At 37.9% G+C, this 144,179-nt stretch overlaps 3 protein-coding genes and 1 long non-coding RNA gene across 4 annotated transcripts; all 4 read right to left on the bottom strand.

The window, feature by feature from the left end:
* Positions 1-3,621: 3,621 nt before the first annotated feature.
* LOC125235516 (indole-3-acetaldehyde oxidase-like) lies at positions 3,622-39,360 on the bottom strand. Its single transcript, XM_048142093.1, has 17 exons — positions 39,154-39,360; positions 36,300-36,372; positions 19,398-19,567; positions 18,934-19,094; positions 17,313-17,749; positions 16,748-16,971; positions 12,634-12,736; positions 11,465-11,592; positions 10,846-11,136; positions 10,216-10,503; positions 9,572-10,071; positions 9,265-9,448; positions 8,791-8,986; positions 7,783-8,549; positions 7,427-7,619; positions 5,286-5,396; positions 3,622-3,722 (listed from the first exon to the last, which is right to left on the bottom strand). The coding sequence occupies exons 1-17, from the start codon at positions 39,223-39,225 to the stop codon at positions 3,652-3,654; spliced, it is 3,969 nt and encodes a 1,322-aa protein (XP_047998050.1). The 5' UTR covers positions 39,226-39,360; the 3' UTR covers positions 3,622-3,651.
* A 23,004-nt stretch (positions 39,361-62,364) lies between these two features.
* LOC125235513 (xanthine dehydrogenase-like) lies at positions 62,365-88,523 on the bottom strand. Its single transcript, XM_048142090.1, has 16 exons — positions 88,481-88,523; positions 86,609-86,778; positions 86,194-86,354; positions 85,436-85,848; positions 73,261-73,484; positions 72,613-72,715; positions 72,366-72,493; positions 71,994-72,284; positions 71,590-71,877; positions 70,934-71,433; positions 69,865-70,048; positions 69,151-69,346; positions 68,271-69,034; positions 67,114-67,306; positions 64,953-65,063; positions 62,365-62,496 (listed from the first exon to the last, which is right to left on the bottom strand). Exons 1-16 carry the CDS (start codon positions 88,521-88,523, stop codon positions 62,426-62,428), a joined length of 3,840 nt encoding a protein of 1,279 aa, XP_047998047.1. The 3' UTR covers positions 62,365-62,425.
* Positions 88,524-93,156: 4,633 nt separating this feature from the next.
* On the bottom strand, positions 93,157-127,382 carry LOC125235467 (xanthine dehydrogenase/oxidase-like). The gene is made up of 16 exons (XM_048142038.1): positions 127,340-127,382; positions 126,480-126,640; positions 120,985-121,145; positions 119,613-120,022; positions 119,176-119,399; positions 118,142-118,244; positions 117,058-117,185; positions 116,504-116,794; positions 115,994-116,281; positions 115,201-115,700; positions 114,386-114,569; positions 113,934-114,129; positions 112,358-113,121; positions 111,540-111,732; positions 110,963-111,073; positions 93,157-93,227 (listed from the first exon to the last, which is right to left on the bottom strand). Exons 1-16 carry the CDS (start codon positions 127,380-127,382, stop codon positions 93,157-93,159), a joined length of 3,828 nt encoding a protein of 1,275 aa, XP_047997995.1.
* LOC125235468 lies at positions 97,964-108,356 on the bottom strand. The gene is made up of 4 exons (XR_007178090.1): positions 108,105-108,356; positions 102,350-102,484; positions 102,108-102,198; positions 97,964-98,192 (listed from the first exon to the last, which is right to left on the bottom strand). It is a non-coding gene; the product is annotated as an uncharacterized LOC125235468 (long non-coding RNA).
* Positions 127,383-144,179: the final 16,797 nt, after the last annotated feature.

Here is a 144,179-nt window from a genome sequence, read left to right as displayed (position 1 = left end):
ATTATTGATGTTAAAATGTTGCAATAGCTGAAATAACACTAACTTTTCAAAAATTTTGCTGAATGTCGGTAACACTGATATCGGTCTAAAATTAGTGGGGTCGGATGTGCTACCAGATTTAAATAATGGAATGACTTTACTGTGTTTCATAAGATCAGGAAACTCACCACAATCAACACTGTTATTAAAGATAACTACCAAGTCAGGCGCTACAATTTCTATTAAAGATTTAACACCATGGACAGAGACTCCCCAGAGGTCACAAGTTTTTTAACATTAATTGATTGAAATGCCTTAATTATATCTGAGGTACTAACATGTTCAAATACAAGGTCTCTACTACATTCTGTGACATTATCTTCTAACAATGTAACGGCAGATGCGGGTGATGAATTTAAGTGCCTAGTTGTGGAAACTGGTATATCAGTGAAGAACTTTTCAAATTCTGTTGCTACTTCTAAATTGGAATCTACAATTTTGCCATCAATTTTTAATTTCAGTTCATTTGTTCTTTGCTTTGACCGACCAGTCTCCACGTTAATTACTTTCCACGTTGCTTTAATTATATCGGAACTACTTTTAATTTTCTTGCTTAAATAATTACGTTTAGCGGTATGACAATCTAATTTAAACTGTTTCGAAAATTGTTTGACATGTTCTTTAAATTCATCACTCGTATTAAACCGCCGTTCCTCATACAGGGCATACAATGCACGTCTTCGTTGATGTAACTCTGCAGTTGCCCACTCACTAAAAACTGATGCATCACTAACCGTGACCGTTTTTGTTGTAAATATCGTATTATAATTTTCCATATATGTGTGAAAGAATGAATTATACATATCATTAGGACTCATGTTTGGAGACAGAACGGGTAGCGCCTGAACTAAACTCTGTTTCATTCTTTCCACGCGGTCCGAGGTTACTGGTACAAAAGTTATCTGTTTTTTCAAGGTATTTTTCCTAGCAGCTTCAAATACCATTAATTGACCTAAATGGTCGGACTCTAAATTGCTGATTACATTTTTTGTAATAGGAAAAATATCTGTGAAAATATTATCTATACAGGTTGCACTAGTAGCAGTCACTCTAGTAGGCTCCATAAAAATGTGGTTCAGATTACATGATTTGAAAAAATTCAACAGCCTACAACTTAATGTCGAATTTTCTAAAATATTTACATTAAAGTCGCCGCAAATAAGTAATTTCTTGCTGGAAGGCGATATTTTCAGTAGCACAGATTCCATTATGCTTTCAAATAATTCAAAATTACTTAATGGCGGCCTATACACGCACACAACAATAAATTGCTCCAATTCTACTGCACTTAGTTCTATAGTCCGTTCAACAGACATGGACACAATATCCTTGCGTTCCTTAAATTTTAACTGATTATTTATTATAATTAACGACCCACCATGTATGGAACTATGCCTGGTGAACGAACTTCCTACCTGGTGATTAATAAATTGAGGCATTAATTCATTATTTTTTAACCAGTGTTCAGTAATACATAAAATATCTATATAAAAATCCTTCATAAAAAGTTCAATTTGTAAATCTTTACCTCTAATACATTGAATATTTTGATGCACCAGGTGGATATACTTCCCTTGCTTACAGTTTTTTTCCTTATATTTACTTAAGTCTAGATTGCCAGAGACAGAATCTTTTGTCTTAAAAGCTAGTTTAAATCATTGGTTATGACTGGAACCAATTCCAAGTTCATACTTTGCTGCTCAATAGGAGCAGAATTGTCTGCCAAATTTTTGGCAGAAATGTCAAGTAAATAGGATAGCGATAATGCTATTTGTCTTTTGTAATAATTTGAAAGGTAACAATTACCTTTAGTCAAAAATACCATAGGCATATGGTATTTACTAACAAATTTGTTAGTGTCAATTATGCTAACCTTACTACTATATGTACAAAGATTATATAAAGCTATATTTAACTTATGTCTAGTGTTATTTTCTGCCTCTGACATTTGGGAACAGTGGTATAATAGAAAGGATTTATCGTCCTGTTTTATGTGTGGTGTTATATATTTAAAAAAAAAAAATGTTTCTTTATTTTATTCTATTATGTGTAAAAATGCGGTAACTATAGGAGTTGATCGTGGGCGTCGTTGAGCAATAAATCAGCAAGATTGCATTTTCTGTAAAATCTCGATGCTTCGATTTCTCGGTAATATTGTTTTCAGAAAAAAGTCTTTGAGGTAGTTTTTGCTGAGCTCGGCTTTCAAAGAAAAAAAATGTTTTTTTATGAAATAGGAGGTAAATGAGCAGAAAGATCGTTTGATGGTAAGCGGTCGCTGCCATCCATATCACCTGTAAAGCTGAATTTACACCAGACCCTGTAGCACAACTTGCCTTGTCGCGCGCGAGTCCATGCATCGAGAGCGACTTCAAGTATGGACTCGCGCACGACAAGGCAAGTTGTGTAGAGCGATTGGTTGCAAGTATAAATTTTAAAAAGATACCTTATAAAAATGTCTATTAAATGTATACGGCGTGTGTATACAACTAACTTTTAGTGTCGAGTAGGATTCTTAATTAATTCATATATTTTATTAGTTAATTCTAGCCCTGTGCGTACTTAAACGTAAGTAGTGGTAAACAGAAGTATAGCATTTCTCGTATTATTCCATATAAATAATATCAGAACCAGCTAAACAACAAGTATTTTGTAAAACAACAGATTTTATGCGCCATACTTTTTTTTAAATAGCTCAGTCCCTGCAAGTGATCCAAAGTTGGTGTCATACAACAAAACAATGCTATTAATAAGCCCTTTCAAACGATCTATGTCCCATCAGTATACAGTCTTCTTCTGGGCGAGCTCACTCCATCGTAGGCCACGTCTTTGCCTTTGGCTAGTCTGTGGTCAAGAGTAAGCCCATTTATAATTATAAAAAAAAAGTCTTGGGACAAAATGCCCATTCTCCTTTATTGCTGCAAGATTTGAAACTCTTCCCCATAGTTGCGTCCCAACTCACTTGGGGGTGTAAATTCATATTAGTACCAGTAACGTGGGCCGATTTTTGAGTCTCACGCGTTCGAATTCAGAAAATCGTCACTGTAAATAATAAGCAAGTCGCCGTTTTCAACCGGTATTTTAGTGACAAAATCCCGTATGCGAGATTCAAAAATCGCCCCCTAGATGAGTATGAAGGGAGAAGGGAAGAAGTTGTACGATAATTAATACATACATACATACAATCACGCCTGTATCCCATAAAGGGGTAGGCAGAACACATGAAACTACTAAAGCTTCAGTGTCACTCTTGGCAAATAAGGGGTTGAAAGAAAACGAAACTGTGATATTGCAGTGACAGGTTGCCAGCCTCTCGCCTGCGCCACAATTTAACCCATATCCCATAGTCGCCTTCTACGACAACCACGGGAAGAAAGGGGGTGGTGAAATTCTTAACCCGTCACCACACAGGATAATAAATAAATACAATAAATATTATAAGGACTCACTCCCACGGTATTCACACGCACGCATACTCAGTCAAATGTATTGAGATTATTGAAATAAAAATAATATATTATATATATTTTACTTTATTACTCAAAATACACAAAACAGAGTAAACAACTTTGGAGTTAAATTGTTGCCAAAACCAGTTTGTTTTGAAAATGGACTCTATTTCAGTTTAAAGTCTTCGAGTTTGTGTCCCACTGCTGTAAAGATGTTCTCTACGGTACACGGCAGACCTGAAAAAATATAAGAATTATTGCATAATCTTTCGATAAAAAATATTCAAATATTTAATGAAACTAAACGTGAGTACAACAGTTTTATTAAATATTTGAATATAACCGCCTGTTTTTACCTCTGTTTCATAAAATTCTTTTTTAACCCCCGACGCAAAAACGACGGGGTGTTATAAGTTTGACGTGTCTGTCTGTCTGTCTGTGTCTGTGTCTGTCTGTGGCATCGTAGCTCCCGAACGGATGAACCGATTTAGATTTAGTTTTATTCGTTTGAAAGCCGAGTTAGGCTCCCCACAGACAGTCTTAAAAATTCATAATCTTAAAAAAAAATTGTATGCAATTGACACTGACAGATCTGTCAGTGTCTTGTCAGTGTCAGTTTGAACTGTCAGATTGCATACAAGTTTTTTTTAAGATTATGAATTTTTAAGACTGTCTGTGGGGAGCCTTAGTCGGGAGTGTTCTTAGCCATGTTTCATGAAAATCGATCCATTATGTCGGGGGTTTTTTCAAAATTTAAATTTTGTGGTTAGGTTAGTTGTTTCTTGTTCGTTACGTGTAAACTATATGAGATGAGCAATAAAGAGTATTGTATTGTATCGTATTGTATTGTATTGTATTGTATTGTATTGTATTGTATGTCTCACGAAAGTTTAACGTCTATAATATATTATGTTGCGGAAAATAGGGAACTTGAAACGAGTGGCGATATATTTATTTACTAAAATACGACCGAAGGTAGTCTTAGGGTCCATTTAGACGGTACGAGAACTCGCATGCGAGTTTTATTACATTGCGGTATTTGATGGCTGAGCAAACTTGTATGTAACCTCAACAGCCCGCAATGTAACTAAAATCTCATGCGAGTTCGCACGCCGTCTAAATCAGGCCTTACTTATATCGACACGAGTTACGAATTCTCTCTTCGCACGTGTATCGTAGGACGTTTTACAGTGCATCTGGCCATTTCAATTTTTGACATAAGTAGTTGTATCTAACTAGTGCGGTAATATAGTGCAATATAAATACAGTGTTGCAATTGGTTGCAAGCGTCCCTTGACAGCTATGTGGCAAAATATGTCGATCTCGCATAGGTCTCTTTAGTCATTAAAAGCGATGTTTCTCGGACATTGCACCATGAATCGTCTGAAATAGACGCTAAGGCCAGTAGTAGTAGTAAATGGGCCATTTGTTTTAAAAGTTGTCCACCCCACTTTTTTTTTGGATTTGGAAATTTTTATGTGGTTTCCACTCAAAGTCGCGAGCTCTTTCAATTCTAATAAGAGAAAAAAAGTGTCCCAAGGTTTCATACATTTACCAATTTTCATACATTTTGTATGGCGGTAACGGAATGGAAGGTTCGAACAAATGTATGGAAATCTTAGGACATTTTTTTTTCTTCCATCAGGATCGAAAGAGCTCGCGATTCTGAGTATTAATCGCGTAAAAATACCCGTGTTACAAAAAAGTGGGGTGGACAACTTTAAAAAAGATGGCCCAAATACAGTGTGTTTTTTTTCTTTTCCGTTCAATTTGACACATCGTTAGGTTCATCATGCGTACCCATTTCAATCCAGTCATCCTTGTGTCCAGCCTCGAGACGCGCGGAGCGCACGGCTTGTCGCAAAGCGTGAACCACTACTGAAGACAGACATAATGACGGTTCGCCAGTAGCTGCAACAAGTTATCAACATAAGTTTTACTTTAACATACATACATACATACATATAATCACGCCTGTATCCCATAAAGGTTAAGTCCCATAAGGGTAAATTTTACTTTAAAAATCGATAAAATCCCATATATGAAAAACGAAAAAAAATTTCAAAAAAATAATTTTTGGCAAAAGCTTTTTTTCACCGACTGTACTTTTCAACAGTCATCTACTGCTCCGAGACGTTTCTAAAAATCTCTTACTCGATGGGGATACATTTCATTACAGAGTTCCTATGGGCACCTTTCTGCTCCATCATCGGATCAGCTCCATGATACCATAATATTGCATTGTCACGTGATTTACATATGTGTGCAAAATTTCAGCTCAATCGGAAACCGGAAAGTGGGTCTTTACTTGGAAAATTTGATTACAGACAGACAACGGGACAGGTGAAAGTAAATAAAGCTGATCCATACTAATACTAATATTATAAATAGGAAAGTGTGTGTGTCTGTTTGTTTGTCCTTTCACGGCAAAACGGAGCGACGAATTGACGTGATTTTTTAAGTGGAATAGTTGAAAGGATGCATGCGCGGATCCAGGGGGCGGTCATGGGGGTCATGACCCCCACCCCCTGGAGCCTAAGTTGGCCATACAAATAGACCACGTGACCCCCCCCCTGGAGCCCCGGGCCTTTACCACGTGACTCCCCCCCCTGGGCACGAAGCTGGATCCGCGCTTGAAAGGATGGAGTTGAAGGGATGGGGAGTGACATAGGCTACTTTTTGCCTCTTTCTAACGCGAGCGAAGCTGCAGGAAAAAGCTAGTAATTTATAAAGGGTGTTATTGTGAATACTATACTTTGTATTGTATTGACTTTTGAGATCATAATGATCAACTTTTATTATGGGGCCAATGCTGAAACAGCGAAAAAAAGTTTGGCTGTGTCATACATTTCGACTGATGTAATGCCGCTTATTTCTATGGATTTTTATGAATAAGGAGGCAAACGAACAGAGAAATCGCCTGATAATAAGCGATCATCGCCGGCCATGGACATTCGAAACACCAGAAGGATTGGAGGTGCGTTCCCGGCCTTTAAAATCTCTCTAGTCTATATAGTAACATAATCTAAAACGGCCCAATGTATGTACTTATAGCAAAGTAAAACAAAAAAAAAAACTTTTTTAAATAAAAGTTATATTCTTTAATCTGTCTAGATCTATATTCCCAGGGGCAAAAGTTGAATAAAAATTGTTACAAATATTGGTTTAGTTTTTACACCACATTATTCTTGGGTAATCTTTGCCTAAACAAATATTCGAAGGAAAGGCATCGGACGCTAGGGAATAAAAGCACAGATAAAACAATAAATAATGTAAGCCGTTTGAGTGTCTATTTGTATTTGCTATCAGTTAGATAGGACCAAGCAAAGTGCTCACTCACGAATACAAATATTATTGTAAAATCCCGCCTTTTCCGCTGTGGGTGTCTTAGTTGACTGAAGGATATGGGGTAGCAACTTTAAAATAATAAAAGAAACGATGATATCGCGACTGATTTCGCCGAGTGATGAACTATAAATAGCTCGTTCTCTTTTATTTACACGGAAGCGGCTATCTTTTGTTCTTTTCTATCGCTAATAGCTTACCGATTACTCGGTTTTGGTGGGATCATTGCCTAATTGCTAAAAGTGGTATTAAAGCTAGAGCACTTTCATCTGTTCCATCAACTCCGTTAGGGAGTACAGACGTGAGTATATCTATAAGTATGTATGTAGTTATTAAGTCACCGTTGCAAAACGTCGCGATCGGTTGCTTCCTTTGTCAGCTAAGATGTGGAACAGTATGTCACTCTCGCGTCTCGCATCCTATAAGTGTCTGTGTAGCCACTCAAAGCGATGTTTCTCGGACATTGCAACATAAATCGTCTGATCCCCCATCCCTCCCCTTCGCCCCTAATCGTCGTCCCTAACGCCAGTATGTGTAGTTATTAAGTATCGTTTTAACTATTCCCTTTCCAAATGCAAGTACAAAGAATTTAATACCTTTAGACTGCAGAACCCCAAATTTATTAGTCCCGTTCCTCTTGAAGTAGACCCTGAAGTCGGCAGGTATATCCTTAATGCCAGGCGGCTTGTAGTTCCAGGTTCGATCAGTCAGGAGCTGTCCCGTCGCTGGGTTGTATATGGTCTTCTCGGATGTGAAGTAGCCGAGACCCATGATGAAAGCACCTTCGATCTGTGACAGGAATCTTTAGTTGATATATAATGTTACAATATTAACGTTATTATATTTTTTGGCCGTTATGACCCGTTGACTTCTCCGTATTATAAGGTTCGTGATAAGTACATTCACGCTGCTTTCTTGAGACTAATGGCTTTCTAATTATGTGTGTACTTACTTGACCAATATCAATTTCTGGACTCAAGCTTCTTCCGGTATCTTCAAGCAAATCTACTCTTCGTACATCATGATTACCAGTCAATATATCAACTTCAAGCTCTAAAGCTACAACTCCGTATATGAAATAAGGTTTTACACCATCATTGCTTGAATACATGTGAGAAGCTTGCAAATCTATGCCTGCTTTGAACGCTTTTTCGACCAGTTCCTCCCAGGAAGGTTTACCCATCTTCGCTTGTATAGGTTCCAATCTCTTCAGTAAAATCTCACACGCCTTCACAGTAGCAAAAGCTACACATTCACTGCCAATGCTAGCACCAGTTGTCATGGAATTAGGGGAAGTGAAACTCGTACTTGATTTAATACTGACTTTTTCTAAAGCTACTCCAAGCATGTAGGCGGCTACTTGGGCGACTTTTGTGTTAATGCCTTGTCCCATTTCGATGCCTCCATGAGTTATAACTACTGAACCATCGCTGTGTAAAACAGATACTATTGAATTAAAATTTCCAATATAAAATAGGTCGTATGCCATTGGGAGAAGGTTTAGTGCTCGTTTACGCCATCTATTATTCTTGTTGAACTCATCTACCTCTTTATATCGATTTTCGAAATCGGAATCTTTTTTTAATTGCTCAATTAAATCAGGAACGGGATTGTCTTTCTTATCCATATTGTTAAGTCTAACTTCTAATGGGTCTTTGTTGAGATTATGAGCTATTTGTTCCATTATGTTTTCTATCATGGCCACGCCTTCTGTTGAAGCTACAAGATTAGATTCCTTAATTATTAATATCATAATAACGAGTATGTTAGTATTTATATTAAAACAGTTGGTAATATGGTCAGAAACCCAGATTTAAAGATTAAGCATTTCACCTAATGGCAGGTACTTAAGTAATAATGTTTTTTTTTTAGGACTTTTGCTTTTGATTTAGATATAGGACACAGTTATTTTCATGGGATTCTCAAGTACAGACATAATTACTGTGATAATAAAACTTACAAGGAGCTCTACACCAAGTATTAGAAGGCGTGTCTGTCGCGACACTATTAGCTTCTATGTACCACCGCTTGGAATCGTAGCAATTGATGAAATGATTGACGGTTACGGGACTTATCGTTTCATTTTCAGAACAACCGTTGTCTTGATAAAATATGTTTTTTAAATACTGTATTACCCCATCCTTATTTACACCTACCTGAAAATAAATAATCATTTGTGATAATGTGAACGATTATGAGTATGGTATTACCTATTGCAGCAATTTACTGCGGATTAAGTTGAGAATCGTTAAGATCCAAATGATTGCAAAGAATCTCCAAAATATCACCAATATAATTTTAGGTAGGTAAGTAGTAATTTGTACCATAATCCAATCAGTTAGGCTTTCCTTTGTACGCATAACATACATCACAACTCTATGAAGAGTCTAAATAGTAAGGAACTTATTAAACAGCTAGATATATCGAAACATACATCAAAATTGGAATACGTCGGTATCCTCTTGCCAGCGATTTTGACGTTGGTCTGCAGAGGTACGACGAACCGGCAGGTTTTGTTCTGCAAGTGCGATACCAGCGCGGCTGCGCATGCGATTTGGACGGATCGCGATATCTTGCCACCATACGAGCCTCCCACTCGACGGACGATCACGTTCACACTGGAAATATTGTTTTAGGATTACACAGATTATATTCCTTTAAATGGCATGCATACATTTATGAATTTTCATACCTCTACAATAAATACTACTATTTAGTAGTATTTATTGTAGAGGTAGTACCTGTTCGCTGGCATTTTCAAGCACTGCGCTACAGCCACATTTGTCAAATCTAACCATTGAGTGGCCGAATATACTTCCATCCCATCTTCAGTAGGCCTCACTACACACGTCTGAGGTTCCATATAATAATGATATTGTGTTTCCAAATTCAGTTCTCCTTTCAACACTAAATGCACATCATGTCCAGTATTAACTGGTTCTACTGTTTTATTATTCTTTAATCGTTTAGATTTTTCAGGTGATTTTAGAACATCTTTAACAGTTAATATAGGTAGTCTTGCACTTATGCTAGCATATTTTACTTTGACAAGTTTCGCAGCTCTGTTGGCGGTCTTTTCTCTTTTAGCTACGATTATTGCTGCTGGTTGACCGTAGAACTTCACTTCTTTGGAACATAGGATTTCTTCTTCATCAACAACCAGTGGAACATTTAAAGTTGTAAATGTATTTACTCCTGGTATATCCTGAGCAGTGTAGAACGCTATAACTCCTGGGAGTTTCTTGAAACGAAAAATTTCATAGTTAGAATTCTATTTATGTACTATGAAGTATATAAAAATATTAAAATTATTGTGTTGTTATGGTAGTCACAATAAATAGATCGTTACATTATATTTACAAGAATTATACAAAGTTACACTCACCATAGCTTCTGTAGTATCAAAACCGCTTATAATACTGCCAGGTTTAGCATCAGCGCAAACAAATGCACCATGCACTTCATCAATAACCGACTGCAAATCATTCGCAAAGGTAGCTTCTCCACTACACTGCACGAGAGCTTCTATTTTTGGTATTGGCTGATTTAGAGGCCAGATACTTTTGTCCGTGTCAAATGTTTGTGTGCCGTTAGAGGTATTCCTTTTTATTGCTGCGCCTCCTGACCGATACCTTGGATCTAGCTTTCCGTCAGGGCATAAATATAATAACGCCTAGAATACATTAGTAAATAAATTAGTAAATTCATGCATATTTTCAAGGTTGCCTTATCTACTTTTGGTAAAATTTTCAGTAAATTGAAAAGATAAGTTATTAAAAATATTTTTTATATTTGAGAAATTGTAATCAAGAAAGAACTTACAACATCGATTTTGAGGCTTTTCAGAATAAAAGATCAAGTGCGATAAAGTCAATCTATAATAACATTCTAACAAGAACATTTATAAAACCCTAAAAACGTCCTTGCTAAGCATAAAGTATAATGGTCCATATTATACCATAGTGTTAGAAAATAACATACAGGTTAAAAATAAAAGGGACTAACATTCACAAACCTTATAGAAAAGAGTAACGGCCAACATCCTCCGATAATCCACCCCTGGTTCCGGTGGTGCCTCCTCAGGCTTAACCTCTTCAAATAAACTCTTCACAGCAATCTGAACTGTCTCATCACTAAACAGCTCTTTACCAACCAAGGCGCTCTCAGTTTTCTCAGCGTGGATGAAACTGGGTGATATGCTTCCGAATACCAGTGTACATTTTTCTATTATGGTGGAGTCGTGTTTGAATTTGAAGAGGAAGCCTGCGTTGACGACGGCGTGCGCGTTTTGTGAGCGAGGCATGATCTTAAAAGAAATGAGAAATAGTTTATATGAATGAAATAATTTCGGGGACAAAAATTGAATACAATATTAAAAAAATAATAATTAAAACAATGTAACAGGAGCCAATATTAATAAGAAGAGCCGCCTGATGGAAAGCAGTCATGGCCACCCTTGCACGTAAGAGAATCAGTGCAGGGGAGGACTTATGCGTTGCTGATCTTTGAGAACCCTAAATACCTGCTTTTTGAAGAACCCTATGGCATAGGGAAACACCTCAAAAGGTAGCTCATTCAACAATAGAACACTCTAGAATTTTTAGAACAATATTGTTTGCAAAAAATATTCTTACCTTATAAGTTTTAACCGAACACCATTTCGATAGAGGAGGCAACATAATATTGAGTATAATTTTTCTTTTCATGCTCAGTTTTAAGAATGCAGGCAACGAAACAGCCTTCGTTTTGTGAGCTCCTTCCGCTGTAAATCACAATTTATAAACTTAAAAGGATACGGGTCGATCAATTAATCATACAAACGTAGTCCTTGTTTTCTTCTCTGGGTACACGGTAGCCGAATGGTACAAACGCTCACGAAACGAAACGCTCGTAGATATGTATCTCTATCGCTCTTGCGTATTAGCGTGACAGAGCCAGACTACCTTTCGCGGCGTTTCGTTTTCCGTCGTAGAAATGCCATTCGGCTACGGCACCTGGATATTGTTAGGCCTGCGACACATATGTTTTCTATGTATATATGTATTTGTATATTATATATATCGTTGTCCGAGTACCCACAACACAAGCCTTCTTGAGCTTACCGTGGGCCTCAGTCAATCTGTGTAAGAATGTCCTATAATATTTATTTATTTATATGTATGTAGCTTTCACAACTGGAAGCCAGCCGCATGCAAAATTTATGGACTGGCATGCAAGTACTTTGTACGTGGTTGGCATGCCAGTCGTGCAAGCTACAATGTGTATCGCAGGCTGTATGGAAAATATTAGGTACAACACGATTTGGCGTGTTTTCACCATATTGCATATTTGATTTTCTTAAATCTTGATATATGTGGTGCCAGGCGCGTGCATGAACCTGAGTAGCGGCCTGTGTTTAAATGTGTCGAATTAATCATTTATAAGAACGAACTTTCATAATCAAATGAAGGCGCATAAACCAAAATCCATCAAGTTGTGTAAAATATTTCCAATAACACTCAGAGAGGAAAATCAGGACTATATTTGTATGATAAACTTGTTTCGGAGCGTTCCTCTCCTGTCTCAAGTTTCCTCGCTGAAATACGGTTCACTGGTAGCTGAGCGGCTATTTTACGTTGAAAATTCTTCGAATTTCAGTTTTTGCTTTCAATTTATTTCCGGTTATGGAAATCTATTAGCTATTGAGGATTTATTGAACAAGAGGAAAAATAAACTTTAAAATATGAAATTCAATAGATTTTTAGGGCCATTTCTCATGAATTTTATAGCCATTATTGGTTCAAAAGTTTGTAAGAGCACTTACCTATGGTTATGATAGCTCCAACTGTTTCAAAAAGCAGAAATAAGTCTGATTGAAAGTCGGTATTAACGTATTTCATGTAAAGGTTACCTCCAATGGTGCCAATCTGAAAAAATATAAAATATTGTATAAGTGACAATTCAAATATGTGTGTAAAATTGTATAAAACCTGTTGCGTAATAGGAAAGACCGAGGTTGTGACAGAGGAGATTTGTGACAACGAGAATTTTTGGGACTCATTAACTATTAGGTTTTTTAAATCAAGACTAGGGCTAATAATCGCGCGCGCGCTATTGCGAACTGGCTGATAGGTACCTAGTTAATAAATTCTCAAAAATCGAGTTTGTCACAACTCACCTCTATCACAACTCATCTCGGTCTCTTTTAATATTATTATGTAGGTACTCGTTCAACCTAGACCAATAGACTTATAAGGGAAATCTTATCTTTACAATTTTTTACCTGTCTTGAATTCCAGTAATTTATATTTTCATTCTATATGCCTTCCTCAAAATTTTTAAACATGATCAATTTGAAGTTTCTTTCAAGTCATTTTCAGGTTGATTTTTTAATGTTCGCTTGGAAGATTAATTTTCTAAAAGAAATCCCCGCGAGAAATATGCGATACTTTGTCCGACAACTTCAAACTTTCCACTTTTAAAACTAAACTTGTAAATTATTTTGTTACTAACTTTGTAATATAAATTATATTTATCGTAAAATTCTAATTTGTGGATATTACACATTTTTAGCCTTCACGAAAATATTAATAATTCATACTAATATTATAAGTGGGAAAGTGTGTGTGTCTGTTTATTTGTCCGTTTTTCACGGCAAAACGGAGGATTTGACGTGATTTTCTATCTGGAGATAGTTGAAGGGATGGAGACATAGGCTACTTTTCGTCTCTTTCAAACCCCTCCTTACCTAAAATGGGGGGAGGACGTTTGTATGAAGCATTCCGCAATTTTCGTGAATTTAACGCGAGCGAAGCCGCGGGCCAAAGCGGGTATCTATAATAAGGGAGACTCATTGAGACAGCAGTAAGGTAGCGTTCCCACTTAAGACGATACGGTAGGGGTCAATTCTCCATACAAACGCTCTCGACTGTTTCCTCCCTGGTTTTTGAAGATAGAGCAATGATTTTTTCAACACAGATTGTTATTATTTTTATCTGTGTCGGACCGTTTTGATTTTTTTGATATTCTGATTTTTAAAGACTCTAGAGCCAATCAAAAATTTCCAAAAACCGCCTTTTTCATTGTGGCGCAAAAAAAGGTGTGATACTCAAGATTGGTAACAATTAACCAAAAAAGCTAAACAGTCCGACATAGATTATTTCATTGTTATTCAGATTCTCAAATTTCGTTCCGATTGATTAAGTTTTGAAGGAGGAAAGAGCCGAGAGCGGAACCTCGATTTTAAAGATTTTTTTGAAATATCTTTTGACTGAGTTGTTATTAATGGACAATTTTTTTTCGATAAATCTAGTTAATAACACTTGTATATTTAACTAAAATTCCCAAGTTGAAAGGGGGGCTCCTTTCCATTTTAGCATTTTCGCTACCGTATCCTCTTAAGCGTCGCGTGTCTCGGGGCGCGCAACGGACGTTTCCGCCACGCCGCCTGAATGTAATTCGAAAAAGTCTCCTCAGTACATTTTGTATAGGAAGGACGTAAGACGCGCCCCAGGCGGCGCAGCGCGCGCCACGCCGCCGCCACGCCACCTGGGGCGCGTCTTACGTCCTTCCTATACAAAATGTACTGAGGAGACTTTTTCGAATTACATTCAGGCGGCGTGGCGCGGACGTCCGTTCCGCACCTCAGGACATGCGTCTCTTAAGTGTGGCCGGTCTCTTACAGTTGTTGTTGAGATAACTTTAACATACCAATAATACGCAATCTTATTACATATAACCCGCAAACGTCGGGTGGCAATAGGCTACTAGACTTATATCGAATATGGCACAAGAAATAATTGTTTTCTGTAGTATTTGACATAAGAAACCAATGTCTATAGATTTTGAGTATTAAAAGTGTAAGTATGATGACTACGTATTTTTGATTAAAAATGGGTGTAATATTTTTTTTTACTTTGGACACCGAAACGCTGTCAGCCATGTAGTGACATCATAGAAGCTAACTTAAATTTATGTCGAATCAATCACTGAAATAATGAACTTTATGCCTCATACATAAATGTCAGAAAATATTGTGTTAAATTTGATTGACGTCATGCACAGACAACTCGCTCTACGAATTGTATAGTTTTATAATATAGGTTAAGGTACTAGTGCGATGAAACGGCGTCCTGTAACACAGAGTTTCCTAGCTCAGGACACAGGGTCGCGATTTTCTGTAATTGTTAATTTATATAATAAACTTTTTTCATTTTTTTTTCATTTTTCAATCTATAGATTATTAACATGGCTAATGTTGTTTTATAACCCCCGACGCAAAGACGGAGTGTTATAAGTTTGACGTGTCTGTATGTTTGTCTGTTTGTCTGTCTGTCTGTGTGTGTCTCTGTCTGTGGCATCGTAGCTCCCGAACGGATGAACCGATTTAGATTCAGTTTTTTTTTGTCTGAAAGAAAGTTTCATGAAAATTCGTCTACTATGTCACGGTCGGGGGTTTTTTCAAAATTTTAATGTTGTGATTAGGTTATGTCTGATTAAGTGAAAGTATACTTTAAACATGTTTTCCCCTCACTAGCTCGGAAACACGTGTTTTGTCGTTTAATACCAGCGGGTAAAAACGCATTTTATCCACTAGTGGGTAAAGTAATTTGACCTTGAATAAAGTCAAATTGACTGCTTTAAAATTGATAAAAGTAGGTGAATCTAGTAATAAAGATGATTTACCACCTGTGGAACTACTGGAAGCAGTGATAAACGCATTTTTTGCGTTGTAGTTTCCTCGCTATAGTGAGGGGAAAAGTTTTGTGTTACACTCGGGTGCAACTGTATTTTACTTCTCGTGTGTTAAAAAACTCGCAAGTTCAGGATTCTATTGTCGAAGCACTCGCTTCGCTCGTGGTTCAACTATAGAATCCTTTCACTTGCTCGTTTTTCAATTCCACACTCGGCGTTAAAATACAACTTTGCCCCCTTGTATAACAAATAACTATTTTTGCGGTTTTCAAGTCCTAATAAAATATGGTAATATTTTTTTCGGTTAATTGGACAGTAATTAATAATATAAGATAGACCTTAAAGAAGGGTCAAGTAGCCTATATCACTATTTCACAATAGTTATAATTGCCACCCGACAGTTACACTTCGCCATTCTTTGGCTTCATTGCCCGTTCAACAAGATAAAATTCACGCCGAGTATACTATGTTACATATCAACCCAGAAATAGGCACAGAATTTTCATTGCCAATGTCAGTGATGAAATAGCCCAAAGATCTCGTGTAATTTGTAAATGGTCCTAAAAGTTACTGTCCATTATGTCCAACGTCCAGTATTTCACCAGGAATCGCAACCGTTACTGCTATTGGAAACACATCCACTTGTTTACTGTATTGTCATTCAATAAATTTCAAATCGACACTGTTTTCGCAATTTCTATCGTGTCTGTAAAGTGTGGTGGAACACAGCAACATTAAATAAATGGATTGCTATGTCTGTGATGACAAGTTACCTTACACCGGAACAAAATTTTATTTTCATCTCGAATACGACTAAAATCAAATAAGATCATGAGTGTTTTAGTAGATATACTTATGTAAGTTATGTATGTAAATGGGTGAATCAACTTTTTCTTGCCTGTTATTGCGATGGTTACGGTCCCCTGAGTCACGCCGGTTTTACGCAAAATTATGCTACTTAAGCTATGCAAACATGCATTTTACTGGTGTTAACAAGCCCTTTCCTTAATTTGCTACCTACGAACATGGATCACGTGCATGCTTGCATAATTTCGGTAGCATAATTTTGCGTAAAACCAGCGTAACTCAGGGGACCGTAACCATGCCAATAACAGGCAAGAAAAAGTTGATTCACCCAAATGCGACCTTTAAGATAAAGTATCGTTATTTTTGAAAAAAAAAAGAGTTATATAGCTAGAGTCGACGGTTTTTCTAAGTTGATAATTATCTTATCTAACACTAACATTTCTCACAGGTACATGGGCTACTAAATCCATGTGCTCATGAAACTGCTTGAGGTAAGCAAAATCTTCATTCTGCGCTGCCATCAGTACGAAGACTTCCATCATATCTGTTAAGGTCATGCCAGCTCCCAGTACTAGGTTCACATCCATGATGTACCCTTTGATTTCGGCCACGTTGAAAATGTCTATCACATTTGAGGGGTATTTTTCGACATGGTATACACCTGAAAATAAAATAGACATTTTAATAGGGACTATTTCCATAACGTTCAGAGTTTTTTAGTGAGAAAGAATTGAAATATGCTGAAATGTTTTCTATTTCACTTCAAGAGCGACTGCGACGCATGCAACTGCGTCGAAATATTGGGAGCTCGACAAAAATCAAAAAAGTAATCGAGGTCTAAGTTTGTTTAACCTTCGTTCCTTAAAACCATGAGGGAGCTTGAAGTTACGTGGTAACCCGCTCAATGTTTATGAACCACTTGCTACGCTTGTAGTTCAATTTCAGGATTTTGTATATTGGCATGAGCTGGTAAACCAAATAATTATTAGTAATTGTAATTACCTTGTCCTGTATTTCCAGCAATCAATTTGTACTCCTTACACATTGCCATAATCTCAAACACATGTTCAAGACTATACGCTTTGTACCATTTCTGTGCTCCATACTCTAAAGTTATTAATTCCTTGTTTGCTTTTTCTACTATACACCAATCATCATCAGGTTTCTCTTTCACCTCTTCAAAGTTTAGTTTACCAAGTAGAACGTCATTATCTTTATTCTTATGTGCACATTTTTTATTGCAAGAGACACCACAAGGTTTGAACATTCCTAAATCTTCAAGATCTGTTAGTTTATTGGTTAGATTTTTATCTGTGTCTGTAGCGAAGGTTTTGAATGCGTCTGCGATTGATCTGTATCCTGTGCATCTGCAGATGTTTCCAGCGAATGAATTTTCAATTTCTGTTGTAGTTAGTTTACCTTTCTTTGCTGTATGAAGGCTGTAATAAATGAGTTAAATCTGAGTTAATGATTCTGTATTCCCATTCGAAAATATGCAATCTATGTGAAGTATCAAACTAGGTAAATAACGTATGAACTTTCCGGTATAAGTATACCTACATACCACGTCAAGGAATCTTGGCCAAGATGGGACACGCTGACAACACTGATTGTCGCATGTGTGGCGAAGAGGAAGAGTCCGTCAGACATCTAATGTGTGAATGTTACGCCCTCGCCAGACAAAGAATGAAGAACTTTGGAGCAGGCTATCTGGTACCAAAGGACTTCAGAGAGCTACCCATGAGCCTCATCATCCGATACGTGGAAATGGTCGAGAAGCTCCTGAATAGCTGAAGGATCCTAGGATCGTAGGGGGTAATTGCACAAAAGATCCCGATGGGTCGAAGTGTATCCGGAAGGGCCCCCGCAGATTTAAGATAAGATAAGATAAGATACATACCACGTCAATACTTAACGGCGATATAAACAAGAGGCATTGAAACATTGAAAGTAATTTATGTAGGAAGACTTTTGCATATACATAGACACTGTGAATGTTTGTTTCATGAGAGTAAAATGAAATTTAACAGTTTGTTTCTAGCTTTTTGAAAGTGTTTGTTACAAAAGAGGGAAGGAAAGTGGAATGGAATAGAATAAGAGCTCTTATAAGTTCTATAAAGGATACATACATATAACATACATATTATTATAATCACGCCTGTATCCCATAAAGGGGTAGGCAGAGCACATGAACTACTCAAGTTTCAGTGCCACTCTTGGCAAAAAGGGGTTGAAAGAAATCAAAATTGTGACATTGCAGTGACAGGTTGCCAGCCTCTCGCCTACGAAACAATTTAACCCATATCCCATTGTCGACTTCTACGACACCCACAGGAAGAAAGGGGGTGGTGAAATTTTTAGGTTACGGTGACCGCTTTACATCAGGCGGGCCGTATACTTGTTTGCCACCGACGTAGTATAAAAAAAAAAAAAAATTTTAACCCGTCACCACACGGGCTTAAAGGATTCAGGAACTAATATTTTTCACAAACACGAATAATGTCCTTGGAACACGGTACCTTCTTTTTAACACGCTTTTATTACTTTATAAGCAGGGTCAATAACAACTGCAGTAGAAGGCTACATAAAATTTTGCTCTATGGTTATAACACTAGCTCCTCACCTATACATGTTCATGATCCATCCAGGGGTGCAGTACCCACACTGTGTCCCATTGAACTTGGCCAGCCTGGTCTGAATGTCGTGGTAACCCTTGTTCCTGTTGCCTATTCCTTCCACTGTCGTGATCTCCCAGCCGTGGCAGGAGAGGATGGACACGAGACACTGAAATTGTTATTTAAATAATATAACAAATTTCTATCTTCATCAGTTGCCACTAGATGTGGAACCTTCAATAACATAACGATGTCCGAAATATAAAAAAAAAGCATCGTATCCTGTAAAATAGAACATGAAGTTAGATTTTAGTTCAAAAAGATATTCAGAAGCCACTAGTTCGAATTTAATAAGACTAGTTGTCAAGGTGATATAACAGTAGTAAACGGACCCATGACTTTATAGAAGAAGTTAAACGCAAAATTACAATTATGTATGAAACATCGTTGAGGAACATTTTAATGTACTTACAGAGTTAACGGCAAAAGTCTTCATCTCATCAGTGGGCGGTGTAGCAGCACGCACGGATACTATACAGGCCCCACAACCACCTTCGTGGCACATCGCCTTCGTACCGCGGAGGTCTGCTATAGTCCGAATATACTCGTTCAAGGACACGTCTGGTCCGAATTTGCCATTGGCTGAAAATTAGAAAATTGTGTTCTTACACACATAACAATTTTTTTTTCTGAAAAACAACGGCGATAAGGCCCTAGTCACATAAATTAGAAATAGACATAGCCTAAATTAGAGTTCACGTATTCAGTATAATAGCAGTATGTTCGGGAACATTTTTGCCGAATTTGTACCATTTTAAACTGTTATTTAATTAAGCACTTCGTTGTAAACAAAAATAATATAAAATATAATAAAATTTTCAGAAGGCGAACATACCTATCCCTTTAAGGGGGTGCGTATCGATCGATATAACTTTTTTTCATATATTTTTAGTCGTTATAACGATCATTTGATATAATTATTGAATCATATAACAACAAATAATATACTGACAAATTGTATAATTCTTATTGAATATAATGATCATTTTTTCGAATAACATTTATTATAACATACTTTGTGATGATGATGATAACATACTTTGTGTATAATGCTTATTTCCGATAATAAATAAATTGTATAACACAAATTCTTTCTAGAGCACAGTTAGAATAAAAAAAAATTGTATCTACAAGAAATTAGATCCATCACATACCAGAAAAGTAGATTAGGTTAGAACTGTGACCCCTACACACAACGTGCTGCTACCAGAAAAATAGGTTAGGTGAGAACTGTGACCCTTAAACATATGCACTGCTATCAGAAAAGTAGGTTAGGTTAGGTTAGAACTGTGAAGGGGTGCAGGGCTGGTAGACCTCCTCGTGGTGCACCCTGGGAGGGGGAGAGTAGCCGCTCAGTTGCGCGTTCGCTATTCTCCCTCTGCGAACTACCAGTCACAGAATGGTTGTCGCAGTGAGTCTCTCCTGCGTAGGCTTCAGTGCCGTGTCGGATGACGTTTGCTGCTCCTGAGATGCCTCAGGTAATCTGAGGTGCTAGGGATGCAGTAGTCTTGGTGGGGTGCTTAGCACCGTTTGTTGTCGGGGCCCAATTCAGGGTCAGCGGCTGCTTTGGTGGCGTGGGATGGCTGGCCTTCAAGGCTTGCGGCGCGGCGAATCTGGCAGTCACGTTTATGTGGCTGCTGGATGGGGTTTTGGCCCCCGTCGGGCAACCCGGAACCCGCACTGAGCGGCCCGGGGGCGCTGCTCACTGAGAGCAGTGCCGCGTGGAGTAAACCACTATAAAAAATCCCCAATCCCAAGGTGAGCGGATCGTGCCGAGGGGATGAATGGCTGGAGGGAATCCAGTGCCTAGCGTGCGGGGGAGCTCACCCCCGAAAAAAGAGATCGAAAAAAGTCAAAATGAAGGCCGATTGCGAAAAAAAATCCCCAGGCGGGTCTCCAAGAGGAGGAAGCCCGCCCGCTCACTCTAACGAGTGGCGGCTGCCCTCCGTATGCTGGGGTGGGCAACAATCGCCTCGTAGGCCGGCAGAGTGCCGGTCTCCGTGAACATAACCTTGGCTTGTTGAAAATGGACACTGATACACATTCGAAACAGGATTTTGTTGAAAGGGAGGTGAAGGACTGTGGCCCGATGTCGCACTCCAACACAATTGAACCTGGAAATCCAGGACTCAGAGGTAACGGCTCGCCGTCACGAGACGGAAAGGGTGGTTCCGTTCTTGAATCGACCGTTGATGAACCTAAGAAGGCGGCAGCAGCGTTGACAACTATTGTATCTGCCTCGGAGGATAACATATCGGAATCCTCAACGAGTGCAGGAATACGGAGTCGACTGAGGAGCCGGAGATCGCTACCGGATATTCGCGTGTTTTTAACTCGCTGTGATTCTCCAGCTCCGAAGTGTAGCAATATGCTGTCTCAAACTGCGACAGAAAAAACGACTGAAACCATATTGGGTGAACAAGAGGCAAGGGTCGAAGGATCTGACGCCGGGAGCATAACTGTGCGGTCCCGGTCAGTTTTGGATGAATGGCATGGAGACGATCGGGCAGAGTCAGACTCGGCAATGAGCTGCCAGTCACTGAGTGACAGTGACCGTCGGTTTTGGCGGAAACGCAATCTAAGAGGTTCCGGGTCAGATTCAGACGGGACTTCCGAGAAGGAGAAGTCAAAGTCCACACCAAAGAGGGGCCGTAGTCATGCCACTGGCAAATACGCGGGCTTGGGCAAGACCCGAGAAAATTACAAAGCGGCGACGGAAAAATACCGTCGACAAGAAGCGGACAAAACAGAGGGTGAGGCAGAGGTTGAGAACATGATCATCCGCATGCGGCCAACTACGGATCGTACAGTACCGCTTGGTAGAGAGCCCGATAAGGTGTCAATGTCGGCTCTTAACAACCAAGTTCTAGATAGCGTGGCTGTAGTCAACAAAGTGGTCGCTACGTCCAAGAACTTGAAGGGTACCTACCAAAAGAAGTTAAAGGAAGCTGCCATGGCGATTACTGACTTTGCCCAAGTGATGCTAGAACGCACCACCACGGAAGAGACTAAGGTGCTGCAGTGCACTGTCTCCCGTCTGCAAGCACAAATACTGGATCTCCAAAAGGAGCAAGAGGAGTTACGGAAGGAGCTGCGTCTCGCTAGAGTAGCTCCATTCCCGCAATTACCGGCATCACAGCAGTCGCCTGTAGCACCATCCGTTGTGTCTCAGGAGGAGACTGAGCGCACCATGATGATAAAGGTGGGCACAATGGTGAACGCCCGGTTGGAAACCTTAGAGGACAGGCTTCTTCCAGCAAAGACTGTGCGGCCACCGTTGGCCGCAGACAAAACTAAAAAGATGGCCCAACCAGTCCCTAATGTGGACAATAGGCAGGCAGCAATAGCACACACATCCCCAGTGGTACAATCCGCTGCTGGACCAAGTGGGGTGAACAAACAGAAGGCACCTAAGGGCTCACAGCAGTCAGCAGGAGTTCCCGAGAATAAGGGAAAGGAAATGACAAAGAAAAAGGTCAAGAAAAAGAGAAAGGTGGCTCAATCAACGGAAGCACCGTGCGAGCCTCGTCCTTTACCACCTGCTCCGGCCAACGTCGTAGAAGAGGCCTGGACAAAGGTGGTTAAAAAGGGCAAAAAGAAGAAGGAAGTTAGTCCTCTGCTGCAACGAGTTACTCCCAAGAAGAAAGCCCGCAAACTGAAGCCTCCACGCTCAGCGGCAATTGTCCTCACGCTGAAGCCAGAAGCTGAGGGTGAAAAAATCACCTACGGAGACATACTTAAGGAGGCCAGGTCTAAAATCGACCTAAACGAGCTGCAAATTGAGGGAGTTCGGTTCAAGCGGGCAGTTACAGGGGCTACCATTATTGAGGTCCCGGGTGCAACCAGTGGCGAAAAAGCAGATGCTCTCGCCAACAAACTGAGGGAAAAACTGAACAATGATATTGTTAATGTCTCCAGGCCGACTAAAACCGCTGAAGTGCGCATCTCCGGGTTGGACGACTCTGTCACGCCTGAGGATGTGAAAGAAGCTCTGAGAAAAATGGGCGGGTGTCACTTAGACCAAATAAAGTGTGGCGAAATACGCCAGGACTTTTCAGGCCTGGGTTCTATTTGGGTCCGCTGCCCAATTACGGTGGCAAAAAAGCTGACTGATAGTGGACGGCTACTTGTTGGATGGGTGTCAGCAAGGATTCAATTGTTGGACCAAAAGCCTATGCGCTGCTTCCGCTGCCTTGAAGCGGGTCATGTGCGCGCGCAGTGTAAAGCTGAAGAGGATCGCAGTGACTTGTGTTACCGCTGCGGCCAGTCTGGTCACAAGGCGGCCACGTGCTCTGCCACACCACATTGCGCTGTCTGCGCGGCAGCCAATAAACCGGCAGAACATACAGTTGGGAGCAAAGTATGCACTGCCTCTAAAATTAGTAAGAAAGGGAACAGAAATCGTGGAGGCTCCCTAGCCCCCTCGCACTCTGTCCACCAACCCGCTACAAATAAGGCGGCTGAGGATGTGCAGGCAGTGCCTATGGAAACAACACAATAATGGCGCTAAAATTCGTACAAGTGAATCTCAACCACTGCCTCAATGCTCAGGATCTTCTGTTTCAGAGCATGGCGCAGTGGGTAGCACATGTGGCTATCCTCTCGGAACCCTACCACATCCCCCAAAGGGACAACTGGGCAGGGGATTACGATGGATCGGTGGCGGTAGTCACTCAAACAGCTGTTGGCTCACCGCCATTCGAAAAGGTAGAGAAAGGCAAAGGTTACGTAGCTGTGCTAATTGGTGGCATTACAGTAATCAGTGTGTACTTTTCACCAAACAGAAGTGTGGCTGAGTTTGAAGACTTCTTAGTAGAACTAGGATTGATCATTGGTCGGTGTAACCCGCGCCCCGTGCTTGTTGCCGGTGACTTTAACGCTAAATCCGTGGCGTGGGGCTCGCCATCAACGGACAGGCGTGGTCAAGAATTAGAGGAGTGGGCAGTTACGACAGGTCTGGCTGTCCTAAATCGGGGGTCAGCCGATACATGCGTGCGGCAACAGGGCGGCTCTATTGTAGACGTGGCGTTTGCAAATGCCGCCATTGCACGCCGTATTCAGGAATGGAAAGTACTCGAGAGTGTAGAAACATTGTCGGACCATCGCTATATACGATTCAGTGTTTCTGCACTTCCAGATACTGCAAACGGTCCAATTAGCAAATCTTTGCCGGGCGATGGACCAAGATGGGCATTAAAACGTCTTGACAGGGATGCACTTCTTCTTGCCGCCGAGGTGCAGGCATGGAACCCGGTCCGGGGGGACCCTATTGATGTAGAGGCTGAGGCTAAATGGCTGGGTGAAGCCATTACCAGCATTTGCGATGCTGCAATGCCTCGAACTAAGCCTCTCCCTCCTAGACGTCAAGTTTACTGGTGGTCTCCGGAGCTTGCTCAATTAAGAGAGTCATGTGTTGCAGCGAGGCGCCTTTACAGTCACCAACGAAGGCGCAGACTCCGAGACATTACTCGGGAGACAGAATTGTATGCAGCATACAGAGAGCACGCAAAAAAACTGCATACCGCTATAAGGCAGGCAAAAGAGAGCTCATATCGGGAAATGCTTGAGACGTTAAATAACGATCCCTGGGGGCGACCATATAAAATGGTCAGAAACAAACTTCGCGCATGGGCTCCTCCCTTAACGCGAAGTTTGGAGCCGGATCTTCTACGAAATGTAGTGGAAGAGCTTTTCCCGGCCTGTGACAATTTCACACCACCGGTCATGGCACCCCCCGCAGCAGTCGAAAACGATGAGGAGGAGACACCTGAGGTGTCTAGTGACGAACTAGGAGCAGCTGTGCTTAGACTCAGGGCCAAAAACAAAGCACCTGGGCCTGACGGTATACCAGGCCGCACCTTAGTCTTAGCCAGCAAAGCTCTGGAGTCACGACTGCTGCGTATGTTTTCAGCCTGCCTTCAACAAGGTAGATTTCCACGACAGTGGAAAACAGGCAAGCTGGTACTACTGAAGAAGGAAGGGCGGCCAGCGGACTCTCCATCTGCCTACCGCCCAATTGTTTTGCTTGACGAGATCGCAAAGCTGTTTGAGCGTATAATAGCTAGCCGTCTCATCAAGCATCTCATCCGAGTTGGCCCTGACGTTGCAGACTGCCAGTTTGGATTCCGCCACGGCCGGTCAACGGTCGGCGCTATTCAGCGGGTGAAGGTCCTGGCTGATGAGGCTGTGTCCCGGGGTGAAGTCATCCTAGCGGTATCCCTGGACATATCAAACGCCTTTAACTCCCTACCATGGGGCTGCGTTAAGGAGGCGCTGCGGTACCACCAGGTGCCAGATTATTTAAAGCGGACAGTTGACGCGTACCTTTCGGACAGGTCCGTCACTTACCCGGGTCGGGAAGAGTGGGCGAGATACCCAATGTCTTGCGGTGTTCCACAGGGGTCGATTCTAGGGCCACTCCTGTGGAATATTGGGTATGATTGGGTCTTGCGAGGAGAAAACATACAAGACGTAAACCTCATCTGTTACGCCGATGACACACTAGTGACTGCCCGCGGGAAAACCTTTAGGGAGGCCGCCATATTTGCAACTGCCGGAGTTGCTGACGTTGTCGGTCGCATCCGGCGACTGGGGTTAAAAGTGGCCCTACATAAATCGGAAGCTTTATGCTTTCATGGGCCTCGCAAGGCGCCACCTCCGGCGGCACATATTATAGTGGGTGGAACACAGATCAACGTCCAGTCCACTATGAAGTACCTAGGTCTCACGCTTGATAGCCGATGGAACTTTCGCGCGCACTTCAAGTGCCTAATGCCGAAGCTGCTGGGAGCAGCTGGCGCTCTTGGGCGTATACTCCCAAACACGGGAGGGCCCAGAGCATCGAGTCGACGGCTGTACATCGGGGTCGTCAGATCTATGGCCTTGTACGGAGCTCCAGTTTGGGCGGATATCTTAAAGAGGGAACAGGTAGCTCTACTTCGTGCACCGCAGAGAGCTATCACTACTAGAGCTATAAGAGGATACCGTACCATCTCTTTTGAAGCGGCATGTGTGCTGGCTGGGTCCCTACCATGGGATTTAGATGCAAAAGCCCTCGCAGTCGTTTACCGCTGGCGTGAGGAGGCGCATCTCAATGGAGACTCGCCAGCACCACGAGAAATCCTAGGATGGCGAGACGGAATTCGTGACGAAATGGTGGAAATTTGGGAACAGAGACTAGCGCAGCCCAGTGCAGGTCATCTCACTATTGAAGCGGTTCGTCCAGTCCTCAAGCAATGGCTTGACCGGACACATGGTGTGCTGACTTTCCGGCTCACACAGATCCTCTCGGGACATGGATGTTTCGGGAAGTATCTCAAGGACAGAGCCGGAAGGGAAGTAACTGCAGTGTGCCATCACTGCGACTGCCCGGAGGACACTGCACAGCACACTTTGGCAGTGTGCCCAGCATGGGAGGAAGAACGCAGCACTTTAAGCGCTGTGGTTGGTCATGACCTGTCTCTACCCTTCGTCATCCGAAGTATGGTGGACAGCGATAGGTCATGGAAAGCTGTGCTGGACTTCTGCGAAGGAGTCATGGCCCAGAAGGAGATGGCAGAGCGTGGCAGGGAAGACGATCCAGCTTCCCAACCAATACGCCGAAAACGTGTGGGGCGACGGCGACTGGCGTATGACCGCCGACTACCCCCTTAAAGGGTCCTGTGGGCGACAGACTCGGGGACGTCTGTCGCCTACATAAAGGTCCCTGGGGCGGCAAGCACGCTGCATCTGAGGCGCGCGATATGGTGATTGGGAGGGCAAAACACCCTCCACAGATGTTGTTAGTGGCTGACGAGGTTGCGGAGGAGTGCCGAAACGTGCCTGCGACCTCGTCCTGTAAGCCCTGAGGCGGCAATCGAGGGGTTTTAGTGGGTACACCATGGGTCTCATTAGCCTATATGGGAGTCCCACATAACCATCCCAGGCCGGTCCCTGCGCCTGGGATGGTATGCGTAATGCATTTCCCCTCGTTAAAAAAAAAAAAAAAAAAAAAAAAAAGGTTAGAACTGTGATCCCTTGAAAAAAGATTAATATTAATTCATGAAATGTTTTATACTGTTTGCTAGTTATATTATACTAGTCGTATATCAATAGATAGTTATACCATATAACGGTTATTATAAGTGTTATACGGAATAATGATTATACAAAATAAAAGTAGAAATTTTGTGGTTATACCAAATGTTAATTATGTCAAATGAGTGATTATATCCTTTAAATATATACCAGTCTGAGTGGCACCAGATTGCACAGGATAGGAGCGAATGGCGGAATCTAGTGTCGGAGGCCAAGATCCACTTCGGGTCGCTGAGCCATCGCAGTAAGTAAGTAAGTAAATATATACCAAATATTGTTATGTCAAATGTTACTATACCAAAAAAAGTTATACCAATTATTACACACCCCCTTTAAGGGATATCTTTTCAAGTAAACCTTTGAGCAACTTTGAGAACTGCGTGTATTGAGCTTCAATCAGTACCTTGATGGTCCAGAAAAATGGAAAACCTTAACGACATTGAGCTTACTACCCGCTTAAAAGAGGTAATTTCCATGTAGCTTTATAAATCAATTTGAAAGACATTTCACTTTAAAACGAAGTTTTATTTCAACTTCAAGCAATCAATTTACTGTGAACAAATTGAGAAGCCAATTGAATCGAAAACCAATACTTAGAACAGAAGGTTTCGCAACTTGAGAGGTGAATTTGAGTTAACTGACAACGTATTCTAGAGACAAATTGTATTTCGATTTAGAATTCAATTACTAGCTTGCTGCAAAGAGAATGGATACGGACAGCAATGTACGAGTAGCAAAGCATTCTCAAAATTTCGGTGAATTACTGGTTTCATGAGGATTAGTCATTCAAGTTGCCTTCAGAACATTCTTTCCAACATTGTGTATGAAGAAATGTTCTCCTCAACGGTTGAAAATCGCTTCATTTGATGTGAACTGGCGTTTTTGGGCCATTTTTTTTAAAGTTGTCCACCCCACTTTTTTGTAACATGGGTATTTTTTGCGCGATTCCTACTCAGAATCGGGAGGTCTTTCGATCCTGATAGGAGAAAAAAAAATTGTCCCAAGATTTCCATACATTTTTCAAACCTTCCATTCCGTTACCGCCATAAAAACTGTATGAAATAAATTAATAGTTTAAAAAACACTATAAAACACGCTTTTATAAATGCACGTAAAAGCCAAAAATAAATTATGGATCGTTCAAGTTGTCTCTATTTGTGAGCTGAAGTTTAAAAACTATGTGCTTTTAATTATAATATTTGATTGTAAAAGCGTGGGGCGCTGGAACAGGAAAGACTTTTTGTATAACCACAGAATATATAAGTATAACTTGCTGATAAATCAAATTATGCTATGTTACGGGAAGGAGGTTACACAGATTGACGCGCTAACTGGAGTTGCAGCATGACTAGTAGGTTCTACATTAAACAGTCAAATCAATTAAAAGTCAGTGTTCAAAGTAGGTACCAGTTTGTCGAACTCAGACAAAATATGCGCTAGTAGCGAGGAGAGTCGACAGTCACCGACACTTAGAACGCCGCTTTTTTCCGGTAATCAAAGTACAAAAGGGGAAAGTGTCTACAGCGACAGGATGCAGAGTTCTTGTTCGTGGACGAGATATCTTTGGTTCTCTTTGGTAACCCTTAGGCGGCATATGTAAACGTTATGTTCTTATGCAACTTCATTCGCCAGGAAGTTCGAATTAGTATTTGTTTACAAGAAAGTCTTTCCTGTTCCAGCGCCCCACGCTTTTACAATCAAATATTATAATTAAAAGCACATAGTTTTTAAACTTCAGCTCACAAATAGAGACAACTTGAACGATCCATAATTTATTTTTGGCTTTTACGTGCATTTATAAAAGCGTGTTTTATAGTGTTTTTAAACTATTAATTTATTTTATACTTTTTAGTCATTAATATTGAAATAAATACCTTTTAACATTTATACATAAAATTATTTCAAGTAGGCGGATTTTACATGCCATTTGTGGCTTAACGTGTACTTATTGCTAATTGCTACTTAATAATAACTAGCGGCTACCTTCTTATTACGGTATTATCATAAAAATGTTTATACCTAGTAAGTTATCCGTAAAAGATAGACAATATAGACATGTGCCATCGCGGACTTTTTGAAGACATTAGAGAGACATACTTTCGCCATACATTGTTTTGAAGCTCTCAGCTAGTGTGATTTTGTTTGACTCGATTAGAAAATATTGTCACATTTCAACTAATTCAAACAAAATTTAAGTATTTTTTTTTTGCCGAGCCCCCCTTTATTTGCACTTAAGGGTCACAGGAAAACCATTACCCAACTTATTTTAAATACAACGTTGATCTTTCTTTTATGCGGGGGGCTTTGCCCCCCGAGCCCCCCTTTGTTTGCTCTGAAAGGTCACAAGAAAACGCTAACCCAACTTATTTTAAATACTACGGTAATCTTTCTTTTATGTGGGGGGCTTCGCCCCCCGAGCCCCCCTTTTCGTTACTCTTAAGGGTAACCAGAAAACCCTAACCGAACTTATTTTAAATACGACGTTTATCTTTCTTTTATGCGGGGGCTTCGCCCCCAGAGCCCCCCTTTGTTTGCTCTTAAAGGTCACAAGAAAACACTAACCCAACTTATCTTAAATACTACGTTGATCTTTCTTTCATGCGGGGGCTTCGCCCCCCGAGCCCCCCTTTGTTTGCTCTTAAAGGTCACAAGAAAACCCTAACCCAACTTATTTTAAATACTACGTTGATCTTTCTTTTAAGCGGGGCGCTTCGCCCCCCGAGCCCCCCTTTTCGTTACTCTTAAGGGTCACAAGAAAACCCTAAACCAACTTATTTAAAATACAACGTTGATCTTTCTTTCATGCGCGGGGCTTTGCCCCCCGAGCCCCCCTTTGTTTGCTCTGAAAGGTCACAAGAAAACGCTAACCCAACTTATTTTAAATACTACGTTAATCTTTCTTTTATGTGGGGGGCTTCGCCCCCCGAGCCCCCCTTTTCGTTACTCTTAAGTAACCAGAAAACCCTAACCGAACTTATTTTAAATACGACGTTTATCTTTCTTTTATGCGGGGGCTTCGCCCCCGAGCCCCCCCTTTGTTTGCTCTTAAAGGTCACAAGAAAACACTAACCCAACTTATCTTAAATACTACGTTGATCTTTCTTTCATGCGGGGGCTTCGCCCCCGAGCCCCCCTTTGTTTGCTCTTAAAGGTCACAAGAAAACCCTAACCCAACTTATTTTAAATACTACGTTGATCTTTCTTTTAAGCGGGGCGCTTCGCCCTCCGAGCCCCCCTTTTCGTTACTCTTAAGGGTCACAAGAAAACCCTAAACCAACTTATTTAAAATACAACGTTGATCTTTCTTTCATGCGGGGGGCTTCGCCCCCCGAGCCCCCCTTTGTTTGCTCTTAAAGGTCACAAGAAAACGCTAACCCAACTTATTTTAAAAACAACGTTGATCTTTCTTTTATGCGGGGGGCTTCGCCCCCCGAGCCCCCCTTTATTTGCTCTTAAAGGTCACAAGAAAACGCTAACCCAACTTATTTTATATACTACGTTAATCTTTCTTTTATGCTGGGGCTTCGCCCCCGAGCCCCCCTTTTCGTTACTCTTAAGGATCACAAGAAAACCCTAACCCAACTTATTTTAAATACTACGTTGATCTTTCTTTCATGCGGGGGCTTCGCCCCCGAGCCCCCTTTGTTTGCTCTTAAAGGTCACAAGAAAACGCTAACCCAACTTATTTAAAATACAATGTTGATCTTTCTTTCATGCGGGGGCTTCGCCCCCGAGCCCCCTTTGTTTGCTCTTAAGGGTCACAAGAAAACGCTAACCCAACTTATTTTAAAAACAACGTTGATCTTTCTTTTATGCGGGGGCTTCGCCCCCGAGCCCCCTTTGTTTGCTCTTAAAGGTCACAAGAAAACGCTAACCCAACTTATCTTAAATACTACGTTGATCTTTCTTTCATGCGGGGGGCTTCGCCCCCCGAGCCCCCCTTTGTTTGCTCTTAAAGGTCACAAGAAAACGCTAACCCAACTTATCTTAAATACTACGTTGATCTTTCTTTCATGCGGGGGCTTCGCCCCCGAGCCCCCTTTGTTTGCTCTTAAAGGTCACAAGAAAACGCTAACCCAACTTATTCTAAATACTACGTTGATCTTTCTTTCATGCGGGGGCTTCGCCCCCGAGCCCCCTTTGTTTGCTCTTAAAGGTCACAACAAAACGCTAACCCAACTTATTCTAAATACAACGTTGATCTTTCTTTCATGCGGGGGCTTCGCCCCCCGAGCCCCCCTTTGTTTGCTCTTAAAGGTCACAAGAAAACGCTAACCCAACTTATTTTATATACTACGTTAATCTTTCTTTTATGCTGGGGGCTTCGCCCCCCGAGCCCCCCTTTTCGTTACTCTTAAGGATCACAAGAAAACCCTAACCCAACTTATTTTAAATACTACGTTGATCTTTCTTTCATGCGGGGGGCTTCGCGCCCCGAGCCCCCCTTTGTTTGCTCTTAAAGGTCACAAGAAAACGCTAACCCAACTTATTTAAAATACAACGTTGATCTTTCTTTCATGCGGGGGGCTTCGCCCCCCGAGCCCCCCTTTGTTTGCTCTTAAGGGTCACAAGAAAACGCTAACCCAACTTATTTTAAAAACAACGTTGATCTTTCTTTTATGCGGGGGGCTTCGCCCCCCGAGCCCCCCTTTGTTTGCTCTTAAAGGTCACAAGAAAACGCTAACCCAACTTATTTTAAATACTACGTTAATCTTTCTTTTATGCGGGGGGCTTCGCCCCCCGAGCCCCCCTTTGTTTACTCTTAAAGGTCACAAGAAAACGCTAACCCAACTTATCTTAAATACTACGTTGATCTTTCTTTCATGCGGGGGGCTTCGCCCCCCGAGCCCCCTTTTTCTTTACTCTTAAGGATCACAAGAAAACCCTAAACCAACTTATTTTAAATACAACGTTGATCTTTCTTTCATGCGGGGGGCTTCGCCTCCCGAGCCCCCCTTTGTTTGCTTTTAAATGTCACAAGAAAACGCTAACCCAACTTATCTTAAATACTACGTTGATCTTTCTTTCATGCGGGGGGCTTCGCCCCCGAGCCCCCATTTGTTTGCTCTTAAATGTCACAAGAAAACGCTAACCCAACTTATCTTAAATACTACGTTGATCTTTCTTTCATGCGGGGGCTTCGCCCCCGAGCCCCCTTTGTTTGCTCTTAAGGATCACAAGAAAACCCTAAACCAACTTATTTTAAATACAACGTTGATCTTTCTTTCATGCGGGGGCTTCGCCCCCGAGCCCCCTTTGTTTGCTCTTAAATGTCACAAGAAAACGCTAACCCAACTTATATTAAATACTACGTTGATCTTTCTTTCATGGGGGCTTCGCCCCCGAGCCCCCTTTGTTTGCTCTTAAAGGTCACAAGAAAACGCTAACCCAACTTATTCTAAATACAACGTTGATCTTTCTTTCATGCGGGGGCTTCGCCCCCGAGCCCCCTTTGTTTGCTCTTAAAGGTCACAAGAAAACGCTAACCCAACTTATCTTAACTACTATGTTGGTCTTTCTTTCATGCGGGGGCTTCGCCCCCGAGCCCCCCTTTGTTTGCTAAACGCTAACCCAACTTATTATAAATACTACGTTGATCTTTCTTTCATGCGGGGGGCTTCGCCCCCCGAGCCCCCCTTTGTTTGCTCTTAAAGGTCACAAGAAAACGCTAACCCAACTTATCTTAAATACTACGTTGATCTTTCTTTCATGCGGGGGGCTTCGCCCCCCGAGCCCCCCTTTTATTTACTCTTAAGGATCACAAGAAAACCCTAAACCAACTTATTTTAAATACAACGTTGATCTTTCTTTCATGCGGGGGGCTTCGCCCCCCGAGCCCCCCTTTGTTTGCTCTTAAATGTCACAAGAAAACGCTAACCCAACTTATCTTAAATACTACGTTGATCTTTCTTTCATGCGGGGGCTTCGCCCCCGAGCCCCCTTTGTTTGCTCTTAAAGGTCACAAGAAAACGCTAACCCAACTTATTCTAAATACTACGTTGATCTTTCTTTCATGCGGGGGCTTCGCCCCCTAGCCCCCTTTTCTTTACTCTTATGGATCACAAGAAAACCTTAACCAAACTTATTTTAAATACAACGTTGATCTTTCTTTTATGCGGGGGCTTCGCCCCCGAGCCCCCCTTTGTTTGCTCTGAAAGGTCACAAGAAAACGCTAACCCAACTTATTTTAAATACTACGTTGATCTTTCTTTCATGCTTCCCCCCTCGAGCCCCCCCCCTTTTTTTTCTGTTCTTATCTTCCGGCACCATCATCAGGCCTTGAAACCTAATCGTAGTCATAGTTCATTACAAGACTTTTCTAAGAAGCCCAAAAACAGCTATAATACGATGTTCCATCATGTAGTTCCAGTTCATATCTTCCGGCTCCATCATCAGACCTTGAATTCTAATCGTAGTCAAAGTTCATTACAAGACTTTTCTAAGAAGCCCAAAAACAGCTATGATACGATGTTCTATCATGTAGTTCCAGTTCATATCTTCCGGCTCCATCATCAGACCTTGAAACCTAATCGTAGTCAAAGTTCATTACAAGACTTTTCTAAGAAGCCCAAAAACAGCTATGATACGATTTTCCATCATGTAGTTCCAGCTCATATCTTCCGGCTCCATCATCAGACCTTGAAACCTAATTGTAGTCAAAGTTCATTACAAGACTTTCCTAAGAAGCCCAAAAACAGCTATGATACGATGTTCCATGATGTAGTTCCAGTTCATATCTTCCGGCTCCATCATCAGACCTTGAAACCTAATCGTAGTCAAAGTTCATTACAAGACTTTTCTAAGAAACCCAAAAACAGCTATGATACGATGTTCCATCATGTAGTTCCAGTTCATATCTTTCGGCTTCATCATCAGACCTTGAAACCTAATTGTAGTCAAAGTTCATTACAAGACTTTTCTAAGAAACCCAAAAACGGCTATGATACGAGGTTCCATCATGTAGTTCCAGTTCATATCTTCCGACTCCATCATCAGATCAGCTCAACAGTACCATATTATTGTATTGTCATCGGAACTACATATAGCTGCCAATTTTCATTACGCTACGACTCCTGGAAGATGGTTAAATTAGCCTCCGCAGATTCCATTACATACATAGTTACATACACGACGACCTAATAAAAGCGTGTTAAAAATGGTAACGGATTGGAAAAAACCTCCGGACACTTTTTTTATCCTAATGGATTGAAGGAGCTCGCGATTCTGAGTGGAAACTACATAAAAATTTCCAGATCTAAAAAAAAAGTGGGGTGGACAACTATGAAAAAAAAATGGCCCTTTTATCAACTTTCAAATGCCACAGAAATTGACATGAAGACCGAGGGGCCGATTTTTGAGTCTCACTGTCACTAAAATACCGGTTGAAAACGGTGGATTGCCTATTATTTTCAGTGACAATTTTCTGAATTCAAACGCCGTGAGACTCAAAAATCGGCCCCCGACACTTCAAATTGTCAAATGCTGCAACTTTGCCTACCTCTCTAAACTGGTAGTTCTAATAAAAATAAGGGTCTAAATCGAAATCTTGAGTGATAGGACAGTGACCGCCATTATAAATATGTAGCGTTATAAACGGCTTTTCGGCAATAAATGACGACTGGACTGCAAAAACTACAGGGGCATTAGCTTACTCAGCATCGTCGGAAAACTGTATGCGAAAGTGTTGATTGAGAGAGTAGTGAGAGTAACCGACGAGAAAGTGTGGGATGCACAGGCGGGATTTAGAAAGGGTATGGGATGTTCGGATCAAGTCTTTTCCTTACGATGCATAGCCGAAAAGTTTTTGGCCAAAGGTCAAAAGGTCTATTGCGCTTTCGTGGACTTGGAAAAGGCGTATGATAGAGTGATGAGGAATGATTTGTGGTCGGTAGTGTCCATGTATGGAGTAGGCAGTCAACTCGTTCAAGCACTGAAATCTCTTTATGAGGATTCCAGTGCTTGCGTGAGAATAAACGGGTCATACGCTGAGTGGTTTAGCATCGAAAAGGGTGTTAGACAGGGATGTGTAGCGTCGCCGTGGCTGTTTAATTTATTCATGGATAGTTGTTTGCAAGATCTGAAAGATTATGATTGTGGGTTGAGAATGGAAGGGTTACTGGTCAAATGTCTCCTATATGCCGATGACCTAGTATTACTTGCGTCATCGGCCGAGGAGTTACAACTGATGGTAACAAGAGTGCATGCATCCTTCGAGAGGAAAGGAATGAGAATGAATGTCAGTAAGACGAAAGTAATGGTATTTGAAAGAGATGAGATTATGACAGATTGCGAAATTGAGATCGATAATGAAAGTTTGGAACAAGTGAAAGAGTTTGTGTATTTGGGAACGTTGTTTACAAGAGACGGTAAACATGGAAAAGATATTGAAAGGAGAGTGAATGCTGGGAATAGAGTGAATGGAGCACTAAACGCTTTTATGGGCAGCCAGAAAGTGTCGCAAAAAGCACGTCTGGCGGTGCATAGAGGAGTTTTGGTGCCTACACTTATGTATGGTAGTGAAAGTTGGGTGTGGGAGAAAAGACTTCAAAGTCAAGTGAATGCCGTAGAAATGAGAGCGTTAAGAAGCATGGCTGGTGTAAAGTTGAGTGATAGGATCAGAAATAGCGTGATAAGAGAGAAGTGTGGAGTGGATGTAGATGTGGTGACAAAGATTGAGATGGGTATGTTAAGGTGGTTTGGGCATGTAGAGAGGATGGATGAGAGGAGATTAACGAAGAAAGTATATGAAAAAGGAGTGGAAGGGTCAGTTGGTAGTGGAAGACCTAGGCGAACTTTTCTTGATCAAATCGGGGAAATATTGCAAAGAGGCCAGGTCAGAAGTACTCGAAACCGACGAGCGTGTATGAGAAATGTTATGAAAGTGTGTGAAGCGAAAGTGGTTTGTCAGGATCGTAGTAAATGGAAATCCGTGATCTCTGCCTACCCCTCTGGGAAACAGGCGTGATTGTATGTATGTATGTATGTATGTATGTATGACTATTTTTCTGCGACGCGAAATGAAAACGCTTGCCAATCGTACTGGCAAAGGCGCTTGGAAAACTATCAAAATGGCAAAGGCGCTTGGAAAACTTTACTGAATTTCGATGATGGATGATCAAGTTTTATTCTAACTTTCACGATTTTTACACACTTCTTGTAACGTTTACTTATTACTTATATTATACCCTTTTAGTACGTTTTAATTACAGAAAACTAATGAACAAAATCAACCAAATACCTTCATACTGTTTCCCATTAATCTTGAATACAATTTTCGACGTCATTTTATTTTCATTTGACTGAAGAAAAAGCTGAAATAAATAAAATATTTTTTTAAACAAATATAGGTACCGGGACTAGTGCTTAAGTGAGTTTTCACATTATCCGATCCGATATCCTATATATTCACGCCGCCGTCTTTGATTTTTCCTAAATCCGATATCGGATCGGATAATATGAAAACACACTAAGAGTGTCATACGAAATTTTTACCACATGCCACAGAAAAATGTTGCCGTCAAATTTATAACATCCCTTTTTCACTTCGAGGTTTAATGACCTCAAACAGACACAGCGCTCTAGAGAGAGAACGCTCCCGATTTCATTCGGGTTTGGACTACAACCCGTACCACGAGTTTCTGACGCTTGAATAGAATAAATATAAGTAAAGGTAGATCATACGATCCCATACATCCCAATGCGACCGCCTAAGAACGCGCAAAAACTAGATGCCTTTTTTTTACGCCTATAATTATATTATTATAAAAAAGTAAACTATATAATTTATTAAAAAAAACAGTTTGTTCTTTATCATGCAGAAACGTCTGCGAGCGTACATATTTTTAAATTAAAAGAAAAATGGAAAAAAATCACACCTCCGGCAGGACTCGAACCTGCGACCTTTGGCCTATGGCCCCGGCAAGGCCAAAGGTCGCAGATTCGAGTCCTGCCGGAGGTGTGAATTTTTCCATTTTTCCTTTAATTTAAAAATATAAAAAAACAGTTTTTAAGATCATCACGACATGGAAAAGATTCTACAAGTTTTGTTTTCCATTCCGTCCGGCTACACTTAAGTAAAGGACAGTGCTGAGACCCTCGTACCAAGATTTTGCAAGGCCTTTAAGCTTCGGAAGCGAAAAATGTATAATTTCTTTCTCAGTCCATCCATAAATCACAGCACACCTTACTTTTGTGTTAGAATGGTTTGATATTTTGACATTGGATCGAATTCAGGAAGAACGTTAAGTAATGACAATTTTGATACTGACGACCTTTGATTTCTTTAATAATATGCAGGAATTTATTAAGAACATCTTCGCTGCATTCTGGTAATGTAAAATACCCTATAATGGACGGTGATGCCGTTATAGACAAAAAAGCACAAATCCGTAAAAATAAGTATCTAAAATTAGTTTCTGAAAACTGACGGCATTGTACCATAAACAAGAGTCATTGAGCTGCTTAATTTTAAAGTTTAATTTAATTCGGTTATTTCTGAAGGATTTGGCGGCAAGATAAAAGCCATCAGTTTACTGAAAAAAAAACCAAGACGAATACCAAGACGAATTCTGAGTAATCTTGCTATGAGAGTTGAGTTCATGTATAAAATAATAAAAAACTAATACTCAGTGTAAACTTGGATGAGTTTTACTTACTGCATTAACCATGAGATAAACTATAAAACATACTAGTTTGTTACTCCAAAGATATAAAGAAATAGTGTTATTTTGCAAGTGTCCATAACTGGAAAACTGCCTACCTCCTATGATGGACAAGGAACAATTTACGAAACCAAAATTTACAAGAAACAATCCTATGTTAATATAACCCAAACTAATTTTATTTGGGGTACATAAAATTGATAAATTAAGTATCAATTGGCTTTAAAAGTAAAATTTTAACTTTTTTTCACTGTCCATAATGGGGAACTCATTACTGGAGAACGGCCGTCCATGATTGGAGAAAAAACACCTCGTTTTAATTTGTTAACGAAGAAGACATCAATAGCAATATATATTCTGCAATATGCTTGAAATGTAAAAGAAGGTTAGGACATTCAAGTTTTAGCAATAGAAGTTTTACCTACATGTATCAGTGTAATATCAAAAATAGGCAAAATTTTATCTCAAACTGTCCATGACTGGGTCCGTTTTTAGTCTACTTTCAGGCCAATATTTGCGACTATGTCGAGCTCGGTTTAAGCTTGGAGAGCGAGAGTGCAACCTTTTACGCTCGGAAGTTACGCGGTAGTCATAGTCGTCACCTGAACTCACAGAGAACCTCCTATAGAGTAGCAATCATGTATATTTTGTTCGCGATACGAGTCACCAGTGCCAGGGGTGCGAGGAGCGGGCGGGGAATGTGTTAAGCGCGCTGTGATTGGCCGTTTCAAGGACGGCGGGCAGTCGCGCCAGATGAAAGGGACTGTCCCTCTACTGACGCGTAAGTGCCAATGTAAGTTGACCTATGCCGGCTCTGAATAAATTATAAATATGACTTTTATTTGGAATGTAATGACGTCTGTTTTTAAATTTGAGCTTCTTGTTACCTTTCCACACCATTTCACACTACAGGTGGACATCTTTAAGATATCAAAATACCCTTTTTCAATTTTTTTACTGCGAAAAACACGCGCTGCTTTCGGGTCTGTTACTTGGTCGCTACTGATCGGGCACGGCGAGCGCCCGCGCTTATATCAGTGCAAATACTAGGAAGGCTGGCGACCGCGAGTCGTCTTGTAATATAGGGGTTGGTCTGTGCCTGAACTGCTACAAGTGTATAATGCCTCTTTCTCTCCATGCGTCCATACCGTCTTGGACTTACAGAAGAACTCGGGGAATTTCGCAGTTGTAAAAAAAAAATAATTAAACTGTTTATTTCTATAGATAATTACAAATAACATGTTTTTTCTTAACTACTAATCTTAACTAATAAAGATTTTTTGAGTTAAGGAGTCCTATCTTTTATGGCTAAGTAATTATACTAATGATTGCATGCATTTTTACATATTTATTTGAGGGTTAATTATTCAATTAATTGGCGTCGTTAGACTGCCTTATCTTAAACAAATATTTCTTTACAATATTTCTTACCTGCTTATCTGTCTGCTTGTCTGTGTGTCTCCGTGCATCTACACAAGGCGACCGGCTTCTACTGCGCGGCATGCGTTCTTGTCCCAGCGCCGCGGTAATCTCTAACCAGGGGGCCTATTTTTGAGTCTCACTGTCACTAAAATACCAGTTGAAAACGGTGAATTATTATCAGTGAAAATTTTCTGAATTCGAACGCGTGAGACTCAAAAATCGGCCCCCTGATTCCCCGCGCGAGCGTCGCAGACGAATAGCTCTTACATAATGAGCAACTAAAATTCGTCGAACGTGACTCTCTCTCACGCTCCTCGATCACGTTCGTTACCATATAGCATATGTTTATAGCCTTTGTCTCTCAGGCTTCCATCTACTCCCTCGCTTGTCATGACAGGTAATTTCTTCGTCATTTCATTTCATTTCATTTATTTGTTGTAGTCATGGTAATTCGCCTCCTCCACATGATGGTGTAAGTTAAATTACGTGTAAATAGTAAACTTATACCTCAATGCCTAACAATTATGAAAGTCGACATGTATGAAACAGCTAAATTTTTTTTTGCGATTTCAGCATTGGTCCCATAATAAAAAAAAAAGATATTGGGGGACACCTTACACAGATCAACTTAGCCCCAAACTAAGCAAAGCTTGTACTATGGGGTGCTAAGTGACGATATGCATACTTAAATAGATAAATACATACTTATATACATAGAAATATTTCCCCGATTTGAACAAGAAAAGTTCGCCTATACTGGGGACGCTATTGCTATGTCTTGTATGGGAACCCTGCATTTTATGATTAAGCACTGAGACTTGGCACAGTTGTTCATTGGGTGGCCCTGAGTAGATAAAGATCGGGAGGCATCGAGAGCCCCCCTTAATTTAGGAGGGAGGAGGGGGGGAAGGCTGGCGCCTCCGCGCTTCCTTTGAAACCATATTTCTCTAAAACTATACAAAATAGGGCATGCGATATATCATTTTCGGATAAATGAAGGACGAGGAATTCATTTTTGGAACAAAAAAATGTATTTTAGAACAAAAATACAAAATAAAATGGGAAAATCTGAAAACGAGATTTTTTTTATACATATTATTGCACATTTTATGAAAACTGTAATGGTTTTTTCTAAATAAAAAATATTATTTAATAGCTCCATTTATCTAGTTTTAGAAAATGTATAATTTGTTATAGAAATATATTATAGGACGAGTGATAAAAAATAATTTACATCGCCCGATAGGGTGATTTGAATGCTCATTTCAATAAGTTTTGTCAATGATTTCAGGTATAATCACTATTTTTAACACACGAAAGCCGTAATCATTGTATTTTATGTCTATTTTAGTGATTAATGTACTTAAAATAAAAAAAATACAAAAATTAAAAAAAAATGTGATAACTTTTTTATAACATTATCCTATTTTGTTCTTTCTATACAATATATATCTAAAAGCAATAAATATGAATAAAAAGCCACATTTATGTAGTTTATAAAAATATATAGTTTGTTATATAAATATATTACGAAACGCGAGATAAAAAATAATGAAAGTGACGTGGCAGGGCGATCTTGATGTACGGTACGGCCGGTACGGGTCAGCTTGTATGATTCGATGAGGTGAGGTAAAGGTACTCAAAGCTCTCAAAAAGTGTAGTTATTTAGAGTAATTCAAATTAAACAACATAAGTACTCCTATATAGTCTGAATTTAACTATTTATATTACTTGTTTCTAATGGGGTGGCAACGCGCATGTGACACTATTTGAGTTGCATGCGTCCATAGGTTACGGTGACCGCTTTACATCAGGCGGGCCGTATGCTTGTTTGCCACCGACGTAGTATAAAAAAAAAAAACATGAAATGATCGATTGATATGATAGGTCAGATATATACATACATCTGATCCTAATACATCTTGTGAAATAGTAGTTATCTATATGATTTGCATAATTTATGGATAATTCTTACTTGACATATTTATTATTCCAGATCTGCGTCCTGTACTTTGGTTAACGAGTGCCGAAAATAGTTATTAACCAAAAAAGACCGCCAAATTAACAGCATTTCACCGACAAAAGCTGCCTTGCACCATTTTTGTAAGGGTTATAGGTATATCAAGGTGTCCATTTATGGGGTCAACTAAACCCAATTCAAAATTTGCCATTATTTGCTACTTGTGGCTGGACGAAAGTCTGTAACAATTGGGATTTGGGAGCCTACTTGCCCGCAACGTTGCCTGTTGCTGCAGAAACATGCCTCGAAATTGTCGAATGCAGGTGTAATAAAAAACAGTGCCGCGAAAGGTGCAACCGTAAAAAAACACTTTTTAAATTAAATGTTCGGAGCTGATGTGCTTATGCAGTGGATGTTGTGATATATACATAATTAAATTCAGACTATTCATGTTGTTTTATTTGAATAACTCAAAATAGCTACATTTTTTGAGAGCCTTGAGTACTAGTACTAGCCCCGATACATATGTTTTCGTTTAGTCAGACCATTTTTTGAGGTTCTCCTTTGTACAAAAGCAATGTGTTAGTTCAAAAATCATTAATGTTTAATGCTAATACGAATCTAGTTTATTTTTTATGGCACTATTGCGCAATAACTAACTATCATTGATACTGAAAGGAAGAATATGACGATTTTTATTTTATCTTTTATGGATGGGTAAAACCGATTTAAGGGGGCCCAAAGGAAGTAACTAATTTCTGCTAGTAAACTAAAAAATCTTCAAGCCTATGCATGCAGAACTGCATTAGGAGAGGAGAACGTGATTAAGACATTTTTTTTGCAATATAAGTCACATGCAATTTTATTTTACAATCAAAATAAACTATATTATAGGACTTTTACAATTTTCTGTACTGGGTCGTGATATACCTACATGTGTAAACGTTATTAGAATAAGTATATTTATGTATTACTAGACGAACTCCACTGCATAGCGGGTAGTACCTTTACCTCACCTCATCGAATAATGCAAGCTGACCCGTACATTAAAATTTTCATTTTTATTATTTTTTATCTCGCGTTTCGTAATATATTTATATAACAAACTATATATTTTTATAAACTGTATAAATGTGGCTATTTTTATTGATATTTATTGCTTTTAGATATATATTGTGTAGAAAGAACAAAATAGGATAATGTTAAAAAAAATTATCACATTTTTAATATTTTTTTAAATTTTTGTATTTTTTTTATTTTAAGTACATTAATCACTAAAATAGCCATAAACTACAATGATTACGGCTTTCGTGTGTTAAAAATAGTGATTATACCTGAAATCATTGACAAAACTTATTGAAATGAGCATTCAAATCACCCTATCGGGCGATGTAAATTATTTTTTATCACTCGTCCTATAATATATTTCTATAACAAATTATACATTTTCTAAAACTAGATAAATGGAGCTATTAAATAATATTTTTTATTTAGAAAAAACCATTACAGTTTTCATAAAATGTGCAATAATATGTATAAAAAAAAATCTCGTTTTCAGATTTTCCCATTTTATTTTGTATTTTTGTTCTAAAATACATTTTTTTTGTTCCAAACATGAATTCCTGGTCCTTCATTTATCCGAAAATGATATATCGCATGCCCTATTTTGTATAGTTTTAGAGAAATATGGTTTCAAAGGAAGCGCGGCGGCGCCAGCCTTCCCCCCCTCTTCCCTCCTAAATTAAGGGGGGCTCTCGATGCCTCCCGATCTTTATCTACTCAGGGCCACCCAAGGAACAACCTGTGCTAAGTCTCAGTGCTTAATCATAAAATGCAGGGTGTTGTGCAATAGCGTCCCCAGTACTAGGTCTTCCACAGCCTAGGTTATTGCAAAAAGGCCAGGGTGGCTAGCCGAATGGCACAATCGCTCACGAAACGCTCACGAAACGAAGCGCTAGTAGATATCTATCTCTATCGCGCTTGCGTATTGGCGCGACAGAGCCAGCGGCGTATCGCTTTCGTTTGGCGTCGGAGAAATGCCATTCGGCTACGGGGCCAGGTCAGAACAGAAGTACTCGAAACCGACTAGCGTGTATGAGAAACGTTATGAAAGTGTGTGAAGCGAAAGTGATTTGTCAGGATCGTAGTAAATGGAAATCCGTGATCTCTGCCTACCCCTCTGGGAAACAGGCGTGATTGTATGTATGTATGTATGTATATACATAGAAAACATCCATGACTCAGGAACAAATATCTGTTCCTGAAAAGGAGTTGATTATTATCTCAATAGTCACTACGCAAAGTTTGAACGGGCGCTACGGTCCTTTTTATTTTCCACTAAAGGCCTATTTATTTACACGCCATCAGAACTGGCATCGCACTCAATTTTTTTTTTTAGTATGGATAGGTAGACGTTTCACCACGATCACACCTGATGTAAGTGATGATGCGGTCTACGGTGGAGCACGCTTACCTATGAGATACCTAATTACCTATTCACTTTTGCTTTAAAGAGACCGTACTCGTGTAGAAACACAGACTCAGGCAGGGCATTCCACTCGTCCACTTCAGTGCATATAATAGGTACTAGAGAACGGACAAGCCGCCGGCGGTCGTGTCGCAGTTGTAAGCTCATTGAGCATACAGTTGTCGTAGTGTGCGTGCGTGCTGACACGACTCGCTGGTCGTAATAAGCATGTTCAATTGTACATAGACATAGAAGGGCAATTTCGCGAGAAAAATCACCAAAAAAGATGGTGGGTAAATTTTATGTTTTTTTCTACTCGGAATCACGAGCCTTTTCGATCTAGGCATCTAGGACAAAAAACAAGAAACAAAAAAAAAATGTCCAATTTTTTTATTTTTTTGCATATTTTCCACTTTGTAACCGCTGTACAAAGTGTTTGAAAAATGGTAACGAATTGGAAAATATAAATTTGGGACGCTTTTTTCCGCCTACTGGGATGAAAAAGGCTCGTAGGAAAAACATTAAATTTACCTATTTCAGAAAAGAAAAAATTGAATTTTTTTTCGCGAAAATACCCGGAAGTGATGCACGTGTATTGCGCAATAGCCCAATAAAAGCCATCTACAAGTATGTATGGGTTTAGGAGCTTGCGACAGGCGTATTCATTACAAATCGCCCGCATGTGCGATCTCTTTCCTTCCTATATCTTTGCGCTTAACAGTCTGCCATGTAACTAAAATTGCATACGAGTTCGCTCTTCTAAATCGGCCCGCACTATCGAGTTCTAACGGCTCAGCCACGACATTGGTCTAAGCGCGACAGCGGTAAGCGGCGGCCATACATTGAAGCGAGACACAGCGATGGGACTTTTCATTCGCACGTACGACTGACCTTACGCCGTGTCTTGCGTGGGCGACGGCCGCGCGACCGTCGCGCGACCGTCGCCGTCGCGTCTCATACTTCCATATCGATAAGGTTTGATTTCGTATGCGTCGCATCGCCGTCGCGCGACCATCGCGCGACCGTCGCCCACGCAAGCCACGGCGTTAGGGCTGGGCTGACCTGAGCTGGGCCGTAAGGCGACAAAACCATGGTAGAGATTCTGGACTCATTAAAATTGCAATTACTTTTGTAAAATTAAACCACACTGTAATTTGTCTTTGTTAAAGTAATGAAGGTAGCGTAATCCAGACTGCTCATAGCATTTCGGCATTTTGTAACTACTAATTTGAGATTTAATGACAAAAATAATGATCGTAGCGTAAATAATGATAGATGTGTTTACTAGAAGGTTTTTGGAGATGTTTAGTGAACTTGTTATTAAGGGAACTAATCGCCGTGTGCCTGCTATACGGCCACAATTCAAAAAACCATTTTTTCGAGAAATCGCGTCTCAAAGTTTTGAGAGTATAGTTGAGGCTGTTAAATAGGATCTTACTTCTTGAGTTTTAGGTCTATGAATTTGAAATTTAGCTATTTTTACTCGGAATGATATAACCCTCCATAAGATCACGACACTTTTCGCAAAAAAAATCTTTTTTTTAAGATACAATGCCTGAAAGACAGGTATTTAGAGTTATGGCTGTATTGCAGAAACATTTTTTTATGATTTTGAGATGCGTCCAAAATTAAACGATATTATTTGATAAAGGTATCTTACAAATATATATGAAAAAACACCAAATAGTTAAAACTATTTTATTTACGAACTTTGACAGTAACGATAACAATAATTATGTGTAGCTTATAATCATCAACATTATATTACGTCATTACCAAATAATATTAATTATTTAAAATTGAAACAAATAAAACTTTGTAGCTTACGTATCTTGGTGTCACCCTGGATAGAAGCCTGAATTTCAAGGAACATCTGACCAGCCTCTCTGCGAAGCTCAAGACCCGGAACAGCATCATTCACAAGCTTACTGGAACTTCCTGGAGTGCCAGCGCAGCAACAGTTCGGACAACCGTACTATCCCTAGTCTACTCCTCTGCCGAGTACTGCTCAGCGGTGTGGCTAAACAGCACCCATACTACCGCGGTAACGCCCAGCTGAACCACACTATGCGACTCATCAGAGGCTGCCTAAAACCAACTCCCACACACTGGTTGCCGGTGCTGACTCATATTTTACCTCTAAACTTCCGCCGAGAAAAGTGCCTATTTCGTGAAATCGCCAAGATTCGAGCAGACACAAGTTTACCCATCCACCGAGACCTCGACGCGCTAAAGGCTCTCAGATTGAGGTCTCGACTACCCCCCCAAATTGAATTCCACTAAAGTGGGTTACAAGTAAGCCCCTTAGAGGCATGGATAATGGACTGGATAGCCAGAGATCTTCCTACAGAGCTGTACGAGTTCGATACTGGGGCCCGACCGGTGTGATTTAAGGAGCCTCGACAGGTTTGGTGTCGGCTGAACCGTATCAGGACAGGCATCGGAAACTGCTCATCTTTGTGGTGCAGATGGAGATGGTGCGAGTCTGTGGAGTGACAGTGTGGCCACCCAGATCCGACGGTGCACCATATAGCCTTCGAGTGCCCCATAACCAAGTTTAGCGGAAAAAGGGCAGATTTTAAGACACTTTCGACAAATCATCATCCTCCTTGCGCTATCCCGGCATTTGCCATGGCTTATGGGAGCCTGGGGTCCGCTGTGACAGCTAAGACACTTTCGACAAATGCCGTTGAATATCTTAAGTCTAGTTTTTTAATAATTTAAGTAGAGAACAACGTGTACTGACTGGTAAAAATAATTATGACTTTAGTAATGAGACATATTGAACTGCACTTGTAAGAAAACAAAGTTGAGATTTGTTTAATCATTTTGTGTAGTAGTTTCGGCGTCGGGCTGGTAATTTTGTAATAATATGTTTGATACTGACTGTTTGACACAATATTTAAAGGGATTTATTGCAATTATCACTCAAGTTTTTAGGACGCAACTCAAAACTTACATTTAAAATGTGTGCTATACAGCCACAACTCAAAACGGCCGTCGGTTTACATGCGAACAAACTGGCAAGTGGCCGTATTGCAGGGAATCTTCTGACAATTTATGGTCAATTCCATACAGCCACTTGTGAGAAAAAGGCTCTTAAGGACCTATTTTGCTATGGCTCTCGAAGTAAGGTCGTAAATTGAACGATTTTGAATACGAATCTGCAATAATCCAGAAAATTAAAAATTTTGAGTTGTGGCCGTATAGCAGGCACACGGCGAAATAGTTATGTACGTATTTACTGAAAATTGTTGACAGAATACTTAGACTTATATTCACCGGGATATAGACCGTGATCACTTTGACCGTGATTGAGTTTTGTCTAGCTCGAGACTAATAATAATATAAGTCTAATGATAATAATATAATTATTGACCGGGATATAGACCGTGATTACCTTTGAATTCTTGTCGAACTCTCGATTATTTCGACGCAGTTACATGCATCATGATCACTTGATCATGGTATCGGAATCTCGACAAAGACTAAAAAGGTAATCTAATGAAAATAACCGTGAATCATTCAAAACTCTTAGGCCCGCTTAACTCAGGGTTCAGGGTTAGTGGGCTGTCATCTGTCAAATTCCATATAAAATGGTGGGCTAGCCCTCGGGTGGCGACTTCCTCGCACAACGTATCAGCATTGCGATACAGCGAGGAAATGTCGCAGGTATCCTTTGTACGATGCCTCAAGGGCCTATTTTAGACATTAGCTATAGCTTTTAAGTTAATTCTTAGTTTCTTATATAACTAGGGCCTATTTTAGATTTAAGTTATCTATAAGTTTTATTCTTACTTAGTCATATTTCTGTTATAAAGATATTTCATCTAAATAAGTGGATTTTCCTTAAACTAAAAATTACGATAATAATCTTGAATATTCTTCGCTTTGAAAAGTCGTCAACCTCAAGACTTAGAATTTACTTTAATGCAATCTAATCTTGATAAAATATTACGAGCACAATAAATTCAAATTGTATAGATTAAAGTAAAGTTTTATCTCCTTTTGAAATGAACCACGTTAACCATATTTTCTGAATTTTCTGCGAAATAAATTAAATTAGAAAAGTCGGTCGTAGGGTCGGTTGTATAATAATAACGTTTTTTTATCGCTATTTAATTATGTTAGTGAAATAACGCTACAAAATGATTTTTTTCCAATATTACCTTTTTTAGGGTTCCGTAGTCAACTAGGAACCCTTATAGTTTCGCCATGTCTGTCTGTCCGTCCGTCCGTCCGTCCGTCCGTCCGTCCGTCCGTCCGTCCGTCCGTCCGTCCGTCCGTCCGTCCGTCCGTCCGTCCGTCCGTCCGCGGATAATCTCAGTAACCGTAGGCACTAGAAAGCTGAAATTTGGTACCAATATGTATATCAATCACGCCAACAAAGTGCAAAAATAAAAAATGGAAAAAAATGATTTATTAGGGTACCCCCCCTACATGTAAAGTGGGGGCTGATATTTTTTTTCATTCTAACCCCAACGTGTGATATATTGTTGGATAGGTATTTAAAAATGAGAAAGAGTATACTAAGATGGTTTTTTGATAATATTAATAGTTTTGGAAATAATCGCTTCTAAAGGAAAAAAAAGTGCGTCCCCCCCGCTCTACCTTTTGAACCCTATGTTCAAAAAATATAAAAAAAATCACAATAGTAGAACTTTATAAAAACTTTCTAGGAAAATTGTTTTGAACTTGATAGGTTCAGTAGTTTTTGAGAAAAATACGGAAAACTACGGAACCCTACACTGAGCGTGCCCCACACGCTCTTGGCCGGTTTTTTATATTTGTATTTTTATATTTAGTGTAGTTCTTGGTTGTAATTCGACATTTAGAGACCTTTTACATGTCTAATTAATTCTAGTAGAGTTATACTTTAGTTAGAACTTAGAATTAGTATAGTATCAATTGTAATTTCAATTCAATTTTAAATATTTTCTAAATATGTACATGTGACGTGTAAAATTGCCCCTGTGGCCTATTTGCTGAATAAATTATTTTGTTTTTGATTTTGATTTTTGATTTTGATTACTAGAGCTAAAAACATATTAGAGCTTAGAGCAAGTGGTTTGATACAACTTTTTTTTAAGCAAGTCCGTCTTCCATTTGGCTAATTTTTTGCTGTAGCTGTTTTTGTAGTGTTTACTACAACAGTGGCAACGCAATTAGGTAAATACCATCAGACTTAAAAACAAGATTAGGTTATATAGAAAATAATTAATAAATAAATAAATATTGGGGACACCTTACACACGTCAACTTAGCCCCAAACTAAGCAAAGATTGTACTTTGGGTGCTAAGCGACGATATGCATACTAAAATAGATAAATACATACATACTTATATACATAGAAAACATCCATGACTCAGGAACAAATATCTGTGCTCATCACACAATTAATAAATGCCCTTACCGGGATTCGAACCCAGGACCGCGGCTTAGCAGGCAGGGTCACTACCGACTGAGCCAGACCGGTCGTCAAGTATTAGTATTCTGTAATTCATTATTAATAGTTCATTGTTTTTAATCTACGTTTATTTTGAGATATAGATTTATATTACAGATTATAAATACTTAATTTTCAATAAAATTATATCAGGCGTACTTACAGAATGATCGTGCTATACTTCTCACTATTTATTAATTGAATATTTATTGAAACACGTGTGGTCCCCATACAAATCAATTACGGACTACAAGGGTGATACATCGTTTGGAATTTTGTATGGCTTATAACCGCATACGGGGGCTATTCACAAAGTCTAAATGTTTTGATTCATGTACAAAGTTTATTAGACGTCTGCTGGGTGAGCATTTCTATTTTTTTGCCAATAATTTTTTTTTATTGTTTTAGGGAATTTTAGGTCAATTGTACTCAGAATCACGAGTACTTTCAATCTCACTGGGAGACAAGAAATGTCCCAGAATATCCATACATTTTTGTTAGTTTCCTCTTTTGTTACCCCATACAACATGTACAAAAAATGGTAACAAAATAAGAAAAAATCGTATGGGACAATTTTTTTAACTACTCGGATTGAACAAGCTAGTAATTCTGAGTAGAAATAGCATTTTTTTTTTTCAAAAATATCACACTTCATAAAAGTGGCAAAAAAAAAAGAAATGGTCGGATGTCATTTGATTGGATATTTACGAAGGGACTGCCATCTGACCTTCCAAACCGAAGGATAATTAGGCCATATTGGGATGAGTCCGGTTTCCTTACGATGTTTTTAGGGTTCCGTACCTCAAAAGGAAAAAACGGAACCCTTATAGGATCACTTTGTTGTCCGTCTGTCCGTCCGTCCGTCTGTCAAGACCCTTTTTCTCAGGAACGCGTGGAGGTATGAAGCTGAAATTTATATCAATTACTCAGGTCTACTGTCCCTTGAAGCTGTGAAAAAATCAAACTTCTAAGCCAACGCAATCAAAAGATACAGCCGTTTATGCCGCAAATTTTCGACACTTGCAAGGGAATCAAAACCTACAGGGTGCTTCCCGTGAACTCAGAATCTTGAAATTTGGTACGAAGCAACGTCTTATAGCATAGATAAAGGAAAAATTACGAAAACCATAAATTTTTAGTTACATCACATAATATATATTTTTTTAAATAATTTTAACCTTACTACCCATTTCCTCATAAGGTTTGTACGGAACCCTCGGTGCGCGAGTCCGACTCGCACTTGGCCGGTTTTTTTTTTCTTCACTGAAAAGCGACTGGAAAATATCAAACGACACTTCGTACGTGTAAGTTCAGAAAAACTCATTGTTACGAGCCGGGATTCAAACCCGTCATCTCCGGATTGAAAGTGGCACGCTCTTACCGCCATATATCACGTCACAGTGTAAGAGGGGGGGGGGGGTCATACTAAATGTGACAATCCATGTTAAAGGGATACAAAAAAGCGTGACATAGGAGGGGGGAGGGGTCCAAAAACTTGAAATTTGGTGTGACGTAATATGTGGATGATCCCCTAGGCCTACAACACATTTTTTTTAATGGGATAGTAGGCAAACGAGCAGACAGGTCGCCTGATGGTAATCGATCTCTGCTGCCCATGGACACCCGGAACACCAGAGGTGTTGGAGGTGCGTTACCGGCCTTTAAGATGGCTCTTTTCTTTTCTTTTCTACGCTTGTTTTTATTTAGTATATTTGAGGCGCTTAATATTTTAGCTTAGAAAGTAACGTTGTACCGTATTATATGTAGTTGTAGGTATATTGAGATGAAGGTCTGTTATTAATCAAGCAGATATTGGTCAGAAGCAAAATCCAAGCGACATTTTATCGACAGTGTTGAAGATAAGCCCCCTAGAACCACGTCCACTCATCATAGATCGCGCCCTATTATTTACCACTACAGCGAGCACAAATCATATCTATACAATAACCGAATTTGTCGCCTAACAGCCAATTACTGAATGTGGAACGAACAACAAAAGGGTTATACTAGAAAATACAATTAGATTCCAAAATAGTACATCACGACCATAGAGGAATAAGTAAGGAAGAGTTAAATGCCATTTAGCGACAATCACGCGTTAAATAGCGTAAATTATCAGTACTGCTACTTGTCAATAGATGTCGCGACGATCGAAAAGTCTAAATTGCTCACAAATTTTTAGCTAATATTACAATAGTATTAATCAGTATTCTGTTTTCAATTCCTTCTGCTTGTAATACAAGTTGTAAACTGTTCTAATATTACTTTTTTGTCAGTTGAGACATTGTGACACCTAGTATCGAGTAGTGGTACTGATAATTCACGCTATTTGACGCGTGATTGACGCGTGATTGTCGCTAGATATCACTTAACTATGCCTATACAAATAACTCGCATTTACTGATCTATGGAGTTACATACAACTCTTCCCTTACTTATTATTCTATGATTGAGCGCAATAGGAGCGTCAACCTACAAGTGGACTACCGGACTAATCCCAATAAGGCCTAGTTACCCTTCGGGTTGGAAGGTCAGATGGCAGTCGCTTTAGTAAAACTAGTGCCTACGCCAAATCTTGGGATCAGTTGTCAAAGCGGACCCCAGGCTCCCATGAGCCATGGCAAATGCCGGGATAACGCAAGAGGATGATGATGTTGGCATTATTGTGTACCAAACTCTGCACATTGTGTACCAAATCTATATCTGTAGAACATTGTGTACCCAATACACTATGTGTATACTACCAATATCCCCCAGATAGTGACCAGAAACGCCTATAACTGAACTAGGCTCGTTACAAACTGTGTACACACAATTACACATGTATCTGCCTCGAGTCATTATTTGCTGATGTTTTAATTTTTGCAATATTTTATTTATTATTTTTGCGGTCGTAGCGCGCCGCCCCTTAGATGGAGAGATGACAATACATCATTCTGCCAACTAGCTGGCGATAACTGGATGCGGATGGCAATGGACCGACAAGCGTGGAGGAATGGAGAGGAGGCCTATGTCCGAAGACGGGCGCTTAAAGGCTCCTAGAGATAGATAGATGTATACCTATACCTGTATACCTGTTTGCCACCGATGCGGTATAAAAAATAGAATATATGTCTACAATCTTACATGCATACAGCATACATAAAGTCACCGTCAATAGAAATTGTCAACAATATAAACAAACCATTATATAAAATATCAATATTCTAGCACAATTTTATTATATTAAAGGTTGGGGATCATAATGTGATATAAAACGATTAAATACACATGGATTTAGCTAGTATCTGATGAGTTATAATGGAAATTAAAGACATTTTGACTACAAGGTTTGTTTACATTGTTCACAATTTCTATTGACGGCGACTTTACATACAATCACGCCTGTATCCCATAAAGGGGTAGGCAGAGCACATGAAACTACTAAAGCTTCAGTGCCACTCTTGGCAAATAAGGGGTTGAAAGAAAAACGAAACTGTGACATTGCAGTGATACGTTGCCAGCCTCTCGCTTACCAGAGGTGTGCGCCGATGGCTAAATCGTCGGCGGCGGCGTCTGGGTCAAAAATGGCCGGCGGCGTCGGCGTAATCGGCGTGATCGGCGTCATAATTAAAAACAAGTAAAATAAAATAAAAAACGGTTCCTTTATAATCTGCGTTACAAAGTACATAAATCAACTTTTTATCATGGGTCCTGTGAGGCAATTTCATGTTCCAATGATGTTTTTGACTCGAAATTTGTCACTAATTTCATATGAACTCGCATAGTGATGCTTTACAGAAGTTAGTTTGTTGGGTTAATGACGTTTGTGTTAATTTTATTTACCCTTTCGGGCTACAGAGCGCTGTTTGGTATATGGCTTGTTTGAAAGACATGTGCGACGCGCCGGCGCGCCGCTGCCGCCAGGCATTTTTGCCAAGCCGCCGCCTCCCGTCATTAAACGGCGTGACCTTGGTGGTTACTAAACTGCTCAAACTTAGTATTTGGATACATTTTTGGACTTTTTATGCAATATTTTTTACAACTCCCCAATAAAGTTAACTATGAATAAAATATTTGTTATTGAGCAGTAAGAAAGATGAGGGACTTTGGTATGAAGTTTTTAATGGCATGCAAAAAACAGCATGAGGGGAGATCGGTGTACGTCTTTGCTCTGGCATACGGCTTGACACATTTGGTTACAGCGCTTACGAGAATACCAGAGCCAAGGTCTTTTCCTGTTGGATCTTCTATCTATCTGGATGACTACCATGTAATCCATTCAAGATTTCAGGGCTCCTCGAAAAATACCCGCTATGTGTAGAACTATTAGGCAAGGCTTCGAGGTGTCCTTTTATCTCGTCATTCAGTTGCTACTTTAGCCTGCCGATCCGGGTATTATATAATACATGGGAAATTAATCAGTGCTGCACGACACAAAAAACAAAACCGATTTTCTGTATAACTTATCTGCATCAAACTCAAATTTATATGAAGAGAGCTCCGGACCTCCGTTTCCAGTGCCATAGTTCTCTTTTTTTCTCGACACTCATAAATTGACCGAGCACGATAGAATCCCTATGGTTGTGCTGAAGGTGTGTGCTCTTTCGATACCAAGGTCTCTTTATCAGCTTCCTAAGGCCTTCATAAAGAAAGAGTACCTTGCAGATTCAAGGACATTTAGAAATAAATCCTTCAATGGAAGCCAACATTAATAAAAAATATTTTTTGCCATCAACGGATAATTATTAGAGTAATCAGTGTTGTTTACTATCACGTGTTCATTTACATGTGTCATTTAACTTAACTTACAGTTTATAAATAAAAGTATACGTAGTACACCTATATTGATAGAATGAAATATTTTTATGTAAGAAACATGAAATTCAAGGTCACGACAAATTTACGCCGAAAACACGCTGCCGCCGCCGATTTTTGGAAAACGCCGCTGCCGATCATTTTGTAAGCGGCGCACACGTCCTCATTTTAAATAACACAGAAAAACAAAACAAAAATTGGGAATTAAATTCCGCTCAATTCTCACGCCGGTGAAATGATCGGCGGCGTCGGCGTGGCAAAAATGACCGGCGGCGTACGCCACGCCAGTCGGCGCACACCTCTATCGCTTACGCCACAATTTAACCCATATCCCATAGTAGCCTTCTACGACACCCACGGGAAGAAAGGGGGTGGTGAAATTCTTAACCCGTTACCACACAGGCTACACACAAACACATTCAAATTACAACTATTTAATTATACAGAGTGGGGCCTGTAACAAAGGCGAAGAATTGAACTCTAGGCTATTCTCCTTATACTGATCAACATTTGTTCGGCGACTTTTAAAAATAACTTGTATTTTGATTTTCATCACCCTTGAAAGTTTTTTCTAAGAGGTAATGTATTGCGAATTCTGTTAAGTCTAAAGTGTGACAGACAACGTCAATGACAACAATAATGGCGTATATTGAAGCTAATATTTATTTTGTATGAAAAATTAAAAATTTAAAGACTTCATAATTTTTAAAAGTCACTGAACAAATGTTGATCAGTATAAGGAGAATAGCCTACAGTTCAATTCTTCGCCTTTGTTATAGGCCCCACTCTGTATAGACATACAAACGTGAATATATCGCGATCGTATTCCTAAGTAGTATCCATTACAATATATTTGAATCAACAAGTCGATTTTATAAAAGCAACATGACACATAATATTCTTAAACTTATGTTTGGCTGATCTAATCGAATATCTTTTAACAAGTTTGGCCTTGTTGACCTAACAAATTTGACTTGTATCATCATTATTGTGATTTATTCCGTTTACTAAAATATTTTTGTCTCAATCGGACAAACCCGCAACAAGTCGAACTTGTTAAATTCACAACACAAATTTCTCTCATTGTAGGGCGCTATAGGATCTAACATAACTTTAGTGGCCGCGAACTTGAGGTTTAGTTTAACCTTGGTTGGTTGAACCAATGTTTAGTTAACCTTGGTTGAACCCCTTGGCAGTTCCCATGTTTGCAAATATTCGTCAGTTATGTATGGGAATTTCAGAAGTTTACCAAAGACCAAAATATTAATGACGAAGACTGCACTGTTGAAATTACCTTAGTCATGTATTATGAATTCTTGAGTTTTATAACGTTTTCTACAAATACTAGGAAGGAAAAGAACTTAATATTGAGTAAGACGTATTTAGGGGTCACAAAGGTCGGCAACGCGTAATTTGCTCTACTGATGTAATGTAACTAATGTCATAGATTAAATATAATCCATTCCATATAGATCCATATACACGAAACTGATGTAGTAACGTTTCTAGGTATAGTTGTAGATAAAAATTGCTCATGGAAACCCCAAATTGAAAAGAAATGCAAAAGCTTAAATAGTTTTGTTTATCCGCTCCGGCGACTTGCAACTTGTGTAAACAAGGAAACTGCTCTTCTTGCATATCATGGCTATGTTGCGTCCTTGCTAAGATATGGAGTCGTACTCTGGGGAAACTGTTGTGAAATAGAACAACTCTTTATCTGTCAAAAAAAGTGCATTAAGGCGATTTGTAGGAAACCCTCAAGAACATCTTGCAGGAATCTCTTCGCTGAACTAAAACTGTTAACCTTACCATCCTTATACATTCTGGAAGTCACCAAATTTGACAAGTCAAATCAATCCTTGTTTACGAAATTAGAAGACATATGTAGCTTTAATACGAGATTATCCATTAAGACTAGTAAAACCTAAGGCGACAACGAAACTGTGTGACAAGAACAGTTACTGCATGGCAATAAAAATTTACAATCAGGTCCCTGAATACATAAAATCCCTGCCTTATAAAGCATGTATATCAAAACTGCGTAATTGGTTGTTAGAAAAAAGATTTTATTCAATTAATGAATTTTTGACATCATAAAATAGATAGGCTTATTACTTTAAATTAATTGAATTATTTCTTGTAATTTTATTATAATCATGACATTTTAATTAAGTATAAATTGTGTGGGTACATTATTAAATTTGAAATGTTTGTATTTTTCTTACTATTCTAATTTAAATATTATAATTAGTAACGTAGTTAAATGTATGATATGCATGTTAATTGTAAAGCTATATAGATTAATTGATACTATATGTATGTTCCTAGATTAGTTAAATCATATTTGCACGCCTTTTATAGGCAAAATAGTTGAACGAAATTGTACCTTTTGACCATCTTACTGTACACTATTTTATGCAAATAAATTACTTACTTACTTACATTAAATAAATAAAAAAATGCCTTGTCGCCATCGATTATTTATAGATTGGCGTTAAGTGTCACTTTAGAGCTATAAATCTATGTCAAAAGTGACACTTAACGCCATCTACAAGTATGTATAACCGCCATCTATATGTGGTGTAGTCGTAAACTAGAACTTTCCTTTGCTAATCCGCGAATAGATAACGTGCAAGTCAATCAGTGCTAACCTGTTATAATTACTTGCGTATTTTTTACATGCAATTAATTTTCCCACCCTCCCACCGCAAAAATAAAAATAAATACGCAAATAAATATAAGGTGGATGTACCACTGCTCGACAGGTTAAGGGAAAATATTTATGTGTTTCGTGATATTACGATAATTTACCCATCTATACAAAACATATCCATCTTTTTTGGGAGATGTGACCTTTAACTTTGTTAAATGCAATTAGTTTCATACAGTGATAATATAAAAAAATCTCAAAATTAAATAAAACGTAAGTCAATACGCTTGTCCGAATAACTGACTGGTGCTTTTGCTGGCAGTCCTAATAGATGACATCTTAGTATGATTCAGGAAAAACAGTAAAAAACAAGTGTTTTGGGTTAAAATTTACTACAAAATTAAATAATTTAATAAAAAAAAACGTATTCTGTTGATAACATTTACTTTTTACGTGTTACATTTATGTAATAAAATAGAATAAGTCGGCTCCGCATTTTGAGCAAAATAAATTATGTAATGAACTAAAAGGATTCCCCCAAAATAAAAATTGTATTCCACAGGTTCTGCAATACTTTGCCGGCTCCACTTCTTCGTCGTTTAAATCCACCTCTGTATCTGGAAGCATCACGAAGAACAGATCCAGGAAAATGTGACGCGGTAAATCCAGGACAGCAATAATTTCCTTAACTTTTTGTGCATGAAAAACGAAAGTAAGTTAAAAACAATAATGTGCGAGTAACTAACACAGAAAAAAACACGGCTCGACAAACATTGGGACTTGGAAAATAACGTAACAGTCCCAATAAATGCCAGCCGTGTCGAGTTTTAGACTTGTGACGGTTTTCAGTCCTAATAAATGACACGCTTGTTTATCATAGTAACAATGAACGAAATCGACATTTAATTACTTAAATATCTTCCCGCACATTCTAGCACCAACACAATTATAGAATATGTTCACAACTTACCGTGAAAGTATTTTAAATAAATCAGCAAATACGAGCAAAGCTTAACCAAATCGCTAACAAAATTGAGAGATTGATTGCTCATGACAATGTCATCACATATATTAATCATTAATTGAAAAAAGTTTCTATATTTTATAATATGGCGTATGAAATGTGAAGGCTACAAACATTTCTCATCTAATAAATCTAATTGCGATGAATGTAACGGTAATCTTATCTTATTAATCGCTTTTTAAACCATGGGTGACGAGTACTAGTACCGCGTCGAGCACTAGTACATCCACCTTAACAACCCACCACCAAAAATACAAAACTCGACACGTGTTTCGCCTCTCTACGAGGCATCCTCAGGAGCTGATGTTGACGTTCCGAAGTCCCGCAACTGACTGACTTGCACGTTATCTATTCGCGGATTAGCAAAGGAAAGTTCTAGTTTACGATTAACATGGATTTCCGCAAAGTAACGCCTGATTCCATCGATTATGTGGTGTAGTGTATGCGCGTTCTTAGGCGGTCGCATTTTAATTTATGGGATGGTATGATCTTCTTATATCTATGCTTATGTCCATGGGCGGCGATGACTGCTTCCCATCAGGTGACTCGTCTGTTGGTTTGGTTTGCTGCCTATATGATTTAATTAAAAAATGGACCACTATCATCTAACTGTCTCTCCATAGAGTACGTACCTACTGACGTAACCTAACCCCGGTCATGATAGCATGCGCGGATCCAGGGGGGGGTCATGGGGGTCATGACCCCCCCCTGGAGCCTAAGTTGGCTATACAAATAGACCACGTGACCCCCCCCCCCTGGGGCCCCGGGCCTTTACCACGTGACCCCCCCCCTGGGCACGAAGCTGGATCCGCGCTTGCATGATAGCCTATATAAATGCAAAATTTCGCCTCTTCCCGTTTTCACGGATCACTATGTCGATATTTACAAACTTCACATGCAAGTTATCAGTCCTCAATACAGTTAGTTATAGTGTTTACTGAAAATTAGAAATGCGAACGTACCTAAATGTGACGGAAATATTGTTTTTTCTTTCTCTCACTAGCTTGGAAACACGTGTTTTATCCTTTAATTAATTCTAAGATGTAATGTTTTGAAAAGAAGTTGCCCGCCGAGTTTCTTGCCGGTCCCATAGTGGATACCCCCCTCCCAACTGAGGGGGGACTGAAATCTTCTCGAGGCTGAGGCGTAGGGTTAGAGCCGGCGTAGCTTTATTTGACGTTCATATGCGCATTGTAATATACCTACTTGAAAAATAAATATTTCATTTTCATGCCAGTGGGTAAAAACGCATTTTATCCACTGGTGGATAAAGTAATTTGACGTTGAATATAGTCAAATTCTCTGCTTTAAAATTGATAAAAGCGAATGACGAAGATCATTTACCACCTGTGGAACTACTGGAAGCAGTGATAAACGCGTTTTTTGCGTTGTACTTTCCTCGCTATTGTGAGGGAAAAAGTTTTGTGTTACACACGAGTCCAAATGTGTTTTATATCTCGTGTGTTGAAAAACTCTCCAAGTTCAGGACTAGCTTCGCTCGTGGTTCAACTATAGAATCCTTTAACTTGTTAGCTTTTCAATTCCATACTCGGCGTTAAATAACAACTTTGCATCCTTGTATAACAAATAACTACGAGTACCTATAAAATATTTTAAGTGGGTTACTCAATAGGTTAAATTAACGCTCGACATGTTTCGATCCATTTTGGAGGATATTTTTCACGAGTCTTACAAGGCCTTGCACTGAAATATCAAAATAAATAGTAGTGCCTCTGATTCTGATCCCAACTGCACTTACATTGATTGGTAATCACTATGGTTATTAAGACCAGGCCCCGTAGCCGAATAGCATTTCTCCGACGCCAAACGAAAGCGATACGCCGCTGGCTCTGTCGCGCCAATACGCAAGCGCGATAGAGATAGATATCTACTAGCGCTTCGTTTCGTGAGCGTTTCGTGAGCGATAGTGCCATTCGGCTAGCCACCCTGGGGGGTTACCATGAAGCAGTAAATGGTCGTTCAGATTAGGTCGAGAGAAAGGGGCACAGCTATACAAGCTATGTAGCTACGTCCTTCTCTTTCAAGCTAAACTGAAAGGCTTTAAGTACTTCATGGTAACCCCCCTGATCCGTGTTACAATCATCTTAATTGATAGCTTTATTAGCACAGACCAACCCCTATAGACATCCATTACAAGACGACTCGCGGTCGCCAGCCTTCCTAGTATTTGCACTGATATAAGCGCGGGAGCTCGCCGTGCCCGATCAGTATCGACCAAGTAACAGACCCGAAAGCAGCGCGTGTTTTTCGCACTAAAAAATTGGAAAAGGGTATTTTGATGCCTTAAAGATGTCCACCTGTAGTGTGGAAAGGTAACAAGAAGCTCAAATTTAAAAACAGACGGCATTACATTCCACAAATAAGTCATATTTATAATTTATTCAGAGCCGGCATAGGTCAACTTACATTGGCCACCTACGCGTCAGTAGAGGGACAGTCATACTTCTGTCCCTTTTCATCTGGCGCGACTGCCCGCCGTCCTTGAAACGGCCAATCACAGCGCGCTTAACACATTCCCCGCCCGCTCCTCGCACCCCAAACACTGGTGACTCGTATCGCGAACAAAATATACAAGATTTCTACTCTATAGGAGGTTCTCTGTGTTTATTAGGATTTGATTGCACATTCAACCAATTGGAACCCTAGGCCACTCTACAACCATGTCAAAATGACGAGCAGTATGAGATTTCTTACAATCTGATTTATAACGTCACTATGACATAGTTCTACAGTGGCCTAGGGTTCCAATTGGTTGACTGTACACAACTAGTTCATCAATTTAATAGTTTGGATAACGCCTGGTAAGAAAATAAAGGCAATTACGCAACTTGGGATTTACAATTTACACAATGTTTTAACCCCTTGTGTAACTTAAATTCAAACTTGAGTACTTAAAGCCATTCTGCTTTAAGGTTGATTATATATATAAAAAAATATATTGATCTGGAAGATAGTCAACCTTATAGCAGAATGGATGTACCCAAGTTTGAAGTTAAGCGACACCACAGAATATATAAAAGCACAAGTACACTTATACGGCGGAGTATCACCACAGTATAATAAAGAGTACTGTCGTACAGTATGGCCACTCCCGCTCCCCGCTGAAAGTGCCGTCCACCCCCTCTCTGTTACCTCACAGTTACCGCTTGTCAAAAACACGAACAGTTGACTTGTCATATTTCACTCATACAAGCATAGTACGCGTTCATCTACACGAGCTTAGACTGTGTGCTAGGAATGGGCCTCTTTCAATATAAGTATTTGATCGCCAGTGTCCGAGGTGTGGTATCACTGTCATACAAAATTAAAATTTTGAAAAAACCCCCGACTGCGACAAAGTAGACCGATTTTCATGAAACATGGCTAAGAACACTCCCAACTAACTCAGCTTTCAGACAAAAAAAAACTAAATCTATATCGGTTCATTCGGGAGCTATGCCACAGACAGACACACACAGACAGACAGACAAACAGACAGACAGACAGACAGAGGGACGGACGGATGGACAGACAGACAGACAGACACGTCAAACTTATAACACCCCGTCGTTTTTGCGTCGGGGGTTAAAAATAGGCCCCTATATTTTGTATGACTTTGATACTCTGCCGTTGATTGCCTGTTCAACAAGGAAATATTGACGCTGGGTAGCAATACTAGCAATGTTACTATTGTAGGAGAAATAGGCACAGAATTGTCAGTGTCGATCTCACTGTGGTGAAATATCCCACAGATAATGAACAAAAATTTTAATTTTAAAGTTTAAACTAACTTAAATGTCCGTTCTCACTTTCAGCTTCCACGAATTTTGAATGAAACTCCTTACTCGTATATTCAGTTGTGTACTTTAAATTATTAGTTTACACTTGGCTAAAGAGAATCATAAAGCTTGTTTACAGTACAGTTTCTTACTTTCAGCGAGTCTAGGAAGCCAAGAAGTTGTTTTTACCGTGGGTAGATGAAGTTAATTTATCCTGCCGGCGTATCATGCTTCCAATTTTATCACTTGTCCACGTGGATAAGACAACTGTCACTCTCACACTGACATACTTGCCAAAGCGTGACGGATGCTTTATCCACGTGGATAAATGATAAAATTGGAATCATAATACGCCGGCTGAAACTGTTATACATACACGTCAATATACATTAACATGCAATAGCGAATATGGTGAAGGTTATAGGTTTCGGTGAAGGAAAACATCGTGAGGAAACCGGACTAATTCCAATAAAGCCTAGTTACCCTTCGGGTTGGAAGGTCAGATGGCAGTCGCTTTCGTAAAACTAGTGCCTACGCCAAATCTTGGAATTAGTTGTCAGAGCGGACCCCGGGCTCCCATGAGCCGTGGCAAATGCCGGGATAACGCAAGGAGGATGATGATGATGATGCAATAGGGAATATGCACTCCAAAATGGCCAAAATATTTTTATTTGTACTTAATCCACCGTAGACCGCATCATCATGCACACACCAGGGTGGCTAGCCGAATGGCACTAACGCTCACGAAACGCTCACGAAACGAAGCGCTAGTAGATATCTATCTCCATCGCGCTTGCGTATTGGCGCGACAGAGCCAGCGGCGTATCGCTTTCGTTTGGCGTCGGAGAAATGCCATTCGGCTACGGGGCCAGGTGTGATCGTGGTCAAACGTCTGCCTATTCATACAAAAAAAAAAAACTTCATGGCTAATATAAACATACGTTTACAAAATATTTCTCTACTTTGTTTTAGACTTATAAATAACATGGCAAATACCGTATTTATTTAGGACAAACAATATACATTTCTGAGTATAATTCAATATCATTTTTCATCAACAGCCGGAACAAAATAAATATTAGTATCCCCAATAAATATTTATTCAAAAACCAAATTCTAAGCAAATACAACTAATCATTGTTTTTAAATAATATTTGTTATTTCAATTTGAAATGTTCCAGTTTGTGTCCCGCGGCCATGAATATATTCTCCACTGTGCACGGATTACCTGAAAAATAAAAATAATACCATCAGACTCTTAGACGCACGGCCGCCGGCCGGTCTCCATCCTTACTTGGTAGATATTCCGCGAATTCGCAAGAAGCGCTTTGCTTCTTCTTTTCTTATGCGCACTGCCAAGGAGTGGAATTCCTTACCGGCGGCTATATTTTCGAGCTCATATAACCCGGCAACCTCAAATCAAGAGTGAACAGGCATCTTCTGGGCGAGCTCACTCCATCGTAGGCCACGTCTTTGCATTTGGCTAGTCTGTGTCCAAGAGTAAGCCCATTTGTTATAATAATAAAATTAAAAAAAAAACATATAATTTCTAGCATTCTTTTTAATACATACATAAAAATCAGCCATGATAATTTAAGGAAAGTTATTTAAAAAAATCTTCTAGCAAAAAAAATAGCCGTCGGTCCAAACATACTAATACTTATGCAGACATTAATAACGTCGTATACGAGCTCTATATTATCCCAAAGTCACATCCTTGTTAATAAGAAGGAAGGTTGGCGGCTCTTAAATGCCGGAAATGCCGGGATAACGCAAGGAGATCTATTTGACGACCGGTCTGGCGCGTACTGACCCTGCCTGCTAAGCCGCGGTCCCGGGTTCGAATGCCGGGCATTTATTTGTGTGATGACGATGAGCACAGATACTTGTTCCTGAGTCATGGGTGTTTTCTATATATGTCACCGTAAAATTGTAAAAACCGTTAGTTTATAATTTCACTAGCGAGATTATGAACTAACGAAATACCTATTGTAACCGTAACGTACAGTTCACAATTTGACGGATTATTTTTACGTTAGATTATAATCTAACGAAGCGAAACCGTCAAATTGTAAACTGTCATGGCGTCGGAACGAAGCTAGCGCTCTGATTAGTCGGTTTTATAGTAGATCGTTCTGTGGCCATAGAGTGACTGACACAAATAGACACTGCAATCACAGATGTCAATCAAAAACCTCATTCAAGTTTTATTATCAAAATTCGATACATTTTTTAAGGAAACGGTCGAACTTGCCAAAGAAACAAAATTGTCAGGTATTTTACTTGTTATGTGGCGGCTTAATTCGTATATTTCTTGTGATTTAATATTCAGTTTTGGAAAAAAAACCGTTAGTTTATAATCTTACTAGTGAGAATAAGGGCCGACGAATTATGATGAACCGTAACGTTCACAATTAACCCCTCAGGTGGCAGAGCTACAAGTTGCATAGGGGAGAAGTGGCGCGGTCATTTTATAAAACATTCCGTTAAGTGGCAGGCGCCGGGAGCCGGACTCTGGGAAAAACAAGCTGTTAAGTGGCAGGGACCGGCTCCCGGACCCCGTGCGACGATATACCTAAATATATAAATAAAACCGTCTAAAACTATATCTAGCTTCCTCATACTTGCACGAACCATTCGTCACTAAACAAGGACGGCATTCAGTAAAGGTTCAACACCTTCAACTTCAAAACAACTTGAAATATGACCCAATTTGATTGGACCATCCGCCTGCCATGTTTGAGACACGTGTTTAAAAACCGTCTTTTTCGCAAAAATTGTACTGTAATATATTAAAAAAAGAGATATAAGTGTAAATAAATGTATATTTAAGTCCCTGAATTACTTTTTTCTCCAATTTACTGTTTTTTTGCCTAGATAAAGTTACTTTAATAAATGGAAGTGGAAAATGTAGCCATCTGATATTTGATCGAGTCTAGCAAAATTCACATAAATGGAATGTATTTTTTTTTCTATGGAATGATTTTAGCCGTTTCATAATGAATCCAGTGATATATGGTTTATGCACAACATCCCTACATTTTTTGAGTAATTATAATTTTTGTAACATAAGTAACATTCGCGATGACCACCCGTGAGGGCCCCGCCACTCAAGGGTAAACTTTTTCTGTCATTTTAGCGGTATCCTTGCCACTCAACAGCTTTTTATTTCAAGTCCGGCTCCCGGTTACCTGCCACTTTACGTGCGGTCGGCTCCCGGATTTCGCCACCTGAAGGGATAAGTTCTATTGACGGCGACTTTATATAAGTATTTGTATATTATATATATCGTTGTCTGAGTACCTGCAACACGCCATTTTGAGCTTAACGTGGGATAGTCAATCGATTTCGATTTCGATTTCTTTATTTCATGATAAAAATTACACTATAAATTTGTTACATGCCAAAGTTATGTTTATCTTCTCATCATGATCGTCGAAAATTAGACATTATTAATTGAAAATAATAAAATGAATATTTTCTCCCAATAAGGATCGTCATTCTCCCAATAGAAATACACAAAACACAATAAAATTAAGAAATGAAATAAAATCCGAAGTCAGTGTAATCAAATGCATGCTATCATAAATTCAATTCCATGTACTCATTTACAGAGTACAGACACAGAGTACAGAGGAATCTGTGTAAGAATGTCCTATTTTTTTTTATACATAATATACTTACCTATGTCCACCCATTGGTCCTGATGGCCAGCGTCTAGGCGGGATGCGCGTACGCAGTCCCGTAGAGCATGCGTGATTACCACTGCTAAACACAGAGCAGGCTCGCCCGTCGCTGAAAGTAAGTAGGTATGGAAAGATTCAATTTAGCTCATATTATGTTCTTTAATTTCGTTTTTTTATGCTATGCAAGGATGATCTGTATAGGATTTACAATCTTCATACTAAGAATAGCACCTCAATTTTTTACCGCCACCTATTAAATACTATCATAACTACACTGATGATGCCTACAATTTTTTTTAAAATGTGTATTGACGTGATATGATATTAAAATAAAGAAGCATGTCATTTCCTCCTTCAACAGCGTTTTCCCGGCCTAGCGCCAGGGTCCGCTTTCCTGCTCAGCCTTCTCCACTTTGCCCGGTCTTTGGCATCCTGAGGAGAGCGATTGTACTCTTCCATGTCCGCTGTCACGACGTCCAGCCAGCGCTTCTTAAGGCCTACCGCGGCCGCGTGACCTAGGGCCTTGGACGGTGAGGTTGAGGCATCTGTTTCCGACGTAGTCTCCGGTCTGCGGCGTATGTGGCCATACCATCGGAGGCGACTTTCCTGCAGCTTATCCGCCACGTCACGGATTCCGAGGCTGCCACGAATGTGTTCGTTACGTATGCGATCTAGTCGTGTAACGCCACACATCCACCGCAATATCTTCATCTCTGTGACGTGAAGCTGCTGGACATGCCTTCCGAGAGCAGGCCAGGTCTCGCTACCATATAGTAAGACTGGTCGGATGATGCTCTTGTACACAAGACCCTTAAGCTTCACCGGTATCCTGGGGTCGCAGAGGACACCGGTTACTTCTCGCCATGAAGCATGTAATTTGTTCTAATAAAAAATAAAAATGGGTACCCATACAATTCAGGGGTAAACTTTTTTGTATGGGCTCGTCTGTCCCGGTATTATATCGTCCTTGATGCTATGGTTCATCATCCTCCATGCGTTATCCCGGCATTTGCCACGGCTCATGGGAGCCTCGGGTCCGCTTTGACAACTAATCCCAAGATTTGGCGTAGGCACTAGTTTTTACGAAAGCGACTGCCATCTGACCTTCCAACCCGAAGGGTAAACTAGACCTTATTGCAATTAGTCCGGTTTCCTCACGATGTTTTCCTTCACCGAAAAGCGACTGGCAAATATCAAATGACATTTCGCACATAAATTCCGAAAAACTCATTGGTGCGAGCCGGGGTTCGAACCCGCGACCTCCGGAACGAAAGTCGCACGTACTTACCGCTAGGCTACCAGCGCTTCCTTCCGCCGTCCTTGATGCTATAGTTACGTTTAAGAACCTCTGTTACAAAAAACGATATTTATTGTATGTTGTATGGACATACTACTTGTATGACAGCGGACGCAAAATAGATCAGTGTAGGCGATGGAACTACCAACCTCTGTGCTGCGCGCGCGCTGGCAGCCTGGCCGGTATGGAATGGATGCCGCTGCCAGCGCACGTCTTTATGTAGGTACATATTTTGACAGTTCTGAGATGTCAACAAGCCACAAATGTTTTATTTTGCACATCTGTGGTAGATATTACGTGAAAATTCCCTTCTATTGTAAATATCCATATGTGTAAAACATTGCGTAATGTGAATGTAATGTGGTGTAGGTAAATGAACTGTAAATAAACAAAAAGTTTTCGTGTAGGTATATATTTTCATAGCCCGCAGCCCGCTCTGCTACAATATGTATACTGAATGTGAGTACTTATGTAATTTTCATCTAGAAAATTTCAGAATATCAGGACGATAATAGAAGGACTTATCGAAGAGACTAAGAGACGCCACCGGCGACCGAAGAGCTGGCAGCTTCCTCGCTCAGCGTATTAGCTTGACAATCCAGCGAGGAAATACTGGGGCCGTATTTAGCTTTACTGTAGTTTAATTTTAGTGTATATACTTTTTAAGATGGCTGGACTGTATCGAACATGATATGACACGAAAGCAAGTGGATTGTGAAATGACGGGCGATAGAGAGGTATGGAAGAGAAAGACATGCTTCGCCGACCCCAAATAAATGGGATAGGTATATAAGGGCAAGCGAATAATACTGTGTACTTCTTAAAATTGTGGTCGGAATCACAAAAGACTACCAATATTTACCTTTAGACTGCAGAACGCCAAATTCGTTCCTCGCACCTCGTTTGAAGTATATCCTCATGTCAGCAGGAATGTCCTTGATCCCAGGTGGTTTGTACGTCCAAGTGCGATCCGTCAGAATCTCCCCCGTGTCCTTGTTGTAGACCAGCTTCTCGGATGTCCAGTAACCAAGGCCCATGATGAAAGCGCCTTCGATCTGCCAACATTTTGGTTTAGTGAACGTTTTTCTGGGGCCTTATTTGAACCCGTATGGTGACGGGTTAAGAACTTCACCACCCCCTTTCTTCCCGTGGGTGTCGTAGAAGTCGAATGTGGGATATGGGTTAAATTGTGGCGTAGGCGAGAGGCTGGCAGCCTGTCACTGCAATGTCACAATTTCGTTATCTTTCAACCCCTTTTTGTGGCACTGAAACTTGGGTAGTTCATGTGCTGTGCCTACCCCTTTATGGGATACATTCGTGATTGTATGTATGTATGTATGTATGTATGTTATTAGGAACCGCTTTATAAATGTCAAGTCGCATAGTTTGAAATTTTACTGTGGATACTATCGCTAAGTTGATTCTATCACGTCTTGATTCTGCCAACTTAGGATATTGTCAATTCGTACAATCAAAACGAATTTATCGAAAAAATGTTACTTAAACTGAAATCAACTTTCTGCCACCCAGCAGGGTTAGCACATAATTTCCGCGAGAATATGTCGGCGCGAGATAGACTACCCGTCCTTATGTCATTAGTACAGTTAGAAGAAGACGTGTCATCTATCTCGCGGCGACATACTCTCGCGGCCATCATGTGCTAGGCCTACAGGGGATAATAAAACTATGATATTTAAAAGAGGGTTTGTTAGAAGATCGTTTTACTACTAATCGCAATATAGATAGATAGCTTTTTAATTGAAAATATTCAGGAATATAGATCCTTAAAACCATGTTGCTGAATGTAAAGTTAGTGTCAACTAATGAAAAGAAAACATATAAAGTTATATTTTAAGATGGATTATAAAATCAAGATATAGTGTAATATTATTATGTTCATTATAAGTGAAACTAATGTCTTAGCTATTGTTGTTGAGCGTAATTAACTTTAATTTCGGGTTTCGTATTCCAATAGCTGTCGTCGTATTTTTTTTACAATGATAGGTATGTATGTATTACCTGTGCGACATCGATTTCTGGGCTTAAACTTCTTCCCGTATCTTCCAAGATATCAACTCTCCTCACATCATGGTTGCCAGTCAGTAAATCAACTTCTACTTCCAATGCGCAAGTTGCATAAACGTTATATGGTTTCACTCCATCGTTGAACGTATACGTGTACGATGCTTGCAAATCAACACCAGCTCCATATGCCTGATTTATTAGATCCTGCCAAGAATATTTCTCCATTTTATCTTTGATTGGTTTGAGTCTTTCCATTAAAATGTCACAGGCTTTCTTCGTCGCGAAGGCGACACATTCGCTACCAATGCTGCCACCTGTTACAGTGCCATTTGGGGATGTGAAACTTGTGCTGGGTTTTACACTGACTTTCTCTAGAGGAATGCCAAGCGCGTACGCACAAACTTGAGCGGTCTTTGTATTAATTCCTTGTCCCATTTCTATACCACCGTGTATAACAACTACTGATCCATCTCCATGGTATATAGAAACTATGGAATTAAAGTTTGTAAGGTAAAATATCCCAGCAGATAATGGTAGCATGTTCAAAGCTCTCTTTCTCCATCTATTTTCTTTATTGTACTTGTTGATATCTTTTTGCCTTTGCATGAAATTTGAATCTTTTGCTAATTGATCTAACATTTCTGGAATTGGATTATCTTTTGCCATATTTAGTAGTCTAACTTGAAGAGAGTCTTTGTTTAGATTGTATGCTATTCTTTCCATTATGTGTTCTATGATCGCTACACCTTCGGTTGTGCCTGTAAATTCATAAAAGTAATTATCTCGAGCGTTAGTCATTTTTATTAGTAAAGTTATTGTATTTTATTGACTGTTTATAGAATTAATGAATAAGCTTCTTTTATTATTATATTACCAGGAGCCCTACACCAAGTGTTAGATGGGGTATCCGTTGCCACACTGTTTCCTTCAATCCACCAACTTTTAATGTCATAGCAATTTCGTATATGTTCGGCTGTTACCGGTGCGATGATTTCATTGAAAACATGCCCACAGTCTTGGTAGAAAGTTATCTTAAGATACTGTATAGTGCCTTCCGTATCGACTCCAGCCTGTAAAAGAATTATTATTGACTATTTAATCACAATCTCTTTTTGTTTTTTTTTATACCACGTCGATGGAAAACAGGTATATGGCCCGCCTGATGGAAAGCGGTCACCGTAACCTATGGACGCCTGCAACCCATTAGAAACTTGTACACACCTTTTCTATTAACTTCCCAATCGCCAAAAGTGACTCTGAAACTTGAGCATTTTATGATCTGTTTACCCTATTTTGGTATTACCAAGGAGTGTGTTTATGTTTATATGTAACTAGCTTCTGCCCGCGGCTTCGCTCGCGTTAGAAAGAGACAAAATGTAGAATATGTCACTCTCTATCCCTTCAACTATCTCCACCTAAAAAAATCACGTCGACTCTACGCTCCATTTTGCCGTGAAAGACGGACAAACAAACAGACACACACGCTTTCCCATCTTAGTATGGATTGACTATTGAGATATTCATTAAACAAAAAGAAGCCATTTCAGTGTAAAAAAAAAGACACAAAGGCAATCATTACAAAGCCTACCTCAAAATTACACGACGTGGGTAAGCGTTTTCCTATCGACTTCATATTCGTCTGAAGTGGCAAAATGAACCGACACGTCACGCCCTGAAGGTGCGTCACCAAGGCAGCTGCGCAGGCGACTTGCGCCGCACGGGTTATCTTTCCGCCGTACGCGCCGCCTAGCCGTCGGACGATGACGTTAACACTGGAAAGAGAAATAATGTACATGAAAATAGTTCACAGTCACAGAGAATTTTATGAAAATTGAACTAATATTTTACTTTTATGTATACCTAATAAGCACGAAAAATTTACCATCACAAACAACTTTAGTAAATTGTGGTTTTCAATGCATTATCTACAAAAATTGAAATGGCGATGGGCCGGTCATGTCACAAGAATGGATGACAACAAGTGGACAAAGATAGTGACAAGATGGTCAGGGCCAGTGGGAAAACGTGGAAAAGGAAAACCATTAGAAAGGTGGTCAGATGAAATTAAAAAAGTAGCAGGACAACACTGGATAGAAACAGCAAAAATAAGAGACAAATGGAAACAATTGGAGGAGGCCTATACTCGAGAGAGGTCCTTAATATCTGGAATGTAGCTGAAATTTTAATTTAATTTTAAATCTTATTTATTTTTATATTGTATAATACATTTCATAATAATAATATAATGATGATAATATGATGATGACATTGATGACATACCTAATGTACAAAATTATTAAAATTAAAATTCATTTATAAGTAATTTATTAAGAAATTGGACAGTTAAAATGTTATAATAATGCATGCATCGTATTCACAAACTTTGTATCTATTTTTAAAGTGATATTAAGGAATAAATGGCTTTTATTTTATTATTTATTTATCTACAATACGGGATAATTTATGTTCAGAGGAATTGAACGCTACAAATTGAAGGGATGTTTACAAAAACAACATAACTGACTACACTGGTTGACACCTGTCACGATCAAAAATGTTGTTCTAAAAGTGTCAACCGCTCTAAGCAGTTATGTTGTTTTTGTAAATATCCCTTCAATTGTAATAGCTGTAATAATAAGTAAATGTTAGAAATTTACCTGTTCACAGGTACCTTCAGACATTGAGCTATAGCCACATTTGTCAGATCAAGCCACTGAGTAGCAGCATATACTTCCATACCATCTTCCGTAGGCTTTGCTACAGTAGTCTGCGTTTCCATTGTATAGTGGTATTGACTGTCCATCTTATATTCTCCTTGAATTATACTTCTTACATTTTTACCAATTTCTGAAGGTTCTATAGTTCTATTAACAACAACTCTCGTACTCTTTTCTGGTGATTTTAAAACATCGTCTATGGTCAATAAAGGTTTTGCGTTATTAACAAACGAATAGTTTATTTTTACAGCTTTTGCTGCTTTCTGAGCAGTTTTTTCTCTGTCAGCTACAATTATACCAGCTGGCTGCCCATAAAATTGAACTTTACTAGAGCAAAGGATTTCTTCTGCTGCTATTATTAATGGGATGTTAGTTGGGGTGAAAATGTTATCTCCGGGTATATCTTTTGCAGAATAAAATACCAAGACGCCAGGAATTTTCTGTAAAACGAAAGCATTCCATCAATAATTTGACCTTTTCAGTAAAGTGACCTACAGAAAATTTGAAAGTATGCGATTTGAAAAATTGGCACAGCTTTTGATAAAACAATTGCTGCACAAGAATGCTGAAGCTAAAAAAAAACAAAAATAACTTACAAGTGCCTCAGTGGCATCAAAACTTGCAATGACACTTCCTGCTACAACATCTGCTGTAACAAACGCCGCGAACACTTCGTTCTGTTGCTTCGGTAGATCATTAGCAAATACCGCCTCTCCACTGCATTGAACCAGCGCTTCCAACTTGGGCACTGGCTGGTTCAGTGGCCACACTGTCTCATCTGTGTCAAATATCTGGTTTCCTTCGGAGACCATTCTCTTCATTGTTTGACCTCCGGATAGATATCTTGGATCCACTTTATCTTCCGGACACATGCTTAAAATGGCCTGGAAGTAAAATTGTAGTTGAAATACCTGTTTTGATTTCCTTTTAAAATGTTATATATTACTTCAAACTTTTATGTTGATTGTTTATGAATAAAAGACTATGAGGTTTATATTACCTTGTAGTATAATGAAACAGCTAGCATTTTTCTAAAAGCCGCAGATGGCTCTGGCGGGGCTTCTTCAGGTATTATCTCATCAAACAAACTTTTGACTGCTAACTGTAGTGTTTCATTATTATAAGGGTCTTTACCGACCAATGCGGCTTCCGTTTTGGACGCATGTATAAATGTTGGTGAAATACTTCCGTATATTATTGTGACCTTTTCCAGTAGTTGAGAGTTTTGACGAAATCTGAATAAAAATCCGGCGTTGACTATTGCGTGAGCGTTTTGTGAACGGGGCATTATCTGAAGAAAATATACTTTTTAGTTTCAATTCATATTTGTAATATCAGAGATATTCATGTCACATAATTATAATTAACATACCTTGAAAGTTTTAACGTTGCAGCAGTGAGACAAAGGAGGCAAAATGACGTTTAATAAAACTTTGCCTTTTAAGTTGACTTTGAGAAAATCTGGCAAACTGATGACAGTTTTCTTGTTGGTAGACTCAGCTGAAAATAAAAATAAAATATTTTGTGGAAGAAAGTAGGAAATAAAAATGCGACTTTATTTAACTCAAGCAGAAGGTATAATTATAGTAAAAAAAAAAATATTAATAATTAACACTTACCAACTGTAACCATGCCGCCAACCGTTTCGAACAACAAAAACAGGTCTGATTGGAATTGGTTATTTCCGTGCTTAAGACATAAATTTCCACCAATAGTTCCAATCTAGAAAGTAAAATTTAAATCAATATCAATGTCATTGATAAATAGAATAACAATTGTAGGTTGTAATAAAATGAGGAACGAACTGGCGTAAATCTGCCGTGCTAGGATTATCAAATATATAAAAAAAAATACTAAGGGCAGAGTACAGTAGATAGGATATGCTCGGGCGAATAATAAATTAATACTGTATCGATTCTTCTTCTTCGTACTAATAAATGGTTGGAACTTATGTTCGAATGACAATTGATACTTACCAGTTGCTTTTAGGTAAAGAAAAACATCGCGAGGAAACTGAACTAATCCCAATGAGGCAATCTATGCTCTTTGGTTTGTAAAGTCACTTGACGATCGCTTTCGTAAAACCAGTGTTAAATCCTGCCAAGTTCCCGAGCCAGCCCTCTTCTCTCATGAGCCCTAGCAAAATGAAGATTTATCGCAAAGTAGAAGAGGAATGTAAAATTAATAATTTAACAAATTAGCATCATTTCTCTAGTTATCCAAATGTGAGTTTGGATTAGGATGACACAAAGAACTGTAAAACTTACGTTTCGTACTGGAATATGTGCAACAAGATCCATATGATCATGTAGCTGCTTCAGATAAGAAAAGTCTTCATTTTCTCCACTCAATTTTAAAAATAAGTCCATCATTTCTGTCAACGTCATTCCGGCACCGATGATTAGATTCACGTCTAACAAGTATCCTTTTAGTTCAATCACATTGAAAATATCTATGATATTTTTAGGATATTCTGTTACGTGATAAACGCCTGAAATTAAAATAGATTTTATAAATATGTATTGTAATATTTCTTTGTCTTCTTTAGTCCGAAAACCAATCATGTAAAAAGGTTCGTAAAGAAATTTTAATCTCCCTTTTACTTGCTTTTACCAAGGACGATTATAAAGGACCAGCAGAGTCCATACTAAATACCGTACCCCGTTGGCAGCCGTAAATCTATGTCACTAGATGTCACTAAGAGTGTCATTTGAATAAAAATGTCGTTTTCTTTTTAAAATACGCACGCGGTAGTTCAACGGCATTACAAGTGATACAGTGAAAAGTATATACACCGTGTTTCACTTAACACTAAAAACCTGAAAACAGTTTGTTCAGAATCGAGAGTAGAATCGATTGAGTTATATCTTGATGGGGGTAATATTTTTATTTAAATTAGTATTATTAGTTATTTTTTACGTGCCTATTCTATTGTACTCGTAATACAACATTGTGTATATCGCATTGCTAGAGGTTGTTTACCTTTTTTCAGTATTTAGGGGTATTAATACTGGCCGGTTACTTGGACGATTATTTTTTCCGCTACTAGTTTGACGTTGTTTGTCAGTTTAATCTTAATGTTTATCATAAGTCATAACAAATTGAACTCGTACCTAATTACAACCTTGTCATTTTGAATATTGAGTTTATTTGCTTACTGCGATTACCTGTCCAATTTGAAGTTTACTGTGACAAAGATTTAAAGTGTTTTACAGTGACATCTTAGCTGTCTATTGGTAAACCTTATGTCGTTGCAGTAACATACACAAATAAATAGTCTTATGGTTTATGATGGTAGTTAGCAATTATTTTATTGAGTGTAGAGCTAAAAGTCAAGTAGAGCTGTACAGAAAATTAAAAATTCAATTTAAAAAAAAGTAACGATCAGATTAAAAGATGAATACTCTAGATGAGTTTAAAAAAATAAAAATCAGTTGGGGTGTCTGAGGTTTTGAGTGATACCGGAAACACCGTGTAGATGACGCTAGGGGCCCGTGTCATGTTTCAGTCCCTGTTTACAACGCAAGCCATCGTTCTTATTTTGAATTATGACAATCATGCAAAAGAGTATCATACTGTCAAATTTTCTATCTCTTTCATTTTGAGCGTGACGTCAATGATTAGTAATATTACTTTCAATATATTTAAAATTTAGATTTTAATGAGGCCATTTCGAACGGTGTTTATGATAGATATCATGTTGACAATCAATCTCCTGACCGTCTCGCCCATACCAATCCTATCCTATATTTGAACGAGTGCGACCGAAACAGTTGAGTATTATTGAAGATTTTTGAATGTCTAAAATCTTATTGGTAATTGTCGAAAACCCGCTTTTTCCATAAAGTGTTGGCGCGACGTCAAGTGGGTGACAGGCGTACGAGCAAGTACGCGTTGGATGGTCGACTACTATGCGCAGCGGTTTTTACGCGTACTTACGGTGACACACAATCGAAAAAGGTCGTCGAGCCATAAGTACGCATACCTGCTCGTATCGTACGTTTATCACCCACTTCAGACTGCGTTTCGATCGGCGTTTAGCGACAATGATTATCAGCTCGGCTTCATGGCTTTACGAACCTTAGCTCGGACCATCGAATATGAAACTTATAAACTTCTTTATACACAAGGGTATAAAGAAGTTTATAACCAGGTGCTCCATGACACCATTGCACCAATCTGTCGCCAGCACCGCTACACTTCAACGGCCAAGTCACACAACATCCATACTAATCATCCACATCATCATCCACAAGGGTAACGCATTCAAGCTCTACTTGTATAGATTTATTGTTTACAAATTTTAAAACTACGGGCTGGAAAGTGAATGTAAACGAATTAGGCTTCTCAGACCACAAGGGTGTCTTGATAAGTACACCAACAGTTACATTAAGTACACAACCTTGGGTTATACGGAAAAGATTATTTAATGATAAAAATATAAGTAATTTTAAAAACGAACTTCAACAAATTAAATGGGATACAATTATTAATATAAATAAAACCGTAAATGATAATTATAATTCATTCGAAAACACTTTGAAAGATCTCCTTGATAAATGCATTCCAAAAATTGACATAACATTAAAACCAAAAAAATCTTATCTAACACCGGGATTAAAAATATCTTGCCGTAACAAAAGGCTATTAAAAAAACTAGTACAACAGTCAGAAAATACTATATTAAGAAATTACTATAAATTATATTGCAAAATACTGAAAAAAGCAATACATAAATCAAAAAAACTGCACAACAAGAGCCAGTTCTATAACTCCCAAAATAAAACTAAAACTATGTGGCACATAATAAATAATGAGACAAATAAAAACACATCACAAAATAAAATAAACTTTAAAATCAAAACACCTGACCAAAACTCAATTAACGATCCCCAAAAAATAGCCAACATATTTAATGGTTTTTTCTCCTCCATTGGAAACGATTGCTCTACCCCAGTAAACAGGCAACCTCTAATAAACTCAATAAATAACTCATTCTTCCTCCGGCCTGCTCAACCTGAAGAAGTATTCAAAATTCTAAAAAATCTTAAAAATAAATCGACCTTCGGCATAGATGAGATCCCCCCAGTTCTATTAAAATCATGCGCAGAATCTTTATGCAGCCCCTACACTTTTCTATTAAATCAATCCTTTTCTCAAGGTATTTTTCCCGATGCGTTAAAAATCTCATTAATAAAACCCATCCACAAAAAGGGAGATACCTCAGAGATAAACAACTACCGACCAATCTCTCTATTACCCACGTCGTCGAAAATTTTTGAAACCGCTATGGTAAAGCGCCTTTACGCCTTTTGTGAAAAATTCAAAATCTTTAGTGAAAACCAAAATGGCTTTAGGAAAAATCATTCGACGACCTTAGCAATCTATAAATATGCCTTAGAGATATTTAATATTATAAATGATAAACAATACGCTGTGGGTCTCTTACTCGACATGAGTAAGGCTTACGATAGAGTCCGTTATGAAATCCTTTTAGATAAATTATATAACATAGGTGTTAGAGGTATTGCGCTGGACTGGTTTAAGTCTTATTTGAGTAATCGTTCCCAGTATGTAGAAATAGAGTATAGGGACTTCGATAGAGCAACAATACAACACATCAGATCTGATAAAGTCCCCGTTAGAGGGTCTATCCCTCAAGGCAGCGTCTTAGGTTGTATTCTATTTATCATCTACATAAATGATCTTCCTAAGATACTGGACCAACATAGCACGCTTTTCGCAGATGATATGTCTATAATGTTCTCATGTGCTACTACTATAGAAGTTGAGAATAAATTACAGTCAACCTTAGATAAAATTACAAATTGGCTACATTCCCATAACCTAGAGCTCAATATAAATAAAACAAAAATCATCGAATTTAAACCTCATCAAAAATCATCACTGGCAATAGACTTTCAATATAAAAATTCTAAATTAGATACAGTGAGCTCTGCCACCCTATTAGGAATAGAATTAGACTCTAATATGAGCTGGAAAGAACATATTATAAAATTGTCAAAAAAATTATCATCCTTTATATTCGCTCTTCAGCATCTAAAGCGAGTCTCGGATCTACAGACATCCCTTGCAGCATATTACGCATATGCATATTCACGTATATCGTATGGCCTGGTTCTTTGGGGAAATAGCTGCGATATTGAAAAAGTATTCATTCTGCAAAAAAAATGCATCAGAACTCTAGTAAACATAGATCAGATGGAATCATGTAAACCTTATTTTATTAAACTTGAAATATTGACCGTTGCGTGTATGTATATATTCGAATCATGTAAATTCGTTAGGAAACACCTAGATTTGTACTCATACCAAGATACAACCCAAATTAAAAGAAATAACCGTAATGTTAACCAACTAAAATTGCCTTTTTCTAAACTAAAACTTGTCACAAGTAGCCCACATTTTATGACTATAAAAATCTACAATCACCTTCCGAACTCTATTAAAGAACTGCAAAACATTAATCAATTTAAAAAACATCTGAAACAGTTTTTAGTTAACGAGTGTTTCTATAATATGAACGAATATTTTAGTCAGTAAGTGAAAATACAATAGTGCTTTATTTTTTGTAAGGAAATAATGTAATAGTATTAGTAAGACCAAATGATAATTATTGAATGTATGTTAATGTAACGAAATGTGTAAAATAATGTATATAATCATATTTTAATCTAAGTAATTACCTACTTGTAGCCCTCTATATTGCTGTGCCCTTACAGGGTGTCACATGTATACCTATATGTTCCACTCCACCCAATGCCTGTAATGTGATATGCAATAAATAATTCTAATTCTAATTCTAATTCTAATTCTAATATTATAAATGGAAAAGTGTGTGTGTCTGTTTGTTTGTCCATCTTTCACGGCAAAACGGAGCGACGTATTGACGTGATTTTTAGGGTTCCGTACCAAAAAGGTACAACAGGAACCCTTATGGTGCGACTCTGTCCGTCTGTCTGTCCGTCTGTCACATTCCTAAATATCTCGAGAACTACTAATGCTATCAACTTGAAATTTGGAATAGTTGTGAACATTGTAAACCTCTACAAATAGAAAGTGTAATTTTTTTAAATACTTATATTAATTTTAATTGTAGAAAATGGCCAAAATGAAAGGGGGGCAAACTGTAAATTTCAAGTTACTAGGTCAAGTGGGGTATCGTTGGAAAGAGCTCAAATTGAACGTAAATAAGCTATTTTTTATAATTTTTTTGTTGTGGAAAAAAAAAAGAATTTCGAAGGAAAATGTAAAAAAAAATACCGTTCCCCCCCCCTTATCTCCGAAGTTTACCAACGAAAAATTATGAAAATTTTAGTAAACAGTGTTTTTATGCTAAATATTACAGGAAAAATATAATCGTGTTTGTATTTTGAATACTTTTTTTTTAATTCACAAAAAACTTTTCAGATTTTTACTTTCAATTTACCCACCCTTGCGGATGTATATCGTACTTCAAATTAATACGAGATGTTACGTAAACCATCTTCTGTCCAATAAAGTAAAAACTGTTTAAATCTGTTAACATTATAAAGAATTATCCCTGAAAAACCAGGTCGCGCAAATTAGCAAATTGACCGGGAGATGGCGCTATACACAATAATTCTCATTAGTGCCTATACTTTTGTCTTCTAGTCAAGTCATTAGAGTTATATGAAAATATGAGATTATTTTTACTAGGTAGTTTGAAAGAAAGTTTGTACGGAACCCTCGGTGGGCGAGTCCGACTCGCACTTGGCCGGTTTTTAAGTGGAGATAGTTGAAGGGATGGAAAGTGACATAGGCTACTTTTTGTCTCTTTTTATATCCCCCCACTTCCTTAGAATGGAGGATGGAAGTTTGTGGAGAGATTTTCGAATTTAACGCGAGCGACGCCGCGGGCAAAGGCTAGTTAACTATAATAATAAAGAAATCGCAGTAAGGAACTTTATGTAGATTTCATTACTTTTTAGAGATAAACAAGCAGCTCCATCGGGACGGCTATTTTTTACAGAATGTTTTTGGTGGGATATACATAGGCATAGGTATATAACACTAACAAGGTATCTATTGTCTTAGTCCGTTTTCACATTATCCGATCCGATATCGGATGTCGGAAGGATTTAAATGGAAAAAATCCAAGATAGCGCCTGTAATGTATGGGGTATCAGTCCTACATCCGATATCGGATCGGATAATGTGAAAACGCATTTAGTCTCATTAATTATTACTTATGTCAGAGTTTCACTAATTATTTCCTTTTATTCATTTATTATTTCAGTTTAGGTTTATACGAGTACCAAACGAGTAGTATACGAGTAGAAAATATATTACAAAACAAAACAAACTAAGTATCATTAATTTATTATAAAAACGTAATCCAAAGTGCCACACCTGGCGGCCTAACTATCCGCGTTGTATCCAAGACGAAGCCTGACCGACGAAGCTAGCAAGTCTCTCTACATGTTAGCTGAAATACTGTCAAACCATTCACTGTGATTACTCAGATTATTATAAGCAAAATGATCTTCGAATGAACTTTCTGGACAATTGAGATGCATGGGCGCAGTCGAAACCAGCTCGCCCCTTCAGCCGTGACCCGTTGAAAATCGGAAAGATTCTTTTCCTTAGCACATTTGGATGGTGATAAGCAATAATGTGTCAACCCACACGCCAACCATTTTGAGAAAATGGCGTCTAAAGATTTTTTCTCATTTTTTTGTGTTTCTCTTAAAAAAAATGTTTTTTATATAGATTGTTGTGTTTTTCAGCTATAATACGTTCAGTAGTAGTGATTATTGTAGCTTAATTTCAAAACAAACTTCAATTTGACGAAATAATGTCCTTTTCTTTTATTGCGAATTGTTCGACGACGTCAAACTTTTTCAAGACTGTGTTATGATACTTAACCCACTTTTGCTAATTGTTTAAAAATATCTATGAGTCTTAAATAAACATGTTAAAGCACATAAATTGTTATTGTAAAATACTCTACCTATGCATATTTTTAACTTTATAAGTGTTAAGTAATATATCAGTCATGGTCACTTATGTTATTAGGTATAAAATAATAAAATAATAATAAATATTATAGGACATTCTTACACAGATTGACTGAGACCCACGGTAAGCTCAAGAAGGCTTGTGTTGTGGGTACTTAGGCAACGATATATATAATATATAAATACTTATATACATAGAAAACATCCATGACTCAGGAACAAATATCTGTGCTCATCACACAAATAAATGCCCTTACCGGGATTCGAACTCACTATACCGACTGCGCCAGACCGGTCGTCATGTAGGAATCAATACATTATTTATTAATCAAACCTTTTAATGATTTTTCTACTCCCGAACTGTTATTCGTCATTTACAGGATTGTGCGTATCGAAAAAACTGAAAACGCATTGTTTGGTTCTGTAATCATGGCAACGCATTGCATTAACGATACTGCGTGCGTGCGCGGGAAGGCTTTGGGCAGCTGAGCTGACAGTGCAAACCTTTGCAATACAGGAAACAGTGTGAATTTCGCGAGAATTATTTAAAAAAACTATTAAAAACTAAGTGCATGGTCGTTGTAAAAGTATTGTATGCAATGGTGTTTAACTGACTCCAAAATACTCGTGGAAAGTATGCCACTCATATTTCTTGACCTCCTTTAAACGCCTGTTGAATAAAATACTATAAATTAACTATTAGAGTAATGATCATTTCTAGACACATATTTAAATTATCTGTGCTTTTTCAAAAAAAATCGTTACAAAAACCAAATAATATTTTTATGCATACATTAACACGTCTTAATGTAATTAGTAATTATAAAAAAATAGTAGCTTATATTAAATTTTTATATAAACACGTACTTGTAAAAAATGTTTGCAAATTATAATAACGAATATGTATATTCATGACTTATAATGTTCAATTTCGTACTGAATTTACCATTCATGTGCAAAAATATACTAATGGACTAAGTCATAACTTATTCAAACATAAATTAATATGAACAGTTATATTTTACAATATAGTGTCATGGTACTTACACCAAAAACGAACAATTTATGACCCGAATATAATTTAACAATAATGACTTATGTTTTATAACACGGGTCGTAGCATAAAACAACGAATAAAATATCATTTTGCAATAATCATTCAAGTCTCATAGTGGGTAACTATGTCATTTTTTGCGTTTTGCAAGAATGAGTCAAGTGTAAAAAAATCGTTGAGTCAACCCTCATAACACATTATTGTAATTTAAATATGTCTTCTGCCAATTACTATAGTAAGTTAAGGTTCTTGACACAGTAATGCAAAACAGGCAACACACGATATAGGATTTGTGTTAACCTATTTTTTTACTTTTGGGATAGTAAAAATTTTCAAAATGAAAAGGTCATTTTTGCAAATAGAAGTTTAAAAATCCAGCTATAACATGGCATTAAAATCTCATTTTTTTAGTTTTTGTGGGTTGACACATTATTGCTTATCACCATCCATTTAATGTTTACAAATTGGATTCGCCTTCTGTCACCTAAACTGGTAATTTTATGTATGAGGTCATTGGTCATACAATTATTAATTTATACAGTTATTAATTCTGTATCTCTACTCGCATTGCTGCTGCGATTCTAAAATATTGAATATCCATATATTACATCGATTTAAACTTCCCTAGATACACTATCGCCTACAAATTCGACACTCAAAAGTGTCCGATCGCTTAGTTGCAAATGTGTGCGTTTAGTTGACAAACGAAAACTTCGCAATGTAGTAAAAACTACTTTAATTTTTTTACAAAAACAACGTTATTTCTTAGTACTTAGAGTTCAATTTCAAATGCAAGCAATTGGCGGTTATGACATTAATGAATGTGATCATCGCGAAAGCCATAAAATTTTATGACCGCAGATCGCAGGTGTGCATATTTTTAAACAAATCTACGTCTTATTGCAACCAACATAAGTTTAATTTCGTTCGCGCTGTAACAATCTAAACGCCATTTTTAAATTGGGAACGAGGATGGACAGAGGCATCATGGGAGTCGCGCTATGAGATGAAAGGCGAGAATGAGGAAATTTGCGGTATTTTTGCGAAAAACTGTTTAATATATATATATATACTAGCTTTTACCCGCGGCTTCGCCCGCGTAATAAAAGTATTCATTAAGATTTTCATTTGGATCCGTAGGGACCGTAAGTTTCTCTGTAGGTATATTTATCTGCGATTATTTCGATTGCACATAATACTTTTGCTTGCAATGATTGTAGAAATATTACACATCGACCACTGCGTAGGTAATTCTATATATACGCTGGGGAAACCTTTATAAACATCCCACATAGCCCGTATTTCGACACTATGATCGGTGTGTAAAAAGTACTTTTTTCTATTATCCCTTACAATTTTTTACATTTTGCTTATACTTATGGCAAACGTAATCTTCAAGCAAGCAAACAACGATCGTCTTAGAGCACATTGATTGTAAGAGACCGCCGACCGATTATCTGTATCCCGCTAACGATACCCATATTATCCGTATCCGTATCCGTATCGCTATCGCTATCGCTATATCGCTATCGCTATCGCTATCGCTATCGCTATCGCTATCGCTATCGCTATCGCTATCCCTATCGCTATCCCTATCGCTATCCCTATCGCTTTCCCTATCGCTATCCCTATCGCTATCCCTATCCCTATCCCTATCCCTTATCAAGATGTTTAATGATATAACACTTTAAGTTCTCGCGCTTTGTACACATATTTAAAGTCACATACAGGTCAAACGCGATTATTTTTACCTTTTTTCCCAACGTTTCGGCCAGGTTGCACTGGCCGTGGTCGCGGAAGACTGACGTCCCAGCAAAATGTCACCGGAGATGTAAACAACACAAAACTACCCGATATTAATTTATATAAATGTTCGGGGTAGACAAATAAATATAATCTACCCGCTTTTAGTTAATGTTTATTTCCCACCATGTTTATTTTAAAGGTAAAAATAATGTTAATTAATCGCGTTCGACCTGTATGTGACTTTAAATATATGTTTAATGATTTCTTATCAAGTGCTAAAATATAAAGTTTCATGGTTTTATCATTTAAAATTAAGAAATCCCATACAAACTTTCAACCTCTTTTTCAACCCCTTCACCCCTTTTTTTCGAAATAAAAAGTAGCCTATGTTCTGTCTCAGGGTCTAAAGATTGTCTGTTCCAAATTTCATCAAAATCGGTTGCGTGGTTTAAGCGGGAAAGCGTAACAGACAGACAGACAGACAGACAGACAGACAGACAGAGTTACTTTCGCATTTATAATATTAGTATGGATATATATATGTGTGTGTGTGTGTGTGTGTGTGTGTGTGTGTGTGTGTGTGTGTGTGTGTGTGTGTGTGTGTGTGTGTGTATGTATGTTTATAAATAAATAAATAGATATTGGGGACACCTTGCACAGATCAACTTAGCCCCAAACTAAGCAAAGCTTGTACTATGGGTACTAAACGACGATATACATACTTAAATAGATAAATACATACTTATATACATAGGATACATCCATGACTCAGGAACAAATATCTGTGCTCATCACACAAATAAATGCCCTTACCGGGATTCGAACCCAGGACCGCGGCTTAGCAGGCAGGGTCACTACCGACTGAGCCAGACCGGTCGTCTAATATATATAACATATGTGTGTGTGTGTGCGTGTAGTGAGTGTATGTGTAGCGATTATGTGAAGGTAAACAGTTGAGGGATTGTATGTGGTGTGTGTGAGGGATGGTGCACTTGGAGAATATGAATTAAGTAGCTATTAAAACAAAGAAGAATTGAATGATGACATTAATTTATTATTCTACGTAATTTCTTTCAAAGCTTTGTGTGGGTAAATCTTCTCTCCGCTCCTCAGCTATAATCTTGCGCCATTTTTCCCTTTCAACGTCTTGTTTTGGGAATCTGGAATAAAAACCTTTTTTATTACTTAAAAACGAATTTGCTATTCCCGGGTTGTTTCTTTTTATAATTAAAGTAATTTATAAGATATGTATTAATATTATTGAATTGAAATCATTTATTTCAGACTTATTGGTCCATAATAATAAATAAATACATACACTAATAATACGAAATAGGCTTCTTTTACAAAAAATATAAATTAGCGACTCCATCATTCCATTTTTAACTATGTTCCACTTCATCCATCTTTTGTCGCCGTCCGCTCATTACTAGTATAGCGCGAGAGAAAGAGACAAACTGCGTAAGACCAAATCAAGGAATTTACTTTAATTATTCTAGAAAATAAATGTTTTTAGTAAGTTAGGAAGCCATTTTGGCCACAAATGCATAACATTATAAAATTATTAACAATTACTTACCGGAAATACGATACGTCATCCTTTTTTAACGTATATAAGGTGTTATTTATGCACTTTTTTACGGAGCACTTAGGCATGTTGCCGACACGGCGGATGAAGCGCTACTGACCGCCCAATTGTGCTTAGAACATTTTCAAGCAAAATTTGCTGCGGACACATTCTAAGCCATGATGGTGCATCTAGGTAGTTTAGATCGATGATATATTATGAATATTCTTATTCAATAAATCATACAATGACATTTGTGATGTGACATGGATGTCAGATGTCACATCTGTTGGCACAATGATTGCGTTTTGTTGAACGTATTTGAGCTCAACATATAGGTTTATTATCACTAAGTATATTATATTAATGAACAACGAAACGGATGTGACATTTTCCTAGTCCACCAACGTCATCTAGTCATTTTATTTGGCAATAATTAGACAACATGCGAACAAACTTAGCCAGCGAAGCGATCACAACTACGTCGAGGCCGACCAAAAAATATAATTTGTAAAAATTGTGTTTTGAGCCAATATTTTGATATTAAAATAAAGTTTTTTGATAGTTATTCATAGTATAATATAAAAACAAGTAAAAATATGTGTGAAAATATGTTTTTTTCCACTCTCGGGTTACGAAACAACGCCATCTAGTTTTAAAGCAAAAACTAAGCTTTTTTCAGGGGTACGCTTTTTTGTATGGGCTATATCAGTCTAGTATTAAATGGTCCTTGCTTTTACTAATGAAAATTTGGGCCAAGTTTTCATAAATATTTTGTACTAGCTTTCGCCCGCGGCTTCGCTCGCGTTAAAAAGAGATAAAAAGTAATCTATGTCACTCTCCATCCCTTCAATGATCTCCACTTAAAAAATCACGTCATTCGTCGCTCCGTTTTGCCGTGAAAGACGGACAAACAAACAGACACATACACTTTCCCATTTATAATATTAGTATGGATTAAGGAATAACGTCCGGCGTTATGTCAACTATTTCAAGTTTTGTCCAGGTCAATGGCAGCATATATTCAATTTTCAACTTATATTTTATTTTAAGTATCTTAATTTTCAACTCACCTTGTCCAGTATTACCAGCAATCAGTTTATAATCTTCATTATCTTTCATGCTTTTAAAAACATCTTCCAATTTGTACATCTTAGACCATTTATGATTTTTAGAACTTACTGTTACTATCTCATTATAATTATCACCCAATTCACACCAGTCTTCTTTCTGTTCTATCTTATTTATTTCACTAATATGTTTCTTCTTACGTGGACATTGTTTGGCACATGATACTCCGCACGATTTAAGTATAGCCAGGTCTTCTAAGTCGCATACCTTCTTAAGTAATTTTTCGTCTGCATCTTTTGCAAATGATTTGAAGGCATCTGCAATAGGTCTGTAACCTGTACATCTACATATATTAGCAGCAAATGAGTTTTCTATGTCTTTCATTGTTAGCTCGTTGTTCTTCGATTGTAATAAGCTGCAAATAAACAGACTTATAGTCATAAGTAGTCGTAGTCAGGTTATTAAAATTATTAAGAAAATTTGCATGATTTTAGGTTTTCATAAAAAAATATTCCAAAATATAATTTTGTAGCAGAGTTCACCGTTATTAGTTTACAAAAAAAAATGTTATGATTTCTCAAGGTTTTTACTAAAGAAATGCAAATAGAGAGGAGTTCCGGACTGTGGTAGCCGACATCCGAAGAGGATATGGCACCTGAAAGAGAAGACTAAAGAAATGTCTGAGAATGTGTGAGAAGTTTTCTAGGTAACTCCAGTTATATAAACAATATTTTTTATTGACAAACTCATAAAATCTCACCTATACATACTCATCACCCAACCAGGCGAGCAGTACCCGCACTGCGTGCCATTAAACTTGGCCAGCCTGCTCTGTACGTCGTGGTAGCCCATAGTTCTGTTCCCGATGCCTTCCACTGTTGTCACCTCCCAGCCATGACAGGACAACACTGACACTAGACACTGGAATAACAATACAAGTTATTTGCTAAAAGAAAAAAAAATGTACAAGCTGTGTGATGTGCCCAAAGAAGTAAGATTCTGAAGAACTGAAAATCGCACTTGAATCGAGGATGCCGACGAACTTTTCAACCTCGCCAAAAATGAGGAGTTCACTCCTTCTTGACAAATCGCCTTCGCGCCGCGGACGTCCGCCACATTTCGTATGTACTCGGTCAGGGATACCAGTTGGCACCCCAAAGTATACTTATACTTACTGAGTTGACAGCGAAAGTTTTCATCTCCTGCGTAGGTGGCATGGCGGCGCGGACGGATACCACACAAGCTCCGCACCCCCCTTCTTGACACATCGCCTTTGTACCTCGGAGATCCGCCACATTTCGGATGTACTCGTTTAGAGACACGTCCGGTCCGAACTTTCCGTTCACTGTACATGGGAAACATATCTTGGAATAAATGAAAAATTTTGAAAAAACCCCCGACTGCGACATAGTGGACCGATTTTCATAAAACATGGCTAAGAACACTCCCGAATAGTTAACTCAGCTTTCAAACAAAAAAAAACTAAATCAAAATCGGTTCATCCGTTCGGGAGCTACGATGCCACAGACAGACAGACAAACAGACACACGCAGACAGACAGATCAAACTTATAACACCCCGTCGTTATTGCGTCGGGGGTTAAAAATGCGTGAAGGTTTGATGGTTGTCACAAATGAGCCTTCAATACACGGTGTTACATGAGGAATCCGAATAATTTTAACAGCGTATTCCTCATCATATTAGAAGAGTAAAATGTCATATAAACTTTTCTGAATTTTGCCTACTTTCAGAGTTACAAGCATTTAAAAAAATAACAGTTATATACTTATGATTTCTCTGAACAAAACACTGTTTTGATGGCAATGATGTCGTTATTGGACATAATCTAATATCCTGACAGATATCAAAAAGTAACTAGTAAAACATTGCAAAAGTTCTGTGAATCATTATGTTATTTATGTTGCCAAATGTATCGTATGCGTGGTAATAATAATGCCAACAAATATTTATGGAAAACTAGCTTTTGCCCGCGGCTTCGCTCGCGTTAGAAAGAGACAAAAAGTAGCCTATGTCACTCTCCAACCCTTTAAGTATCTCCACTTAAAAAATCACGACAATTCGTCGCTCCGTTTTGCCGTGAAAGACGGACAAACAAACAGACACACACACTTTCCCATTTATAATATTAGTATGGAATAGTATGGATTACCATTCGACCGAAAGTGTTTCTATGAAACATGTTATGCTGAGTGTATTTCTGACCAAAAGTATTCTGCCAGAGAACCCAGTTAAAATTTTTCGGTTTCCTCGTGTATAACAGGGGTAGCCTCTGACTAGAAACTGTGGCACTTGATATGGTATTCTACCGGGGCCTTCTAAAATCGAGGTTTCTCTATCTGAGCTCCATTGTTAGATTGCCTGACGCAAAAACGACGGGGTGTTATAAGTTTGACGGGTTTGTCTGTTTGTTTGTCCGTATGTCTGTATGTCTGTCTGTCTCTGTGTGTGTCTGTCTGTGGCATCGTAGCTCCCGAACGGATGAACCGATTTAGATTTAGTTTTTTTTGTCTGAAAGCTGAGTCAGTCGGCAATGTTCTTAGCCATGTTTCATGAAAATCGGTCTACTATGTCGCAGTCGGGGGTTTTTTCAAAACTTTAACTTTGTGGTTAGGTTATATTGAATTCCTTTAACTGTAAGAGAAGATTCATTACATTAAATACAATTAATTTCTCTAAGAAACTAGCGTATTAACTCTTGCGGTTATCGAATTATTAAAAAAATAAAGATGAACTGAACACGTGTGTCACTGCCTTCACCAATTCCTAATGTTATTTGTTTTGACATGTGCCGTCAATCACTTGACACTAACTTGAATGTTATTCTTAAGGGTCTCTCACACTAATAAATTCATTTATTATGTATGAAAATGATGATTTTTTTTGCCAATTTAACTTAACGACTTGTCGAATTTAATGGAAAACAAAAAAAAAACACGGTGTATAATGATAATGATGAATTCTATGAATCATTTGCCTCGTGAAAGCTTAGATTAAGGGCGTCTTAACTTTTTCAACGGATTACTGACCTCGATGTTGTTTCCCATTGATCTTGAATACGATTTGTGACATTTTCCTTGGAAGACACTTCTCTGTAAATTAGTTTTATATAAAATATTTTAATTACTTTTCTTTGTTATTTTCTACAATATTACTTTCAACGAATTTACGATTAAGTACTTAGGAAAAACCGGTCTGAGCTTTTCTTTTTTGGCCTTTAGTGTTTGAAGTCGTTTAAAATTTAAATGTCAAAAAGATTTTACTAAAAAATATAAGATTATAGGTTAATTAATAGGTAATATTTATTTATTTTCTAAATTTATACAAGTTTCCGTCTTTTTAAAGATTATAGTTTTTTTTTTATAAATGGGCTAACTCTTGGCCACAGACTAGCCAAAGGCAAAGACGTGGCCTACGATGGAGTGAGCTCGCCCAGAAGATGCCTGTTCACTCTTGATTTGAAGGTTGCCGGGTTATATGAGCTCGGAAATATAGCCGCCGGCAAGGAAATAGTCATAAGAAATGTTTATTTAAAAAACATTAAAATTTGGTCTCAGATCGACACGCCTAAAATAGTACATTACGATACAAGTGCGTAAAAAAGGAAGTTCGAAACGAGTGGCGATAAATTAAAACACGACCGAAGGGAGTGTTTTAAATCGACACGAGTTAAGAATTTCCTTTTCGCACGTGTATCGTACGACGTTTTCAGTACAGATGGCCATCAGAAGTTTCGACCTGGCATATAATGAACCACTTCTCGCACTAGTGCGTAAAAAAAAAACACCATCTGTACTGAAAAGTTTATTTTACGTAAAATACTGTAAATAAATAAATTAGTAGAAACATTTTGTTGAAAGTAAAAAACGAACATACCTCTTACAGTAACTTTCCTCTCACATGTCTCAAATACACTTTAAACATTATTTTCTGTATACATTTTATTACCTAAGTTATCTATAAAATTGTTAACAAGTCCATATAAGAAGGCAGACAAAGAACTAGTGAAAAAAACTGCCCACCTCCTCTCGTTTAATACTCATCGCGTATAATAGCCGCTGGCCGCCGTTAGAGCAAGAGCCCAGCGCCGCCAGACCTTCCTAATTTGAACAAGAATGAAACTTTGGGCAGGGGCGGCTCACTCCGCGATTCTATCGCCGCGCACAAGTAGGTACATGTCGGCGGCCGCGAGTTCACGGCCCCTTCAGTGGTGACGAACTTCGCGCAATAAAATTCAATGTCGGCTGCTCGCGTGCGGTCCGTTTGCTAATGTAGGTAAGAATTTAGAATGCCGGAATTTTGTGAATATCAAAGGAGTGAGCCTTCTGTAATTGTAATATTATATATTCAGTGCTTTGGGGTAATGGTGGTGTTATCATTTCCGCCGGCCGCTTGAGAAATTAAGATAAGTTAGAGAGACTTTGAAGCGTCTGGCAAAAGTTACGATAATTAGCAATTTCTAACAGTATTTTATAAAACGTATATAAAAATGAGCCTTGAGAATTTAAGGAAAGTTTGTGTTTTTTTTTAAACCTCATAAAAAAAAATGGCCCATGGACCTAATTAACATGCAGATATCAAACGTCGATACAAACTCTACATTCTCCCAAAGTGTCATCCTTGTTAAAATTAGGAAGGTCTGGCGGCTCTGGGCTCTGAGCCTATTTTACGTCAAACAATTGGTTTTTATGCGTTACTTTAATGCTAGATTTAGCGAAGGTATTATTTTTATAAACGATACTGTAATGTACCATTATGCATTAGTGTACACTATAATTTTAGCGTTTGGTTTCATGGATTTTTAAAAGTCTTTATCCAACGAGCAAGCGACGTGGAGTTTTTACATTCCAATTTGTATGTATGTCTCTCTAATCACCCCAGCATTTCTACAAAGAACGCTGTATTGTTATTGGTGGCCCAGCGGTATAAGCGTGTAACTTTCAATCCGGAGGTCGCGGGTTCGAACCCCGGTTTCACTTCCGGGAACACTTCGTACCTACTAATGCGTTTTTCGGAACTTGTGCGAAATGTCATTTGATATTCGCCAGTCGCTTTTTGGTGAAGGAAATCAATCAATCAAAATATTCTTTATTCAAATAGGCTTATAATAAGCACTTTTAAATTGTCAACAGTGTACAATATTCATCTTATTCTAAATATCAGAGCAATTTATTGGTGCAATAAACAATATTGTTTTAAAACTACATTGATTTAATAAAATGATATCAATCTAAATAGTATTAAAAAAAAATACTAGTCTAAAAAACTTCTACAATAAATTCTAAATGTCAAAAAAATTGTATAATAAAAATACATTGAATTATCAATATTATATTATTATATTTCATTGAATTATTAATAAGCTATATAATTAATGGTTTTCAGCAATACTTGTATCCCACGGTGTTTCATCATTCATGTAGTCTTGTGTGCTATAGTAGGATTTAGAAAACATCGGTAGTAAATTGGACTTATCCTAATAAGGCCTAGTTACTCTTCGGATTGGAAGGTCAGATGGCAGTCGCTTTCGTAAAACTAGTGCCTACGCCAAATCTTGGGATTAGTTGTGAAAGGAGACCCCAGGTTCCCATGAGCCGTGGCAAATGCCGGGGATGAGATGATGTATATTTCTATTTTAAGATGCATGCCTTTTATCTTTTGTTTTATCTACCATGTATGTTGTGGGAATGAATAAAGTTCTTATCTATCTATCTATCTATATTTTCTCTATACAATGAATGTCGTCTAAGCTATAAAGTTAATTGTAACGTACTCCAAAACGTCCAGTAGGCCTAGCACATGATGGCCGCGGGAGTATGTCGCCGCGAGATAGACTACCCGTCCTTATGTCATTAATACAGAAGAAGACGTGGCATCTATCTCGCGGCGACATACTCCCGCGGCCATCATGTGCTAGGCCTACAGATGTCATCTAGTAGTGTGTAATGACATGAGTTGCACAAATCTTCAAACATTACATTAAATTAATAGAAGGCATTGTTTTCTAACGCGCATAGACAATGTGTCAATATCAAGCCAAAAGAGCCCAACCCGGCGAGTCTCTTTTGATAATAGTCTTATCTCTAATAGAATTAAAGCTGATAATGTTTTGGAATTATGGCTACAAGTTAATGATAGGATAAACGGGATGTGCACACAATGATACATTGCAGTTATGAATTATGTTATCACAGGTAATGCCACGTTTGCATTAATGTTGGTTTACTGCATTTGGACTGCATTTATGCAATGAGCAGATTGGTTCAGTGATTTCCAGTGATTAGACCTCGTGAGGCCCAGTGTCCTATAATGTGGCGTTATATGCCTAGAAGAGACCTTTGGCTTAGTGGATAACGACGTTTTCATTTGAGATTGTAATAAAAAAATGGCTCTCATGATCAAGTATGAGGACCTTTTAGACCTTGACGATCGGTATGTCCTAGTTGGTAGTGACCCTGCGAAGATGAGGTCGAAGGTTCAAATCCCAGTAAGTTCAGTCCAAAAGTAAATATGTTTTCATTTTTACATTTTTTTTTGTAGTAGTTATAAGCCTGACTAAATATATAAACGGAGAAAAAACTCAGACGAAACCAAAATGAGAATCTGTAAAGATACTTACTGAAATTATTTTTGAACTTGTGGACCATAGTTGCAGTATTGCTGGATCTTGGGGATCTTGAGCTTATGCTGGGGCTCAATTTGTGTAAGAAACTCCTGTAATATTTTATTTTCCCCTCACTAGCTTGGAAACACGTGTTTTGTCCTTTAATACCAGCGGGTAAAAACGCATTATATCCACTAGTGGGTAAAGTAATTTGACCTTGAATAAAGTCAAATTAACTGCTTTAAAATTGATAAAAGTAGGTGAATCTACTAATAAAGATGATTTACCACCTGTGAAACTACTGGAAGCAGTGATAAACGCATTTTTTACGTTGTAGTTTCCTCGCTATAATGAGGCGAAAAGTTTTGTGTTACACTCGGGTGCAAATGTATTTTACTTCTCGTGTGTTAAAAAACTCGCAAGTTCAGGATTCTATTCTCGAACCACTCGCTTCGCTCGTGGTTCAACTATAGAATCCTTTCACTTGCTCGTTTTTCAATATCACACTCGGCGTTAAAATACAACTTTACCCCCTTGTATAACCAATAACTATTTCAAGTGTGCCTTTTACTTTGAATTTTTTATTTTTTGTATTAGTTCTAAACTTGACTAAATATATAAACAGACTTAGATACTTACTTAAATTAATTATTATGTACATTTATGAATCCTTGATACTTGAAATAAATGAATTTTCATTTTTTTTTTAATTTAAATTTAAATTATTTTTGAACTTGTGGACCATAAATTTGTTTTTTATCGTGCAGAAACGCCTGCGAGCGATACTACATATTTTTAAATTAAAGGAAAAATGGAAGAATTCACACCTCCGGCAGGACGCGAACCTGCGACCTTTGGCCTTGCCGGGACCATAGTTGCGGTATTGGACCTTGAGCTTATTCTGGGGCTCAATTTGTTTAAGAAAGTCCTGTAATATTTTATTAATTACATGGAAATGTTTTATTGCTTACCTTCCTATATAATATCGATCTATTATGAGCATTCCTAGTTGATAATAAATAAACAGTCCATTCCCGATAAAAACCATATTTATTAAAAACCAAACCACAAGCCTACATAAGTATACTACATAAGCCTACATTAATTTAATTTAAAATGTTCAAGACGATGTTCTACTGCCATGAAAATGTTTTCAACTGTACACGGGTTAGCTGAAATTAAAAAGAAATAAAATTAATATGAACAGTAGGTATGTTAAAGTTCAATCAAATGAATAGGTGAAACTGAGGATGCCGTAAAAATGTATCCATTTCTCTCTCTCTCTCTCTCTCTTAGTAAAAATGGTTAACTTTTAGATAAGAGCCGTGTATTAGAATACAATTTACATACGTAGGTACAGTCCCCGAGCAGTCCCGGTAAGGGCATTTATTTGTGTGATGAGCACAGATATTTGTTCCTAAGTCATGGATGTTTTCTATGTACATATTAGGGTGGAGCGAAAAAACACTTTTCTGGAATTAGCAAACCTAATAGTTATCAATCAGTGCCCCTTAGTCTATGAAGCCTTTGTGCAAATTTTCAGTTTTTTAAATCAACATCTTTTGCCTCCGCATTAGGGTTGAAATTTTGAAAATCTCATACAAACCTAAAAATTCAACTTTCAGATAAAAAAAAAATTTCGGCAGTATTATGTTTAGTAATGTTATTGATACATATCATTATGAGAAACTACAAAAAGTTGCGAAAATAGCGTCAAGAATCGCCAAAGTTTGTCTAGTTTCAGTACATTCGCCAAAATAGCCGCTAAAATACTGAAAATTGGCGATTTTTAACGCTCTTTTCCCAATTTTTGGTAGTTTCTTGTAATAATATGTATCAATAATGTATACTGAACATAATACTGCCGAAAAACATTTTTTATCTAAAAGTTGAATTTTCAGGTTTGTATGAGATTTTCAAAATTTCAAACCTAATGCGGAGGCAGAAGATGTTGATTTAAAAAGCTGAAAATTTGCACAAAGGCTTCATACACTAAGGGGCATTGATTGATAACTATTAGGTTTGCTAATTCCAGAAAAGTGTTTTTTCGCTCCACCCTAGTACATATATAAGTATTTGTATGTTATATATATCGTTGTCTGAGTACCCACAACACAAGCCTTCTTGAGCTTACCGTGGGCCTCAGTCAATCTGTGTAAGAATGCCCTACAATTTTTTTTTTATATACCACGTCGGTGGCAAACAGGTATACGGCCCGCCTGATGGAAAGCGGTCACCGCAACCTATGGACGCCCGCAACTCTAGGGGTGTCACGTGCGCGTTGCCGACCCATTAGAAACATTTATTTATTTATAATTATTTATTTACGGTCAGCCAAAAGACTGGTTTACCACTTTTCGACCTTATGTGTTTCAAATAGAGTCGAAAAGTAAACCACTTTCTTGGCTGACCTTCCATAATCTCCCGCATAATTTCCCAAAAAGGATAGGCAGAGCACAAACTGCTCAATTGTCACTGCCACTTTTAGAAATTAACGCGTTAAAAACTATTTTGATTGTAGTGACAGGGGCCCTATTCGAACCGTTATCTAACTGTCAAGTGGTATCATTTCAAAATCAACTGTGGATAATGGTCGCATGTGAGATCGGATCGCAAGTTGGTTTTGAGCCAACCAAAACGTATTAATTGAAAAAAAATATGAATCTAAAATCAACTTTATCTTAGTACAATAGGGCTTATAGTTTTTTACATTAAGCAAAACGGTACATGATTCATGTGTCCTTTTTACCGTTGACAGCTTTTGGTACATGTGGATTTGGTCGCTAGACTTTTTTGTCTATGGAAACGCTGTGCACGATGCGGTGGCGAGTAGCGGAACTAAACATGTCATTTACCGGCTATCAAAAAGAGGTTACACTGGTGATGGTCGATAAAGACTATTATTAAACGAATTTTAGCAGCAATGAAGCTTTATTGACAAGCGTTATTTTTGTGAAACCGACATCTACACGTCACATAATGCTAGCTCCACACATTATGAAATAAACGCCACAAATTATAGGAGGTATATACACGTCACCCAATCTCAAGTTGCTTCTAAACCACGCTTACGGATCAAGTCGTAAGTACATTCACACATTTTACAAAATACTTAAATTGAATTTTTTTTTCTCCTACAGAGCCGCCATTCATAGAGTCTGACCGGAAAGTGAAGAGTCGTGAAATGTATGGGGTCTAATACATTCCACAACTCACGACTCCTCACTTTCTGTACAGACACTAGTATACAAGGGGTTTGCATTGCAATTCAATGAGGAGGCACACTCGAAGCTTGTGACAGATGGCGCCACCTTCAAGTCCATTGCACAGACAAAGAATTTAATACGTGAGAGTGAGAAGAAGATATAGTTTTCTCTCTCTCACACATATGAACGACAATGACATGCCCATTATTACACTTGTACAGGCGCCGCCTAAAATGTCAGTGCCCGGCGGGATAACATGTCTCCTCATTCACATTGACAAAATAGCTTGAACATGTTAAATCCATTAAACTGCAATTGAAATTCCTATCTTTTTTGTGCCAATGTTTTTATTTCAATGACATACAAACACAACTATTAAATATGCGTTTGTATTGTTTATATTTATCAAGAATAAATGATTTGTATTATGATAATAATAATGATTTGTATAAGGCGGAAATTAGTTTTTCACACACACAAAAAGGGACTTTGCTTTTTTGCTACGAGGGAGCAAACTGACAATTTTCTGTTCGAGAACTTTGTTGTCAGTACAGAATATTAACGCAACGAGTTTGCATACCTTTAAATGTCTGTCACATAATTAATAATTTACATCTTGGGCGTTAACATTTCAATACCTACTATTTAATTATCGAAATCCCTCGCTACGCTTAAAATTCAATGTGATTGCCATGCCCACAATATTGCTGCCGATATACAAATACAACTATACTCTGTCAAACAAGTCTGTTAGTAAATAAGAACAAAGAAAACTATAGGTATCCTTTTTTATAGCATCCTAAAGAAAAGGATGCATATAGTTTTCTTTGTTCTTGTTTACTGACAGACTTGTTTGACAAAGTATAATACGCACTTACCTACAAAAATATTGACAAAAATGTGCAAACTCTTTGTTGCGTTAGTATTTTACACTGACAAATTAATTCTACGACACAAAATATTGTACCTATGGTAACACCACATTTGGAGATACTTTTGCATTCGATCGTAAATATAATAGAATATGCCCAATAAAACAACTGAACAAGCTTCGTTAAACTTTATTTGATGTCTTAAATGTTTGTGTCACAGAACACATTTGTACATTTATTTAGTCGCATACATCTGTATACTCCACAACTATTGTTACTATTTACAACAGGGGAAGACAATTAAGTATATAACTCCGTATAGACAGATAGGAAGAAAAAGGCCAAACTCAGAACTATAAAGAAAAAGGTACGGTGGCTTAGATGGCTTTACACCTTTGGGGGGTGCTCGGCTAGATGGCGCCAATATTAGTATTTTACACTTTAACTCATATCAAGCTAAGAATATGGGTCAAATTTTCAAAACTGTGGTTCAAAAGTTTTAAGCCTGTGTCGAGAGATAGCAGTATAGGCACTGTGATTACACATTTTACTTTGACAGTAACTCTTCTTCAGCTAGTAGATATTCCGTGCCACGACCGCATTATTTACCGCATGTTTGATTTGAAGAACCACTGCAATTATTACAAAGGGGGAACCTAAGGGCACAGTACAAGAAAGAGCTCTATCTACAGTATGGCCACACCCAGCAATAAACTCTGAACTAATGTAGATACTTACTACAATTTAAATACACGTGACTATCAAATTAAACAAATATCGTGACTATTATTTTGAAAAATCTTATCTCACACTGATACTTAATATTGAAACGCAGTGCCTCTACATGGACTTCATACATAGTTACTATATTCTTCTTTTCATTGACAGAAAAACAAAGTGATGCTCTCCAGCAATGTATTTAAATACAAAATGCAAATACTTTGGTTTTTTACCTATTTCAAATAAAAATACAAAATAGTTTTAGAAAAAGGTATTTGAAATACAAAATGCAAAATAGGTATCTTCAAAATACCTTTATTCAAATAAAATACTTTTTTGACATAAGGTAAAGCTTTTATTCTAAAGATGTGTTTAAAACACAGAATCACCAGAGAGCCCAGAAACCTGGCTCTATAGAATTAGCACGTTAACAAGTGAAGCCAAAAATTGGCTGTCTCCATTTATAAAATTTACCTAATATTATAAAAATCTAATGAAAGAGTTATAGGGGAAGGTTGCTATCATTGGACCACTTCGCTGCTCTATATATATAGTCGGTGGCAAAGTTCCTTTTACCTTCGTGCCTCGATACCCTCGCAACGCTCAAGATTCCACTTTTTGAACCACTCGCTACGCTCGCGGTTCAATATTGAAATCTTTCCCTTGCTCAGGTATCAATATTGGCACGTCCAGTTAAACAACTACTTTGCCCCCTTGTAAAACAAATAACTATTATTTTTTCAAACTCGGTAAACGTAACAGTCAAGACGCTAGCTTTTTTGAGAAATTAATCGTATTTAATCTAAAGAACCTTCCCTTAAAGTTAACGGAATTCAAAAAAGTAAGTAAGTAAACACTTTATTGTACAAGAAAAGAATACAACACATATAATTTAAAATAAAAACAGGGTGTATAGTTTGCTAACTGGACACCACCGACTAGTCGGGGCAGAGGTAGACCAAAAAAAACGAGGCGAGATGACCTCGACGTATTTTGCAGCGGCTAGCCGAAGCAGGCGGCAAAACGTGATGGGTGGTGGAAGAAAAAGAGAGGTCACAGAAATTTAAAAAAAAATTGTTTGCTCTTGCCTGGGGGTTTTTATCTAGCACGACCACAACCCATGTCGAAACTCCAAAACCATGCAGAGTGCGTTTTTTAAAAATGTAAAAAAGTACCTACAATTTTTTTTTTCATGAATATGTACACTGTACTGTAAACACCACAATCAGAAAAGGTATCCGGGGGTGGCACATGAGGAGCCCACGACGGTCCTGGTCAGTTCCATGTCGCTAACAGGTCCGGGTCCTCCATTTCAGTAGTAGCTAGGTGCTCCGCATTCCTGTGATAATGGTGATTTAGTCAATGAACATTAATTAACAGTTATTTGTTATACTAGGGGGCAAAGTTGTATTTTAACGCCGAGTGTGGAATTGAAAAATGAGCAAGTGAAAGGATTCTATAGTTGAACCACGAGCGAAGCGAGTGGTTCGAGAATAGAATCCTAAACTTGCGTGTTTTAAAACACGAGAAGTAAAATACATTTGCACCCGAGTGTAACACAAAACTTTTCCCCTCACTATAGCGAGGAAACTACAACGCAAAAAATGCGTTTATCACTGCTTCCAGTAGTTCCACAGGTGGTAAATCATCTTTTATCAATTTTAAAGCAGTTAATTTGACTTTATTCAAGGTCAAATTACTTTACCCACTAGTGGATAAAATGCGTTTTTACCCGCTGGTATTAAAGGACAAAACACGTGTTTCCGAGCTAGTGAGGGGAAAAATGTTTTTTCATCGCACTCTATTGCTATTTTGCACTTAATACATGCCAAGTTTCGCTTTCGCTTTCTCCCAGACCGGACTGTAGCTCCGGTTAAAAAGCCGTAATATAAGTAGTTCTCGAGATATTAAGTTATGTGACAGACGGACGGACACACAAGACGGACGGAACGGCACCATAAAGGTTCCTTTTGTACCTTTTTGGTACGGAACCCTAAAAAACCGCCGCTTTTGGAGTTCTGGTGAAAGGTACTTACGAATATTGAATAGGCTACTTGCCTCCTAGTCAAATCAGCTTCCCTTTAAGAACTGTCAAAACGAATTTTAACGTTTTGCTAATATGAAATCGAATTGAGTGACGTCACGTTCAACTGATTTACTTTATATATTTCTACCTGACGAATTAAATAGAATTTGTATTTAAAAATAACTTCTATCCATGTTTTCCTTATATTTATCTGATGCTTTATTTCATGCATGGTATTAAATATTTTATTTTAAGTACAGTCAAGTTCCATGTTGTGTAGAAATGTGTATTTTTTAAAACTGCTTTCAATGTCTGGTTATTTGATGGAAATACAAATGAATACATCAATAACGTATACCTACCGTTAAGGTTTAAGGAGTTCCCTCAATTCGTCATGAATCCAATATCCGACTACCTATAAGAAATCGAGTTTGACAAAATTTGAGTTAAAAACTCAATATGCTTAGCAAACAAAGATAATATCCCTTTGTGTCGTCTTTGAGAAGTTTCGTTCTGATCATCATAAGCAGTTCCACTGCACCAACCCCAAACTCAAGTAATTTTGGAGAAAATAGGCTGTGACAGACGGACAGACAGGCGCACGAGTGATCCTATGAGGGTTCCGTTTTTCCTTTTTGAGGTACGGAATCTTAAAAACCAAAGTCATAATAAGTGTCTCGTTCAAATTTGAGGAGTTCCGTTCTGATCATCATCAGCAGTTCCACTGCACCAAATGTCACTGTTCGGTACAGTCGACTACAAAGAGATGTATCCATTTTTTCACCTTATTTCGATGCAATAAGCTGAAAAAGTGTATACATCTCTTTGTAGTCGACCGTACGTAAACGCATGCTGTTCTTATAATAACACAAAAACCAATATATGTATACCTGAATAAATTAAAGTTATGGTCTTTGGGAGCCTGGGGTCTGCTTTGACAATCAATCCCAAGATTTGGCGTAGGCACTAGTTTAACGAAAGCGACTTCCATCTGACCTTCCAACCCGATGGGTAATTAGAGCTTTATTAGGATTGCCCGGTTTCCTCACGATGCTGTCCTTCAGCGAAAAGCTACTGGCAAATATCAAATGACATTTCGCACATAAATTCCGAAAACCTCATTAGTGCGATCCGGGGTTCGAACCCGCGAGCTCTAACGCGACCACTGTTCTGAACGTAAATGCATACTGTTCTTATAATAATACCAAATTAAGTCACAAGTGTGTCGTCCAGATTTGAGGAGTTACTTTATGACCATCATCAGCAGTTCCACTGCACCAAATGTCACTGTTATGAATGTACTTAAATTAAAGCTATTCTCATATAAATACCAAATTCATTATAAGTGTGCCGTGCAGATTTGAGGAGTTCCATTCTGATCCATTTTCATCATCATCAGTTCCATTGCACCGAGTTCCACTGTTCTGAACATAAATGCATGCTGTTCTTATAAAAATACCAAAGTCACTATGAGTGTGCCTTTCAGACTTGAGGAGTTCCGTTCTGACCATCATCAGCAGTTCCACTGCACCAAATGTCACTGTTCCGTACGTATATGCATGCTGTTCTTATAAAAACACAAAAATCACCACATGTATGCCTTCAAGATTCGAGGAGTTGCCTTGATTTCTCCAGGATCCCATCATCAGAACTGGGTTTTGATAAAAATAGGACTAATCTCAAATCTGTATACATATATACATTCAATCAAAAAAAAATGAAATCGGTCCAGTAACAACGGAGAAATTGACAACATAAAGAAACCGGTCAAGTGCGAGTCGGACTGGCCCACCGAGGGTTCCGTATCCGTACAAACTTACAAAAGTTAAAATAATCTCATGTATCTCATATGTACCTATAACTTTAAAAATTTGACTATAATTACCTATAGGTATCGGTGAATTCGCTAACTAATTTGCGCGACCTGTTTAGTATGTTAGTTTTTCAGGGATAATTCTTTCTTAATGTTAACTCATTTGCATAGTTTAATCTTTATTTAGAAGAGATTTTTTTACGTATAATCTCGTATTCATTTGTAGTTCGATCTGTTCGATAAAATCCGCAAGGGTGGTTAAATTGAATTTTAAATCTGATTAGTTTTTAAAACCGAAATAAATTACACATATGAAAGAAAAAGTGACCAAGGCCTCCAGTGCCTGAGGCTGGAATCGAACCAACGTACCCTTCAATCGCGGCAGATGCCTATTTCCGCTCGGCCACCCAGGTCAGAGCTGCTGAGGTCGAAATTATCTCTCATATGAGTAATCTATACAAGGACTCGCAGCGCCCTCTGACCATCCCTAGAACCTTCCTTCCTTGACAGATTTGAGGCGGCGGTTAAAAATAGTTTTGATATGTACAATTTGAGCTTTTTCATACGATACCCCACTTGACGTAGTAGCTTGACATGATTTACAGTTTGCCATTAGAAGTTAAAAATGTTCATACCTGTTCCAAATTTCAAATCGATAGCAAAAGTACCTAGTTCTCGAGATATTTAGAAATATGACAGACAGACAGACATACGGACAGAGTGGGACCATAAAGGTTTCTTTTGTACCTTTTTAGTACGGAACCCTAAAACCAAAAAAAAATACAGACGAATTGAGAACCCCCTTCCTTGAGATTTGGAGCGGCGGTAAAGTTAAAGAAAAACATGAACCCTAATAATTATATAACCTCCTTTATTTTCGATAAAAAAAGTCTGTTAAAAAAGGGACATAACTCTTTTCAACTAATCAGTTCAGTATTTTTTATGAATTCAAGCTTTTATTTTTATAAATTTAACCCTTAAATGCATGACCTTGACAAAGATTAATTCAAATTTGTATTTTGACATGCTGTCATTACAGTCAAAAATACATACATACATACATACATACAATCACGCCTGTATCCCATAAAGGGGTAGGCAGAACACATGAAACTACTAAAGCTTCAGTGCCACTCTTGGCAAATAAGGGGTTGAAAGAAAACGAAACTGTGACATTGCAGTGACAGGTTGCCAGCCTCTCGCCTCCGCCACAATTTAACCCATATCCCATAGTCGCCTTCTACGACACCCGCGGGAAGAAAGGGGGTGGTGAAATTCTTAACCCGTCACCACACAGGCAGTCAAAAATAGATGATGCATATATACATCGCTGTGCATTAAAGGGTTAAGTCGTTTTTCCTCTATTGTTGGCATTGTAGATACACAGATATTTTCAATTTTGTTAAACTTATTACCTGGCTCTCAGATTCTCCGCTCATTGTAGCTGCTTCCGTGAACGTCGGCGATTCTTGACGTTTGGGTTCCGACGCGCCGTCATCATTAAATCTGCAATAATAATGATCACGAATAAATCAGAAGTTTCCAATCATTGGCGTGTGCAAAGGGCTTGGCACTAATAGTTATTTGTTATACAAGGGGGCAAAGTTGTATTTTAACGCCGAATGTGGAATTGAAAAACTAGCAATTGAAAGGATACCTGCGTTTCACGATAAAATATCAAGAGCCAACACCATGACAGCTCCTCGAAACAATCACTAGTCCTTGTTCCAGGTAGCCCAGGAGATCCGAAAATTGGTCCTGGACAAATCGGCCTTGGTCCGATGAAGAATCACTGTAACATAAAAAATAAATGTGTTAATTTACAAGAGAAAATGCTTGAGTTGCTAAAAAATCCCTCAACTCTTCATGGATTCCAACATCAGAACAGCGCAGGTTTCGACATGTCACAAAAGAACGCCACCTCAATAAGTCAATACGTAGGCAACAGAACCCTAGGCGTTACGGGGCCCGAATAGAAGGGGCAAACTAAGAAAGAGGTAGCGCAATATCATTTTTAAATTTGTTTTAGAATAACGTCACTTTTATTCGAAAACTTTTTTACAAACCTATTTAAGTGTAGAGAAAAAAGTTTTGTACCGAACCGAACTTATCCAACGACTATAAGGTAACGGGCCCAATCATGGACAGTTTAAGATGAAATTTTGCCTATTTTCGATATTTCACTGAAACATGTAAAAATTCTACCGCTAAACGTGTTAAAACTTGAATGTCTTATCTTTCTTTTACATTTCCAGCGCATTGCAGAATAGATACTCCTATTGGTTTCTTCATAATTAACAAATTAAAACAAGGTGCTTTTTCTCCAATCATGGACGGCAGTTCTCCAGTAATGGATCCCCCATTATGAACGGTGAAATAAGTTTAAAAATTTACATTTAAAGCAAACTAATACTCAATGAGACAATTTTATATACCCCAAATAAAATTAGTTTGGGTTATTTTAACATAGGATTGTTTCTTGTAAATTTTGGTTTTTGTAAATTGATTCTTGTCCACGGAACGGAAGTACGCAGTTTTCCGGGTCCAGTTATGGACACTCGCAAAATAACACAATTTCTTTATATCTTTGGAGTAACAAACTAGTACTTATGTTTTATACCTTATCTCATGGTTAATACAGTAAGTAAAACTCATTCACGTTTACACCGAGTATTATTTTTTTATTAATTTATACATGAACTCTACTCTCTTAGCAACCTTATTTAATGAGAATTGTTACTAATATTTTTTTTTTTCAGTAAACTGATGACTTTTATCTAGCCGCCAAATCCTTCAGAAATAACCGAATTAAATCAAACGTCAAAATTAAGCAGCTCTATTACTCTTGTTTATGGTACAATGCCGTCAATTTTTAGGAACTAATTTCAAATTATTATTTTTAAGGATTTGTCCATAATGGTATCACCGTCCATTATAGGGTATTTTACATTATACCAAGAACCATTTAATACAGGACCAGCAGAGTCCATACTAAATACCGTACCCCATTGGCAGCCGTCAATCTATGTCACTAGATGTCACTAAGAGTGTCATTTGAATAAAAATGTCGTTATTTAAAAAAAAATACGCACGCGGTAGTTCAACGGCATTACAAATGATACAGTAAAAAGTATATAGATGACGCTAGGGGCCCGTGTCATGTTTCAGTCCCTGTTTACAACGCACGCAAGCCATCGGCATCGTTCTTATTTTGAATTATGACAGTCATCCAAAAGAGTACCATACTGTCAAATTTTCTATCTCTTTCATTTTGAGCGTGACGTCAATGATTAGTAATATTACTTTCAATATATTTAAAATTTATATTTTAAATGAGGCCATTTCGAATAGTGTTTATGATTATGATAGATATCATGTTGACAATCAATCTCCGTCTCGCTCGCACTAATCCTATATTTGTACGAGTGCGACCGAAACAGTATTATTTGAAGATTTTTGAATGTGCAAAATCCATGAAGAATAGAGATAAAGGAGCAACCTCTTTAAGTATCAGAAGTGCACATATAAAAGAAAAGATAGGTGGCGCTGCAATCGCAGGTGCATAAGGGTTTGACAATCTCTTTGCCTTCTCGGTAGTGAGTGACCCCGCCTACGGAGCAAGAGGTCCCTGGTTCAAATCCTGGTGAGACCTTCATTATTTTTTCTACTAATATTTTTCTTGAATTATTTTATTTTTTTAATGTCCAAAAATATTTTTTTGTTTTGTTACAACTTTTTTAAATTTCATTTGTAAGACTTACAACATTACCGAAGAATCCTAAGATGGGGCAAACAATGTAAAAGGGCTTAAGTTAACATTTGTATGAATAAAACAATAAATAAACACAAATAAAATACACAAAAAGAAAATTAATGTATAAAAAAAAACAAAAAGCAGAAAGATCGCTGTCAGAATCGAACCCGAGAACATCTGCGTACGAAGCCAGCGCACTACCACGGGACTACGTCTTGACTTGCTCAGTCTGACGAAATTAGCCTAGAGAAAAGAACGTCTAATGTCATCTCACATCGCTGATCATTGAGCGAGACATGCGCTCCAAGCGGAGATATTTGTAACTGCAATTATAAAGGCTCAGCCGGTCATTTTTGCGACTGTTCTACTTCCACAGACTTTCCTCCTTATCTCTAGTCTCCCTGGCAAAATCTTATTGGTAGTTGTCACAAAAACCTACTTTTTCCATAAAGCCTGGCTTCCACATATGCGGAATCGAGCGGCGTCGAGTCGAGTTTTTATCTTATACATTTGAATGCTATTCGACGCATCATTAGAAATGCAAAATTACGAAAGTATAGCTATTAGTAGCTATAAGTAAATTACGTAATAATTTATGGCAGAAGGTCCTTTAAGTATTAGGGACTGAATAAATTAACCGACTTAGTATTACAGGGATCTCAACTCTTTTTACGCCAGAAGAACTGTGTTGAAGGACCAGCGAGTACGTAGTTCCTGACGAACTATTGTAATATAAAATAAAATAAAACGGAAAAATAAAATTATGGTAATTGATGCGTGCCGAACTTACTGCTGTTGTTTTCTCGACAGTTCAGCGGGCGGCCACTCTTTCGAATATTTACTTGGTTCACTCTTTCTTGTGTACACTCGCGAATCGTTATTTATTTAATTAATAATTATAACTTTATTCGTCGTTGCGGATATTTTTTCACATTGACATCGAATGTCTTTTAGTTTAGCAGATTGACGTATTTTCTTATATTTTTTAAGAAGGTCGGCAAAAAGGCGGGTGACATGACAAATAAAAATGAGGTTGAACCTATCATAAGGAAGAGCGAACGGGATGGACGATATGAATGATAATGAATGAAAAGGGCGCGAACAAACTGAGTTGCGAAGACTTGGTGTTTTTACAAGTTTTGTTTTTGATGGGATACATCAGCGATTGTTAATATACCTAGATGTCTAAAGAGCTCTCAAAAATGACCCCACGAATATTGTGCCACGGTAGGCGGGGCCTCAAAATTGTGCCACGAAGCTTGTCAGTGCGCTAATGGCGGCCAGTCGGAACAGTCGTAGTACGGCATATTTAGAATATATGTTTACAAAAAGAATATGCCGTACTGTTTTGTAATATCATGTGCTAGTCGTTCCAACAAATACGTAGAAAAATATGGGATTAAGTTTCATGTGTAATTTGGCGAGGATCATAATTATTTCGATTTATTTTGTACGAACTACTTTTGAATGGGGATGATGTTATGCAATATTTTTAATAGCCATAATTGATATTTAAAAACTTTCATTTTTGTATAATTTTACCTACATAGACCAGTAAACTTGTTTGAACACGCGTACGTGTCAGTGGCATAGGAGTTCGATTATTTTGATCACAGACCTTGTGTCACCGGCATAGTGGTTTAAATGGCCAATCTGAACACATTCGTGGACACGTATGGTTAATGGTATAGCATACGCGTAGTCATTTGTTTCCTTTGGTTTATGACAGATGACGTCACCAAGCGTCCTTAAACGTGTTAATTTAGAAGCTTGTAGAATAGAAATAGACGTGACCTATGGTCCGGTGTCAGTAAGGCGTATTATGATCTTGGAACCACTTTTCGGCTGGCATTTTGTTTGAAAGAAGTGTTCTATGTTATTATCTTTCGGTGGCGACATCTAAGTAATTACATATTTAAGGGCCGGTTTTTCAAACGCCAGATAAATATATCTACCAGATAAAGTTATCACTATCCTTTTCATCACACGTATAAATGACAGTGACAGCTGACATTTATCTGACCTGTACTGTACTAAAAACCAGCCCTGAAAAGGTAAAATTTATAAAATGAAAGCCTACGTTTAACACCTGTTAACAATAGATGGCAACTGACAACAATCTGAACGTGACTGTACATTGTTATACAGATATAAATTGAATTTATCTAGCCATAAAAATACTTATTATAGCGGAATATGTGTACGACATAATTATTATTTTCATATGAAGGATGTTACTTCATAACAACAATTTAATTATGTAGTTATATTTTAATATGCGTAAAATTAAAATTATTTCTGCTTGGTTCTTTAATGTATGACATAAACCCATCCCTTTTTGTGTCAAATTTTAGTCAAATATGAACAGCGAATTCTTAGCTGCCAGTACGTACAGCAAGAAGGTTTTTAGCCGAATAAAATAGCTGATTGCTAGTTAGTGACATTATATGCATTTCAGCTACACTTATCTGTGTGCATTAGTATAAAAGAGATGACTATTGTTTTGTTTACCAGTTTTGATTACAGGGCCTGTAAACGTATTGTCTTGTGTAAATGTAGGCGTAATTGTGTATGTGTGCTAAACGGTGCCAAGAATTTGAACGGTAATGTTCTTAAAAGCGGCTTCCATGTTTATCTTACTTCGTTGGGATACATACATAACACTAACAAAGTATCTATTGTCTTAGTCCGTTTTTATCCGATCCGATATCGGATGTCGGAAGGATTTAAATGGAAAAACCGGCCAAGAGCGTGTCGGGCCACGCTCAGTGTAGGGTTCCGTAGTTTTCCGTATTTTTCTCAAAAACTACTGAACCTATCAAGTTCAAAATAATTTTCCTAGAAAGTCCTTATAAAGTTCTACTTTTGTGATTTTTTTCATATTTTTTAAACTTATGGTTCAAAAGTTAGAGGGGACGCACATTTTTTTCCTTTAGGAGCGATTATTTCCGAAAATATTAACATTATCAAAAAATGATCTTAGTAAACCCTTATTCATTTTTAAATACCTGCCCAACAATATATCACACGTTAGGGTTGGAATGAAAAAAAATATCAAACCCCACTTTACATGTAGGGGGGGCAAACTAAGAAAATATTTTTTTCCAATTTTTATTTTTGCACTTTGCTGGCGTGATTGATATACATATTGGTACCAAATTTCAGCTTTCTAGTGCTAACGGTTACTAAGATTATCCGCGGACGGACGGACGGACGGAACTATAAGGGTTCCTAGTTGACTACGGAACCCTAAAAACAAGTAAAAATATAGGTGAAATTATGTTTTTTTCAACTCCCGGGTTGCAAAACAATGCCATCTAGTTTTGAACCAAAAATTGAGCTTTTTTCAGGGGTACGCTTTTTTGTATGGGCTATGTCAGTCCAGTATTAAATGGTTCTTGATTATACTAATATAATATAGCAATACCCATGACGAATTTGTGTCAAATGTCAGATTCCAAATTGAACATTAATTTTGAAATCAGCAGCCCCGAAACCTAATTTACGACACTCCCATGACGACACAAAAGTTAGGAAAAAATGGGTTCTGTAATGAAATTAATGATAATTATACTAATGGTTAAGATGTGAACTTAAAATATAGCTTTTTTGGCTCACCTTAACTATAAACTGAAATAGACCTACCATAACTACTTACATAATTTGCTAACTGCCGGACAAGCGCTTGACGAGCAGCGCGACCCAGCTGCAGCTCTTTGTTTAGCCAACACCTGTCAGGAGCCATTGCCAAATAAATATCAGCATTCTGCTGACGGGCGTCAAACTCCGCCGCTAATCTCTGCTCCTGCTGCTGCTCCTGTTCTTCGTGTCGGTTCAGCGGAGGCAGTTCACAATTCGCTTTGTTAGCTATATTGTCAAGCACACAACACGTTTTAACGATCTTAGCTGCCGCTGCTAGAGATGGGTAACTACCCAGGTAAATACCCGAAGGTGGGTATTTACCGGGTAAATACCCGATATTTACCTACCCGCGGGTAAATACGCGGGTATTTTCATTTTTCTTCCAAATTCGACGTTTTTAAATGGTGTTTGGGCTAAAATAGATTAATTTAAGTCAGTCTTTGTAATTGTACACATAATGTTTATTCAAATTGAGAACGAATAGGTTGCTATGAGATAAAATGTGATTTTAGTGTATCACTCCAACTATGAAAATCGTGTAAAATATCATTCTCTGACATACCGAAATAATTTCAAATGCTTTTAGTATAAATTATAAGTCTGATAAATTAAAACTATAAATAAAAATATGTGAATAAAAATATTTTAAAAATCTCTTTTTGAAGCTCATAACTCATATATAGTGTGTTTTATGACAAAAATGCATATAAACTTTTTTGTAGGAAATTGTGTCTACTTTAGTTCGTACATACAATACTTTTCGATATTAATGATGGTTTCCATGAAATATGAAAAAAATACATTTTACCCCCCCCTAACCCCACCATAACCCCCTCCAACCAGTACTAGGAAGTTTTTCTTTATCGTATAAATACGACTATTTAATACAATCTAAAAAGCACACATAAAATATTTTTTTTTAATTATTTTTAAAAATATACATTATAACTTCTGTAAACTTAATTGTATATTTGACTGAACAGTTTCGTTTTAAATTGTGTATAATAATTACAATCACTAATTTAGTATTTATCTCCATTTTAACACAAATCAGCATGTCCAACATGAAATGAATCTACCCGTCGATTTGGGTAGATACGGGTAAATACCGGGTAGATAGGTATTTACCGGGTAAATACCTGGGTGGGTAGATTGGGTATTTACCCACGACCCATCTCTAGCCGCTGCTGGCTTGTAGTGCAGTTTCTCCATTGACGACAAACACTGCCAACTGATTTTTAGTCGCCCAAAACACCGCTCTATACAGTTGCGGGCTCGAACTTGTAAAGCGGTATAACGAGCTTCTGGAGATCCTACAGGTGCATCCAAAAGTCAGTGCATCCATCAGTAGTGTTTGCCTCTGTGGGTAAGCTGAATCACCTGAAAGAATATAAAAATGTATGGCTGTGATATATTGAAATATACAATTATGCTACGAGATAAAGTGTTTTGTCTAACAGTTCTTACTTAGAGTGATATTTAAATTGACTAAACAATAAATCACACGTGCACGGAAGAAGATATTACACAGAAGATACTATATTTCTTTTAGACATTTGTCAAATTTATGTCACGTTAGCTTTTTTTTAAATATAAAATTATCATATCTACGTTTTCATGATGGGTCTACACCGACGCAAATGCACGTCATTCTTGTTTATTTTAATAATGCCAACGCCATCTTGCGACGAGTAGAGGAACCAAGTTGTGCCGAAAAAACTTGCAATTTACTCTTTGGTACAACAAAATCCCCGTCTAAGTGTCATAAACCAAACATGGCGGCCATACCCATCGACAAAAAGTCTATATACTGTGCCATTCAGGAGAACGCATGCCTTGGTTCGTATTGTCAGGCCATGAGAGATTAAATTCGTGTAAAATTACGCAATTCATATCTTTGTAATGATATGATGATTCGAATTGCAATCTCATTCTGTCACTTTGACACAAGAGTAAAATCAAAGTAGAATCAATACTAGAGTCGTGACACGTTAGCAAAATGCAGACCAAAAGTGTGTACCAAAAGTATTGCCAGTATTACAAGTTTGACCCAAAAAAGGGAATTTAATCGTTTGCCGTGCTTAGGATTTCTACAAATAGGTGTTATTTGTGAATATTTTATCTTTTTGTTAGAAAGGCTCGGACGTGTCGCGAAGTTTTGAGTCAAAGAGATTAATCAACTAACATATTTTTAAGCAATATTTTTTTTAAATATTTTTTGGTGTAGCTGGCACGACAACGACCGTCTATTAGCAAAAAAACATTTTACTTCAAGTAACAGTGAAAATGGAGATACGAGGTGAAAAAAATGTCATATGTTATTTATTTCAAAGATAGAAGTCCGTTCTTTTAAAATACTCAAAACTTAAAAAATACTCCATCAAAAATAAATGTTACAAAAATTTTATCCGGTACATTGCCTGAGCTCTAGTCCCAACCTAGTACCAATCCAGATGACAGCTGCACGTATTCGACAACCCGTGATCCAATCCACTATCATTTGAGAGTCAACGTGAAACGTCAAATTCGCCATGCCGAATTGAGCCCCAGGTTACTAGCTTAGTGCCTACGTCACAATTAAATTGAGCCCATATCCCAATGTCTACATCTACAAGATCCTCTTAGAATGTTTGTTTTTCCCCGGTCATTGATTTACCAAAATCTTGTATTGCCAGATTACAATTTGTCACAATCCGAACCCGAGCCTTAACAGAATGAAACGAAACAAAATTCGAGAAAAACAAGAATCTGGCAAATTGGAAACCAATCCATAAACCAATTTTGTTTTAAAAAATTGTACTTATTGCATATTCTGGTAGCAAGTTCAAGTGAACTATGCAATAAGTACAATTTTGTATATTCTGTCATGCATACCTATATCTATCCACTGATCCTTGTAACCGGCGTCTAATCGAGCGGCGCGCACGCAATCCCGAAGCGCATACGTCAGAACCACAGCGAGGCACAATGCTGGCTCTCCCGTTGCTGAAATATTAATTAACTGTTGTTAAAAAAAATGTGTGACCAGCCAGGACGGTGTCCATTCGGTCTCCCCAAGTAAGCCCTTTTTACTGAGCGAGACTGAGGAATCAGGTCAGGACTAATCCCCATAAGGCTCGTTTGCCTATTATCCCATAAAAAAGACCTAGATACCCTTCGGGTTAGAAGGTCAGATGGCAGTCGCTTTCGTAAAACTAGTGTCTACGCCAAATCTTGGGGTTAGTTGTCAAAGTGGCCCCCAGGGTCTTATGAGCCATGGCGAATGGCAGAATAACACTAGGAGGATGAATATGACACAATTTCTAAATAAATCTACTTAGAGTATTTCCGACTTACTCGCATAATAAAATCTATGAAATAGGTACATGTAATTGACTGATTGATTGATTTGTTCAGTGTGATGAAATTATATATATTTGACAATCGGAAACAAACAACCAATTAAAATTACCTTTAGACTGCAAAACACCAAATTCATTCCTGGAGTCCCTCTTAAAATATATCCTCATGTCAGCCGGGATGTCTTTAATACCTGGCGGCTTGTATGTCCACGTACGATCCGTGAGTAGGGCTCCGGTGTCCTTATCATAGATGAGCTTCTCTGAGGACCAGTAGCCTAGGCCCATGACAAAGGCTCCTTCGATCTGGCAAGAATAGAAAATAATTAATTTTAAATCAGGACGGGTCTCGCCTAAACCACGGGAACAACGCCGTTCCTGAAACGTTGGTCAGTTTAATATGTTGTCATACGCGATTAAAAAGTCCCGATTTAAAAGTAATTATGTGTAATAATCGTGAAAGTTTGAACCGGAGAAAAATAGAAAATGACAGAAAATCTGTACCAAATATCGAATATTAGTAATCGACTTCATTGAACTCGTGATAAGCACCTTACAACTACTTAGCTACTTTGTAAATGTTTTCTTTTTTAAATAAACCTTAGAAATTATCAACCAACTGTGTAAGAATTTGTATATACATACATGTATACAATACATACAATAACGGGGTAGTCAGAAAACATAAAAATAATCAAGTTTGAGTGACACTCTTGACAATCAATGGGTTAAAAAAAACGAAATTGTGGTATTGTGCATTGCAGTGACAGGCCACGCCTCAATTTAGCCCATATCCCACAGTCGACTTCTACAATACCAACGATAAGAAAGGGGGTGGTAAAATTCTAATAACACAGAAACAAGAGAGAATTGGTGGTGTAGTATGAATATGTACTGTATTTAATTTATTGCTTAAATACGAATATAATACCTGCGCCACATCAATTTCTGGGCTCAAACTTCTTCCAGTATCTTCCAGAATATCTACTCGTCTCACATCATGATTCCCTGTCAGTATATCAACTTCTACTTCCAAAGCGCAAGTTGCATAAACGTTATAAGGTTTTACATCATCCTTGGAGGTAAAAGTGTAACACGCTTGTAAATCTACACCAACTCCGTATGCTTCAGCTATAAGTTCTTCCCAAGAATACTTCTCCATTTTATCTTTGATAGGTTGAAGTCTCTCCATTAAGATTTCACAGGCTTTTTTAGTAGCAAAAGCAACGCTTTCACTACCGATACTAGCACCTGTTACAATGGAGTTAGGAGATGTAAAACTTGTGCTAGGCTTCACACTGACTTTCTCCAACGGCACTCCAAGTAAGTGAGCGCAAACTTGCGCTGCTTTAGTATTAATCCCTTGGCCCATTTCTATACCTCCGTGCGTAATAACCACTGAACCATCTCCATGGTAAATGGAAATTAATGAATTGAAATTTCCAATGTAATATATTCCAACGGACAAAGGTAATATATTCAATGATCTTTTTCTCCACCTATTCGAAATATTGAACTTCTTGATATCTAGTTGTCTTTGTTCGAAATTTGAATCCTGTTTCAACTGATTTATCATTTCAGGAAGTGGGTTATTTTTGACCATGTTTTGTTGTCTAACTTGAAGCGGGTCTGCTTTTAAATTGAAAGCTATTCTTTCCATTACATGTTCAATAATTGCGACGCCTTCAGTTGTGCCTGTAAACATATATAAAGAAGGTGCTAATATTCAATTTTGCGGTTGGTTATCTGTGATTTTCTTCATTACAATGAATTTAATAAAACATAATTATGAATACAAACAAAGCCACATTAGGAGGTTTGACTGCCGCTTTAATTGCTCGGAAAAAAAAATATGGCTTTTCTCAAGGGAACCAGTAAAAAACATGCTCTCGGTTTATGTATAGCGAATTGTTATAGACGCGCTTCGCTAAACATTACGTTATATGAAAGGACACATGAAAAAAAAATGTCTAATCAGATTTAGCCGCATCTTGAGTTTACGTTTTATAATCGGCCCAATGTTTTCGGATGTATATCTAGATTCCTAAAGTTTTTTCTTCGATTTTTAGATCGCCTAATATTTTTTGGCATAATGATCATTTGGCCTAATTTAAATATCCTAATATTGTTTCGCCTAACGCCGTTAAAACCCACTTTTTTAGAAGCGATTCGGATTTGTGTGAGGTCACAGTTCTAACCTAACCTAAACCTACCTTTCTAACAGCGAATCGGTTCTGGCTAATGTCATTTTTGGGGCAAAATTTAAATTATGCCAAATGATCGTTAGGCCAAAAGAGCGTTAGGCATTTCATAATTCGGCCAAATGAGTTAGGCCAAGTGATTTTCGAACAAACGTCATTAGGAATGTAGAGGTAGTCCCATGTTTTCGTCTGTTTGGATTCAAATGTTTATGATAACTTGCTAAGCCACAAAAATTAATAATTGATTTTTCCATGTTTCATACGTAGTTTGCTGAATTGCATAATATTTGAATATTGAATATTTACCAGGGGCTCTGCAATATGTGTTAGAAGCAGTATCCGTAAGCACGCTGTTAGCTTCAACCGACCAGCGTGATATGTCGTAGCAATTCTTTATATGTTCAGCTGTGAGTGGAGCCAGAATTTCGTTGAAAACGTGGCCACAGTCTTGGTAGAAAGCAAGCTTTAAGTACTGTATTGTTCCTTCTCTATCAACGCCGCCCTGAGAATATTGAAGTTAATTCATTATATTAAGAAGTTAATTCATTATGTTAACTCATTATGAAAAAAATATATTTGATTTTTGCTCTTTAGTAAAAATGTTCGATACATTTGATCTACATCTTCACATTCTTCACTTCTCAGAGTATAAACAGCCTTAACAGAAATAACACTTGTACACAGAATTAAAACTGTATGTCAGTTAATGCAATTTCTAGTTCATCTAATTTATTTTACTTCTCACTCTCTTAAATTACCTCAAATTTACAAGACGTAGGTAACCGCTTGCCGATAGCCTTCATATTAGTTTGAAGTGGCAGGACGAACCGGCAGGTGGTCCCTTGAAGATGGCACACAAGAGCAGCTGCGCAAGCGATTTGGGTCGCGCGACTTATCTTTGCACCGTAGCCCCCGCCGACGCGACGCACGATCACGTTGATGCTAAAGAGGACATTTTTTTTTATTTTTATTATTATAAATGGGCTTACTCTTGACCACAGACTAGCCAAAGGCAAAGACGTGGCCTACGATGGAGTGAGCTCGCCCAGAAAATACCTGTTCACTCTTGATTTGAAGGTTGCCGGGTTATATGAGCTCGGAAATATAGCCGCCGGCAAGGAATTCTACTCCTTGGCAGTGCGCATAAGAAAAGAAGAAGCAAAGCGCTTCGTGCGGATTCGTGGAATATCCACCAAGTAAGGATGGAAACCGGTCGTGCGACTCGTGCGTCTAAGAGTCCGAACATTGATTATTTACATACATAGTCCTTAAATATGAAGGACGGTCAGGTATTAAAACAGGCGCCTATTATTAGGACTGTGAGCTTTGGTGAACAAAATAAAGACCTCAGTGTTCGCGAACCAGACGGACAGACGGTTTTTGGGATAACGATACATAAGATAAAATATAATATGTAAGCATCGATCACAAAACATACATGAATGTGCTTCAACAACAAAAAAGAACAACAGATCAAGTTTAGTGTACCTATGATTAATTTCAAGGAAAGAAAAGAGTAACTTAGATACTTTCTAGCAGGAAGTAAAAGTACCCTTTTCGAATAGATATTTACCTATTAGCTGGTACTTTTAAACATTGTGCTACAGCAACATTTGTCAGATCAAGCCACTGAGTTGCCGAGTAAATTTCCATTCCATCTTCCGTCGGTTTGGCAACGGCTGTCTGAGTCTCCATATGATAATGGTATTGACTATCCATCTTGAATTCTCCATGAACTATACTCCTAACATTATTACCAGTGTCTGTAGGTTCAATTGTTCTATTAACAACCACTCTTTTACTTTTCTCTGGTGATTTCAAGACATCGTCTATAGTTAACAAAGGTTTCTGCGTGTTTATAAAGGAATACTTAATTTTTACAACGTCTGCTGCTTTCTGAGCAGTTTTTTCTCTATCCGCTACAATGATACCAACAGGTTGTCCGTAAAACATTACTTTTTCAGAGCAGAGGATTTCTTCTGGGGCACTCAGGATTGGAATGTTAGGCGGACTAAAATTATTGTCGCCTGGTATGTCCTTGGCAGAATAAAAAGCGATGACCCCAGGAATAGCCTAAAAAAATAAAAATTAATTTAATATACCAATTGTGTAATGTGTAATATCTGTATAAAATACTGCATTTACTTACTTAAACTTTATTGCAAAAAAATAAAACAAAAATGTACAAATGGCGGTATTATGCCTAATGGTATTCTCTACCACTCAGACAGTGAGGTTAAACAGAGAAATGTAAAGAGAAGGAAAAATGACAATGGTGGAACGATCGAAAACAACTGATTAACTTCATATATAAAATGCATTAATAGTAGAGTGCCCGTAACTTTATAAATCTGCCAAATACTTACAAGTGCCTCAGCAGGATCAAATTCCTCGATAATACTGCCTGCAACAACATCAGCTGTGACAAACGCCGCGAAAACTTCATTAGTCTCTCGTGGTACATCATTAGCAAAGACAGCTTCACCGCTACATTGTACCAGCGCCTCCAATTTAGGTACTGGCTGATTCAGAGGCCATACAGTTTTATCAGTGTCGAATACCTGGTTCCCTTCTGAAGTTATTCTCTTCATGATTTCTCCTCCCGATTGATATTTTGGATCAATTTTGTCTTTTGGACACGTGCTTAAAATTGCCTGTAATGTTGCCATATCAATGTTCGTTACCATATTTCGTTAAATAATTATTATTTAAAAATTGCTATTTTGATGTTGTAAAATAATATTATTTACATCATATTTTCAACTTTTTAAAATTAGTTTTAGCACATGTAAGACGTTTACGATAAACTGCCTATTTATTCTTGGAACGAAATTTTGGATTTCAAATTGAAATATTTCTGGTTTATTATTAATTACCTTGTAGTACAAAGACACAGCTAACATTCTTCTAAAATCTGCTGATGGTTCCGGTGGCACCTCTTCAGGAGTTATCTCATCAAATAAGCTTTTGACAGCTAGTTGCAGCGTTTCGTTGGTATAAGGGTCTTTACCAACTAATGCAGCTTCGGTTTTAGAGGCGTGTATAAATGTTGGTGATATGCCACCGTACACTATGGTAATACTTTCCAGCCGTTGGGAATTTTGAGGAAATCGAAATAAGAAGCCTGCGTTGACATGCGCGTGGGCGTTTTGAGAGCGAGGCATGATCTAAACAAAGAAAAATTACAAGTTTTTGGTTCTTTTTAACAAAAGCTGTCGTATAAGCTATTTATTAAAGTGCTAAAAGATGTGACTGAGTGCAAAGTGTCCGAAAACGACGTCAAGGTAGGGCAAAGAGGCAACGCACGATAAAAAAAATTGACCCCGCCATCATATGTGATAAATGGCTTTGAAGAAAGAGACAGAGAGAGAAAAAGAGAGAGAGGAGAGGGATAGTATAAGTTATTAAAATAAATTATATTTATAATTACCTTAAAGGTTTTCACGTAACAGCATCGTGATAATGGAGGCAAAATTACGTTCAGTAGTATTTTACCTTTCATGTCTGTTTTGAGGAAGTCTGGTAGACTAATGACAGATTTTTTATTCAAAGATTCAGCTAGAACATAATGTGCCGTTAGAAAAATGAATGCTGAAGTACTTAGCTATAAGATGGCCAAACAAATCTCGTCACTAAAAAAAGCGCGAAATCCAAATATTCGATGGAACGATCAACCTCTTCCCGAGCTTCGTCCCTAAAGTTTTAGAATTCTCCGCCTTTTTAGGGTTCCGTAGTCAACTAGGAACCCTTATAGTTTCGCCATGTCTGTCTGTCCGTCCGTCCGTCCGTCCGTCCGTCCGCGGATAATCTCAGTAACTGTAAGCACTAGAAAGCTGAAATTTGGTACCAATATGTATATCAATCACGCCAACAAAGTGCAAAAATAAAAAATGGAAAAAAATGTTTTATTAGGGTACCCCCCCTACATGTAAAGTGGGAGCTGATATTTTTTTTTCATTCCAACCCCAACGTGTGATATATTTTTGGATAGGTATTTAAAAATGAATAAGGGTTTACTAAGATCGTTTTTTGATAATATTAATAGTTTCGGAAATAATCGCTCCTAAAGGAAAAAAAAGTGCGTCCTCCCCCCTCTAACTTTTGAACCATATGTTTAAAAAATATGAAAAAAATCACAAAAGTAGAACTTTATAAACACTTTCTAGGAAAATTATTTTGAACTTGATAGGTTCAGTAGTTTTTGAGAAAAATACGAAAAACTACGGAACCCTACACTGAGCGTGGCCCGACACGCTCTTGGCCGGTTTTTTAGTGAAAAGTATCGCTTAACGTCAGCCATTGCACGGCTTAAATAAAACTGAAACATACATACATACAATCACGCCTGTTTCCTAGGGGGGTAGGTAGAGATCACGGATTTCCATTTACTACGATCCTGACAAACCACTTTCGCTTCACACACTTTCATAACGTTTCTCATACACTCAAACATTTGTTGAAATAAACCAAAACTACAAATGTAATCAACTAAAAGTTCTTATATAAACACTCACCGACAGTAACCATGGCACCAACCGTTTCCAAAAGCAAAAACAAGTCTGATTGAAATTGGTTGTTTGCGTGCTTCAGGCATAAATTTCCACCAATAGTTCCAATCTAGAAAGTGACTCAAAATTCATAAGTCAAACAAGGCAGAAAACGTTTGATTGAAACACAATATTTTTGTAAGCTAACTAGGCCAATATAAATCAAACACAGAAACCAGATACAATATGATACGGACACGTTGTATTGTAGCTACATCATACATTACATCTTAACTAGAAAAGTTTGATAAAATTATAAATACAACTAGTAATGGTTTTCATAAAAAATAAAGTTATAAATATAAGCCCAAATACTAGCTCAGAATCAAAGAATCAATTGATCGGTAAAAAAGTTATTTGTTATACAAGGGGGCAAAGTTGAATTTCAACGCCGAGTGTGGAATTGAAAAACGAGCAAGTGAAAGGATTCTATAGTTGAACCTCGAGCGAAGCGAGTGGTTCGAGAATAGAATCCTGAACTTGCGAGTTTTTTAACACACGAGAAGTACAATAAATTTGCACCCGAGTGTAACACAAAACTTTTTCCTCACTATAGCGAGGAAACTAAAACGCAAAAAATGCGTTTATCACTGCTTCCAGTAGTCCCACAGGTGGTAAATCATCTTTATTACTAGATTCACCAACTTTTATCAATTTTAAAGCAGTTAATTTGACTTTATTCAAGGTCAAATTACTTTACCCACTAGTGGATAAAATGCATTTTTACCCGCTGGTATTAAAGGACAAAACACGTGTTTCCGAGCTAGTGAGGGGAAAAAATATTTTTTGAACATATTTAAAAGTATACGGTACGTAGGTACTGTACTAGATCGATTCTCGTAGGTAATATCAGCTGCAAACGTGCACAACGAATTGATCAATGAATTCATTCATAATTTCTCCATGCAGTTTTGCAGCTGATAGTGCTGTGTTAATGGTTTTAAAGGAATCTGTTACAATTTTTAAGCATCCGAAACATTAAGTACCTATCCAATACTTACATTCTTTACTGGAATATGTGCTACTAAATCCAAATGGTCATACAGCTGTTTCAGATACAAAAAATCCTCCTGTTCGTTGCTTAGTGTTAAAAACAACTCCATCACATCAGACAACGGCATGCCAGCACCAACAATCAGATTCACGTCAATTGTATGCCCTTTTAGTTCAACCACACTGAATATGTCTATTATGTTTGTTGGGTAGTCTTTCACATGATATACTCCTAAAAATTAAAGCAAGTTTTATATTTGTATTTACTTCGTAAAGAACTAATTCGTGGCAACCACTATGACTAAATATCACTCCACGAGTAAAATATAATTATTATCTTTACTCATCACTGTGTATTTGATGCTGATTTTACGGGGATATAATTTCATTAAAAACGTTTAGGATGCCGTTATAAATTGTTACAATATCAGTTTTAGTCTATTACCTTGTCCAGTATTACCAGCGATCAGTTTATAATCACCGTCTTCCGTCATAATTTTAAAAGCGTCTTTCAAAGTATAAACTTTGGACCACTTATGATTTTTCGCGTTTATTTTCAATACCTCATTATCATTTTTAACTAATTCACACCAATCTTCCTGTCCCTCTTCTTTATTAACTTCAATTATTCTTTTCTTCTTATGTGGGCATTGCTTGTAGCATTTTACTCCACATGGTTTTAGTATAGCCAAGTCTTCCAAGTCACATACTTTGTTGAGTAACTTTTCATCAGCGTCTTTAGCGAATGATTTGAGAGCGTCTGCGATGGGCCTGTATCCGGTACATCGGCAGATGTTGCTGGCAAACGAATTTTCTATGTCTGCCATCGTCAGATTGCTTTTGGATTTCATGAGACTACGAAATAAAATAAGCGTATAATAGGTATATTTCTAGGTAGGTAGACGAGGTAGGGCATAGCGAATGATATTCCGCTTTGTGTGGTAGGGCACAGCACAGCGGATATCGTCTCGTTCGAATCTAGAGCAGAGCCCAACTGGGGTAGTACCTCCGCCTTACAGAAGACCGCAGCCAAATAGCACTAGACCCTACTCATAGTGATGTGTTCCTGTCGGTGAGTAAGGTTGCCAGAGCTCAACGAGGGTGCGGTGTGCTGATGACGGGAGGACTTACGGAACTAACTTGTTCCGTTTATTGTCCTTTGAGTCGTCGGCAACCCGAACCCTCCTTGGAACTTGTACACTCCTGTGTACTTAACACTTCAAAAGGGAATGTACAAGTTTCTAATGGGGTGGCAACGCGCATGTGACACTGTTTGAGTTGCAGGCGTCCATAGGTTACGGTGACCGCTTTACATCAGGCGGGCCGTATACTTGTTTGCCACCGACGTAGTATAAAAAAAAAAGGTATTGGTCAGTTTTAAATGGATTAAAAAATATTTTTATATTTATTGACCCCCATAACATTTTGACCGCGGCTTCACTTGCGTTAAATTCAAAAATTGCAAAATGCCCCCCCATACAAACTTATACCCCTCCTCCCTCCATTCTGAGGAGTAGCCTATATGTCACTTTTCATCCCTTCAACTATTCCCACTTAAAAAATCGTGTCAATTCGTCGCTCCGTCTTGCCGTGAAAGATCGACAAACAAAGAGACACACACACCACACACTTTCCCGTTTATAACTGGGCGACGGTCGCGCGATGGTCGCGCGACGGCGATACGACGCATACGAAATCAAACCTTATCGATATGGAAGTATGAGACGCGACGGCGACAGTCGCGCGACCGTCGCCCACGCAAGACACGGCGTAAGTATGGATTATCATTTTGGACATTAAAGTATGTACTTACTAACCTGTACATATTCATGACCCAACCAGGCGAGCAGTATCCACATTGTGTGCCATTGAACTTGGCCAGTCTGCTCTGAATATCGTGGTAGCCGACAGTCCGGTTCCCGATTCCTTCCACTGTGGTCACTTCCCAGCCGTGGCAGGATAGGACTGATACTAGGCACTAAAATGCAGGAAAACGTGTTAGGATGGTTTTTAGGGTTCCGTAGTCAACTAGGAACCCTTATAGTTTCGCCATGTCTGTCTGTCCGTCCGTCCGTCCGTCCGCGGATAATCTCAGTAACCGTTAGCACTAGAAAGCTGAAATTTGGTACCAATATGTATGTCAATCACGCCAACAAAGTGCAAAAATAAAAAATCGAAAAAAATGTTTTATTAGGGTACCCCCCCTACATGTAAAGTGGGGGCTGATATTTTTTTTCATTCCAACCCCAACGTGTGATATATTGTTGGATAGGTATTTAAAAATGAATAAGGGTTTACTAAGATCGTTTTTTGATAATATTAATATTTTCGGAAATAATCGCTCCTAAAGGAAAAAAAAGTGCGTCCCCCCCCCTCTAACTTTTGAACCATATGTTTAAAAAATATGGAAAAAATCACAAAAGTAGAACTTTATAAAGACTTTCTAGGAAAATTATTTTGAACTTGATAGGTTCAGTAGTTTTTGAGAAAAATACGGAAAACTACGGAACCCTACACTGAGCGTGGCCCGACACGCTCTTGGCCGGTTTTTTTATTTCAATACATTGTAAAGGTAAGTATCTTGGTGTATTGCAGTTCGCCTGATTAAACACAAAAAATATACAGTAGAAAAGTGCGTGAAGCCATTGAAATCAAAAAACATCGCAATTTCAATCGGGGCGAAGGTTTTAGGATCTCATCCACATGGAATCCTGTCATTAATAAGTGTAAACGGAAAATATTATCGACAGTCGTTAAATCGAACATCGTCAGTGTTGTGTTTCGACAGAGTAACTCTAGTGCGCAAACAGTTCGAAGTTGGTAATCAAAACCAAGTGCAGGTGGTTCGAAAAACTCGCGCGGCTCTCAGAAGGTGTTGATGTCATTTCAAGCCAGTCTTCTCCGAGATCACGGGGACAACGCCGTCCCTGAAAAGTTGGAAGTCATACGCGATTAAGTCCCGATTTTAAGAATAATTATGTCACAAAATAGTATATAGTACATTTCGATACAAATGCGGAAAAGAGGAAGCTCGAAACGAATGGCGATAAATTAAAACACGACCGAAGGGAGTGTTTTAAATCGACACGAGTTACGAATTACCTTTTCGCTTGTGTATCAAACGACATTTTTCAGTACAGATGGCCCTCCGATGACCTGACAAAAAAATTAACCACTTCTTGTGTAAAAAAAGCACCATCTGTACTGAAAAATATAATAATATTGTAATATTGCCAATTCGGAAAGACGTCTTTTTAAGAAACAGTAGGAGTAGGAGGGATGCAAGTGACACTTTTCTGTTCTACATTATTTAAAAGGCTAACGCTAAACAGTAAATAAATATTTTTTTTTGCAAAAATATCATTTTTGGCTCAATCTTTTATCGCCAACAGTACCTTTCTTTCAACAGTCATCTACTGCTCTCAGAGACGTTTCTAAAAACCCCTTTGTCATGAAACGTCGTATCCCCATCGAGTATGCAATATTATGGTATCATGGAGCTGATCTGATGATGGAGCAGAAAGGTGGTCATAGGAACTCTGTCATGAAACGTCGTATCCCCATCGAGTGAGTTCCTATGACCACCTTTCTGCTCCATCATCAGATCAGCTCCATGATACCATAATATTGCATTTTCACGTGATTTAAATATGTGTGCAAAATTTCAGCTTAATTGAATAAACGCCATCGTCGTATACGTTATTTTGCTCCCATGTGATATGATAGTTTCCATGGACTATCCTTTGTTTCCCAAATTATGGTCTCTCCTACAGCATTATATCCCTAAATAACTTAAATCAGAAAACGCGTGGCAGGATACACAAACACGCTTATATTCCCTTCGGAATTGTTTTAATTAAAACTTACCCCATTTGAACAAAATTATTTTCCCCTCACAAGGTCGGAAACACGTGTTTTGTCCTTTAATACCAGCGGGTAAAAACGCATTTTATCCACTAGTGGGTAAAGTAATTTGACCTTGAATTAAGTCAAATTAACTGCTTTAAAATTGATAAAAGTAGGTGAATCTAGTAATAAAAATGATTTACTACCTGTGGAACTACTGGAAGCAGTGATAAACGCATTTTCTGCGTTGTAGCTTGGTTGTAGTTTTCTCGCTATAGTGAGGGGAAAAGTTTTTGTGTTACACTCGGGTGCAAATGTATTTTATTTCTCGTGTGTTAAAAAACTCGCAAGTTCAGGATTCTATTCTCGAACCACTCGCTTCGCTCGTGGTTCAACCATAGAATCCTTTCAGTTGCTCGTTTTTCAATTCCACACTCGGCGTTAAAATACAACTTTGCCCCCTTGTATAACAAATAACTATGGTAGGAAAATACAGCGGTCTCGGCGCCGAATATATTTTTATTCCATTCGGCGTCGAGACCCTTGGTCCGTGGGGCCCTGGGGCTCTGAGTCTCTTCAAGGACTTATCGAAGAGACTAAGAGACGCCACCGGCGACCGAAGAGCTGGCAGCTTCCTCGCTCAGCGTATTAGCTTGACAATCCAGCGAGGAAATGCTGCCAGCGTCTTCGGTACTATGCCACAGGGGCCGTTTTTAGATTTACTTTAGTTTAATTTTAGATTTATTTAGTTTAATTTAATTTTAATTTTTATTTTAAGTTTAATTTTAGATTTAATAGTTTAGTTTTATTGTAAGATAATTTTATGTCCCTGATGTTTTATTATAATGTATTTTTATTATACAAATAAATTATCACCAATTTAACAAACAAATAACTATTATATCTACTAGATATTTCGTTCCTGAATCATGGATATTTTCTATGTACCTACTTAAATAGATATATACATACTTAAATAGATAAATACATACTTATCTATTTAAGTATGTATATCGTCGCTTAGCACCCATAGTACAAGCTTTGCTTAGTTTGGGGCTAAGTTGATCTGTGTAAGGTGTCCCCAATATTTATTTTATTTTATTCGCTTCAAAATAAGTACTTGGTTTTAAACCTTACCCTATCTAGACAATTTTATTGTTATTTAAGTCAAGATATTGCACTGGCAGCTGGCAGGCCTGGCGTAAATATAGCTTGGAAGGCAAGCGAAACCTCCACAAATGTAGACTGGATCTTTTGAAGATCTCATAAAGTCTGACTTTGATTATGTAATAAGACCTGATATTTTATACAATTTTGAAACTTTCATGTTTGAATGAGTGTTGTCTGAAAACACTGCTAAGGAGATTTATTGAAGTTAAGAACAAGCTATCATGAAATAAAACTCTGGAAACGGATTAAATCGCGTATAATGAATTTACAATTTTACAATTCATCCCGACGTTTCGAACACTTTACAGCGTTCGTGGTCAACGGGTGACTGAGGAAAAATTACAATGTGCAAAAGCTACCTACATACAAGAAATATTAACGAACCATGACCATCAATAATATAGATTTCTAAGGCAGGTTCACACACTATAAATAAAGCTAGTTATACAAAATTAAAAAAATTACCATTACTATGTTAAAAAACAATTAATCTACACAAAATTGACAAAAACAAACTGCAAATGTCCAACACCATACAACACAAATGCCTCACAGTCTTCGTCGTGCTTGTTCCATTATCAGATGTACTACTGGATCCCAAGCCGGTGGTAAAGTAAAGCCATCTTCTCTATTAAAGTTTGGATATTTCTTGATCTCAATGGCCTCGCGCAACATTCTGGGTATATACCGCTTCTCCTTATAGCATGATTGACTTTATCCATGACATGTTCAGAGACTGCAGACTTTTGCCGACGGTGCTTGACATCCGCTATGTGTTCCTTCACCCGTGTGGAAATACTTCGTTTCGTCTGCCCCACAAATGACAGGCCGCACTCACTTTCCATAGTTTTATTTCATGAGTAACTATCGCGGTAACCGAAGACAATATTAACAAGCTATCATTTTATTCTCTTTTAAATATTGAAATATACGTATAGTTTGCTTTAATCTTAGGACGGTCAACTAACTATGTACATACCTATGCAAAATGTCGACCGACTAGAATTAGGTACAGTATTATTGGACGATTTGACACATTCAACATTTCGAGAGAGTGGGAAAAATATACTGTAACGTACTCGATCTGTCAGCAGATATAAGATCAACAATAGCACTATAATGTCTAAAAAAATAAAACCGCCTTCAAAAATAAGCACGTTACAAAACACGGAGAAACTAAAAAGCAAAAAATAATAAACCTTTGAATTCAGATTTCTTATCGTATTGCAATAATCTAAACATCCAAATTATAAACAAATCAATTATTTTTGCAGTCGGTACCAGACCTGTTCGTCGCCTTGCTATTGCCTGTTTGCCCCACCCAACCATACGCAGGCTGGCACCGACTCCAAAAATAATTGATTTGTTTATAATTTGGATGTTTAGATTATTGCAATACGATAAGAAATCTGAATTCAAAGGTTTATTATTTTTTGCTTTTTAGTTTCTCCGTGTTTTGTAATGCGCTTATTTTTGAAGGCGGTTTTATTTTTTGTTAAAAAAGTTTATTTATTTGTTGATTTTTAGTGGTTCCTATTGATATTATATGTATTAATCCGAATACATGTACACTAGTGAAATAATTATCCTTTAACTCCTAACCATTGAGGAGTTGACCTTCCATCATCAGCTCAGCCACATAAAATTATTACCATCAGGCGTAAATACTGGTTTACCTTTGAAAAATACACTGAAAACATTACATGTGCCTATAACATTTGAAGAGTTCCCTCGATTTCTCCAGGATCCCATCATCAGACCCTGACTTGGTACCAATGGGACCATCTCGGGGTTATACCCGTTCGATCAAAAAAAATCGGTCCACAATTCTCGGAGATATCGAGGAACATACATACAAAAAAAAAAAACATTCAGTCGAATTGAGAACCTCCTCCTTTTTTGAAGTCGGTTAAAAAGAGAAGGATGACCGCTATTGAGGCCGTTGACGGAGTTCCGCGTAGGGAAAGAATCAGTACTCAAATCAACACAACACACTAAACAGTGTAAATGCGATGGCCAATGGATGAGTTCCGCGTAGGGCCGAAGGCTCAGAGTCTCCAGAAAGTGCTCAAACACGTAACCAAAGTACAACTAGTACAAGTTTAGTGTGCGTCTCATACGTATAAGTCCAGTCAACCAATTGGAATCCTAGGCCACTCTACAACCATGTCAAAATGTAAGAAAGTACTGGTCTGCTAGCAGTAAGAGATTTCTTACAATCTGATTTTAACGTCACTATGACATAGTTCTACACTGGGCTAGGTTCCAATTGGTTGACTGTACTTACAGAGTTGACAGCAAATGTCTTCATCTCCTGCGTGGGTGGGGAAGCGGCGCGTACGGCGACGATACAGGCGCCACAGCCACCCTCGTGGCACATCGCTTTGGTACCACGGAGGTCTGCCACATTTCGGATGTACTCGTTCAAGGACACGTCTGGGCCAAAACGACCGTCCACTGCAAACAGATACGTATATTGCTGCATGATTTATGGCGGCGTTTTACGTCAAAAGTGTGACTATTACGGATAAGGAAGTTGCGCCCTCAAAAAAATACTATAATAATTTTTATTTCGGACTGCTTAGGCAACAGTATGACTATGTGTACTGTAGGCAAACGGACACCAAAATGATTCTGCAAAAGGTTTGAGGTGCGGACGGACTTTGTAAAATTCGCGGTTGGCGCGAAATTAAAATTTTGAATTGAATGCCTTTTTATTTTGTGTTTTCCTAAGGAAAACGAAAATTACTGAAATCAATAAAAAATAAGAATGTAATTGATGCCTTTCTTATCGCAAATTACAAATTATGGTAAATGCCAAGTATATATAATTGTATATCCTTAAGCACTTTTGTACAGAAGTGTTTATATCTTTGAACTAAAATTTTCGATCTAAAATAGATACCATACACTAAAGACAAAGCGATCGAACCCACTGAAGGCGGAACCGGGAATCGAACTCGGGTCTCCAGCTATAGCGGCTGAAGTGCTAAACTGCTACACCACCCCGAATGCCGTGGTACCCGCCGAAAATTCTCTAGTGTAGGTTTATCTCTGAAGGCTAGGGCGCCTTTGACCAACTTTTAAGCAATTTGTGCTTTGTGCTTGCACCTCCAATATGAATTCTAAAATTTTCGATTAAAATTACAAACTTACCTTCATATTTTTTCCCATTGATCTTCAATACTATCACCGACATGAGGGACTGTAGAAGTCTATCAAATGGTAGCAACTGTTTGCCACGCGACGGCATTACCTTATAATAGTTCGGCGAGCGCTGATTATCAATAATTTGTCGTAACCCTTTCCATACCCGTATACTTAGTAATGAGAAAGGGATGGACGGATTTGTATGGACCAATCATCATAGGGATGACGACTACATAAAAAAATGGCATTCTGTTTAGTCCGTCAGTTAGATCGTCCAAAAATACTGAACAAATATTTTTCGCTTTTTCTAATTAATGAAACAATACAAAGATATAGAGCATCAAAATTCCGGAGCGGGGGCTTGTGACGTCACTTCTAAGTAAAAATTGTAGGCGTAACGTCACCCGAAACTTCAACGCACTGTACCGTCGTCTTAATTTTTCGTTTATGAGAAAAAAGAAAAAAAATACGTGTCTAAAATTCTTGGATAATCTAACTGACGGACTAATTAGTTTTTTGAGTCGTCTCGCCTATTGGCCACGACATCTTAGCATTGATTATTGCAGTATTTTGTTGTGTGGTGCCAGTACATCTTCTTTGGTGGCTTAGTAGTCCGATGGCAGCACGACACCTTTTGCCACATCTGTCACAGGTGATGAAAAGTGAGTCAAGAGGAGGAGGAGCTCTGGAGAGAATCCTTTTCTGCTTAAGGTTGTCGAGCCAGGCTTTGTCGTGCTCCGTCACCCCATCGGAGTGTATGGACAGTGGCACTTGAATAAATGATATATTTACTATCAGGATCAGACAATATGTCCATCGGGACAAATAGTAAAAGTTTTTAATTAGTTTGACTTAGTTTATTTTATAAATGCAATGAAATTATACTCTAATTATATATTACTAGCTTTTGCCCACGGCTTCGCTCACGTTAAATTCAAGGATTGCAGAATGCTGCAAACCAGCTTCCACCCCTCCCCCCATTTTAGGGAAATGAGAGGTTAGAAAGAGACAAAAAGTAGCCTATGTCACTCTCCATCCCTTCAACTATATCCACTTAAAAAAACCGGCCAAGAGCGTGTCGGGCCACGCTCAGTGTAGGGTTCCGTAATTTTCCGTATTTTTCTCAAAAACTAGGTACTAAACCTATCTAGTTGAAAACAATTTTCCTAGAAAATAAAGTTCTACTTTTGTGATTTATTTCATGTTTTTTAAACATATCGTTCAAATGTTAGAGGGGGGGGCCACACTTTTTTTGTTGCTTTAGGAGCGATTATTTCCGAAAATATTAATATTATCAAAAAACGATTGTAAAAAGCCGTATTCATTTTTAAATACCTATCCAACAATATATCACACGTTGGGGTTGGATTGACAAAAAAAACAGTCCCCACTTTACATGTGGGGGAGGGGGGGTTCCCTAACAAAACATTTTTTTTCACTTTTTATTTTACCACTTTGTCGGCGTGATTCTAGTGCTAACGGTCACTGAGATTATCCGCGGACTGACGGACGGACGGACAGACGGATAGACAGACATGGCAAAACTATGAGGGTTCCTAGTTGACTACGGAACCCTAAAAATCACGTCAATTCGTCACTCCATTTTGCCGTGAAAGACGGACAAACAAACAGACACACACACTTTCCCATTTATAATATTTGTATGGACTAGCTTTTGTAGTGACATCGGTACTTTACACTGACAATTATGTGCCTATTTCTGGTGTTATAGGTAACGTTGTTACTCATCGTCAATATTTCGTCACTACTTAATCTCGTGTCTCACGCTGCTTCTCAAAGTTAAAACGCAGTAAGCCTATATGCATTCCATACATACTTACTGCAATTTTCTTTTCATTGACAGGCGAAGATACAAGTTTCACTGTTCGGCGACATTGTCATTATTGTGAAGTAAGCCACAGGTGGCCTTAGCTCGTCTTCAGCAGACAGGTTATTATATAATTATTGTGTACAAAATGACATTAGTGCATTAAACTAAGTTATCATGTGCAATGATTTGCGTGGATGCTAAATTGCTCAATTCTGAACACATTTATCACTTCTCAGTCGGGCATAGCGCGTAGCACACTAGCGCGATAAACCTTATCGCGTTGATGCGTCCCTGTCGCATTTACAAAATACTTATAGTGCCAAAGGACGACCCGATATGAGAGTCTTTATCACGCTACCATGCTTGCCCGCCACCTTCTTTTATTTCATTTATAAAAAAATAATTCGTTTACAATAATTATAGTCACGTATCTCCAAAACACAGATTTAAATAGCCAGCTCAAATTGTCCCATAATCAACTGAATTGAATGGTGATAATCATATCAAATTGAACCCGACAATTTGAAATTTCCGGTTATTTCTGCACTTAATGACTATTATTATCTTAATTTTGCCTTAGTTTCATCAGTGTATATTGCATTTTCAAGGTAGGAAGCTATGTTGTCTGTTTATATACCATATTTTTTTGTTTTCCGTTAAATTCGATTCGTCGTTAGGTTCATTAAGTATCAGGAACCACCCGGTATAACACTTAGGTAAATTCGAAAAAAAAGATCATTTTCATACATTATACATTAATTTTCATCATTATAAGTTTGAAAGGCCCTTTAGAGTATCATTTCAGGTCGTATTGTAACATTCTTTTTTTTATTAATAACTCGATAACAGTAGAAGTTAAGAGAGAAATTAACTGTAATTGACCTAAAGAACCTTCCCTTCAGGTTTAAGAACTTTATTTCTCAAAGAAGATATATACAACTTCACTTAAATGAGAATTAAATTACTTATAGATTAGCATGCATAACATTATTGTGTGCTATGTATTCGTTTACATAACTTAAATAACGGAAATCAAAAAAATAGGTTGTATGGTAATTCCTTGTAAATTGAAAATAAATATCATACACGAAAGAAAACTGGAACACTGGAATTGACAACGTTTCAAAATTTTCAATGTCCCTAAATCGAAAACCATTTCGAGATATACCTACGCCTGTAGATCAAAAAAATGTATTTTTTAATTTTTTTTTTCCTTATTTTTAGTAAAAAATTCTTAAAAATACTTTAAAGGGGAAGTGACGTTACATAGTTGATTCAGACTATTCAGAGCTGCCACTATAACCAAAAAAATTTTCCGGTTGGGATGTCACTTGAGTTTGACTGTAACACTTATCATCGCTAGTAGTATGGAGATTAGAGGTAAGGAGCGAAAACTTTAAGTTTCAGAAGTGCAGATATAAAACCAGGTGGCGCTGCAATTGCAGGTACATAAGGGTTTGACACGTAATTTTCGACTGTTCTACTTTGACAGATTTCTCTCCTTATACTTCTACATTCCATAGCTCGTAGTTATTCAATATTTGTTGACAGTGACACTTGACAGTCAGACATCTCGGACTGCTTAAGCTGACTGTTAAAACTTTTTTTAGGAATGATTTTGTCGTTTTCTTAGGTGTATGAAACAACACATGTTACGTCATAAAACTGTGTCTTGACGTTTGTAACTTACGCTCTTTCTGTTCGAAGTAGTAATAAAAAGGGATTTTCGCACTAAAATAGCAGTTTTTGGGATAAATAAAAAAATACGTGTATCTTTAAATATTGAGTTCTTTCAAACCAAACAATAAAAAGTAGTAGTCGAAAATATGAAATGTTGTCAATTGTGACTACTTGAAAAATAACAAATCAAAAATAATTCATAATCCATTTATTTCTTGCTTTTGTGGGTTTAGGCCCTCCGCTCACGAGGCTACTCTCAAGCGACTTTCGTCTCATACGCGTATGATACGCGTCGCTCGTGAGTAGCCTGCATACAAATTAACGTCGCTCCGCATACGACGAGACGCGTCTACGACCCGTATGCTACCAGTCGCACGCGACTGTCATTGCTGGTCGCACGCTACTCGAGTCGCATGCACGTTGCAAACAAAAATGGCGGTGGATCAAAAGTTTAATATTCGATTTGTCCAAGAAGTGGAAAATTATCCGTGTTTGTATAATTATAAGCTGCCAGAATATATGAGAAAAGATGTGGTGGAAAAGGCGTGGAATGATATTGGCAAAAAAATGAATATGACAGGTCAGTACCTATAGGTATTATATTTTGTTTTTATGAAATGAAGGGTTTATTTACCTACTATTATTACATTAACCTACTACAAACTATGAAGGGGTGAGTGATAAATAACGTCACGATTCAAAATTCATCGTGTTTCGCCTTCTAAATAGTACTTCCTAGCTAATAGTAGTAGGTAGGTATATCTACTAGGTATACCAACCAAATATTACGTAACTTGAAAACATGTTTTTTTGTTTGTGTAGATATTTTGCTGTTTTTAGTGTAATTTGGTAGGTTTAGGTCTAAAACGAATGGAACAATATAATTTTTGTAACTAAGGTAATCGGTTTAGAAGTTATTAGTGATTTTTGGTACTTTCGGTTTTAGTGATAGAAGGTTGCACAATAATTAAACTGCGAGAGAATCGAAGCGTTATTTATTTTTATATAAACCCTAAACTACATTTATACACAATAATTTGACTGCCAAGGAAGTGAAGCATGTGGGGTTATTAGATAGTTAGCAAGATAATTTGGACGGTGTTATGGAATAGCGAACTAAGCGCCAAAATCCGAAAAAAAAGTTATGAATGCAGTTCGGATATAAATGTGATAATCTATAGTATTGACTATTTATTTGTTGAAAAATCATGCTTACAGCCTTATTTTAAGGGGTAGAATCAAGCGACACGTTAAAATTTGTATGGCCCTGTGTACTAAGTCGTTACGTAAAAACGAATTGAACGCCAAATTTACTTTTACAAATTATAATAAGCGTATATTCTAAATCGCAAAATCGAGTTAAACGCCATAAAAATGTTATTAATTCGTTTTGGTTTAAAATTTTGATGATTTATAAACGCAATATCGATTTAACCGCCCTAATAGTGTCGTTTAATTCGTTGTTACATATTTGAAATTGCAGGAGATTTCGCTTAATGAGAACTAAATATCAAGAGGTTTTGTTATATCATAATATCTTATGTGTGTAATTCTGGCTAGTACTAATGAATTATTATTAGTTACAATGCCAATTTTGCCATATATGCTGATTTTTTTGACATTTATTAAAAAAAGTTGATTGGAGAACAAAACTAAATTGTTAGACGGATTAGTCCTAATCATTGTAGAGGAAAACATTGTTGTTCATTTATTTACAATAGCACTATTTACTCAAATATATGGAATGTTATTTTATTCCAGTATTCACTTTACCTCTAACAATTTGCAATAAAAAATCAAGCGACAAAATATGTACGCTACGACGAAATAAATTAACCTCATCCCAGTATTAGTTCAATAAAGAATCAAGCGGAAAAACGTTAATAACTTCGAAACTTGAATAGGTATGGTGTTATTTTTTTTATCTATTTAAATTATGAACACTTTTATAGGTTCAATGTCAAAATTAACTTTTTTACTTTATAAATGAACTTACAACAACTGATTCAAATTTCAAATCTTTCTAGCTCATTTTCTCGATTTCAACTAACTGTCGCTTGATCGCTTATTCCATAACACTGTCCATTTGATAAAAATCGTCTCAGTTGCGTAGCACTGTGTGCGGAAACGAGTAGCATACCAGTATGCAACCATGAATTGCATTGCAATCGCGTCGCTTGAGAGTAGCCTCGTGAGCGGAGGGCCTTACAGTAGATCTTATGACTAAAAAATTTATAGTTTAAAAAACTCTAGAAAAACACGCTTTTATAAATGCACGTAAAAGCCAAAAATAAATTATGGATCGTTCAAGTTGTCTCTATTGCTGGGATGAAGAGTAAACTATGTGCTTTTAATTATAATATTTGATTGTAAAAGCGTGGGGCGCTGCAGTCGTGCTGCAAGTCCAGTTAGCGCGCCAATCTGTGTAAACTGCTTCTCGTAATATAGCTTAACTTGATTTCTCAGCAAGTTATACAAAAAGTTTTTCCTGTTACAGCGCCCCACGCTTTTACAATCAAATATTATAATTAAAAGCACATAGTTTACTCTTCATCCCAGCAATAGAGACAACTTGAACGATCCATAATTTATTTTTGGCTTTTACGTGCATTTATAAAAGCGTGTTTTTCTAGAGTTTTTTAAACTATAAATTTATTTTATACTTTTTAGTCGTTAATAATGAAATATATTTAAAATTTAAACAAAAATATTATTTCAAGTAGGCGAATTTCGCAAGCCATTTGTGGCTTAACACGTATTGCTATTGCTTAATAAGAATTAATACCACCTGATGTATAGGTACCAAGTTTATCGCAATAAAGTCATTCATTTAAAAATTTTTTCATAGTGCTGCGCTAATTTGAAGATTAATGCAATACAGAGCTTAAGGATTTCATCTTACAGAGTAGGAAAGAGACAAAAGGTTGAATTTTCTCAGTCGCTCTCTAGTATATTTGCGTGGGGTTGAACCTGGTTATGGAACGTGGACGCGACAGTTTGCTAAGCAACTAAAAGACTGATAGTAGCTCTGGGATCTGTAGACCTTCGCGACGTGCTTAGCAGTGGCGTGGCGTGAAATTTTTCGTTGATAAAGCCCTTACTTTTGCCCCCCTTACTTTTGCTCTTAAGGGTCACAAGAAAGCCCTAACCCAACTTATTTTAAATATTACATTGATCTTTCTTTTATGCGGGGGGCTTTGCCCCCCGAGCCCCCCTTACTTTTGCTCTTAAGGGTCACAAGCCCTAACCCAACTTATTTTAAATATTACATTGATCTTTCTTTTATGCGGGGGGCTTTGCCCCCCGAGCCCCCCTTTCTTTGCTCTTAAGGGTCACAAGAAAACCCTAACCCAACTTATTTTAAATATTACGTTGATCCTTCTTTTATGCGGGGGGCTTCGCCCCCGAGCCCCCCTTACTTTTGTACTTAAGGGTCACAAGAAAACCCTAACCTAATTTATTTTAAATATTACGTTAATCTTTTTTTTATGCGGGGGGCTTTGCCCCCCGAGCCCCCTTACTTTTACTCTTAAGGGTCACAAGCCCTAACTTATTTTAAATATTACGTTGATCTTTCTTTTATGCGGGGGGCTTCGCCCCCCGAGCCCTCCTTACTTTTGCACTTAAGGGTCACAAGAAAACCCAAACCCAATTTATTTTAAATATTACGTTGATCTTCTTTTATGCGGGGGGCTTTGCCCCCCGAGCCCCCCTTACTTTTGCTCTTAAGGGTCACAAGAAAACCTTAACCCAACTTATTTTAAATACTACGTTGATCTTTCTTTTATGCGGGGGGCTTCGCCCCCCGAGCCCCCCTTTTATTTATATACTCTTGAGGGTCACAAGAAAACCCTAAACCAACTTATTTTGAATACTACGTTGATTTTTTTTTTTTGCGGGGGCTTCGCCCCCCGAACCCCCTTAGTTTTGTTCTTAAGGGTCACAAGAAAACCCTAACCCAACTTATTTTACATACTACGATGATCCTTTTTTTTGCGGGGGGCTTTGCCCCCCGAGCCCCCCTATCTTTGCTCTTAAGGGTCACAAGAAAACCCTAACCCAACTTATTTTAAATATTACGTTGATCTTTCTTTTATGCGGGGGCTTCGCCCCCCGAGCCCCCCTTACTTTTGCACTTAAGGGTCACAAGAAAACCCTAACCTAATTTAAATATTACGTTGATCTTTTTTTTATGCGGGGGCCTTCGCCCCCCGAGCCCCCCTTACTTTTGCACTTAAGGGTCACAAGAAAACCCTAACCAAATTTATTTTAAATATTACGTTGATCTTTTTTTTATGCGCGGGCTTTGCCCCCCGAGCCCTCCTTACTTTTGCTCTTAAGGGTCACAAGCCCTAACCCAACTTATTTTAAATATTACGTTGATCTTTCTTTTATGCGGGGGGCTTCGCCCCCCGAGCCCCCCTTTCTTTTGCTCTTAAGGGTCACAAGAAAACCCTAACCTAACTTATTTTAAATATTACGTTGATCTTTTTTTATGCTTTTTTTTTTTTTTTTTTTATGAGGGGGGGGCTTCGAAAACCCCCCGAGCCCCCGAGCCCCCTTACTTTTGCACTTAAGGGTCACAAGAAAACCCTAACCCAATTTATTTTAAATATTACGTTGATCTTCTTTTGAGGGGGCTTCGCCCCCGAGCCCCCCTTCTGTTTATTTACTCTTGAGGGTCACAAGAAAACCCTAAACCAACTTATTTTGAATACTACGTTGATATTTTTTTTTGCGGGGGGCTTGGCCCCCCGAACCCCCCTTAGTTTTGTTCTTCAGGGTCACAAGAAAACCCTAACCCAACTTATTTTACATACTACGTTGATCCTTTTTTTGCGGCCCCCCGAATCCCCCTTTATTTGCTCATAAGGGTCACAAGAAAACCCTAACCCAACTTATTTTAAATATTACATTGATCATTTTTTAAGGGTCACAAGAAAACCCTAACCAAATTTATTTTAAATATTACGTTGATCTTTTTTTTATGCGGCGGGCTTTGCCCCCCGAGCCCTCCTTACTTTTGCTCTTAAGGGTCACAAGCCCTAACCCAACTTATTTTAAATATTACGTTGATCTTTCTTTTATGCGGGGGGCTTCGCCCCCCGAGCCCCCCTTACTTTTGCACTTAAGGGTCACAAGAAAACCCTAACCCAATTTATTTTAAATATTACGTTGATCTTCTTTTATGCGGGGGGCTTCGCCCCCCGAGCCCCCCTTTTGTTTATTTACTCTTGAGGGTCACAAGAAAACCCTAAACCAACTTATTTTGAATACTACGTTGATTTTTTTTTTGCCCCCCCCTTAGTTTTGTTCTTCAGGGTCACAAGAAAACCCTAACCCAACTTATTTTACATACTACGTTGATCCTTTTTTTGCGGCCCCCCGAGTCCCCCTTTATTTGCTCATAAGGGTCACAAGAAAACCCTAACCCAACTTATTTTAAATATTACATTAATCATTCTTTTATGCGGGGGGCCCCGACCCCCTCTTACTTTTGCTCTTAACACTTTCGCTACCAAGAACCCGACTGTCGGGCACACCGCTCGTAGAAGCGTAGCCGATTACATGGGTTTCCCCGTATGTAGCGAAAATGTCGTAGCGCCGCGTAGAGCCCGGTTTCGAAAGTGTTAAGGGTCACAAAAAAACCCTAGCCCAACTTATTCGGTCTTTCCTTTTTCCGCTCATAATGGTCGCAAGAAAACCCTAACCTAACGCATATCGGTCGCATCGCTGAAGGCGAATCTAAAGAAACTGTGGCTATCGGACGAAAACTGAGACAGGGATTGTATGCGGTTTTGTAAGTAGTATATATATATTTTATATATATTAAATATTTATTGATTATTTATATATTATTAATATATACTGCGTGTTACACTAAGGAATGTAAAATGTATTGTTATTATTTTGTAGTTTTTGTATTATGTGGATGTCTACCGTCTCAAACTCTCCCTCAAATGCTCAAAGGTTAACTGGAAGAGATCCCTTAAAGGGATAAGTTCGCCTTTGTACTGAAACTTTTTATTTTAAATATTATGTGCTGTATTATTTTTCTGTACAATAAAGTGTTTACTTACTTACTTACTTACTTACTTACTTACTAACTTAGGTCTCGCTTCGCTTCGGTCAATAATATGTTTGTTATAACGTTGAAAACGTAACGTTCAAAGTTCATTACGTGGCCTTTCTCACAAGCGCAAACACAACTATGATACGATATGCCATCATGGAATGCCAGTGCCAATCTTCGGGCTTCATTATCAGACCTTAAAACCTAGTCGTGGTCAAAGTTCATTATAAGACTTTTCTAAGAAACCAGAAAACAGCTATGATACGAAGTTCCATCATGTAGTTCCAGTTCATATCTTCCGGCTCCATCATCAGACCTTGAAACCTAATCGTAGTCAAAGTTCATTACAATACTTTTCTAAGAAACCCAAAAACAGCTATGATACGATTAGGGTATGCAAAAACCGGTTAACTTAAAAAACCGGTTAATAACCGAGACTTTTCCTTCAAAACCGGTTAACCGGTTATTAACCGGTTTTGAGGATTTTTAGTAAATGGCCGTACTACGCAATAATTACAATTACCTTTAAGAATTCTGATGTTGATGATATCGTAGCAGGTATTACTTGCACGATGAAGATCATTTTTATCCAGTTAATTCCAGTTTTTGGAAATTTGGTAAATGCGGATATTGCTAGAATAGGCTTGTGTGGTTTGAATGTGATTCGCCAGTTTTGCGTTTTCTAGGCATGTCTACAGCTCCCAGAGCCCCTAGTAATACAAGCAATTGATGTAAGAAAACCAAGATCTCCATTTTACCTTTCTTTTAAAAAATATAGTTTGAAATATACGGTAGACTCCGGTTACAACGACGCTCAAGGGACCGCTGATATTACGTCGTGTCGTACTAACCGGATGTCGTACAAAACGAATTTCATTTCTTTTAATTAAAAGTAATATCTACATCTCTATTACTAAAACATTTCAATCAATAGGTTTATTTACAGGGTATTATTATCATAGTATTAATACCTTATTTTATTGTGACTTGTTTAGTTAAAAAAGTCCTTTTTAGTATGCGTGCTTGCTCATCATTTGTAAGTAAAGCTAGTTTACACGCAATCGAAAAATACAAATTGGGTTCTATTTAGCTTACGCGAACCCGAGGCGAACAAATTGTTAAAATTTTAAAAGCAATACTTCAAAAAGTTACATGGCCACAATGTAATCTTGCTACTTGTTGTAGGCAAGACAGGGGGCCGTGCTCGGGTGGAAGTAGCTTTGTTTCCTCAATTTACTAGTAAAACTAAAAACGTTGTCGCTCGTCGTTGCAACCGAACTTGACGGACGGATTCTGTGTAAAATGTGTCGTAAAAAGCGGCTGGTCGTTAAAATCGGAGTCGTAATAAACGGATGTACTTTCATACTATCACATACGAAAACCAAATAAATACCTGTGCTTATGTCGTTGTAAGAGGTTGGACGTTAGGTCTATGCGGAGTCGTAATATACTAACCGGACTCTAATTGTATAAAATGTATAATTGAGTAGACTCGGGACTAATTTTTAAAATAAAATCATTACAGAATGTAACTACATATAATAAGTTTTAACCAGTGTGTAAAAGCTATACGATAAATAAATAAATTACAGATAATAATGTTGTCAATGAAAAGTAATGAATAAATCTTTATTATTACAAAACATTAATTAAATACGTATTTTTTAACCTTTTAATGCCTAATTTTCCAAATTTTGAGAAATAAATACGGTTTCGGTTATTAACCGGTTAGAGACTATAAAAACCGGTTTTTAATAGAGGCCAAAAAGTCTCGGTTAACCGGTTTTTCGGTTAACCGGTTAACCGGTTTGCACACCCTAGATACGATGTTCCATCCTGTAGTTCCAGTTCATATCTTCCGGCTCCATCATCAGACCTTGAAACCTAATCGTAGTCAAAGTTTATTACAAGACTCTTCTAAGAAACCCAAAAACAGCTATGATACGATGTTCCATCATGTAGTTCCAGTTCATATCTTCCGGCTCCATCATCAGACCTTGAAACCTAATCGTAGTCAAAGTTCATTACAAGACTTTTCTAAGAAACCCAAAAACAGCTATGATACGATGTTCCATCATGTAGTTCCAGTTCATATCTTCCGGCTCCATCATCAGATCAGTTCAACAGTATCATATTATTGTATTGTCATCAGAACTACATACAGCTGCCAATTTTCATTACGCTACGATCCCTGGAAGATGGTTAAATTAGCCTCCGCAGATTCCATTACATAGTTAGTTACATACACGACGACCTAATAAAAGCGTGTTAAAAATCAGTAGGCTTCTTTATTATTACATACCTACCCTAAGTGCGTTTTCACATTACCCGATACGATATCGGATGTCGGAAGGATATTAATAGCAAAAATCAAAGATGGCGGGTTAAATGTATGGGACGGTCCTACATGCGATATCGGATCGGATAATATGAAAACGCACTAATACTTTTAAATTATAAAAATATGCAATATTTAAAATTATTTAGATCTTATCTTGTACCTAAGATTTATAACAATATACCATTAAGCATTAGAAAAAGCACCAGCAAAAATGTATTTAAATCAAAATTAAAAAAGTTTATGTTGAAACAATTTGAAACTGATAGCAACTTTAGTTAATAAAATTACGTAATTAAAATAAAATAAAATAATTTAGTAATTAGTATTAAGTAACTAACTATGTTTGTAACTTGTACTAACACTGTAGCACCTAAGGTTAAGAAACAACAGTAAATGTGATGAAAGGGAGCCTATTCCTGCCAACAAACTGTTCTACAGTTTGGCGGAAAGTTTTATGTAAACTGTTCACTTTTATTGAATAAATAATTTAAAATTTAAAAAAAAAATTAATTTAAAATACGTACCTCATGTGTCGAGAGATGCATGGCAGCCCATGCACTGTCACTGCACATTTAACTTTAACAGTAATTCTATAATACAGGGTCTATATAACTTTTGATCCTTGATAGGAATGGGATCGTTTGGCATCAAAAAAAAAAAAGCTTGTGAAAAATTACCTTTTCTCAAACATGCAATGAAATATTGTCTTTACGTTCCTTAAAATGGGCTGGGAAGTGTCGCTTTTTGGGCGCAACAACTCGAGAGGACTGTAAAGGGATTTCATATTATTTTTCAGGCCTAGGCCTGCAAAGTAACTTTTTTTTATAGAATATTGTGCTTTAGAGCATTTTTTTTTATTTCATTGTATGTTTGAGAAAAGCACTGTACATGCCTCGTATCCCTATCCGGCCTCGCTCGCACGCTCGCTCGGCCGTATATACCCACTTGGCCGGAAATCCTCATTTTCCCGGCCTCTGATGTAATGTACTATTTTCTCGCAACCTGTATGTTTTTTCCAAAATCGGTAAACGCCAATCTTCATCAATTTTATATAAGGTCAGTGCGGACAAGACCGGCATACTTTATGATTATTAAATTAACACGTTACGTATAATGCACAAATATTCCAACTGCTTCTATTTTATTTTAATTTTTTGCGTAACAGTGTTGAACTCGATGGTCGAGTTCGAAACACGAACCAAGTTTTTTAGGGTTCCGTAGTCAACTAGGAACCCTTATAGTTTCGCCATGTCTGTCTGTCCGTCCGTCCGTCCGCGAATAATCTCAGTGACCGTTAGCACTAGAAAGCTGAAATTTAGTACCAATATGTATATCAATCACGCCGACAAAGTGCAAAAATAAAAAGTGGAAAAAAATGTTTTATTAGGGTACCCCCCCTACACGTAAAGTGGGGAGTGTTTTTTTTTTCATTGCAATCCTAACGTGTGATATATTGATGGATTGGTATTTAAAAATGAATAAGGGTTTACTAAAATCGTTTTTTGATAATATTCATATTCTAGGAAATAATCGCTCTTAAAGGCAAAAAAAGTGTGTCCCCCCCTCTAACTTTTGAACCATTATGTTTAAAAATATGAAAAAAATCACAAACGTAGAACTTTATATAGACTTTCTAGGAAAATTGTTTTGAACTTGATAGGTTCAGTAGTTTTTGAGAAAAATACGGAAAACTACGGAACCCTACACTGAGCGTGGCCCGACACGCTCTTGACCGGTTTTTTGTTAACTAGTGTTCGTCCTAGGGATATCTATTGAAGACCAATGTATTAAGGATGAAAAACTTTCGGAGGTGTAAGAAGTGATAGATATATAAATACAAAAGTTATATTCAGTAGACGGTCTTCCTGGGTAAACGGTTTTCCCAACACTGACCTTATATAGAAGGAAGGTCGCCTAAGTGCGTCTTCACATTATCCGATCCGATATCGGATGTCTCGTATATTTTTGCCGCCATCTTTGATTTTTGCATTTGAAATCCTTTCTACATTCGATATCGGATCGAATAATATAAAAAAACGCACTAAGACCGTTTTCACGTAGCAGCACGGGATTCTGGTAGCTGACAGGTCACTGACCGGCTATCAAAATACATCCTGTATACTCGATCCTCCTTGGATAGACCTAAAACCTTGAAATTCGTGTGAATATACTGTAATAGTGTTTGATTATTGTCAAATGCGTGTAACGAAACGCAAGTACAGGCTATTATGAATGTTCCAATACTCTTTCATGTAGTGTCAATAAACTGTCAGTGACAGTGAGTGCATTTGTTTTAGTACAGACGATTATGTTATTCATGTTTGGAATGAACTGAGGAACTTCTAGAACATCGATAGAGAGGCAGCCATTGCATTGCGAGACTGACTGTGATCACATGCCAGTCAGCTATATATGTAAACACTTTTTAATTTATAATAATACACGAAGTGCCCCTAAACTACTGTTTTATTCTTAGTCATTACATATACAGGGTGAAATAAAATAGTACATTACGATACAAGTACGTAAAAAAGGAAGTTCGAATTTCCTTTTAGCACGTGTATCGTACGACGTTTTTTGGCCCTCCGAAGTTTCGACTTGACAAAAAATGAACCGTTTCTCTCATCTCACTAGTGCGTAAAAAAAGCACCATCTGTACTGAAATAGTACATTACGATACACGACCGAAGGGAGTGTTTTAAATCGACACGAGTTACGAATTTTCTTTTCGCACGTGTATCGTACGACGTTCTTCAGTACAGATGGACCTCCGAAGTTTCGACCTAGCATATAATGAACCACTTCTCGCACTAGTGCGTAAAAAAAACACCATCTGTACTGAAAAGGACTATTCAAACCAATTCAAACTTTGTATTAGTAACTTTTGAGGTAGTAGTAGTAGTAATCACTTTATTCTGTACAACAGATTCATATACAGTTTACAGGAACAGAGGTACAAAGGCGAACTTATCCCTATAAGGGATCTCTTCCAGCTAACCTTAGATTAGATGAGAGGAACATTAAAGTAGGCAAGATAGACAAACTTACAGAAGTACAATAAATGTCAGAAATAAACCAAAATAATGTCCACAAGTAAATAAACTACATAAATACTAAATAATATTATGAAATAAACTACATACACGAATACACAAATAAAATACGATATATAAACTTAACTATGGGATATGGGTTAAATTGTGGCGTAGGCGACAGGCTGGCAACCTGTCACTGCAATGTCACAGTTTCGTTTTCTTTCAACCCCTTATTTGCCAAGAGTGGCACTGAAGCTTTAGTAGTTTCGTGTGTTCTGCCTACCCCTTTATGGGATACAGGCGTGACTGTATGTATGTGTATGTATGTATATAAACTTAACTTTTGAGGTCATAATGAACAACTTTTATTATGGGACCAAAGTTGAAATCGCGAAAAAAAAGTCTGTTCCATAGATATAAGCAATATCATGACAGTCGAAATGTAGAAAACAGCCAATTTTTTTGCGATTTCAGGATTGGTCCCATAATAAAAGTTTTTCATTAAGGACCCAAAAGTGACTAGGTATACAAAGTTTGAAAGGCTTCTTTTTATTTCAACCTGTATAGTTGTAGGTATTGTATTACAAGTGGTTTTAAAGTCAGTTAAAAGATTCTTAATAACACTTTAAGTTCTCGCGCTTTGTACACATATTTAAAGTCACACACAGGTCGAACGCGATTAATTAACATTATTTTTACCTTTTTTCCCAACGTTTCGGCCAGGTTGCACTGGCCGTGGTCGCGGAAGACTGACGTCCCAGCAAAGTGTCACCGGAGATGTAAACAACACAAAACTACCCGATATTAATTTATATAAATGTTCGGGGTAGACAAATAAATATAATCTACCCGCTTTTAGTTATTGTTTATTTCCCACCGCACCGCCGAAACGTTGGGAAAAAAGGTAAAAATAATGTTAATTAATCGCGTTCGACTTGTGTGTGACTTTAAATAAAAGTTTCTTGTTAATTTATTTGAGTAAACGTTAAGAAATTCCCCGATCGCTGTAGAGCTTCCAGTTGTTGACAAAAGAAACTCTCCGAATGTTTGAACTTGTCGGGAAATGTTCCATTTTGAGTGTTTTTAAGGCTGCATCTTTAAGTTGGTTGGATGTTTGCTTGTTTATTTATCGAGCGTCAATATTTTTATTGTATTGTGCAATAAATTGAAAATTATACTTCGTAAAAGTCGGCAGAGATACAAAATTGGAGTAGAACGAATTATAGAATACACAAAATAATGCTAATAAATTATGTACTTACCTAAATTACTTAATTCAAATTAAACACAACATAGTTTTCTATAAAAAAAATACATTTATTTCACTCTTATGCCATATTTGATTCAATAATGTAATAATGAAATGGGCTAGTTTCCTATACTTAAAATAAAATATTTTATGCAGAGCAAGAAATAAAGCACCACATAAAAGAAAAATATGGACAGTAGTTATGTTTAAACATAATTTCTATTTAATAAGTCAAGTAGAAAGATATAAAGTAAATCAATTGACCGTGACGTCACTCCTCAGTATTTCATAGTAATTCCATATTAGCAAATCGTTTTGACAGTTCTTAAAAGGATACTGATAGGCTTTCCTACTAGTCAAGTATTAGAAAGCCTATCAGTAGATATCTACATATGAAAAAAAAGTAATTAAAAACTTTTTATACCACACTTTTGCTTACACAATAAATTGACTCAACTATGATTTAAAGTAAAGTAAAGTTTTTTTACTTTACTTTACTTTACATGTTTCTATCCATTTCCGAGGATCTTTCTCAAGAGTAGCGACGCATACAGCGATTAAGAGTATAAAGAATTACTGTCAAAACATTTTACTTTAACAGTAATTCTCTTCACTAATAATTAGTTTATTCTAAACT

The sequence above is a fragment of the Leguminivora glycinivorella genome, chromosome 17 (assembly GCF_023078275.1).
Source record: "Leguminivora glycinivorella isolate SPB_JAAS2020 chromosome 17, LegGlyc_1.1, whole genome shotgun sequence".
Lineage (NCBI taxonomy): Eukaryota > Metazoa > Arthropoda > Insecta > Lepidoptera > Tortricidae > Leguminivora > Leguminivora glycinivorella.
The sequence above is the reverse complement of the archived record's forward strand: the minus strand, read 5'-3'. Positions and strand labels throughout refer to the sequence as shown.

What these genes read in the sequence shown, in the direction of transcription:
- LOC125235516 (XM_048142093.1), bottom strand. Translation starts at nt 39,225, where the DNA reads ATGCCGCGCAGTAGAAGCCGGTCGCCTTGTGTAGATGCACGGAGACAC. An exon ending in AGACTTTTGCCGTTAACTCT is followed by an intron (nt 19,095 to 19,397) that starts GTAAGTACATTA and finishes TAACAATTTCAG; the next exon opens with TGTCTCGTGTCCATCCTCTC. An exon ending in CCCATGTACCTGTGAGAAAT is followed by an intron (nt 12,737 to 16,747) that starts GTTAGTGTTAGA and finishes ATATTTTTTCAG; the next exon opens with ATTGGCACCATTGGAGGTAA.
- LOC125235513 (XM_048142090.1), bottom strand. Translation starts at nt 88,523, where the DNA reads ATGTCACAAATCGTATTCAAGATCAATGGGAAACAACATCGAG. An exon ending in AAACTTTCGCTGTCAACTCA is followed by an intron (nt 86,355 to 86,608) that starts GTAAGTATAAGT and finishes TTGTTATTCCAG; the next exon opens with TGTCTAGTGTCAGTGTTGTC. An exon ending in CTGTTTCATTATACTACAAG is followed by an intron (nt 71,878 to 71,993) that starts GTAATATAAACC and finishes TTTTACTTCCAG; the next exon opens with GCCATTTTAAGCATGTGTCC.
- LOC125235467 (XM_048142038.1), bottom strand. Translation starts at nt 127,382, where the DNA reads ATGTCGGTGATAGTATTGAAGATCAATGGGAAAAAATATGAAG. An exon ending in TGGTGCCATGGTTACTGTCG is followed by an intron (nt 117,186 to 118,141) that starts GTGAGTGTTTAT and finishes ATTATGTTCTAG; the next exon opens with CTGAATCTTTGAATAAAAAA. An exon ending in CTGTGTCTTTGTACTACAAG is followed by an intron (nt 116,282 to 116,503) that starts GTAATTAATAAT and finishes GCAACATTACAG; the next exon opens with GCAATTTTAAGCACGTGTCC.